Below are 121,930 nucleotides of genomic sequence, written 5' to 3'. Positions count from 1 at the left end.
TAAGTTTTGTACTTCATTTTAGAAAAAAAACGATCAGCTACGCTAATAGAAATCCTCTTCAAAACAGTGCAAATGTGTGCACACGTGCTCACACGCACACACTTTGCACAACTCCTACTGCTTAGTGAACATTTTCACTTTTCAAATAAAAACAAACTACATAAATACATTTTTAAGAATAGAAGGGGATGGAGTTCCCATCATGGCTCATCGGAAATGAACCTGACTGGTGTCCACGAGGATGCAGTTTCCATCCCTGGCCTCCATCAGTGGGTTAAGGATCTGGTCTTGCTCTGAGCTGTGGTGTAGGTCACAGATACAGCTTGAATCTGGCATTGCTGTGGTTGTGGTGTAGGCCAGAGGCCATAGCTCCAATTCAATGCCTAGCCTGGGAAGACAAAAATAAATAAAGGAGGGGAGAAGGATTATTCTCAAATTTGCATAGAATACTCCATTGGCATAACTAAATAGCCCTGGCAGATGCCGTGATGCCGTTTGAAAGCCTTGAGTGTTAGGTATTGCTCACCTGATTCATAAATAAGTACATGCAATATTGCCACAAGATTTTAAAAACATCAGTTCCTGATATTTCAGATACTCCGATTCCCTAGCAAACTCTTTCTCCAAGGAAGGGATGCCAACTGCATTCACGGAATACTGTTTCTTTAGACGTCCATGGCCAAAACTCACAGCTTCTAATAGTACCTAACAATTATACAGCCCTTATGAGGGCCAGACGTGGTTCTAAGTTCTGAACATGTCTTAATTTATTTAATCTTTGTTACAGTCCTCTGAGCTATCTAAGAGAGGCCAAGTGATTTTCACAGAAGTAGCAGAGATGGAACTTGAATTCAAGTCATCTCCAGAGTTGGTGCTTTTGAGCACATTACATTAACTTTGTAGTCTTTTATCAGTGAAATCCCATTTGCACTTAAGTTCGTTAACTCGGGACGGAAGAGTAGCAAGCGTTATTCCTTCTAAGTATTTATGTCTCAACAGTGCACCCAAGGGACCCACGCAGAATGGGTAGAAAGGGCAGGGGTAGGTGTGAACAGACTCCAGGCGAAGCCCTGGGGTGAACACTTTCCAAAATGTGGTATAAGAGTGCTCTGATTTACAGGGTGATTCCAGAGAGTCCACGAATATTTAATGTTAACAGTTATGGGTTTATTTTAATGTGCAATAAGGAAAAATAAAATAACACATCAAGCCTATGACTTCAGGATATTTTCACCTAGACAAAGCAAAAAAGAAAAAATTTTTTTTTCCTTTTTTGCTTTTTAGGGCTACCTGTGTGGCATATGGAGGTTCCCAGGCTAGGGGTTGAATCAGAGCTACTGCTGCTGGCCTACGTCACAACCGCAGCTAACAGGATCCCAGCTGGATCTGTGACCTACACTGCAGCTCATCGCAATGCTGGATCCTTAACCCACGGATTGAGGCCAGGGATCAAACCTGCATCCTCATGGATACTAGTTGGATTTGTTACCATTGAGCCACAGCAGGAACTCCTTGTTTTTGTTTTAAGGAAAGGCAACTTAAGGAAAAATATTAAGCAAATGATAATACAGATATTATAAGGAAATGCAAAAAAAAAAAATCCCCAAAATGGTTGAGAGTTACTGAGCAATGAGACATTGTAACAGAGAACAAACCTGACTCCATATTGGATCCCTTTGAGCTGGGACCCTTGTGTTCTGCTGCCTGTGCTTAGTCATGCTGGCTCTTTTGTAAAAGAATGCTGTCTGTAGCCTGAAATATACACAATAGCCCATTCTCAAGGCTCTGCCTCCCAGGTTGGACCCTTAAAGATATAACACTTCTCATTTGCATAGTGATAAAAAGTTGCAGAAAGAGTAGCATTTGTCTTGTTGAACATCCCGGCCGGACCTACCTGGACAGCTGCAAGAACAAAGGAGTATTACATCCCCTCCAGGGTCTGGCAGCACCAAGAAGTCTGCAGCAACCAGCAACACCCTCCTCCTTCTAGTATAAAAGAAGCCTGAATTCTAACTTGAGTAAGATTCTTTAGAACACTGGTCTAGGTGTCTTTGGTATAAAAGTTTAAGAATCCACCATTGTCTCTGCAGCCTGCGAGGGTTTGATCCCTGGGCCAGGAACTTCCATATGCCATGGGTGGAGCCAAAAACAACAAAGTATCACTGTTTGGAATTCCTTTGGTGGTATAGCTGGTTAAGGATCCTATGTTGTCTCTGCAGCAGGGCAGGTTTGATCCCCCAGTGGAGAGGGTTAAGGATCCAGTGTTGATGCAGCTGTGGCATAGGTTGAAGCTTTGGCTTGGACTCGATTCCTGGCCGGGGAACTTACATAGGCTGTGAGTGTGGCCAAAATAAAGAACAACAACAAAAAAACAAAACCAACTAAATAGAACACTAGTCTACCATCTTCTTTGTCTGCTGGCTTTTGAATCAAGTGGCTACTCCTGGCCCCAACACCTGGTCTTTCAAGGTATTGGCCTGCCTGCGCAGTGAGCAGTATGGGTTTGGACTAGGTAACAACACTTTCCTAGAGCAAAGAGTCGGGGGGCTGAAAATAAGTGACTCAGCCGGAAATGGTGAATGGGGATGACAAGGAGATGGGACAACAGGAGCATATGGGGCAAACAAGCCCAGGTGACTTTGGCATCTGCAGGTTTAACCCCAGGAAACCTTAGTATAAAAGAATCCTGCATTCTAACTCGGGTAAGATGCCTGTTTTTCCCCCCTTTTTACAGTTGCACCTGTGGCATATGGTTCCAGGCTAGGGATCGAATTGGAGCTGCAGCTGCCAGCCTGCACCACAGGCACAAGCAACTCAGGATCCCAGCCGTATCTGTGACCTACACCACAGCTCATGGCAATGCTGGATGCTTAACCTACTGAGCAAGGCCAAGGCTCGAACCCGAATCCTCATGGATACCAGTTGGGTTCCGAACGAGTTAAGCCACAATGGGAACTCTGAATACGATTCTTTAGAACAAGTCTAGCCATTCAGATAGTGGGCCACGCTCAGGAGCCAGGCGGTGGGCGTAGATCCCGGGAGAAGGGATGAAGACAGAGCATACCTCCAGTGTCGGCCGGGGTTCCCAGCTACACCATCTTCCAAGGGGCCAGGTGACAGGGCAAGGTGGCCTGAAGCACACAGTCCTTGTGTTGCCAAAATTCGGCCTCTGTTCACCAGCGCCAAAGAGAAACGCAGAAGACAGAGTTTGGAGTGAAATAGCAAAGAGTAGCTTTACTGCTTTGCCAGGCAAAGGGGGCCGGGGCAGGCTAACACCCTCAGAACTGCATGTCCCGCCCTGGGGAGGGGGGACAGTGAGGAGTCTTACAGTGTTTAAGCAGCAGGGCGTGAGCAGCTCTGATTGGTTGGTGGTGAGGAAATTGGGAGCAGCTCTGATTGGTTGGTGGTGAGGAAATTGGGAGTCAACGTCATCAATCTTCTAGTTCCAGCCAATCTGGAGTCTACACGCTTGTGGGCACCATAAGTTAACGTCTTCCACCTGGTGGGCGAGGGGCTTCAGTCTCTGCAAAACAGCTCAAGAGACATGGCTCAGGATATTATCTATAGTCCTTGAGGAAGATCTGAAGTCTTTGATTTTGCTGAATGGCTAAACTGTTATTATTTTGTCTTGCTTGACTGTTTTTTTCGTTCTGCATTTTCTTCCTTCTCTGATTAAATATATTCTTTGACTAGAGTTTTTCTACAGACAAAAGGCAGGCAGAAGACACAGATGGAGGTCTATTCTGGAAGGCCCCCTAGGGTCCTGCTCCATTACATTTGCAAACTGAGCCTATGAGAGAAGGTGCGGGAGGGTTTAGATTCTGGGTCATACCTATTCTAAAAAACCAATCTACGGGAGCTCCTGTCGTGGCGCAGTGGAAACGAATCCAACTAGGAACCATGAGGTTTCGGGTTTGATCCGTGACCTCGCTCAGTGGGTTAAGGATCTAGCGCTGCCATAAGCTGGGGTGTAGGTCACAGACGCAGCTCAGATCTGGCGTTGCTGTGGCTGTGGTGTAGGCCGGCAGCTGCAACTCCAATTAGACCCCTAATCTGGGAACCTCCATATGCCAGGGTGCAGCCCTAAAAAGGTAAATAAATCAATCAATAAATAACTGATCTATTAGTGACAAAGGGGTTTTGTGGAAAATGAAGGACAGTAGGAAACTTACAAGGGCCTAGCTGTTATATCATCAACATGAACCATTTATGTGACTACAAGTTATGAATAATAATGGTGTGATTACTAATTTAAAGCTTTCAAAAGTGGCCCGTGTAAATTAGAGCAGCCAAAGGTTCTGACCTACTTTGTTCTGATCAGCTGGGTGAGCCCAAGCCTTCAGCCAGACCCCCTGACTCTATCACCTGTTGAGAGCAGAGGAGGAAAATGCAGAGGGGAGGCCAGGGGGCTAGCCCTGATTAGACCTCATCAGTGCCACAGGGCACCAAACAGAAACACAAGTCGTTCACTAATTGGCTGTTCCTTCCTCTTCACAAACATCGCACAGTCTTGGAGTAGATTCCACACACTTACCTGGAAGAACCCTGACATATTGAAACGAACCTCTCACAACTAGTTTCAATGGAACTAGAATTCTAGGGAAAGCTAGTGGAATTCTTTGCATAGCGTAGGATCTTTTAGAGTCATTTTAACTAAAAATAATCTATGAGTTGTTGCACAAAGAAAACCATTGCACACGGGATTCACAGAAAAAAATGATAAATGGCTTCTCGTGGTCTCCACCCTTCTGTGGTTCACGGCGACCCTTCATATAATAGAATCACCTGGGGGTTTTAACACTCCTGGTATCAAGGATGCACCTCAGACCCATTGAAGAAGCATCTCGGGGGTGAGCCATCAGACCCTTTTAAAGCTTTCCAGGTGATTCCAAAGTGCAACCAATGTGTATGGTTTGCCAGAACAGTGCTGGAAACTTCTTTAAAAGTAGTCCCATGAAGCTGAAAGCAATGTGGTCCTGTGGGAGGTTTGAATGAAAGACAGAATTCTCAGTGTAATTAATCTCTATTTCCTCAATTTCTCCTGGATGACGTCATTCTTTTAATGAAAAGGGAAGAAGCTGGCAGAAGCCAAGTCACCTATTTGTTCCTTTTTTAAGTACAAATTAAAAATTGGATTTTTTTTTTTTTTTATGGCTGCACCTGTGGCATATGGAAGTTCCCAGGCTAGGGGTCGAATTGGAGCTGGAGCTGCCAGCCTACGCCACAGCCACGGCAACACTGGATCCAAGGCACATCTGTGATCTACGCCAGAGCTTGAGGCAATGCTGGATCCTTAACCCACTGAAGGAGGCCAGGGATCAAACACACATCCTCACAGAGACTACATCAGGTTCTTAACCTGCTGAGTCACAATGGGAACTTCAAAAATCAGATTTTGAGGGAGTTCCCCAGTGGCTTAGCCATTAAGGATCTTGTGTTGCCACTGCTGTGACCTGGGTCACTGCTCTGGGGCTAGTTCAACCCCTGGCCCAGGAACTTCCACATATTGCAGGTGCAGCCAAATAAATTTGGATTTTGAAAGCAACAAAATTAGATCAAATACTCTGCCTATTGTCGGATCATGATCTCCCTTCATTCAATATTTACTGAGCACTAACAATGAATCAGTGGTGTGCTAGGATTTGATACACAGAGGGGTGCTAGACGTCTCTGCCTGTTGGGTCTGGCAACGTGGAAACGGTGGGTGACTGTGACAAAAGCCGTTTCCATGGTGTGATGGGTTCTATGGGCCAAGAGCCAGTGAGATGCAAGCAGCTGGCCACAGGGCGTTTCCCCTCTGAAAAACATAAAGTTGACTTTCAACTATAGGGAAATGTCGGCGTGCTATATGGAGAGCTTCAAATTCGCTCCAGTGAAATTGGCTTTGGGGATAGGGTTCCCAGAGTCAGCAAATAACAGACGGGGTTCCTGTAAACTTTGCATTAAAATAATCAGTACTAGCTCCCGTCATGGCTCAGTGGTTAAAGAATCCGACTAGGAACCATGAGGTTGCAGGTTCGATCCCTGGCCTTGCTCAGTGGGTTAAGGATCCAGCGTTGCCGTGAGCTGTGGAGTAGGTTGCAGATGCGGCTCAGATCCCGCGTTGCTGTGGCTCTGGCCTATGCCGGTGGCTCCAGCTCCGATTCAACCCCTACATGTGCCGCGGGAGCGGACCAAAAAATGCCAAAAAGACCAAAAAAAAAAAAATAATAATAATAATAAAATAATCAGTACTTTTGGAGCATGGGTACATCCCAAATACTGCATGGCCACACAAACATTATTTGCTGTTTCTCTGAAATTCAAATTTAACAGGATGGCCTGTATTTTACCTTGTACTCCTCCTTAAGGGGAATATTGAAATTTAATTTCATTCTTGTTCAAAATATGGTAAATGATTTTTGATAAACTAAGAGGCTAAAAAATATTTCATAAAATGATTTGGTTGCTGAACTTTTGTGAGGAAATAATATTTATTTTAATTGCGTAGCCTACATAATCATAGAGAATGTATATATATCTTTTATATATAATATACATATTTGCATATGTATACAAATATATATTAGTCTTATATGTCATACAGATATAAACACATATATATTTGTCTTTTTAGGGCCACACCCGTGGCACATGGAAGTTTCCAGGCTAGGGGTCGTGAATCGGAGCTGTAGCTGCTGGCCTACACCACAGCCACAGCAACACTGGATCCTTAATCTACTGATGGAGGCCAGGGATTGAACCCGCATCCTCATGGATTGTAGTCAGGTTAGTTAACCGCCAAGCCATGAGGGGAACTCCCTGTAATGATAAATCTTTTTAAACAGGAGGCATCATGAGCCATGGTGTGGGGAGAAGAGGATAGATAAGTCTTTCTGTGCCCTCACCCCCTGTGGCTCTCCCCACTGATGAACCAGCAGGGCACTGCTGGCAAGAACGCCACCTGGCTGCCTGCAGAGAGCGCCGCCTCTGGAAAATAAACAGAAATCTCTTTTCTGACGCTTCTTAAGGACTTTTAAAAAAACCCAATGGAAAAAGCCTTCTGCCTGGAGATGCCCTCTCCAACAGACTGTTAGTGGCCCGGGTGACTTCCTTTTCCTAACCACCCAAAGCTCTGTGCTTTTTTTTTTCTTTTCTTTTCTTTTTAGGGCCACAACTGCAGCATATGGAGGTTCCCAGGCTAGGGGTTGAATTGGAGCTACAGCTGCCGGCCTACACCACAGCCATAGCCACATCAGATCCAAGACATGTCTGCGACCTAAACCACTGCTCATGGCAACGCTGGATCCTTAACCCAGTGAGTGAGGCCAGGGATTGAACCCCCAATCTCATGGTTCCTAGTCGGACTTGTTTCCACTGCACCATGACAGGAAATCCCAAAGCACTGTGCTTTTAAAGACTCTTTCTGGAGGACAGACTGAACTTATGAAAAAAGGACAGACTGAACTTCTTTGCAGAACAGATGCTGACTCACAGACATTGAAAAACTTATGGTCTCCAGAGGAGACAGTTTGGGGGGGTGGAGGATGTGCTTGGGCTGTGGGATGGAAATCCTGTGAAATCAGATTGTTATGATCATTATACAACTACAGATGTGATAAATTTATAAGTAATAAAAAAAGAAAAAAGAAAAAAAACTTAATCCTTCAAAAGTAAATTATATATCTTATTACCAAAAATAAAGCTCAGCTTATATTGCTCTTAAACTTAAAAAAAAATAAAAAGATGTTTCTGACTATTGCTAAAAGCAAAAACCAAAAACCCAAACCAAAGAACAACAACCACAAAAAAAATTCACACCTTAATTCAAGTGCACCCAGAAATGCAGCCCCAGAGAGGGCTGTGCAGAAATTTGCCATCTGTTCCGGTCTCTGTGTTCAGCCTCCTGTGCCCTCATCTTCCGAACAGAAGCCCACCCATTTCCACTTGGGGGCTTGCTCCAGAGTGACTTTATGGAAAGAGCCCTTTACGGGAAGGAGGGGGAGGTGCATTCATTGGGGAGGAGTCGGCACAGGCTACCGCAGCCAGGTAGGTGGTCAAGATTAGCAGTGATGGGCATGTTGATTGGACGGGATGAAAATAGCACGCCACCGCTGTGGTTTCCCTCCCCCCACACAGAGTCCCAATCTCATCATGAGAAAAGCATCAGACAGACCCCAGTGGAAGGACATTCTACAGAAGACCCAACCAATACTCCTCAAGATCAGCAGAGCGGCAAATCTGAGACCCTCACAGTCTAGAAGAGTCTAAGGAGACCTGACAACTCAATGTAATAATATGGGGAGTTCCCCGTTGTGGATCAGCAGTAACGAACCCGATAGTACCCATGAGGATTCAAGTGCGATCCCTAGCTTTGCTCAGTGGGTTAAGGATCCAGCATAGGTTGCAGGTACGGCTGGGATCCAGTGTTGCTGTGGCTGTGGTATAGGCCTGCAGCTGCAGCTTTGATTCGATCCTTAGCCTGGGAACTTCCATATGCTGCAAGTGCAGCCCTTCCAAGACAAAAGAGAGAAAGAAAAAAAAAAAAAAAAAAAGGAATACAGTGTCCTGGGTGGAATTCTAGAAAAGAAGGACTCTATGAAAAAAATGAAGGAAGCTTGAATAAAGTACAGACCTGTAATTAATAATGTATCAATTAAGTATAGCAAATATACCACACTAAGGTTAGATGTTAGTAAAAGGGGAGACGGGGTGAAGGCCATGTGTGAACTTTGTATTCTTTTCTCCATGGTTTTGTAAATTAAAACTTCTGAAAAATAAGGTCTATTTAAAGTAAAAAACATATTCTACCTCCTGGGTCCCTGCACAAAGAAATGATAGAGCACGAGTTCCCGTTGTGGCTCAGCCGTTACGGAATCTGACTAGCATCCATGAGGACGCAGGTTCAATCCCTGGCCTCACTCAGTGGGTTACGGATCCGGCATTGCCATGAGCTGTGGTGTAGGTCACAGACATGGTTCGGATCCCGTGTTGCTGTGGCTCTAGCGTAGGCCTGTGGCTACAGCTCTGATTCAGTCCCTAACCTGGGAACCTCCATATGCCACAGGTGTGGCCCTAAAAAGGCAAAAAAAAGAAAGAGAGAGAGAGAGAGAGAGAGAGAGAGAGAGAGAGAGAAAGAAAGAAAGAAAGAAAGAAAGAAAGAAAGAAAGAAAGAAAGAAAGAAAGAAAGAAAGAAAGAGAAAGAAATGATAGAGCAGAGACTTTTACTAGAAGGACAAAAATATCCTTACCTTTGTATCTAAAACCCTATGTCCTGCTTAAGTCCTATGTAAAGGCATTTTCTCAAATAGGATTTTGATCAGACTGGTGCTTTGACCAAATTTTGAACCAATGGGCTACATCTCTAAATGAGGGCATATGTATATTGAGAGAGAGACAGAGTCAGAAACAGAGACAGAGAGACAGATATTGATGTTTTAGGAAATTGGCTCACAATTGTGGGGTCTGACCAGTCAGAAATCTATAAGGCTGGTCCACAGGCTAGAAATTCTGCCAAGCGTTGATGTTATAATCTTGAGTCCAAATTCTGCAAGGCAGCGGCTGAAAACTCAGGCGGGTTTTTACTGGAAGTCTACAATTTATTTTTTAATTTTTTATAGCTGTACTCACGGCGTATGGAAGTTCCCAGGCCAGGGATTGAATCTGAGCCACAGCCACAGCAACGCTGGGTCCTTTAACCCACTGTGCTGGATGGGGATCGAACCTGAGCCTCCGCAGGGACCCAAGTTACTGCCGTCAGGTTCCTAACCCAAGACACCACAGCGGGAACTCCAAAGTCTACCAATTTAAATGTGAATCACATCTATACATACCTTCAGAAAAACGTCTAGAATAATGTTTGCCCAAACAACTTAGCCTAGCCAGTTAGCTCATAAAATTAACCTTCGTGCTTGACAAAAAGGGATTCATGGGACCAGGGATATTTAGCCAAGAGAAAAGACTCAGATGGGGCATGAGAAAATCTAAAAGAATTTGCAGTCACCTCTGCAGAGATGGGATTGCAGTAGAGTGTGGCGTGTAGGTACATGGTCTTAAGACAAAACTGAAGGTGGTGAGCAGAGGAAGGATTCTCCCAGCTCTCCCACGGTTGTTTACTGGGAGCTGGGAGGTAGACCCTGCACTTCCGTGAAGACGGACAAAGCAGTTTCTTTGGTGCGACGATGCGAGGGCTGAAGTTCCTTCCCCTCAAGGGAACTGAAACCTCTGCTTAGTCAGGGGCCGAGGTTCTAAACAACTTGGAAGATTAGCACAGAGGCATGGGAAACGTGTTTTCCAATCTGATAAAATTAAGAGTGGAAGTAACCCAGGGAGTTCCCGTTGGGGCTCAGCGGGTTAAGAACCCGACATAGTGTCCAAGAGGATGTAGGTTCAATCCCTGGCCTCGTTCAGTGGGTTGAGGATCCAGCATTGCCGCGAGCTGCACAGCTAGAACTCCAATTCAGCCCCTAGGCTGGGAGCTTCCATATGCTAAAAAGAACAGGAAAAAAAAAAAGTGAGCCAGAGAACTGTATGTGGTTTAGGAGTTTTCTTAGAAGCAACCAATCTAAGGTATGGAGGAAAAGACTGGAGAAAAATACGTCCGATTAAGCAAAAGCCGTTTGTTGTCATAGAGTCTTTTCCACGGCTTTGGAATCCATGAATCAAGCCAAGCCCTCTGAGAATGGGACTCTTAGAAGGAGGATAGGTGGCAAGATGCCAACATTTCAAATATCAATTTCCATCACACATAACACATTGTATTCTTTCAGGATCCACTCAGGACAAAGTTCAGGTCGGACTTGCAAACTGCTTACAGGTAAAACAGAGTTTAGAATACTAACTCTTCAAAGGCTTGGTTTGTTTTTGACAAAATTTTAATTAGCAAAATTTAAGATTAAACAAGACTATGCATTAAAAAACTAAAATGTATCTTATGTGCACAGCAGTACTAATAATACTCAGTTAATATAAGTAATACTTTTTAGCGTGATCTACTTATCAGCATGGTAAATTTACCATAATTATCTGTAACTTTGCTACTAGCTCTTTAGTAGCCAATGATAGTTTTCTACATTCTGCACTGCTGGTGGAAAATATTGAGATACCTGCGATTGTCAGCCGTGGCCATGAGAGATGCATTTCTTTAATGAGGACAGGTGGCCTTGAGTCTGTGAAATGTTATACCAGGCATTTGCTGAACTTGAAGGGAGCGGCAAGTGGTGACAGAATAACAAATGCTATCAGCGACCTGTATCAGTTGTGCAGACACCAGAAAAATGATTTCAAGGTGATTTCTCGGGTATTTGTAACAGATCATAAATCAGAAATGGCTGCTGGCTACGAACATCAGGCATTTCACAACCTTGAGTTTCTAGAGCATTCCTTGGACTATAAATATAAAAGTCTCTCCCAAACATATAAATATATCCACCTTAAATAATCCAGCAAAGAATGGACAAAAAAAAATTTAAACTTCCACAACTACCTCTTAGTCTTTAAGTGTTCTCCAAGGAAATTCTAAATCAAGAAATCAGGAGTTCCCTTCTTGGCTCAGCAGTTAATGAACCCAACTAAGATCCATGAGGATTTCGGTTCAATCCCTGGCTTTGTTCAGTGGGTTAAGATCCAGCATTGCCATGAGCTGTAGTGTAGGTCGCAGACTTGGCTTAGATCCGACGTTGCTGTGGCTGTGGTGTAGGCAGGCAGCTACAGCTCCAATTCGACCCCTAGCCTGGGAACCTCCATAAACTGTGAGTGCAGCCCTAAAAACCAAAAGCAAAAAAAAAAAAAAAAAAAAAAAGAAATCACTTCTAAAATGTAAAAACAAAGTAAGGGATGGAGTACCTCCATTTTTTTTTGTTTGTTTATTTTGCTTTGTTTTTTCTTTGGCTGCACCCAAGGCATATGGAAGTTCCATAGGGATGGAATCTGAGCTGCAGCTTGAACCTACGCCACAGCTGTGGCAACACCACATCCTTAACCTGCTGTGCCACAGCAGGAACTCCACAAATTTTCCGTTTTTTTAACTGATTATTTGCAGTGGTAGGGTAATCCGCAGTACTGTAGGAGTCACCAGACAGCAGAAATAGCTGTGAAGTAGGAATACTTTCTCAAAGTCTCATCAGCCATTTTTTTGGTCCCCAAATAATTCTGGCATCATAACCCATTAGAATCTACTCTCCACAGCTCTTCTGTCGGCTGTGGCATCCCAGACACTTCATGCCAGTTAGTTCAGAAACTCCCAGGGAGGTGTCTGTATCAGCCAGAGCGCTCCAGAGAAACAGAACCAACAGAAGATACACACACCCATACACACACATACACAGATCTATCTATCTATCTATCACATATATAGTGCATATATTCACACATGTGTAATATGTGTGTGTGTGTGTATATAAACACATGAATACAGATATACGGTGAGGGCTGAAGGGGGAGCACTCTGGGGAAGGGGAGCAAGGAGAGAGTCACAGGAGCTTGTTAAGTTCACACTATTAGATCTTTAAGTTCAGGGTTGAACAGGCTCTTGGATACATGAGTCTGGAGTTCAGGGTGGAGGCACAGACTTGGAGATGCAAACGTGGAAACCAATCATGCGCATATAATACAGGTTGGCATGAGTCGGTTGTAAGATGCTATTCAAATACAAAGTATCATTACCTAGTAATTACTCATGAATGTATCATTGGCCCATTAACCCATGTTTGGAAAACCAGATACTTTTTTTTTTTTTGTCTTTATAGGGCCACACCTGCGGCATATGGAGGTTCCCAGGCTAGGGGTCCAATCAGAGCTGTTGCTGCTGGCCTACACCACAGTCACAGCAACGCCAGATCCTCAACCCACTGAGCGAGGCCAGGGATCGAATCCCCAACCTCATGGTTCCTAGTTGGATTTGTTTCTGCTGCACCAAGACAGTATCCCAAAAATATCCCAAAGATACTTTTTGAAGATTAAAATAATGTCATTTGCAGCAACATGGATGGACCTAGAGATTATCATAATCAGTGAAGTAAGTCAGACAGAGAAGACAAATATCATATGATGTCACTTATATGTGGAATCTAAAAAATGATATAAAAATAAAAAAGGATATAAATGAACTTATTTATAAAACCGAAATAACACAGGCAGAGAAAACAAACTTCTCGTTACCAAAGAAGAAAGGAGAGGAGGGATTAAATTAGGATTTGGGGATTAATAGATGCATATTACTAAATATAAAATAGATTAAAAAAAACCATTTTACTGTATAGCACAAGGAACTATATTCAATATCTTATAATAAACTATAATGGAAAAGTATTTTTTTAAAAAAATGAATCACTTTCCTGTTTACCAGAAACTAACATAACATTGTCAATCAACTATACTTCAATTTTTAAAAAAGATACTTTTTGACAGATTGGTTTTTTTGCTTTTTAGGGCCACACCCATGGAATAAAGAAGTTCCTAGGCTAGGGGTCGAATCAGAGCTGTAGCCACTAGCCTACACCACAGCCATGCCAGATCCTAGCCGAGTCTGTGACCTAACTACAGTTCACGGCAACATCAGATCCTTAAGCCACTGAGCGAAGCCAGGGATCGAACCCGAATCCTCATGGATCCTAGTCAGGTTCGTTTCCACTGTGCCACGAAGGGAACTCCCAGATATTTTTAATAGAACACATGTTTTTTCTTTTAGAAAATAGGACATATACAAGTGCTACAATTTTCTTGTCTATTTCTCAACTGTTTATTGCTGATCTTAAGTGCTAAGACGTTCAGAGATTCTCAATTGACTTTAGGCTTACAAAGTATTATCAGTTGGAAGTTCTAATGGCATCGTCTTCAAGAATCCTTATCTTCCTAGGAAATGAAAATCTCAAATGTGAAATGCAGTCTCAAAGAACCATGAAGCTGCCAGGTCAGCCACTGTCTTGATAGGATCGTGTCCCGAAGGATATAGAGCCAATCTTTGATAAGGACTATGCTGGTAGTTTAAAAATATACACACTTTTCAACACTCCACCCTGTAAGAAGGACTAGAAGGAACATCAATTAAGGCATAACCACTGAAAAACTGATTATTTGAGGATGAAACAATGTATGAAAACCACAAGGATGAGGGTGCATAGGAGGGAAGCCCCCAAAGCAATGATTATATTAAACCGCTGCAAATCTTGATGCCATGTTGAGGCTCAGAATGCATATTTTGCCATTGTACTGTTACATGTCTACATGCCAATCCATCAAAATACAAATAGGCATGTTTAAGGTTGTAGCGTATAATATGGAGCTGGGATATTTGAAGTGTCAACACTCCAAAGTAAATTCTTGAATTTCTAGTTCTGAAAATGGTGGAGTGGCTTGTTTTGAACCAACGCTCCCTCAGGAAACAGTTATAAACTCTGGAGAAATATAAAGTTAACTAGTGGAAGGCCTTGGAAAAATCACCAAAGTCAAGTAGAAACTGGAAGGGATTGGACTCACGAGGGAAGAAAACCACGATGGCTATAGCCCATGTTTATATGGCTTCTCTCCTAGGGCATGTGCCAGTCCACACCACAGGGAGCAGAACCCTTCAGAGTGGCCTGGAGCAGAAGCCTGCAGTGTTTCTGGCTTGTTAGGGGGTGGAGTTGTGGGCTTCCAGAACAGCTGGAAATTGAGAAGGGGGGGGGTCTTGGAAGAGAGGAGCCACAGAGACGAAGTTTCAAAATCTGGGTACAAACTCACTTTAAATTCTTGGGTGACCCCTGATCTTTCTTGTGTAGACAAGACTCCAAGAAGACAACTGGAAAAGCGGCAGAATCAGAGCTGGATGCAGTGGAGACAGAACCTGGAGTTGAGTCTCACCAAGTTGGAAGGGCCTGGCAAATACCATAGGCTTTCCATCAACACCCTGGGAGAGCCATAGGGAATAAAGGTTATATCCTACCTTCAAAGAATTTACCCTAAAACTAATGGCAAAGTTCATACAAACTCATCTTCAAAAATGTAATACCAACCACCCACAAGTTCCAGGTGATTAATTAGTAATATAATTGACTACTCAAGACAAAACCCAGAACTCTTCAAACTAATAGAAAAACCTCAACAGATATGAAAATCTCAAAAACAAGTTACAGGAAGAAAATCATATCTAGGCTTATCATGATCAAACACCTGAAAGATCAAAAATAAAGAGAAAATTTTAAAATCTTCAGACAAAGGAGGGAAAATGATAGGCCTAAGTTCTGACTTCTCATCAGAAATAATGGGGGACAGAACCACACCTTCAAATTTCTGAAAGAAAGATGAAACAAAACAAATCATGTGAGCCCAGAATTCTACACCCAGAAGAAATGTTTCTCAAAAATAAATCAGAGTTTCCGTTCTTGCGCAGAGGAAACGAACCCAACTAGCCTGTGAGGATTCTGGTTTAATCCCCGGCCTTGTCAATAGGTTAAGGACCTGGCATTGCCACAAGCTGCAGTGTATGTGGCAGATGTGGCTTGGATCAGGTGTTGCTATGGCTGGGGTGTATTTTCAGTACATTATAATAACCTACAATGGAAAAGAATCTGAAAAAGATATACATATATATATATTTTTACATATGTATATCTATTTTTAACTATGTTTTAATTGAAATATAGTTGATCAAAATAAGACAAAATAAACTTTCGAATTCGTAAAAAAGATCCAATTACCTAGATGAGAGCCTAGAATGTTGTTTGTTAGATATTAGTTGTCTACAATCTGTTATATTAATAGACTAGCGTATGTTAATAATAGACATTAAATATTAAGACCAATAATTATAATTGTGCTAATAAATATTTATATTAACATATTTTTAAGTTAATGTAATTCATTATATATCGACCTGGGGGAAACATGAAACTCACCCCTATATCTACACACAAAAACTAATTGATTGATGGATAATAGACCTACACATAAAAGCTGAAACTATAAAGCTTCCAGAAGAAGATATAGGAGAATATCTCTGTGACCTTGTGATAGGCAAAGATTTCTTAGAACATGAAAAGCACTACTGTTAAAGATAAAAACTGAGAAGTAAAATATCGAAATCTAAAATTTCTGCTTATCAAATGACATCACTGAGAAAACGAAAAGGCAAGACACAGAGAGAAAATATTTGCAAAACATATATCTCACACAGAACTTGTATGCAGAATATGTAAAGAATTCAAGCTAATCAGTAAAGAGAAGACAAACAGCCCAACAATTGCCAAAAAAACCTTGAATAGTACTTCACAAAAGAAAACATATGAATGGCTAACATGTACATGAAAAGAGCCTCAAACTTATTAGTCATCAGGGAAATGTAAATTAAAACTAAATGAGCAAGTCTGCCATCAGTAGAACGGCTAATTTTTTTTTTAATGGACGGTGCCAAATGTTAGCAAGGATATGGAGCAAACTTGAATTCTCATCTGTTGCTACTAGAACAGTGAAATAACACAACTACTTTGGAAACTTATTTGGCAGTTCCTTTTAAAGTGTAACATACACCTCCCTTATGATCCAGCAATTTTACTCCTGGGTATTTATCCCCAAAGACATGAAAACCTATTTTCACTACAAAGAGTCGGAACAGCAACTATCACAGAAATTTTATCTATGTTGACCAAAGTTGATCAACCGGAAGATGAGTTAAAAAATTATGATAAATTCATCCAATGAACTGCTCTGCGATTTCATAAATGAACTACAGATAAACACAACACTACAGATGAATTTCAAAACATTATGCCGAGCAAATGCAGCAGGCACAAAAGTGTAAATCGGGAGTTCCCGTCGTGGCGCAGTGGTTAACGAATCCGACTAGGAACCATGAGGTTGTGGGTTCGATCCCTGCCCTTGCTCAGTGGGTTAACGATCCGGCGTTGCCGTGAGCGGTGGTGTAGGTTGCAGACGTGGCTCGGATCCCGTGTTGCTGTGGCTCTGGCGTAGGCCGGCGGCTACAGCTCCGATTCGACCCCTAGCCTGGGAACCTCCATATGCCGCGGGAGCGGCCCAAAGAAATAGCAAAAAACAAAAAAACAAAAAAAAAACAAAAAAAACAAAACAAACAAACAAACAAACAAAAGTGTAAATCCTCTATGATTCCAGTTGTGTGAAGTTCAAGAACTGGCAAAGCTTTAACACAGCTCTGTGAGTCAACTATATTCCAATAAAATTAAAAAAATTTTTTTTAAAGATACAGGCAAAACTGATATATAATAATAGAAATCAGATGAAGTTTGTCCATGGGGAAAGGGAGTAGGGATTGGCTGTCGGGGATACAAGAGAGGTTTCTGGGGTGATGGAAAAATGTCCTATATCTTGATCCCAGTGGTAATAACACTGGTGTCCCCATTTATCAACACGCAATCAATTGTGCACTTAAGAGCTGACATTTCAATGTACGTAAAGTTTGCTTCAAATTTTTAGAAAGTCCATTCTTTGCTTTTCCCAAGTAAAATAATAGACGCTCCATGAGTATTTCTCTAGAAGTGAAATATCTTTGGAGAGAGGCAAATGGGCGAAAAGCAGGGCTTTAGTCCTACTGAAAAGTGTTTTGATGAGACATTGCTGTTTTCTTGAAGATGGATACCCTTTGGGGGTTACTCCAAGACACTTAAAGAAAACTTTAAAATCTCTTGAGGTTTATGGAAGGGATATTAACGAAGATCATGCATCGTGGGTCACTCCATGTCCCGCCTCAACGTGGTAATGCCAAGAGCCGAGAAACACATAAAGACCCTGGACATTTTCATGCTACACCTTTCTTCTAAAATGGCCCAGCAAGAGTGATACCCACAGATCAGTGCTATTCCTCTGCCCGCATTTTGCACTTGAGCTCCAGCAAATCTACAAAGTGATGGTGAAGAATGGAAGAAACTGTGAGTATAATTCAGATTGCTCCCAAGTTAGAAATCTGGAGTTGTGTTGGTTGAGGTGGGGACATGGGGAACTACTGAATTTATCATCTCTTCATTTCTCAACAGTTTTTTCATTTGCTTGGATATTTCCCCCGCTTCCAGCATCAGCTACCACTGATTCCTCATTGTATGTGTGTGACCATTCTTGATGGAAGCTTTTAGAATCTTCTCTTTATCAGTAGTTTTTAAAAATTTCCCACTGATATGTCTTCATGTGGGTTTTCCCCTCTATTTTTTTACTGGCATTTGTTGAGCTCTTTGAATCTGGAAACAAGTGTCTTGAAGTTCCCAGGCGAGGGGTTGAATCAGAGCTGCAGCTGTTGGGCCTACATCACAGCTACAGCAACGCTGGATCTGAGCTGCTTGTGGCAATGCGGGGTCCTTAACTCACTGAGCAAGGCCAGGAGGGAACCCACATCCTCGTGGAAACTAGTTGGTTCTTTGCCCACTGAGCCACAGTGGGAATTCCCAATTCTTGTATTCGTTTTTTTTGTGTGTGTTTTCTTTCTTTCTTTTCTTTTCTTTCTTTTTTTTTTTTTTTTTTTTTTTTTTTTTGCTTTTTAGGGCCACACCTGAGGCATGTGGAGGTTCCCAGGCTAGGGGTCCAATCAGAGCTGCATCTGCCGGCCTACACCACAGCCACAGCAATGCCAGATCCGAGCCACATCTGCAACCTACACCACAGCTCATGGCAATGCCGGATCCTTAACCCACTGAGCGAGGCCAGGGATTGAACCTAAAACCTCGTGATTCCTAGTCGGATTCATTTCTGCTGTGCCATGATGGGAACTCCCTGCATTCATTTTTTTGATTTTTGATTCCATTTCTTCTTTCCTTTCCTCTGCACATTCATTAATTGGAGGAAAGACGGGATCCTCTTATTTTCTAATCTGTTCTCTCTTGTTTATTTTTTATTTGTTTCCTTACTTATTTTTGGCCATACCCGTAGCACGCAGAAGCTCATGGGCCAGGGATCGAACTTATGCCACAGCAATAATCTGAGCCACAGCAATGACAATGCTGAGTTCTTAACTGCTAAGCTACCAGGGACCTCCATGGTTTATTTTTTTAAAAACGAGATGCTGTTTTGTTCCAGTTTCCAGGAGATTTCTTTAAATTTCTGTTCCACTACTCTATTCTTTTATCCTAGATCTCTGCTCTCTTCACTTTATTTTCTGAGTTATTATTTCCTGACGGTATTACTTTCTTTTCTTTCATAGGATCCTCTTCCTATTTCATTCATGGATACAATAGTTTCTTTTTATGTCTTGGAGAATATGTTTTAAATGAGTTTTGTTTTTTCCATTAGAGTTGGTTTACAGTGTTCTGTCAATTTTCTACTGTACAGCCAGGTGACCCAGTCACACATACATGTATACATTCTTTTTCTCCCATTATCCTCCATCACAAGTGACTAGATACAGTTCCCAGTGCTCTACAGCGGGATCTCAATGCGTATCCATTCTAAATGCAATAATTTGCATCTATTAACCCCAGATTCCCAGTCCATCCCACTCCCTCCCCCTTTCCCTTGGCAACCATAAGAACCTCTGTTCTTGTCTTGGAGGGTATTAGTTATAGTTCAGGTTTGTATTACCTTTGTAAACATGTTCCCTATAGTGGGGTTTTTGGTTTTTTTGTTTTAGGGCCACACTTGCAGCATATGGAGGTTCCCAGGCTAGGGGTCAAATGGGAGCTGTTGCTGCCGGTCTAGCCAGAGCCACAGCAACGTGGGATCCAAGCCGAATCTGTGACCTACACCACAGCTCACGGCAATGCCGGATTCTTAACCCACTGAGCAAGGCCAGGGATCGAACCTGCAACCTCATGTTCATAGTCGGATTCGTTTCCGATGCACCACGGCGGGAACTCCCCCTATAGTGTTTTGTTTCCTCTGAGCCACAGAATTCCCTTCACCATCTCAAGTCCTTATTTGGATGGAGCTGGTCAGTCAGGGGACCTCAATCCTCAGGGCCTACAGAACTTCTTCTTATGTCACTCTGCTTTCCAAGAAGGTACTGCCTTCATCTATTACCAATGGCACAAGCCAGATGCCATCTTTCTGGAAGCCAAGCAGAGAAAGGGCCCTCGGGTCTCACCATTCAAAATTGCTCTTTTGGGAGTTCCCATCGTGGCGCAGTGGTTAACGAATCCGACTGGGAACCATGAGGTTGCAGGTTCGATCCCCGCCCTTGCTCAGTGGGTTAACGATCCAGCGTTGCCCTGAGCTGTGGTGTAGGTTGCAGATGCGGCTCGGATCCCGCGTTGCTGTGGCTCTGGCATAGGCCGGTGGCTGCAGCTCCGATTAGACCCCTAGCCTGGGAACCTCCATATGCCGCGGGAGCGGCCCAAAGAAATAGCAAAAAGACAAAAAAAAAAAAAAAAAATTGCTCTCTTAACCTTCCTATGTTCAGCAGCTGCCCCATCCGGCCTTCTGCTGCGCTAGCAAGGGGGCGTCACCTGGCTGGATGTGCTAGAGAATAAGAAGCGGAGTCTGCCTCTTTTACAGATTTTCGGCCAAGCCTCTTTTCTTCAGCCCCACCCCAGCCACTCTCTGGGGTCCCATGGAATCATCCCATTGTTCAACTTTATCTGAGTTTGAAGTGTTAATAAGCTTCCTCCTCCTTTGCCATTTAGTGTTTGCACTTAATGTTTTTGCTTTGAAAAGGTGAGCGTTTATCCTCAGAAAAAAGCATTTTGCTTGTCCCGATTCACCCAAGCATTTCACTTGTCCCAATTTACCCAATTCCTTTGCCAGACTGTACACAAGTAAAGAAAAAATGAGCATGAATGGTTGTAAAATATCAATCTAGTGACTTGGACTGATTTTTATAACTTCACATTTAAATAAAAACATAGCTCAGTAAATGTCTCTAAAGTCTCTGCAGGAAGCCAGTTAAAAATTATGCTTACCAAAGACTTCCGTGGTATTTTTAAAATGTGATGCTTATGCTTATTTCCTGTGACTTAAAAAGCTCCATTGAGGAGTTCCCTGGTGGCTCAGCAAGTTAAGGATCCAGCATTGTCACTACAGCGGCTTGGGTCGCTACTGTGGCATGGATTTGATCCCTGGCCTGGGAATTTCCACATGCTATGTATGGGTACAACCAAAGAGAAAAAAAAATTTTAAACTAAAAACCCAACCAAACAAAAACTCTCCAATGATTTCCTAAGCTTTTAAACATAACCTCCTTCAAATGTCCCACTGTGACCCAAATAAAGAAGTATGCATTTTAAGAAATGTAAAAACGTGAGAATGGAGTCCCCTTTGTGGCTCAACGGTTAACGAACGGGACTAGGATCCATGAGGATGTGGGTTTGGTCCCTGGCCTCACTCAGTGGGTTAAGGATCCGGTGTTGCTGTGAGCTGTGGTGTAGGTCGCAAACATGGCTCAGATCCCCCATTGCTATGGCTGTGGTGTAGCCCAGCAGCTGTAGCTCTAATTCAACCCCTAGTCTGGGAACCTCCATGGGCTGTGGGTGCGGCCTTAAAACAGCCAAAAAAAGAAAAAAAGAAAAAGCTGGGAATGAAAATTGGAATTTCAATAGTCCCCTGTCTTTATGCTATCCCTCTAGTATATTAAAAATTTTATTTCAGAGCTCTTGGATTTCATTTTGGGCAAGAACCTGCTGATATATCATATTACACAGAATCTTCTAAGTCAGTGAATAAAACATATAAACAAAGTTGCTGGACCTAGAAACATATTGATAAAGATCAGTTGCACAAATGCATTTGACAGAAGCAAACACACCTGAGGCGATGTAATTTATGACTTCCTCTGAAGCGGGACAGACGCTAGACTTATTTACGAAAGGTATGAAGTGAGCTGAACAGTCTGTTTAAACATAACAGTGCAGCAGCTGCTTCTTGACAGACAGGCCAGATCTCAGGTTCCCAGCCCTGTACCGCGGCATTTCGAGAGGCTCAGAGTCATCCATACGGATGTTTTGTGCCTGAAGTTCCAATTGAGTGTTTGGGGTTCAATGTCTTTTGACCGCCTAGACATAAGCCTTCCTTGGCTTCTGTCTGCAATTTCTGGGTCCTCCCTGAGGCAGGTGCAGAGGGTCCCTGTACCACGATGGCACTTGGCCAAGATGCTTTGTGTGTCACTGAATGGCACTAACATCCTTTTCCTGTGAAAAGCTGCATGTTCCAAACCATGGCCAAAAACCCCGCATCTACACATATTCTTGCTTTAGTGAAATATCTCTTTATATGATGATACGAAGTGGTTTTAGAATGGAAACTGGTGGTTTGTGGAACTGGCTTCTTCAGTGATACCAGTTTTCATTTTATAGTAAAATTTTTCATTTATCAAAAGGGGCAAACTTTTAGGGACAAAGAAGTCAATTCATCAGGAGGTCAATTCAACAATCTTAAATGTTTATGCATCTAACCACAGACCTTCAGAATGCATGAAAACTAATAGAACTAAAAGGAAGGAGTTCCCTGATGGTGCAGTGGGTTAAGGATCTGCCATTGCCACTGCTGTGGCTTGGGTGGCTGCTGTGGCATGGGTTTGATCCCTGGCCCAGAAACGTCTGCATATCATGGGCGTGGCCAATAAATAATCTGGGAGTTGCCGTCGTGGCGCAGTGGTTAACGAATCCAACTAGGAACCATGAGGTTTCGGGTTCGATCCCTGCCCTTGCTCAGTGGGTTAAGGATCTAGCGTTGCTGTGAGCTGTGGTGTACGTTGCAGACGCGGCTCGGATCCCGCGTTGCTGTGGCTCTGGTGTAGGCTGGCAGTTACAGCTCCGATTAGAGCCCTAGCCTGGGAACCTCCATATGCCGTGGGAGCCGCCCAAGAAATGGCAAAAAGACAATAAATAAATAAATAATCTGAGATTTAACACTACTTTCTCAGTAGTCCACAGAACAAGTAGCCAAAAAATCAGTAAGAAAACAGAAGACCTGAACAACGCTGTAAACAAAGTTGACTCTCATTTATAGAAAATTCCATCCAACCATAGAACATTCACTAAGATAAAATATATTCTGCGCTATAAATCAAATGTACTAATTTAGCCCTTATTTCAAGAGGTCAAATATAGAGACAGAATATGGAAAATATTTGGTTGAATGTTTTCCTTGCTTATAAATCTGAAAATTATTCCTTGTAACAAGAAGCTTGCATCCGACTACTTCACTATGTCTTCTTGTATAGCAACGAGGACTTTCTATGTTGATTTTTTTTATTCCTTTTACATCATGTATAAGACATCATATTGAATTGTATGAAATTATGTGTGTAAATTATCTTATCAATGAACTTTATTTCATGACAGAGAAAAAAATTTGTTTTAAAAATAAAGTGGAGGAGTTCCCCTTGTGGCTCAGCAGTAATGACCCCGACTAGTATCCGATAGGATACAGGTTCTATCCCTGAGCTAGCTCAGTGGGTTGAGGACCTGGCGTTGCCACAACCTGTGGTGTAGGTGGCAGACACGGCTCAAATCTGGCGTTGCTGTGGCTGTGGCCTAGGCCGGCAGCTAGAGCTCTGATTTGACCCCTAGCCTGGGGAATTCCATATGCTGTGTGTGTGGGCCTAAGAAGAAAAAAAAATTTTTTAAGTGGAAAAATACAAAAATACGGCAAAATATGAAACAGTAAACAGAGGAAGATAATATTTGTTGTCTCTTTTGAAACTTACCTGTGTCTTCCACTTTTATCCTTTGATTGGTTTTTATTTTATTTTTAAAATAAAAATTTTAATGGTTTTAATGCAAAGAAGTTGCTCAGAAAAGCACATTCAAGAAGCAATTTGTTAGGAATATCTCTATAAAATTGAAAGTGAATCAAACCTAAAAGTCATGGCCTCTATTGGACTGTACATCCCTCTAGAAAAACACAAATTCCCATTACGGAACATGAGCTGCTGGAGGGCAGAATCTTGATCATTCATTCGTTCAACAAAATGTTTACTGGACACCTACTATGTGCTAGGCACACTTCTACTGTTTTAAAAAAAATGAACAAATCACACGAATTCCTGCCCTGTGAAGATGATAGTTTAGTGGGGATGGAGTGGACACACAATAACAAAATGAGACGATATAGTATATTACAAGGTGATATGTACTATGAAGAAAAATAAAGCAAGGAGGATAGTTGTTAAAATTATGATCATGTGAACCTTGTTTTGAATTTAGGATTAAAATTTGACCATCGGGAGTTCCCGTCGTGGCGCAGTGGTTAACGAATCCGACTAGGAACCATGAGGTTGCGGGTTCGATCCCTGCCCTATGCTCAGTGGGTTAACGATCCGGCGTTGCCGTGAGCTGTGGTGTAGGTTGCAGATGCGGCTCGGATCCCGCGTTGCTGTGGCTCTGGCGTGGGCCGGTGGCTACAGCTCCGATTCAACCCCTAGCCTGGGAACCTCCATATGCCGCGGGAGCGGCCCAAGAAATAGCAACAACAACAACAAAAAAGACAAAAAGACAAAAAAAAAAAAAAAAATTTGACCATCGTCTTATATAGCTGTTACATTTCTTTAGAAAATAATTTAATTGAGATCTTAAGGACAGGGACTAACCAAACATATTTAACTAACTAAAGACACTAAACATATCCTTTGATGCCAGATGGATCAGAGCTGGTAGTTGAGGAAAAAGTAAAGAAGACAGCAGGGTGAAAAATGTATTGATCTAGGAATGTTTCCGTTGCCTTTCACAAGTCTGGGAACCAGATTCAATGAATGAATCAAGACTTTGTAGAATGAATCAGAACAAACCAAAACAAAATAAAGGGCCAACAAACCAACTTACTATAAAAAACTGAAAAGGTAATCAGAACTCTTCCAAACCCCAAATTAAATGGCAGAGAGCACTTGCTCTACTGACGCCCAAGTGTTCCCGGAAGCCCCATTCCTCATGAGGCGGGGCGTGGGCGGGTGGGCGGGGCCTGCCCGGCCAGGCCACGCCCCAGTGGGCGGGGTGTAAGCCGGCTGGCTGCGCAGGAGCGGGCGCATCCCCGCGGTTTCCTAGGAGATGAAACACACAAGACGCCAGAGCTTCACAAGGGAGCTAACGAGGTAAGCGGCGGGCTCTGGGAAGTAATCCCTAGCGGGCAGCGGGGCTGCCACCCTCCGTCTGACCCAGCCCGAGCCTGTCCTGCCAGGCGGCCCGGCATGTCCCATCGGCGCCCTGTCCTACCAGGGCCAATCTCCGCCGAGAGAAGGGGACTGGACACTGGTAGGAGGAGGGATTGGAGGGAGAAGGATTCGGGAAGGGGCAGAGCGGGCGGGAGGCGGGTCAGCCTACACATACTGCGGTCGGTTCACTCCCAGGCGCCCCCTTGACCACTTTCCTGCGCTCCTACACGGCGGGCTCCAGTCCTGGGTTGGAGGATGAAGGCGGACATCCATCAAACTGAGGGATCTGCACCCCCAAACCTTTCCCCTAGGGTCCCCCAAATCCCTACTCGCCCTCCTCCTCTCCCTTTAGTGCTTGGGCTGGAGGGGACACTACTTTTAGGAAGGAGGAGCGGGATCCCTTCTCGCTCGGAAAAGTGGCGAAACTGAGTTCAGAACGGTTATAAAATTTAAAAGCAGAGAGAAGAAACAGAAACTGGGTCCGAGTTCAGTCCTCATTGGTGCAACCCAAACGACTCCCAGGTAAAAGCGGAATCCAAGCACGGGGTGGACCTAGTCGGCGCCCCCAGTGTCCCGGCCGAGCTAGCCGCGGCGGCTCAGGGGATCACCTGCCTGCAGCGGCCGCACACCCCGAGCCCGGGGACGACCCCGTCCCGCAAGCCGGCGGGCACCGGCCACAGGAGTCTTTTAAGGGCCCTGGTTTGCGGAAAACGATCAGAGCGCCTGGTAACGAAAACCGTTTCTTTCCTGCAAAAACAGACAGAGAGACATGGCTGATTGAAGGACAGGGTTGGAGTCGGGGGGCTCGGGGCGGGGAGGCGGATAAAACTTGTTTTTAAAGGTTTGTAATCTAATTTCTAAAAGGAAGGAAATCTATGTAGTTGTGTTTAGATACGCTCTTAAAATGAGCAGGCATTTGTTCTAATGATAACGGAATTCTTAGAGTCAAAGTTATCGTAGTTATTTTAATCGGGAAAACAAACTCTTGAGTCGAAGTCACCCTGCAGCCTTTCCGCCTTCCTCTGCCGCCCCAATCCCCGGAGTCCACCGCCGTGTGACCGGGAAGGGGCGGCCACTTTCTGGCCTTGGGCAAGGGTGTTTGCTTTCTTCGTTGGGGTGTTTTTTTGGTTTGGTTTTGTTGCGTTTTAAAGTAATTTGTGAATATTAGCTCAAAGCACCGTGCTTTTATTTATTTGTAACACAAGCTTTTCCCCACTGTTAAAGCTCCCCTTTTAATTTTTTAAAGATGTGACTTGGTTAGTTTGGAATCTTTTTTCTGTTTTGCTTTTTAAACAACTTAGTGATTTGTACTTATTTTTTTTTAAATAAAAGTTAATGCTCTCCTTGGAGTAATAACATCACCGCAGATTTTACAAAGATAAGTCGCTGACGTCCAAGCTGTCTGCTCAGTGATTGGGCAGACGTTAATTTACCCTGTTTGCCCTCTCTGTTAATCTTCTTTAATCCTACCTAAATCCCTTATTAGCTGACAGAAGCTGTTGAGAATAAATCTCAAGTTTACAGTAATTGTGCACTTAGATAAAAATGAGGCAGCTAGAATGGGAGAGAAGTGATAAGGGTATTTCTTCAGGGTAGGTGTGTAATTGAGCCTCCACATAAATGTCTTTTTCTTTAAGCCAGAAGATAAGGTTTAACTCATATGCAAGTCAGTATTGTAGCTTGATTGCGGAAAATTCCAAATTGCTTAACGGTTTTGTTAAATTAATTGAGGATCATAGTTACATTATACTTACTTGCGTTTCACTCTGTTGCATATATGCAAATCTCCCCTTGCAAAAGAAATCATGTTAATACATCCCTATTTTGCAGGATTAGCTTTCCACAGCTCAACAGAGAAGAATAGATGTAACTTGTAGAGAAATATTATTGGGTGTAAACTGGGGACCCATAGGCAGGCTATCTTTTAAGTTACAGATACTGCTTTTTATTTATTTACTTATGTTTGTCTTTTCTAGGGCTGCTCCCCCGGCATATGGAGGTTCCCAGGCTAGGGGTCTAATCTGAGCTGTAGCCACTGGCCTACGCCAGAACCACAGCAATGCGGGATCCGAGCCATATCTGCAACCTACACCACAGCTCACAGCAACGCCGGATCCTTAACCCACTGAGCAAGGCCAGGGATCGAACTCGCAACCTCATGGTTCCTAGTCGGATTCGTTAACCACTGAACCACGATGGGAACTCCAGATACTGCTTTTTGACTAATCCATTTAGGCCTTGCTATGCTACCCTGATTTTTTTTTTTTAAGTTAAAAAGAAATTTTTAACTTTTTAAATAAAATTTTTTAGGAGTTCCCGTCATGGTGCAGCAGAAACAAATCCAGCTAGGAATCATGAGGTTTCGGGTTTGATCCCTGGCCTCACTCAGTGGGTTAAGGGTCCAGTGTTGCAGTGAGCTGTGGTGTAGGTCGCAGACTCAGCTCGGATCTGGCATGGCTGTGGCTGTGGCGTAGGCCAGCAGCTACCCCTCCCATTAGACCCCTGGCCTCGGAACCTTCATATGCTGGGAGTTCGGCCCTAAAAGGACAAAAGTCAAAAGACAAAAAAAAAAAAAGAAAAAAAAAATTTAAAAAGTTGTTTGTGTGCTATCAGTGAGTAGGTACATGGCAATAATGATTTAAAAAAAAAAAACAGCCTTTATATCTATGACTTTTGACATTAGGCCATTATCCTTATATTTTCATGGGGAGAAAGGGACAGCTGAAATGGCCAGCTTCTCACTCTGGAGAGCTGTTTATTTTGTAATTAATATGAGGCCTTTCTAACATTTTGTCTGGGAGCATAGCATGCAAACTTGTTTTACTTAAGATTAGGTAGGGCTTAAATGGGCCCAATTAGCTCAGAGCCACAAATCGGAGCTTTTTAAAATCTATATTATAGCCGTAATTGTCACCACTCTACCCCTTGAATGAAAGCCGCAAGCAGATGGCCGTGTCCCTTGTTTATTTTCCCCTGAAAATAAGTATATCCTGTGCTACAGGCCTCTTCACCTGAAGCCACCTCTGTGTTTCCAGGGTTTATGTGGAAGACAGTTGGTCAGGCTTGGAATGAAATTTCTATAACAGCCACGCCCAAATGGGTGGGCTTCCAGGCCCGGGCAGAAAGGCACCCGTGACTGAATGATCAGCTGCCTCTTAGCACCGGTGATGGTGGTGGCTGAAGTTCTCAATAGTGGAAGAGAAAGAGGCAGTTACTTCACTGGTGCAGCTTGTTGAGCCACATGGCAAAGTGAAGTTTCCAAACTGCTTCTGGCACCTCACCTTTGAACATCTGTCTCCACCTGGGCACCTCCCTCTTTCACTCACTTCTCGCTCTCTCTCTCTTTTTTAGGGCTGCGCCTGGGACATATGGAAGTTCCCAGGCTAGGGGTCGAATCGGAGTTACAGCTGCCCGCCTACACCACAGCTACAGCAACTCAGGATCCAAGCCACCTCTGCAGCCTGCACCACAGCTCATGGCAATACGGGCTCCTTAACCCACTGAGCGAAGCCAGGGATCGAACCTGCGTCCTTATGGATGCTAGTCGGGTTCATTACCACGGAGCCTACATTACTACATCAAGCAATTTGTCCTTTTCCCGAAGTGCCTGCATTACTGTCTATCTCTCAGACCCTCAGTGCTTGTCCCCAGTTAGGTGTTAACATGAAACTAATTTGTTTCACATGCAGTAAATTTACAAAGATGATGCTCTTATCCCTTTAAATGTCTACATTTACTAATTTTGGGGTAGGGTTAAAAAAAATAATAATTTTCATAATGGAACTCCAGGCAGACCCCTTCCTCTCCTCCCACTCTCTCCCTTCACTGTTTCTGGCCCTTAATTTTTCACAGTGTCCTACCGGGTATCGGGATGGGCCAGATGTAGCCCAGGGTACAGTCAGGGGGTACAGTCAGGGGAGCACTCTGTGTACTTTCCAGGTTGTTTATAGCCCCTTGCAGTGGAGTTAGGAATCTTTAGGGGGCTGTGGGGTGAGGAAGCTTTCATTACAGGGTAGATTCTACGTGGTTTGGGAATGGAGACAGGTGGTTCCTTTAGCTGCGTCAATGATCTTAAATCTGGGAAGAACAGGTTGTGAAAAAGTTGGGGACCACACTGAAAAAAACAGCTTCGGGCTAATGCAACTATTAGACTGACGCCATCATTGATGCTCTGATTGATCATAGGTCATTTAATGCGTCTGTGTTTTCATTGTACAGTTTTACTGATATCAGGACCATCGTGTCCTTTTGGACAAATATATTCTGTGTATTGTTGTTATTTAACCAGAAAGAATCAGCACACCTCTAGAGAGCACATCTCCTTAAAAGAGATAAGTGCATGTCTCCTTAAATAGGGAAGGAGGAAAAGAATGTCAAGCCATTTAACATGCTGATAATAAAAAAGCACATGCATGAATCACTTGGCTGTAAATTAACTATACTTCCATGAAAAAGGGTTAAGGAGTTCCTGTCATGGCTCAGTGGTTAACGAATCCGACTAGGAACCATGAGGTTGCGGGTTCGATCCCTGGCCTCGCTCAGTGGGTTAAGGATCCGGCATTGCTGTGAGCTGTGGTGTAGGTCACAGACACGGCTTGGGTCCTGAGTTCCTGTGGCTGTGGCGTAGGCCAGCGGCTACAGCTCCGATTCGACCCCTAGCCCCTGGGAACCTCCATATGCCGTGGGTTTGGTCCTAGAAAAGTCAAAAAGAAAATAAAAGGGTTAAAAATTATTTTGTGCAAACTCATTTGCAACAAAACATGACCTTAATGATGTGAGGCCATATATAGTCTTCATTTATTTTACTTTTCACATATTTTTCTGCAGGTACATGAAGATGCCGCTTGGGAGGTGTTAGGTACCATATTACTTTTCTAAAACATATGAATTCCTGGGTCCCAGACACATCTGGCCCAGGTGTTTCGCATAAGGAATTGTGGTCCAAATTAAGTATGATGGAAAATTTTCTTCAAAGAATGGCTATAGTATAGAGTCTGATTTTCCAAAGTCTGATTTGGACTAACAGAGATTATATTCAGTCAAAAAGGAATTATATAAACCACTAAGCCAGTATTGATCGAACATTCGTGGGATGAGTAGCATGGTAGCATGTAAATGAAGCCAGGATTCACCCGTGATTATTATCCATCTATTATATATGAAAGTCATCCCACACAGCACAGTTGATGTACTGACACCTGTTTAACATGTTGGTATTTAATTTATTTATAATTTCCCCTGTGCTGTAGCTTACCAGCGAATTTTTGGAAGAGCTTCTTTAATGCAAATTCCATGGATTGATTGATTGATTGATTGATTGATTGCAGGGCGTTCATAAGAATGGAAGCACTGTTTCCTTGCCAGAGTCCCGATTGCTGTATCTTACGAAGCCACATAATCTTGAGGGAGAGCCTGTGACTGAACGATGACAAACCTGTCACCAGCCTGGCAACAGCAGTCTATGGGCAAAAACGAATCACAATAAAGAAGCATTTCTATTTCTGTTCAGCGAAGAAGTCATTTCAGTCAGCCACGCCGGCTGCATTATTTTTCCAAGATGAACCGATACACAACCATGAGACAGTTGGGAGACGGTACCTATGGGAGCGTGCTGATGGGCAAGAGTAACGAATCGGGCGAGCTGGTGGCCATCAAAAGGTACCGTGGGCCACGCTGCGAGGTTCACCTCTGGGAACCCATCTGTCGTTTCCTTTGCCCAGTTGAGAATATATACAGGCACAGAGTGAAGTCTGATTTGGATGCCATGCCTGTTAGGCTAATAATATGGAATGTCAAAAAGGAGTTCTCTTGCTCCCCATGTGCATTATTTTAATGTTCTGGTTTGTCCAGCCACATTGACAAATCGAAAAATATAAGGCTCTGCTTTTTTGTGCATGATTAATTTGAACAGAAACTGAAGGTACTGTTGAGAATTTGTTCTAGAACTGAAAGTGGAGTACAAAGTAGAGCTTGTTATTTCTTTAAAACAATAGGCCTCAAAATCAGATGGTTTTCATAATACCAAACTGAAGTTTTTCCTCCTTTCTTTTTTTTTTTTTTTTTTTTTTTTTTTTGTCTTTTTAGGGCCATACCCGAGGCATATGGAGGTTCCCAGGCTAAGGGTCAAATCAGAGCAGTAGCTGCTGGCCTATGCCACAGCTACAGCAACACGGGATCTGAGCTACGTCTGTGACTACACCACAGCTCATGGCAACGCTGGGTCCTTAACCCACTGAGTGAGGCCATGGATGGAAACTGCATCCTCTTGGATACTATTCAGATTCGTTTCCACTGAGCTGCAACAGGAACTCGCCAAATTGAGTTCTGAATGGTATATGTTATTTTCCTGAGCTTACCAAGTAAACAAAATTAATTATGATTAACTTATTTCTTATATTTGTTATCTGCTATGTGTAAAAAAAAAAAAAAATCCCAAAGCTTAGTGATTTAACGCAAGAACAGACATTAATTTTTTTACTTTTTATTTTTTTGCTGTGCCTTTTTTTTTAGGGCTGCACCCGCAGCATAAGGAGGCTTCCAGGCTAGGGTCCAGTCGGAGCTATAGCTGCCAACCTTCTCCACCACAGCCATGTGGGATCCGAGCCATGTCTGTGACCTGCACCACAGCTCACAGCAATGCCAGATCCTTAACCCACTAAGCAAGGCCAGGGTTCAAACCTGCGTCCTCATGGATGCTAATCAGATTCGTTAACCACTGAGCCATGACGGGAACTCCAAGAACAGACATTTATTTAATTCACAGTTTCTATGGGTCAGGAATTCAGGAGCTCTGCTGTGGTTCTGGCTCCAGGTTCTGGCTCTGGATGTCAGCCAAGGTTGCAGTCATCTTGCTGGACAACCCCGTCCAAGGTGGCAAAGGACCACAGACTGGGTGGCTCGAACAGGGTATTTATCTCCTCCCAGATCTGGAGGCTAGAAGTCTGAGATGTAGGTGTCAGCAGGGCTGGCCTCTCCTGGGCTGGCGATGGCTCTCCTCTCCCTGTGTCATCACATGATCTTCCTATGTGTGCGTCCTAATCGCCTCTTAGGAGGCCACCAGTCATGTCGGATTAGAAGCCACCCTGAAAACCTCCTTGAACCTTAATCACCTCTGAGGTCTGGCTCCAAATACAGTCACGCGCCCAGCTACCCGGGGACGTTAGGATCTCAGCGTATGGATTTGGAGGAAATACAGCTTGGCTCCTGCTAGGCTTCTGTAACAAAGTTGCAACCACAGGCTGGGTGGCTTAAACAGCAGAGATTTATGGACACAGCTCTGGAGGCTGGAAGTCTGAGATCAAGGTGTCAGCAGGGTTAGTTCCTCCTGAGGGCTGGGAGGAAGGCTCTGTTCTAGGACTTTCTCCTTGGCTTATGGATGGCTTTTTCGCTCTGTACCCCTCCCATATCAGTGTCCCTCCATGAACATCTCAGTGTCCAAATTTCCTGTTTTTATAAAGACAAAAAGAAGCCTCAGTTCCTCTTCATATGGGCCTTTACAAATAGTTGCTTGAGTGTCTTCATGACATGGCAGGTGGCTTCCACCAGGACGAGTGTTGGAAACTGATAACCACATCAAGCAAATGATGATAATCTAAATCTTAAATGCTTTCACAAATGTTTATCGGATGTTAAAGACTTGACAATATCATGATCTAAAACATTGCATATATAAGGACATTTTTCAATAAAATATTGTCCAATAGCCATTATTATCAAATAAGTAAGTGTACAATGTACAGCAAATAAAATGAAAAATAGGAATTAAAAAGAAACTTCTGGAGTTCCTGTCTTGGCGCAGCAGAAATGAATCCTACTAGGAACCATGAGGTCTCGGGTTCAATCCCTGGCCTTGCTCAGTGGGTTAAGGATCCAGCATTGCTGTGAGTTGTGGTGTAGGTCGCAGACGCAGCTCGGATCTGGCGTTGCTGTGGCTGTGGTGTAGGCTGGCAGCAACAGCTCCGATTGGACCCCTGGCCTGGGGGCCTCCATATGCCGAAACTGTGGCCTTAAAAAGACAAAAGACATAAAGAAAGAAAGAAACTTCCCTGACCTGATAAAGTGAAATATTACAGGTACTTCCTGTAAAGTTGGTTTTAAGACCAGAGTGGCTGCCATATCCCCTGCCGATCAAGACTGAATTGGAGACCCTCATGTAATAAGAGAAAAAATAATAATAAATGAAATACAACAATTAGCTAAAATGAGTATTTGTAGGTTAAATGATTATATAAATTCACACAAATAAATATACTTCATTACACATTAATTTATATGTTGGAGTTACTGCTGTGGCACAGTGGGTTAAGGATCGGTATTGTCTCCATGGCGGCACGGGCTTGATCCCCAGTTTGTCACAGTGGGTTCAGGATACAGCATTGCCACAGCTGTGGCTCAGATTAGAATCTTAGCCTGGGAAGATACATATGCCACGCGTGTGGCCCTAAAAATATTATATGTAGAAACATCTTTAAAAGAGCTGGGAGGATTTACATAAAATCCACGAAGGCTGAGGAATTTGGAGCACAGAGGGGTCACTAGGTAAGATGCTCAAGACACAGCTTGGTCCTGAACCTGCACCAAATGGCCTTGAGATACATATAAAAGAGAAGTGTTATCCTTTCAAGGAGGAAGAAGGAGAGAGACCATAACTTATCCAAAAGGAACCAATAATAGAGTAAGACAGCCAACGCTGTAATTTGGGTCTTCAAATTCTCAGTTCCCAAACACTAAACTTGTCTTTTTTTATTTCAGAATGAAGAGAAAGTTCTATTCTTGGGATGAATGTATGAACTTGAGAGAAGTTAAGGTAAAATCCCATGGACGAAAAGGAGCCCAGAGGCCTTAGCTCTGCCTCACCCCTCTCTCATTTCTTTTTTTTTTTTTTTTTTTTTGTCCTTTTAGGTCCGCACTTGTGGCCTATGGAGGGTCCCAGGCTAGGGGTCTAATTGGAGCTGTAGCCACCAGCCTACACTACAGCCACAGCCACACCAGATCCAAGCCGTGTCTGCGACCAACACCACAGCTCACAGCAACGCCGGATCTCCAGCCCACTGAGCAAAGCCACTGAGAACCTGCATCTTCATGGATGCTAGTCAGATTTGTTTCCACTGAGCCATGCTGGGAACTCCGAATTGGTTGATTTTTGCACTCACATTTCACTACTTAAAACAATTACTGCGTTCTTTAAATAGGTGTTCTAAGATGGTTTTAAGACATGCAAAATATTATAGCTATTAAAACTTCATTAATGAATTTCAAAGAAATAGAAAATGACTTAGGGTACTTATCATACTTAGCATTGGTAAGATTTTGTCAACTTCTGTAATTTTGCTTTAAGAAGTTTAATGCTGACTTGCTCTATTGCAGTCTCTGAAGAAACTTAATCATGCCAATGTGATTAAACTGAAAGAAGTTATCCGAGAAAATGACCATCTTTATTTTATATTTGAATATATGAAAGAAAACCTCTATCAATTAATGAAAGACAGGTATGTCTTTATGAAAACCAATTTCTTTCTTATTATCTCCTTGGGTCCCTTCAGTTCGCCACACTTTGCAGTATACTGACTTATCAGTCCAAGAGGTGGCTGTAAATTAGCTGTTATCTTTATCCAAGGATAATATCTAACACTAAGAAGAACCTCATCTCTTAAAAGGCACGATAAATATTTCAAATAAACACACTTAACTACCTAGCTATATTTTTTGAAACAAAAATCTATCTATAGTTCAATACTCAGTAATAAAGCTGGCCTTGAGCAAAATTGAGAAAATTATCTTCCTTGCTCTCCCAAACATCTTATGAAAGGTTAATGAAGGAATGGAAGAAAGAATGAAGTTGCTTTCAAGAAAAGATCTAAATAAAAATCATTAAAAAAAAAAAAAGGAGAGATCTCATATGGAGTTTCCTTGTGGTACAGTGGGTTAAGGATCTCATGTTGTCACTGCAGCGGCCTGGGGTTGCTGCTGTAGCACAGGTTTGATCTTGGCTCAGAAACCTCCACATGCTATAGGTGTGGCCCCCCAAAAAAAGAAAAAGAAAGAATCTAATAAACTCATTTGTTCGAATGCTCAAGTGAATGATAAAAATGTGTTACCAATTCCAATGAAATTCTCATTTTAATTTTTAAACATGAACAGACTCTCTAAAGAACAAGAGCTTCGGTTATCTGCCATGACCTTAGGGAGGATGGAACCGCTACCAGTCGCATCTGGAAGATTAATGTCCATTTTGCTGTTTTTAAAGCCAGAGTTGTTCAGCAAAAGATCTAAAAATACTTTAGAAATAAATTTCCCAATGGAATGATGTCAATTTCACTCTCTGTAGTTGTTTCATACATACACACATTTCATATACACACACACACACTTATTCAGGGTCTAAGCATGGTGAGTCAATTTTTTTTCCTTGTTTTTGTCTGTGCCACTGGCATACAGAAATTCTTGGGCCAGGGACCGAACCCAAGCCACAGCACTGACAATGCCAGATCCTTAACTCACTGTGCTACCAGGGAACTCCCAATTTTCTTTAATTATATTTTATTTCACAAATACTTATTGACACTTATAAGCTTTTGTACAGCAAAGGAAATCATTTTTAAAAAACTGAAAAAAAACACTACAGAATGAGAGGAAATTCTTGCAAATAATGCAACCAACAAGGGCTTATTCTCCAAAATATACAAACAACTCCTCATACAACTCAACAACAAAAAAGCAAACAATCCAATCAAAAAAATGGACAGAAGACCTAAGTGGACATTTCTCCAAAGAAGACATGCAGATGGCCAGTAGGCACATGAAAAGATGTTCAAATCACTAATCATTAGAGAAATGCAAATCAAAACTACAATGAGGTATCACCTCACACAGGTCAGAATGGCATCATTAATAAGTCTACAAATAACAAATGCTCCTTGACTGTTGGTGGGAATGTAACCACTATGGAGAACAGTAAGGCAGTTCCTCAAAAAACTAAATGCAGAATTACCATATGATCCAGCAATCCCACTGCTGGGCATATATCCAGACAAAACTATAATTCAAATAGAGACGTGCACCTCTATGTTCATAGCAGCACTATTCACAATAGCCAAGACATGGAAACAACCTAAATGTCCATTGGCAGATGAACAGATTCATATACAATGGAATACTACTCAGCCATAAAGAAGAATAACATAATGCCACTTGCAGCAACATAGATGGAATTAGAGATTATCATCCTAAGTGAAGTAAGACAGGAAGAGAAAGATAAATACCATATGATATCACTTATATGTAGAATCTAAAATACGGCACAAATGAACTTATCCTCAAAACAGAAAGACACTCACAGGCATAGAGAACAGACTTGTGGTTGCCAAGAGGAGGGGGAGGAAGTGAGGTGGCCTGGGACTTTGGGGTTAGTAGAGGCAAACTATTACATTTGGAGTGGATAAACAAGGTCTTGCTGTATAGCACAAGGAACTATATCCAATAATCAGGATAGACCATGATGGAAAAGAATATTAAAAAAGAATGTACATGTATGTATAACTGAGTCATCAGATAATTCAACTATCTTTTTTTTTTTTTTTTTTTTTTTTTTTGCTTTGTAGGGCTGCACCTGTGGCATATGGAAGTTCCCAGGCTAGGGGTCAAATCAGAGCTACAGATGCTGGCCTATGCCACAGCAACACCTGATCTGAGCCACATCTGCAACCTGCACCACAGCTCACAGCAACACTGGATCTTTATCTCACTGAGCGGGACTGAACCGCAACCCCATGGTTCCTAGTCAGATTCATTTCCACTGTGCCATGATGGGAACTCTAAGGCCTTTTTTATTCAAGTAAACTTCCATTTCAATTGAAGACCAACATACAAAACCTTTGATATTAGAAGTGAATCTTCAATATATAGCATTCTTTTTACAAATTTTAATGGTTGGCAGAGGGAGTTCCCATTGTGGCGCAGTGGCAATGAATCTGACTAGGAACCATGAGGTTGTGGGTTTGATCCCTGGCTTTGCTCAGTGGGTTAAGGATCCCGCATTGCCGTGAACTGTGGTGTAGGCTGGCAGCTGTAGCTCTGATTGGACCCCTAGCCTGGGAACCTCCATATGCTGCAGGTGTAGCCCTAAAAAAAAAAAGAAAGAAATTATGAAGTTTAAATGCTTAAAATGATTACTTCCAACACAGCATGGCTTCAGGGTCAAAGAACTGATGTGTTGTTCATATTAATTTGGGATGCCAGTGATTAATATTTTTAACATTAAGATCTTACTTTAGGCTTTATATAATTACCATGTCAAGCTGCATTGTCCAAACAGTAGCTACCATTACATCTGGCTGTTGAGCTCTTGAAATGTGGCTAGTTTGGACTGAGCTGTGCTGTAAAATGTAAAATTAATTACACACGAGATTTTGAAAACTTAATTTTAAAAAAAAGGAATGTAAATTCATTAATAATTTTATATTAATTACACTTTGAAATAGTATTTAGTTATCTATTGGGTTAAATAAAATATATTTGTAAAAGTTAATTGCATATGTTTCATTTGCTTTTCCCCTTTTTATTCTTTTTTTTTTTTTTTTTTTTTTGTTGGCTATGCCAGGGATTGAACCTGCGCCACAGCAGCAACCTGAGCGCTGCAGTGACAATACAGGATCCTTCAGGATCCATAACTTGCTGTGCCCCTCCTCGTTGGCTTTTCTTAATATGACTCCTGGAAAAATTTTAAATACATAAGTGGTTCTCATTTGCAGCTCTTGTTATAATTATACAGTAATAATGCACAGTATAAAACTAAAGCAGTTATGCCCCTAAAACTTTTTTTTTTTAGGGCTGCACCTGCGGCATATGGAAGTTCCCAGGCTAGGGGTCTAATCAGAGCTGTTGCTGCCGGCCTACACCACAGTCATAGCAACTCGGGATCCAAGCCCCACGTCTGCGACCTACACCACAGCTCACAGCAATGCTGGATCCTTAACCCACTGAGCGAGGCCAGGGATCGAACTGACAACCTCATGATTCCTAGTCAGATTCATTTCCACTGCGCCACGACGGAACTCCGTGCCCCTAAAACTCTTAAAGCTGACATAATGCAGATTTGTACACTTGGCTTATCTGATGGTTATCAGTTTTCCAATTTACTTTGTTCCTCTTTGTACACTTTAGACTTTAGCTACTGAATATTTGAGCAATACCTTTAGAATTGGATTTCAGTTTTTGCCAAATATCAAAAATACTCTAATTTCACATTTTAAGTGTCTGACCTTTTAACTCTAAAAAGCTATACATCAGACGTTTAGTGAGTACTATGTGGCCAAGAGAGAAGGAACATCTCTCTGCATGTTTATTTTGGTTGCTTGCTTGGTTAACAGAATTACAGGACTGTATTTTTCATTGCTTCACAGAAACAAGTTGTTCCCTGAGTCTGTCATCAGAAATATTATGTATCAAATATTGCAAGGGCTGGCATTTATCCATAAACATGGTAAGTTTCACTTTCTTGCCTCTTTAGCAATCTCAAGTTTCCTGTCATGCATGGGACGTGTATATACACGGTTAAATCATAATATATTGCATAACTACAAGTTTGGAATAGGTGCTGACTCACTGACATTTTTATTTGAAAAATTTAGAATTTCTACAATTCTACGTAAAATAGAATTTCTATAATCTACAACTGTCTTCCTCTGTAGCAGGCTTTTTTTTTTTTTTTTTTTTTTTTGGTCTTTTTTGCCTTTTCTAGGGCCGCTCCCTCGGCATATGGAGGTTCCCAGGCTAGGGGTCGAATCGGAACTGTAGCTGCCGGCCTACGCCACAGCCAGGGCGACGCGGGATCCAAGCCGCGTCTGCAACCTACACCACAGCTCACGGCAACGCCAGATCCCCAACCCACTGAGCAAGGCCAGGGATCGAACCTGCAACCTCATGGTTCCTAGTCAGATTCGTTAACCACTGTGTCACGATGGGAACTCCTGTAGCAGGCTTCTTAAACAAATTGATCACCAGCCTTTAGTCTCAGTCACCATAAACCCACCCTGCAGGCTCCATCCCCCTAATTTTACCATGGAAATGAAAAATAAACAAATGAGAACCCTCTTTTAGAAAAGATTGGAATGCTTTGATCTGTCATGACCAATTATTAACATTTAAATAGTTGAAAGCACCTGTGCTATGGTATTTTCTAGTTTTCCTTAGTATTTCCATTTAGTCATTTCCATACCTGGAGAAAATAAATCGAGTGCTTATTCTTATTTTTATGTATTTCTTATTTATATAATCATAGTCTATATAGTTTTTTGCATATATCAAACCAAAATAATTTGAAAAAATAATAGATTATGAAAAATTTTAATGAATGTTTTGATGTTTAGATATTCAATTAGAAAAGGTTATTTTCTAAAAGTGCTATGCAGAATTTCACATAAATAAGAACATTCCCGAATCCCCAGTTTTTTGTCTTCTATAAATTATTAAGGTCTTTAGGAGCCTAAAACCCATGATGATATACTATAATCCATTAATAAAGGTCAGCCATCTGTTAATTACATGGAAAATAAAGGATATATGCTATTTTAGTTGTTCACAATGGATTCTTGATCTTTGCCCCATTTTTGTTTCTATTTTATTTTGTTGTCTTTTTAGGGCCACACCCACAGCATATGGAAGTTCCCAAGCCAGGGGCTGAATCAGAGCTGCAGCTGCCGGTCTACACCACAGCCACAGCAATGCCAGATCCAAGCCTCATCTGTGACTTACACCATCGCTCACACAACACGAGATCCCTAACCCACTGAGCGAGGCCAGGGATTGAACCCACATCCTCATGAATACTAGTCAGGTTTGTTACCACTGAGCCACAACGGGAAGTCCTAAAGTAATTTTAAATAAAGGAATTGATTCACATATGCGGTGTTCCATTTTTGTTTAATGGACCTCTTCTCAAATAAGCAATTCTACGTAAGTTCTGTACTCAAGGAAGCTCGGGTTAAGCTACAACATGATAGAGCCGTAGTAAGACCAGCTGCAATGACCTCAGCCTGATATGCAGCCCTCGTTGAGCTTTCATTAGACCCCTTCTCTCCAGGCCTTAACTTCCTCATCTGTTACACACTCATGATATCTCCTTAAGGCTGTTGTGAAAATTAATGAAGATAATCACAACGTTGACGTACCTAACCCAGTGCCTGAACTTACATAAGTAGACACACATGGTAAATGAACAGTTATTCTTAATGACCACATACACTATATAAGCTTCCTTGCCCAATTATTTTATTTTATTTTTTTTTATTTTATAAAATTTTTTATAGTGATCCTAGCACAGGGCATATCACAGAGCAAGTTCTCAGGGTATTTTCCTTGAGGGAACTAATGAACACAAATGCATTTTCTTGGAAAGATATAAAATATTTGTCCATTGTATTACATATTTGTATCTTTTTTTTTTTGCCTTTCTAATTTCTTTCTTTTTTTTTCTTTTTTCCTTTTTTTTTTTTTTTTGCCCAATTATTTTAAAAGCAGGGTCCCCGCCTCCCATCACTTTGTAGGTAATAAATATGTCTTTTTTTTTCCTAGTTCACATTCCTAATTAGAACAGTGAGGCTCAATTATATTTTGTTAATAAATCAAATCTGTCTAAACATGATGATTTATTATTTTTTTTCCTTTCTATTTTACCGAGGTTTTTTTCACAGGGATATGAAACCAGAAAACTTGCTCTGCATGGGCCCAGAACTTGTGAAAATTGCTGATTTTGGACTTGCGCGAGAATTAAGGTCACAGCCACCATATACCGATTATGTATCCACCAGATGGTGAGTAGTTTTATGCGCTGTCCAAAGGGATGTGCTTATGTTGAAGCTTCTCTATAGTGGAGTACCATCTATCTTTTGGGCAGTTCTGTTATCGAGTATTTAAAACAAAACGTAGAGTTGGATTTTGTATTTTTTGGAGAGAGATAAGGACTCGGTCATGACTATTCTGATGAATGAAAGGAGAAGGAAAAAGGATTTCATTCATTCGTCCATTCATTCATTCGGCAAATATTTATTGGACACCTATTATGTGCTGGATGCTATTTGAGGTATGGGGAACACAGACGTGAACTAAACAGGGAAGAGTCTCTGCCTCCTGCTGCTTACGTGACGGCCAGTACACACACTAAAAGCATCGTGAGTTATCAACAGAAAGACATACATGTTCATCAGATGACATGTCATAGTCAACTGCAAAGCACCCAAATGTCCTTCGCCCGAGGCATATGTATTCACCCCGTGGACGGCCTCACAGCAATGAGAATGAATGGTCTACAGCTCCGTTAATAGTATGACCAATCGCACAAATGCAATGTGGAGAGCAAGAGGCCATCAGAAAAAGAGCCCAGACTGTATGATTCTATTTCCTAAAATGCAAAAACAGGAGTTCCCACCGTGGCTCAGTGGTTAACAAATCCAACTAGGAACCATGAGGTTTTGGGTTCGATCTCTGGCCTCACTCAGTGGGTTAAGGAACCTGTGGTGTAGGTTGCAGATGCGGCTCAGATCCATCATTGCTGTGGCTGTGGCGTAGGCCAGCGGCTACAGCTCCGATTTGAGCCCTGGCCTGGGAACCTCCCTATGCCGCAGGTGTGGCCCTGGAAAAAGACAGAAAGACCAAGAAAACTACAGACGTGATAAATTCATTTGAGTTAAAACAAAACAAAACAAAACAAAACAAAACAAACAAACAGAACTCACCTATGCTGTTAAAAGTCAGGATAGCGGTTGCACGGGGTGGGGGTGGCAGTGACTGGAATCAGACAAGGGCTGTCTGGGAGGCTGATAATTTGCAGTTCCCTGATCTGGGTGTGGGGGCCACAGGTATGTTCTCTTTGTGAAAATTCAACAAGCTGTACTCTTAGGAGGTGCAATTTTCTGTGTGTATATTATACTCCAATAAAAACAAGAATGTCTGAGTATCAGACGGTGGCCAATTATTATGGAGAAAGATAAAGTCTGGAAAGGGACAGGGCTGTGGAGGAGATGGAGGAGGGAAAGGGCACGTTGCTGTTTTAAACACAGGGTCTCACTGATGCCGGGGGCGTTGGGGAAGATGCTGGGAGAGGCAAGAGCTTCCCGGGCTGGGAAAATGCTGAGTGTAAAGGCCTGGGGACAGGAGCTCTGCGTGCGGCATCTGCACACTGCAGGATGAATGAGGAGGGCAGCGGTAGGAAGTGAGGTTAGAGTTGAGGGTGGTCAGATCCCAGAGGTTCTGGCAGGTCACTGGAAGGATCACAGCCTGTTAATCTGAGCGAACCGGGGCGCCGCTGAAGGCTCTGGGGTGTGAGGCGGTTTGTGGTTCTTCATGTTTAAAAGGATCCCTCTGGCTGCCACATTGAAAGCAGAGTTTAGGGAAGCAGGGGCAGAGACAGGGAAGCCAGGGAGGAGGCTGTTACACGATGTAGGGCAGAAAATGATGGTGACTTGGATCTGGTGGAGGTGGTGAGAGGTGCAGGATGCTGGGTTTTGTTTTGTTTGGTTTGGCTGCACCCGGGGCATATGGAAATTTCCAGGGCAGGAATGAATCCAAGCCACCGCTGCTACCAAGGCTGGGAACTTAACCCACTGCTGCTGATGGAGCCTGTGCCTCCACGGTGACCTGAGCTGCTGCAGAGACAACGCCAGATCCTTAATCCACTGCATCACAGTAGGAGCTCCCTGGGTTTGTTTTTAAAGTAGAAGAAACTCAATTTCCTGGTGAATCAGATGTGGGGTTTCAGATAAAGGTGTCTTTAAAGACTTCAGGGTTTTGCCCCTGAGCAGCCAGAAGGATAGAGATGCACTGAGGAGCTCTGCTCTTGGGGGAGCAGTTGCATGTTGGGTTGAGAGGCTGCTCTGAGACAACCATGGGGAGAAGTCCCAGTAGGCAGTGGGATCTATGACCTGGGGCTCAGCAGGTAGGGCTGGGCTGGAGACCTCATGTCAAAAATCACAGCGTTGGATGAGGTCACTGGGGGAGTGAGTGTGGTTTAGAGAAGGGGTCTGAGGACAGAGCCTGGAAAGAGTGACAGTTGTCCCAGTTTGCGCTGGACAGTCTCGGCTGATGCCTGTTATCAAGAGTTTCATTAAAACGAGCTGGGACAGGTCTAACCACCTGCTTCCTGCTCCCTCCCTGGTCTCACTGGTAACATGAGAGACCTCAGAGCCAAGTGTGCACCTTAACACCCGGCTAACTTGAATCTTGGAAACTGTGTGTCAAAATGTGCTTAGACCCGTAGGGTTCTCAGCCCGCTGGTTCTTTCCCTCGGGTGTAGACAGGAGCAGCATTTGATACTGTTTCCCCTGCCAGGCCCACGGCTCCCTGGCCACTTGTGCAATGGCCTTTGCCATAAGTTCAGAGACGCCAGTTGGTAGGGTCATGGGAAACCTAAGAAGTTAGAGGTTAGGTCTGTAAGAAATACGTATGGAAAAGAAATACTCAGCAGTGTACTTGCAGCACATCTGGAAAGTTGTTGGAATCTTCATTTTCTAGTGATTATTACATAGTATAAATCTACAACTCTTTTGCTGTTGGGTGTCAGGGGTTGAATTGTGCCCCCAAAAAAGACAGGTTGAAGTTCTAGCCCCGGCCCCTGATTTGGAGATAGGTCCTCCGCTGATGTGATCAAGTTAAGATGAGGTCACCAGGGTGGGCCACAGTCCAGTGTGACTAGTGTCCTTATGAGAAGAGAAGCAATAGGGACAGATACGCATGAGAGAAGGAGCCTGGAATTGGTGCACCCGCAAGCCCAGGAACACTCGGGATTGTCCGAAAGGCGGGAAGCTGAGAGAAAGGCTCAGAACAGATTCTCTGCCGCACCCCCGCCCCGCCCCAAGCCTTCAGAGAAGGACACCCTCTGCTTTCAGACTTCCACGCCCCAGAACTTTAAGAGAATGGGTTCCTTCGATTTCAACATCTAGTTTGTGGCACTTTGTTTTTTCGTTTTTGTCTTTTTAGGGCTGCACCTGCCGGCTAGGGGTCAATTCGGAGCTACAGATGCCAGCCTACACCGCAGCCACAGCAATGCAGGACCTGAACCATGTCTGCGACCTACACCACAGCTCATGGCAACACGGGATCCCTGACCCACTGATTGAGGTCAGGGATCGAACCCGAGTCCTCATGGATACTAGTTGGATTTGTTTCTGCTGAGCCACAATGGGAACTCCTGTGGCACTTTGCTATAGCAGCCTTAGGAAACGAATACATTTGGTAATGTTTAAAAGAATTTGCAGAGTTCCCGTTGTGGCTCAGTGGTTAATGAATCCGACTAGGAACCATGAGGTTGCGGGTTTGATCCCTGGCCTTGCTCAGTGGGTTAAAGATCCAGTGTTGCCGTGAGCTGTGGTGTAGGCCAGGGGCTAAAGCTCTTATTAGACCCCTAGCCTGGGAACCTCCACATGCTGCAGGAGCGGCCCTAGAAAAGCCAAAAAAAAAAAAAAGACAAAAACATTTGCAACGAATTCTTTTATCAACAATGAGTTCTCTTGTGATGCAGTGGGTTAAGAATCTGGCACTGTCACTATAGCAGCTCAGATTGCTGCTGTGGTGTGGGTTGGATCCCTGGCCCAGGAAATTCCACAGGCCACGAGTGTGGCCCCAACAAAAAAACAAATGACCTCTGGAAAACAAAAATGCCTACTTAGTGAAAAATTAAGTATCTTTCTGTTTCTTAAGAGAAGGTGCTGAGGAACTGACATAAAATGTTCGCTGGCATTCACTACCCACCACAGGGGCCATAAGTCGCTGACCTGATGAAAACCAGAGCACACAAACCTGCCACAGCGGCATCAGCACCTATCTCAAAAGTTAATAGCTATTTTGAGACACCTGAGCCAAAGACAGTCGCTAGCAAATGCAGCTTTAGAAAGGAGATTTCACATCATGAGACATTGCTTTTCAATTAGAGGAAATGAATATTCTAAATTATTTCACTCGTTTTTTTAATACCAGATTTTCTTGTGCAGGTATGAAAAGTAAAGTGATAGCCTGTGAAGGTGTAGGCTTCCTTTTTTAATTGAAATACAGTTGATGTTAGTTTAACATTATGTTAGTTTTAGGTGTTGTTCAGTCTTCTTTAGCAGAGGAGGAAATTCACGGTTTAACAATGCCAACTTTAAATGAATGTCTCCAAACTGGCTTCAAAGAGAAAAATCAGTTACCTTATTTCTAATAATGGTTTGATCTTTTTTTCCATCACAATTCACAGAACCAAAGTGAAGGTTTTAGAAGCTCATTCTTTCAATATATATAATAGATAACCAACAAGAATCTACTGTATAGCACTATGCTCAATATTTTATAACCTACAAGGGAAAAGAATCTGAAAAAAAGAGATACATATGTATGTAAAACTGAATCACTGTGCTATACACCTGAAACTAATACAGCATTGTAAATCAACTATACTTCAATTTTTAAAAAGTTCATCCTTTAAAAGCGAAATGTCTGACATTACTGTGAATGCTATTTAATTTCAGTTTAAAAACTTTAGCATTGAAAATAAAATTATTTTTGCAGGGGAGTTCCCGTTGTGGCGCAGTGGTTAACAAATCTGACTAGGAACCATGAGGTTGCAGGTTCGATCCCTGGCCTTGCTCAGTGGGTTAACGATCCTGCGTTGCTGTGGCTCTGGCGTAAGCTGGTGGCTACAGCTCCGATTGGACCCCTAGCCTGGGAACCTCCATATGCTGTGGGAGCAGCCCAAGAAATGGCAAAAAGACAAAAAATAAATAAATAAATAAATAAATAAAAATAAAAGCCCTCATCAGAAAAAAAAATTATTTTTGCAGGGATACTATTAATGTAAATTTTAGTGAAGCCTAGCATCATAAAAATAGTACTCTTACTAAATTAAGAAACCTAGAAAGCAGAAATGTATTTGCATTGGTTAAGATGCCTATCTATTTTGTAACTGCATCCAAGCAAGCAGGTAAATTCTTAAGCAGCATTCTCCCAAATGAAAGAACAAGTTCGCCGTCAGAATTTACAAATTACACAAACGCATATACAGAGGGTAACTGAACTACAAAATTTTTGTGGTGACACTGATGCTGACTACAGAAAATACTGCAGTGTGGCTGTATGTGCTTTCTCTCTTTGCTGTCATTTGAATCTTAGAATTGTTTGAGCCTTTGAAGAATTACTTTGTAAACCAATTTAAATGGTGTACAGGGATATCTAGCTTTTTGTAAACAATCTGTTCATATTTTGGTTGCATTTTTTTTTGTCTTTTTTCTTTTTTTTAGGGCCACTCCCTCAGCATATGGAACTTCCCACGCTAGGGGTCCAATCAGAGCTGCATCTGTTGGCCTATGCCACCGCAATGCCAGATCTGAGTTGCATCTGCGACCTACACCACAGCACATGGCAACGCCAGATCTTTAACCCACTGAGTGAGGCCAGGGATCAAACCTGCGTCCTTATGGATGCCAGTTAGATTCGTTTCCACTGAGCCACGACGGGAACTCTGCGTTTTCTTTCCTAATCACTTGGAAATCTTCAGTCAGAATTTTTGATAAGTGGAGCGCCAAAAACCCAAGGCTTGTGTGGTTTACAGCCAACTGCAACTATTGAAAGTGAAGTTTGCAAATAGGAAGATAATGATGTTTATCCCTACAAAAGCAAAGGAGAAACTGAACAAATTAAATGATAACAGTTCACAGTGTACTCATTTTATTTTTTTAAGGTATAATTAGAGTTGGAAAAAAATCTATTCTTGCCTGGAAAAATCTTTTGAAGGATCTTCAATTTTCAACTGGGTAAATTTAGATTCTATAATGAAATGGAAAGAAATTAGGAATATTTGTTTTCAATACATAACTTTAGTAAAAGATAAAAAACAATTTTTTTGTCTCATAAAAAGATATTAAAACATAGGAGTTCCCGCTATGGTGCAGTGGGTTGAGAATTCTACTGCCGCAGCTCAGGTCACTATGGAGGTGTGGGTTCGATCCCTGGCCTGACGAGTGGGTTACAGGATCTGGTATTGCCACAGCTGGCAGAGGTCGCAGCTGTGGCTCAGCTTCAATTCCTAGCCCTGGAATTCCATATGCCACTGATGTGGCCATTAAAAAAAAAAAAAATCAAAACATAGTAACAAATATTGGCAAGGACATGGGGGAATTGGAACTCTCATACTCGGCTGGTGGAGGTGTGAAATGGTGCAAAAGAGCCTGGCAGTTCCTCAGGGGTTAACTCTATCGTTACCGTGTGCTCCAGCCAATGCCATACCCAAGTATTTACCCGAGAGACATGAAAACGTATGTCTGCACAAAAACGTGTACATCAGAATTCACATGGCTTATAACAGCCCGAAAGTGGAAACAAGCCAGATGTCCATCGCCTGCTGGTGGGTGAACAAAATGTGGCAGTGCCATACGGTGGAGTAGTATTCAGCGATAAAAAGAATGAAGTACTGACACGTGGTCCAACGTGGGTGAACCTGGAAAACCTGTTCAGTGAAAGAAGCCAGTCACGAAGGACCAGTGTGTGGTTCCGTTGATGGGAAGGGACAGAACAGGCAAATCGGTAGAGAGTGGATTAGATATGCTGGGGGCGGGGGGACATTGGACAAAGGTGCTGTTTCTTTTGGGGGTGACGAAAACGCTCTAAAGTGGATTGTGATGATAGATGCACAAAGGTGAACATACCTAAAGCCACTGACTTGCATGCTTTTCAATGGATGTGTTGTATATTAAGTGAATTAGAGCTCCAAGCTGTCAAAGAAAGATACTCTGAATGGAAGCCAGTGGACAAGACTGCAAAGCATTTAGGCTGAAACATTTACACATTTCAACGTGAAAAAAAACAAAAAGGAATCGAGATTATCCTCTACCAGCGACCTTTGCCATATAAACAGAGTATTTTTCTCAGTTAAAAATATTATCCAGGAGTTCCCGCCGTGGCGCAGCGGAAATGAATCCGACTAGGAACCATGGGGTTGTGGGTTCGATCCCTGGCCTCGCTCAGTGGGTTGGGGACCTGGTGTTGCCGTGAGCTGTGGCGTAGGTCACAGATGTGGTTCAGATTCTGCATTGCTGTGGCTGTGGCATAGGCTAGGCAGCTGTAGTTCCGATTCGACCCCCAGCCTGGGAACTTCCATGTGTCTCGAAGGCATGGCCCTGGGAAGCAAAAAATAAATAAATATATATATAATATAAATAGATATATATCTATTTATGTAAAATATATAAATATGTATATAGTAATATATATATTATCCATTAAGGGAACTGAGTCAGCTGAGGAATCAGCACTTTCAGACTGATAAGGAAAAAAGCCCTCTCCTCACGGACAATCTTTGTTAATCTTTTGTTTTCTGTCCTTCATATGAATATATCAGGAACTGTTCGCATTTAAAATAGATCTGCTTCAGGAGTTCCTGTTGTGGTGCAGCAGAAACAAATCTGACTAGTATCCATGAGGATGCAGGTTTGATTCCTGGCCTCACTCAGTGGGTCAGGGATCTGGCTTCGCCATGAGCTGTGGTGTAGGTCGCAGATGCGGCTCTGAAACCGCGTTGCTGTGGCTGTGGTGTGGGCCGGCAGCTGCAGCTCTCATTCCACCCCTCGCCTGGGAATCTCCATACGCCCCACCTGTGGCCCTAAAAGGCAAAAATTAAATAAATAAATAAATAAATAAATAAATAAACAAACCAGATCTGCTTCCTCCCTTTTCTTAATATATTATATAGCATTATTTCTACATTTACTTGGTCGAGTTCCTATCTTGGGCCACTTAGACATTTCATTCATATTTGTCTCCAGCTCTGCTTGTGTTGTTTTGCGGTCTGGAAAAATAAAATATGTTTGTGGTCAGAAAAAAATGTGTTCTGTCCCATAGAAACCCAGCACATGGGGCAGAAGCCTCATAGACAGAAGGCATTTCTTCTATTGAAATGCAGGACCCAACAGATGAGATCCTGCTGCCACTCCGTCTTTGAAACCACAGTCAAAACAGCCTGTCTTGTTGGCTCTCTTTGTAGGTATCGTGCTCCTGAAGTTTTATTAAGATCTTCAGTTTACAGCTCTCCCATCGATGTGTGGGCTGTTGGGAGTATAATGGCTGAACTGTATACGCTAAGACCTCTTTTCCCCGGGACCAGCGAGGTCGATGAAATCTTTAAGATTTGCCAAGTTTTAGGGACGCCCAAAAAAGTAAGTACTCCTGTCCTTCAGTTGTTGTACCTTTTGGCTGGCCAGCTGATAGTTTCATTTTCAAATAGGCTTATGTTTTAGGGGTTCATTTTCTTATCATCAGTATTATTTTTTTTTAACTGGGATGAGATGAGGATCGCAAAAGCCAGAATCCCACCAGATTACAGGAAAACGGTGCTTGCCTTTCTTTAAGGACTTAGGGGGAAGTCTCCACATTTAGTGCGTGTGTATATATTTTTTTAACTTCGAGCTGACGACCAGCTGATGACTACAGAGCCTTCACTGCTTAGCCTCTTTCCTCTTGGCTCAATGAATGTCCACTGGGATCAGCTCAATGCCAGGAGTCCTGGGCTGTATTTTCTCTCCATCTTTTCTTGTTTCCTTTTATATACCCCTGCCATGGATATTTAATTTTATGACCTGAGTACTTTTCCATGAACTATTGCACTCAGCTGGACTTCACTTTCTGAGCTGTACTTATTTAATAAGTATTTATACTTACATTTGAATGACATCAGTACGTGCCTTATAGGTAACAGTGGACAAGTAAACGCAGCTACTAAAGCATTACCATCACTGTCGTTTCGCAGCTCTGTGCAGTTTTTGACATTGGATGCAAAATATGACATATAGTGAGAATCTCTGTAATAATCAGTCTCTTTGTGAATTGCTTGTCCTTATTTGTTCAAAGTCACCTAAAACCATCACCTAAAACGATCATTGTGGCAGATAAGAGTTTAACATTTTGAATTTATAAAAGTGCTTTCTCAATTTCCCCCCTAACTCTCAATGCAATGTTCTTTTTATATTGTTTGTAACACTAACCTGTATACGTGGGCTGCTATTTCCCTCTCCCATTTATTTATGTGAGTCAACATTAAAATTTTCACACACAAGTGATTTTCATATTATTAGTTTCAAATCGATCACTAAAAACCATTTTCTTTTTGCTCCCCACCCTTATATATTCCTTAAACAGAGCGACTGGCCAGAAGGGTACCAGCTGGCATCCTCTATGAATTTCCGCTTTCCCCAGTGTGCGCCCATAAACTTAAAAACTCTTATTCCCAATGCCAGTAACGAAGCTATTCAGCTTATGACTGAAATGTTGAGTTGGGATCCAAAGAAACGACCAACAGCCAGCCAGGTAAGACACGTGTCCCTGGGGGGATTTGTTGGTTTTTTAATTTGAGGTTTTTATAATGTCAGGGACATTTTCCTTTATTTTTTTATTTTATTTTATTTTATTTTTTGTCTTTTTGCCATTTCTTGGGCCGCTCCCGTGGCATATGGAGGTTCCCAGGCTAGGGGTCGAATCGGAGCTGTAGCCACCTGCCTACACCACAACCACAACCACGCGGGATCCGAGCAGCGTCTGCAACCCACACCACAGCTCAAGGTAACGCCGGATCCCTAACCCACCGAGCAAGGCCAGGGACCGAACCCACAACGTCATGGTTCCTAGTCGGATTCGTTAACCACTGCGCCACAACGGGAACTCTGACATTTTCCCTTATAAAGACAAATATATTTTCAACCAGTTTTGCCAAGAGAATTCAGCCCTAAAGCTTAAGGCATCCAGGGGATGTAATGGATTAACTTCTAGGCATATAAGATTCTTGGGAGAATTGCAAAAATAGTCACGCCAGTGGTTTCCTCTGTTTTGTGGTTCAAATAAGGGGCCCTATGCAAGTTGAAGCTGAAAGGAATTAATCTCCAATAAGAAAAATTCAGGCATGTGACAAGGCAATTAGGAAGAAGCTTGACATGGGAAGTAAAAGGGCATTTCTTCAGTTATACAGCTTAGTAGACCTTCTGATGCTCTCCTAAGGTTTAGAGGATTCTTCCCTGGGCCACCCTGGTCTCAACCCTCCGCAGGCCTGGAGCTGTGTTCTTCCCCCAGCTCCCACAAGAGGGCAGCATGTGCCACTTTAAACACCAACAGACACATCTTAGGTTTAGTAGTTTTTTCTTTTTACCTCTGCACCTATGGCATCTGAAGTTCCCAGGCTAGGGGATCAAATCAGAGCTGCCCCTACAGACTTACACCACAGGCACAGCAGTGCTGGATCCGAGCTGCATCTGGGACCTACACCACAGCTCACGGCAACCCCGGATCCTTCACCCACTGATCAAGGCCAAGGATCGATCCCGTATCCTCATGGATCCTAGTCAGGTTCTTAACCCACTGAGTCACAATGGAAACACCACAAGTCTCATGGTCTTTAAAGCACCATGGTTTTGTCTGCAAAGGGCTTAAATTAAAAAGTCAATAAAAGATAATAAATCAATAAAACTTTAAAAAACGAAAAATAAAAAAATTTAAAAGTTCTAATATGCTTTATGGTATTATTGTTATTTAAATATAAATTAAAAGTAAATACTTAAATATCAATTCAGTTGAAACCAAATAATTATTTGGCTGGGTTTTTTTTTTTTTAATTTGGCTTTTTAAAAATTTAACTTGAGAAAATATTTTCTAAAGCTCAGCTGGAAGAACAAATAGGAAAAAGACAGCCAGGACAGATTTGAAAAAGAATATATAATCGGAAGTTCCCTTCGTGGCGCAGCGGAAACGACTCTGACTAGAATCCATGAGGATTCGGTTCAATCCCTGGCCTTACTCAGAAAGAAAAAAAACCTAAAACTTTATTTTTATGAGGTCAGATCTCGTGAGTTCTCCCTTCGCGGTTCTTCTGTTTGTTTTCTTCCCATCTTATCTTACTTTGAGATCAAATATTTACCTGTACTTTTGTTCTTAATAGTTTAGTTCCCTCTCCCTCACTTTTTAAACCGCCTGTGATTTATGGTGAGAAGAAGCTAAATTTACTTTTTCTCTTCCGAGGTAAGGAATTATCCCACTAACACTCCCCGGACCGCCGGGTTCCCCCTTTTGTGATGCGATGTTTACCTTACACTGACAGACAGCTTCTGCAACTCCGAGCTATGTGTCAGTTTTAAGCCAGTACTTTCACTGTTGTAACTGGCGTGCTTTATAGATTATTTTACTGTTTGATAGGCCAAGCTGTCCACCCCTACCACCATCCTCCAATTACTTAGTCTGTTTTTCTTTCTTTCTTTTTTCTTTTTGTTTTTCATTTTTTGCTTTTTAGGGCCGCACCTGCAGCTTATGGAGGTTCCCAGGCTAGGGGTCTAATCGGAGCTACAGCTGCCAGCCTACACCACAGCCACAGCAACGCCAGATCCAAGCCTCGTCTGCATCCTACACCACAGCTCACGGCAACGCCAGATCCTTAACCCACTGAGCGAGGGCAGGGATCGAACCTGTGTCCTCAAGCTTCCTAGTCGGATTTGTTTCTGCTGCGCCACGACGGGAACTTCACGTGTCTGTTTTCTAATGTTTCTACACACTTACTACTTTTGTAGTGAAACTATAATAGACGTCTTTAAATCTTACCTAAAAAAGTGGGCAGGAGCCATGAAAAAAAATCACGGAGAAAGAAAGAAAAATTACCAAAATATTTTTAAAATGCTTAACCCTTGCTCACTATCATAAAATGAAAATAAAAATGAAATACTATTTTTTATCCATCAAATTAGCCAAAAAATAAAAATGGTTTTAAACGCTTAGTAATGGAAAGCAATTTTACAATGTATATACAGAAACTTCGAAAAAAATTAGAAAGTTGAATAAAGATTTATGCCCAAAGATATTCAAAGCTAATTAAAAGCTGTGCATTGGAAGGATAAACCTAAATGTTTACGTGATCATTTAAAGTATGTATATCTTGGAGTTCCCGTCGTGGCTCAGTGGTTAACGAATCTGACTAGGAACCACGAGGTTGTGGGTTTGATCCCTGGCCTTGCTCAGTGGGTTAAGGATCCAGCATTGCTGTGGTGTAGGTCACAGACGCAGCTCAGATCCAGCGTTGCTGTAGCTGTGGTGTAGGCCGGGGGCTACAGCTCTTATTAGACCCCTAGCCTGGGAACCTCCAAATGCTGTGAGAGTGGCCCAAGAAATGTCAAAAAAAAAAAAAAGATAAAGCATATATATCTTTAATAGAGACTATTTTGCCACCATTAAAAATGAAAATTTTCGAAAAAACAATCATTGCAGAGGATTCTCAAACTCAAATGTTAAGTTTAAAAGTAGGCTATAATATTGTACATAGAGTATGCTTTTATTAAAGTATATATGTTATATGAAAGACTAGAGAGAAATACTGAAAAGAAAAACATCAAAATATGAGCACTAGTTTTCTCTTGGTGTTGGCTTTAGAGATTATTTTAATTTCTTCTTGAGAACTTTATATATATATAAAGAATATATTCTTTATTCTATAAAATCAGTTTTCCCGTAACAAATAGGATAAAGTCATTATTATTATTAAAAGATTCTCTCCTTGAAGGATGATAGGTAGCTAGCATCTTAAAGGGTAAAAGTTACAGATGAAACCTGGAAATTATGAAACATATTCCTATAGGTTCTAGCTCCCAGAGGTGCATTATTGACTTAGGAATATTGACTCACTAATTAACAGGACCTACTTCACTCAGAATCTGAGTGGCTTCTGTGCTTCAGGTACTGATGTGTTCAAATTGCCTACACGTGCTGAGTTCCACTTCGCGATGTCCACGTCATTCACACAGACATCAGCTGAGGTCGGGGACACAACGAAATTTCTACGGGGAAACTTAGAATAAACTCTTTTCCCCCCTCTGCTGAAATATACCTCCCTGCCCTCCTCTGTCTCGTTCACCATGTCTTTACTCTGCTTTCTAGTGGAAGCAGGGAGACGTCGTGAGGGAGAAGTTACATTTCAGGGAGCAGGGACCCTGTGCAGAGCCACCTCTGTCCCCCTAAAATCTGCCCGTACTCACCCAAGAAGAGGTCAGAGCTGAGCTCCCATGGGGGGGTGGGTACCGGCTTAGGGCAGGGGGTGCAGGGGAACAGGCCGAGGTTAGGTTATCTTAAGGAGCAGCCCCCACCCCCACAATGCACACACACACCCACACACACACACCCCCCAGCAGACCTGGCAACTCTATCCTTTGTCCAGACCTGTGATCCTGATACGGGGTCTGTATCCACAGAGAAAGCCTCAGACACTCTCCAGATCGATGCTTGTCAATCTTGGTTCTAATGACATTTTTGACCAGACAATTCTGTGCGGTGGGGGGCTGTCCTGTTCACTGTAGGATATTTAGCGGCATTCCTGGCAGTGTGCCCAGACGCCAGTAGCACCTCCCGAACTGTGACAATAAGAAATGCCTCCTAAGGGGCCAAATCTTCCCCATTTGAGAACCACTGCTCTAGACTGTGTCACCCAGACTGTCCTCAGCTCTGCTGCCCCCGCTCCCTTGCCACAGCAGCGACCTGCAGACTGGTCTAGTTTACACTCACAACGACCATTTTTTTTTTTTTTTTTTTTTTTTTTTTTTTTTTTTTTTTTGTCTTTTTTTGTTGTTGTTGCTATTTCTTGGGCCGCTCCCGCGGCATATGGAGATTCCCAGGCTAGGGTTGAATCGGAGCTGTAGCCACCGCCTACACCAGAGCCACAGCAACGAGGATCCGAGCCGCGTCTGCAACCTACACCACAGCTCACGCAACGCCGGATCGTTAACCCACTGAGCAAGGGCAGGGACTGAACCCGCAACCTCATGGTTCCTAGTCGGATTCGTTACCCACTGCGCCACGACGGGAACTCCACAACGACCATTTTTAACAGGCTTTTTACATTTTCTTCCCAGAAGTGTCTTCTCCTTGTTGGTATACTGTTAAAATAAGCTTCACCACATACGTGTTTGTAATCTCCTTTCTTAGAATTTTTTTTCTTACTGCTAGTAGATATGTACTTATAGTCATGTTATTTTTATTTATTTATTTGCTTTTTAGGGCCGCACCCATGGCGTATGGACGTTCCCAGGCTGCGGGTCGAATCAGAGCTTTACAGCCGCGGGCCTACACCACAGCCACAGCCACTCGGGATGCGAGCCACATCTTCAGCCTATACTACAGCTCACGGCAATGCCAGATCCCCAACCCACTGAGTGAGGTCAGGGATCAAACCCGAGTCCTCATGGATACTAGCTGGATTCGTTTCTGCTGTGCCACAGTGGAAACTCCCAGGCTATCCTTATTGCAATTAGATTATAGTTCTTCTTACAGCATAGACTAACCCTGAATTTTTTCATCTAAAATAAACCATGTATGGAGTTCTCTTGTGGTGCAGCAGGTTAAGGATCTTGTGTTGTCCCTGCAGCAGGCTTGGATCACTGCTGTAATGTGGGTTTGATCCCTGGCCCAGGAACGTCCACATGCCACAGGCGTGGTCAAAAAAATAAAGCGAACTATGTAGAAGGCTTTCTTAACTCATTTCTTAATGCCTTTATGGACTCTAAAGCATTATCAGTATCTAGCATCTTAGTTAGAATTAATCACATCAAATTCAGCCAATGCTTATAAACTAGATTTTGTTTTCATACCGTCTTTTAAAGAACAGTTGCTTTCGGAGTTCCCGTTGTGGTGCAGTGGTTAATGAATTCGACTAGGAACCATGAGGTTGTCAGTTCGATCCCTGGCCTTGCTCAGTGGGTTAAGGATCCAGCGTTGCCGTGAGCTGTGGTGTAGGCTGGTGGATACAGCTCCGATTGGACCCCTAGCCTGGGACCTCCATATGCCGCAGGAGCGGCCCAAGAAATGGCAAAAAGACAAACAACAACAACAACAACAACAAAAACAATAAAAAAAAGTACAGTTGCTTTGACTAGATGTTGAAATTACAAGTGAGTTTTACAGTCTTTGTACTAACGTGTACTTTTAATTTTTTTAAATGAAATTTATCTCTCATTTTTTCCTGGTTATCTTTTTAAAGTCATCACCTAAGGGGAAAACTGGATGCTTTCTAAATCTCTGAAGCTGACGAAGATAGGGATAGATGCCTAGAACAGCACTGGACAGGAGTTTATGTGCAGTAAATTTAGGTGAAACTGTTTTCCATTTATTTCCATGCTTCCATAGGCACTGAAACACCCATATTTTCAAGTTGGTCAAGTCTTAGGCCCCTCCTCGCATCATCTGGAATCGAAACAGCCTTTAAATAAGCAGGTGCAACCACTAGAATCAAAGCCATCTGTAGGTGACCTCGAACCTAAGCTTCTGCCAGACATAAATGATCAGACGGCCGGACAGCCCCAGCCGAGAAACAGCCACCAGCCACTGCAGTCCATCCAGCCGCCGCAGGACACGAGTGGCCAGCAAGCCCCAAAGCAGCAGAGTCAACAGAAACAGCCCCAAACGCTATTTCCACGTATCGTCAAAAACATGCCAATCGTAAGTAGCCCGTGATGACACGTCTGATGTGATGCTTTGGTTCCCATAGCATTTTGTCTCTAGGCATTTCTAAAACTGTTGGGAAAGCTATGATTCTGCAGTCAAGCCCCTGCTTCCTCTGGCAGGAGCTTGGCATGAGATGACTTCAAATTTTAATATGATTGATTAAAAAGCCATCAGAATGAGCGTAATAAAGTGTACATGCTGCAGACTTTAACTGTTAGGTGCAAAAGAGCTCAAAGCAAGAATTGACAAGCATCTGGGACTCCAGAAAGCAGATCCTAAATCTTAAGGATTTAAGTAATTTTATTCCTGAAGTGCTAATGAGCAAGAACAGAATGGGTTCGGTTCTGAGTTCTACCTGAGGCATATGGAAGTTCCCAGGCTAGGGGTTGAATCAGAGCTACAGCTGCCAGCTTATACCACAGGCACAGCAACTCGGAATTTGAGCCACATTTGTGACCTACACTGCAGCTCACAGCAATGCCAGGCCCTCAACCTATTGAGAGAGGCCAGGGATTGAGCCCACGTCCTCATGGATACTAGTGGGGCTCATTACCACTGAGTCCCAAAACGGGAACTTCCCAGAATGGTTTTGTTTTGTCCTTTCAGGGCTGGGCCCATGGCATATGGAGGTTCCCCGGCTAGGGGTCAAATCAGAGCTGCACCTGCTGGCCTATATCACAGCCATAGCAATGCCAGATCTGAGCCGTGTCTTCGACCTACACCACAGCTCACAGCAACTTGGGATCCTTAACCCACTGAGCGAGGCCGGGGTCAAACCTGCGTCCTCATGGATGCTAGTCTGATTCCATTCTGAGAAGCCACAATGGCAACTCCGAGAATGGGTTTTTAACGTGTCAGACACAGTATAAAACTTCCTCTTCCCACTTTTTTCATCAGTTCAGGGAGCTCAGCAGGTGCCAAATTTTAGCTGCTCCTCAGGGTGTATTTTCCCACATGTGTCCACATTACGGGCAGTTTAGGACTGAAAGAGAGCTTAACGACTGGATCTAATTCCTTATCCAGCCCTGTCATCTTTATACGATGGAGCCCTGCCCCCGGGAGCACTGCTCTCATCCTCAAATACCATTAGTTACTTGTTTCTTATGTGCTGCTTATCATCTGGCTCTTCCCACTAGAATGTAAGCTCCATGAGCTCAGAGCTGTTTGTCTGTTTTGTTTATCACTACAGACCCAGAACCCAGAGTGGTGTCTGGCACATGGTCAGCTCTCAACCAATACCTGTTGAAAGAAGGAATGAATCATTGCCACACCATTTTGGAAGCAGCTCCAGGGTCCTGAGGAATCCACATTATTTTTGGGCCAGTCCTGGCTACTAGAAAGTTCCTCCTTATACTGAGCTAAAATCTGGTTTCTATGTCTTTTAACAAGAGTGAATCACTCTTCTAGAAAGGCAGCCTTGCAGACACCTGCAAATCACCTTGACATCATCTGCCCTCACATGCTCCACCAGGATGCCACTCCCTGATGACTGAGTGGCCCCTGGCTCCTGTGTGTGAAGGAGCCTTTGGGTCCCCTGCCAGAATCAGAGACAGACTGTAGGTGGGAAAACAGAACCGGGTCAATCACCTCCAGCCTTCAGAACCCTGTGTTCATGCATACCGTCGAGGATTGCCTGTTTTTTTGTTTTTTTTTTTTTTTTCTTGGAAGGTACATAAAATGTTGACTCAAACTGAGAGGAAAGGAAAGTTAACATTACTGTGTAGCTACTAAGTGTAGCTACTAAGCCCCCTGTGTACAGTCCCTAAGTTAAGGTACCCAAAAGCCTGGAATTTGTAGGGAGCTGATAAGTACCAGAGATGGGATTGAGCATTCTGTTAACCCAAATTCCTAAGTCTATTTTTCACACATGCCCGATCGCAGATTCTACACCTCTCATTGTGATTTTAATCACGAAGGTATTGAAAAGTCAAAGACCTAACTTTTAACTTCTCAGTTTTCTCATAAGTATTTTTGAACCCTTATTTTTGTCTTCTGAGTTTAACCATTCTGCAGCTTGTCGCCAGTGATGGACATGGTTTGGTTGTTTGCTTTGTATGCTGTACCTTCCTGATACACAGAATAGCAGGGAGCCCTGGGGCAAGCCATTCCTAGAACCTTCGAGATTGACCCTAATCCATTCATCAGTACTTTGGACAGATCATGGAACCAGGCACTTGTCTTAGTTTGCTCAAGCTGCCATACAAAATACCATAGACGGGGTGACTTAAACAGCAAACATTTACTTTTTCACCGCTCTGGAGGCTGGGACGTCCAAGATCAAGGCGCCAGCCAACTTGAGTCATGGTGAGGCCCTCTTGCTGGTTGGTAGATGGCACGTTGTTGCTTTGTCTTCACACAGTGGAGAGAGAAGTCAGCTCTCTGGGGCTTCTTCTTATAAGGGCACCAATCTCACCACGAGGGCCTCACCCTCATGACCTCGTCCAACCCCCAGTTCCCTCCCAGAGGCCCATCTCCGAATGCCATCGCACTGGAGTTGGGGTACCTTCAGCTCATGACAGTGCTGATGCTCCTCCGTTGTCCTTTTGTTGTTTCTTTGGTGGCACAAAAGAGCCTGTCTCCTCCTTGGCTGATGTGTATGTGGATACATGCATTTAATATCTGCTTTTTGGTTTTTGTCTTTTGTTTTTTGCTTTTTTAGGGACACACCTGTGGCCTGTGGAGGTTCCCAGGCTAGGGGTCCAATTGGAGCTACAGCTCCTGGCCACAGCCATAGCCACAGCCACAGCAACGCGGGATCCGAGCTGCATCTGCGACCTACATCACAGCTCGCAGCAACTCTGGAGTCTTAATCCACTGAGCGAGGCCAGGGACGGAACCTGTGTGCTCATGGATCCTAGTCGGGTTCGTTAACTGCTGAGCCACAAAGGGAACTCCTATTATCTGTTTTTTTGAAAAACGGTGGCCTGTTTTTCCTTAGTGCTCAAAAACTTTCCCTGTCATAATGTCTCTTTGCCCTCATCCTGTTATTAATGTGGAGTCTGCAAAATCCACCTTCTGCTTTATGAAAATTATTTACTTTTGCCCCTCTCCGATCTTCTCAAACGTGAGACCACCTGATGTTACCGGCATTGTCCAGTGACCCAACATACAATTCACCTGAACTAAGAGTCTCAAACTCAGCCAAGTGTAAGCTTTGATAAACTCTGCTCCTCTGGGCCTTTAGATGTTTTTATTCTCTTTAGTCTGGAGCTCATTTTCTCTGACAGAGTAATAACAGTATAACAGAAGTTGGCAAATATGGTTTTTTGTTCATCATCCATCACTATGGCAACAGCAGCTTCAATGGCATATCCATTTTTGAAGCATCTTTTTACTTCAAACACTGCTGTATTTCCTGAATTTGCTTCCAAATTCCCAAATTTTCATCTTTTTTTTTTTTTTTAAGGGCTGCCCCCACAGCATATGGAGGTTTCCAGGCTAGGGATCCAATCAGAGCTGTAGCCACTGGCCTACACCACAGCCACAGCAACGCTGGATCCTTAACCTACTGAGCGAGGCCAGGGATTGAATCTGTATCCTCATGGATGCTAGTCAGGTTCCTTAACTGCTGAGCCATGATGGGAACTCCCCAAATTCCCTAATTTTCAATTGCCTATTGGATTTTTCAGTTTGCACGCCCCAGCCCATGTAAATGTGAATAAATCCACCTCATTGTCCGGCCACCCCAGGTCGTCTTCCTCCTTCCTTGTTTCTGTGAGTGGAGCCACCATTCTGAAACAATAAGGTCACATTTTTAAGGTCATGCCTGTCTTTCCTTCTCTGTGTCCAGCAGGATTACATGCAGTGACTTATGACAGACACCTGACCCCATGGCTTAAACCATGAGGGGCTGCATTTCTCTGAGAGCAAGAAGGCGGACGGTGGCCGAGCCAGGGCTGGTGGGGCTTGTGAAAGGAACCAGCCTCCTCTGCCTTCCTGTCCCACCCCCTCAGCCCGGGGCCCTCTCGGTGCTGTGGCCACAAGGCGGCTGCTGCTCCTTTGGGGTTGCATCTGCCTCCCAGAAGCGGGGAGAGGGAAAGACACCGGTACAGCCGGCAGACTCGAAAAATGGTTCTTCTGGAAGCCTTCCTCATCAACTTACCCTTAAAATGCACTGGCTCAGAAAAGGTGGGGGGGGCCTCTGGCTGTGGTGCAGGGGGTTAAGCATCTAACTGCTGAGGTGCAGGTTCAATCCCCAGCCCAGCACAGTGGGTTAAAAGAATAAGAATAAGAATAAGCAACTCATTGGCTCCACAGTCCCATGGCTCCAAAGAGCTGCAGGGAGGCTGGCATCTCAGACAGTTTAAGGGGCACGTGGCTGCCGTGAACAAAATCTTGAAGGAAGCGGGGGAGGGTGGCCCTCGAGTGGGCGAGCAGCAGTGTCTGCCACCCTCTCCAGACGGACACGGAGTCTGGACCCTTATTCCCTATAACAGCAAACGTGTTCTTTCCTGAGCATTCCAGCCACTGTGAATCTGTCGTCCCTGCCGCCCCATGCCACTGTCACTGCAAAGGCCTCCGATCTGAAGGGCCTGACCTTTCTCGAAGGCTGCTTTATCACATCACTTTTTTAGCCCAAAAACATCCAGTGCTTCCCCCTGCCCACAGGACAGCTGGGAGGCCTCAGGGAGACAGCGACGACCCTTCAAGCGCCTTCTGTCTTTACAACCCTGCCCGCCATCCAGCACAGAACAACTGCTGGAGTCTACCCTTTCTTCCCGGAACACACGCTAACGCATCCTATCAAAAAGCATGCTTTGAGTTCCCATCGTGGCGCAGTGGTTAACGAATCCGACTAGGAACCATGAGGTTGCAGGTTCAATCCCTGGCCTTGCTCAGTGGGTTAAGGATCCGGCGTTGCTGTGAACTGTGGTGTAGGTCGCAGACGCTGGCTCGGATCCTGTGTTGCTGTGGCTGTGGTGTAGGCCAGCGGCTATGGCTCCAATTGGACCCCTAGCCTGGGAACCTCCAAATGCCACAGGAGTGGCCCTAGAAAAGGCAAAAAGACCAAAAAAAAAAAAAAGCATACTTTATGCATTTACTCTTCCAAATTCTAGAATAACAATAACAAAAATAATAATACCTATCCTTTAGTAATGATTATGTACTATCCTAAAAACTTTTGATATACTTTACTGTCAAATCCGAAAACACTAAGTGAGCTGAGTACTGTTTATGTCCGTATTTAAGGGGGAAAGAGACTAAAAGTTGCCTTTGAAAACTCTGAGAAGTCAAGTCATTGCCCAAAGAGACACAGCCACATGTGGCCATTTTCCAAACTACACATCAATGATGAGTCACTTCCGATCCTAGGCATCCCAGTCTCTCCCAACCCAAGTTCACAGAGAGCTCTCCTCTCTCCCAGGTCCCCTCATGTTCTTAGCATGCATTGTGTCTATTTTCGTTAAGACTTTTACATCTGTATATACGCTATCTCCCTAACTGTCTGGAAAGCTCTGTGAGGATGGGGCCTCTGAGTCCCACATGGAATAACCTCACCTGACGACCTTCAGCACCTGATGAAAGATGCCTCCTTTCCCATCACAGAAGCCCAACGGCACTCTGGGCCACAAAGGTGCCAGGAGGCGCTGGGGTCCGACTGTGTTCAAGGCTGGAGACAGCGGGGAAGAGTCTGAGGACTATGATTTCGGAGCCTCCCATTCCAAGAAGCCAAGCATGGGTGTTTTCAAAGAGACCAGGAGAAAAGACTCTCCATTTCGGTAAGATGTCACATTTCTCAGGAAAATATACATATATTTGTTGATCGTGCATCAACGTTTTTTGCTCACGAAGCACAAATGACTATAGCTGTCAAAAGATAACAAGTAGCTTAATGATGTTTTCCTCCCCCAAACCCAAGTCTCTGTGCTTCACTTCGGAAAAAGTGGCACCCCGACTCTCGCGGTGATGATCCTTACCAGGGGCTGAGAGTGTGGAGGAAGGGGTCTTAGGTCAGTTTCCCAGGTGCCCTGCTGAGTCGTGATCACCGTCAGCCCCGGTGAAACCCTCAGGCCCCTCCGCCAGGGGCGAAGCCCCCTCTGCGAGGGTAACACTGTCCTCAGGGGGTGCTGTTCAGATTTCAGTATTTGTTGGCAGCCTGTTCTAAACTTTTTTTTTTTTTTTTTTTTTTTTGCTCATTTTCTGAACTTTCCCTGGACGTCAAATACCTGTAGCTTCTTTTTTAAATTGGCATTATCATTAGGGCAGTTTTCAACTTGGAAGTGAAGATGGGTTAAATCTTGGTGAATATCTTGGAAAAATATTTTTCTCCCCCTGCCACCTTTGGAATGAAAGAGGAATAGAGAGAAAGGAGGGGCCCGAGTCAGGGACCGTATCTCCCAGCTGTTGGCAGAAGTCTTCACTGGGGTACTTGAAGGTACCTGAAGGCTCCATGGGGTACGTGATTCTTAGTTTCCAGACCCTCAAGCTCCATAAGCACACTTCCCTGAAATCCACAAACGAACCTGTTGAAACCTCTCCCACTTTAGGCCACAAAGTCCCGCCTCTCGGCCACTTCCAGTAGCACACGGCCTTGGCCGAGGGTGTAATGACCATTGAGGTGCTTAACCACGGGGAGAAATCAGAAGACTGGCTACTCAACTCAGAAGGCTTTCTGCCGTTCCCTGCCCCATACATATTTCTCTTAAGGGGAAAACCCAGCCTATGGACACAGGGTATTTTCTGTGGAATCTAAAATATGGCACAAACGGACTAACTGTGAAACAGAGACAGACTCACAGACAAAGAACAGACTGTGGTTACCAAGTGGGAGGGGTGTGGGGGAAGAAAGATTGGGACTCTGGGATTAGCAGGTGCAAGCCAGTCTATATAGAATGGGTACCATTAGGTATAGAATGGGTGAACGCCAAGGTCCTCCCGCAGAGCACAGGGAACTCTATGCAGTGTCCTGTGATCAACCATCATGGAAAAGAATACGAAAAAGTTTATATATGTATGTATATATATATATGAGTCACTTTGCTATATGGCAGAAGTTAGCACAACATTGTAAGGCAACTATCCTTCAATAAAATAGAAATACAAGAAATAGGGTATTTTATTTTTTGTCTTTCTGCCTTTTTTGTTCTAGGGCCGCACCCACAGCGTATGGAGGCTCTCAGGCTAGGGGTCCAATCGGAGCTGTAGCCACTGGCCTACACCAGAGCCGCAGAAACGCAGGATCCGAGCCGCATCTGCAACCTACACCACAGCTCACCACAACGCCAGATCCTTAACCCACTGAGCAAGGCCAGGAATCGAACCCACATCCTCATGGTTCCTAGTTGGATTCGTTAACCACTGAGCCACAACAGGAACTCCAGAAATAGGGTATTTTAGCTTGTGTTGCAAAGCAGGGATTTCCTGGTGGTAACTGTGGAGGCTTGGAGTTAGGCAGGTGACAGGAGCTGCCAGTGGAGCCAGGCCTCAGCACAGGAGGAGGCCTGGTCGGGGGAGGAGGTCACAGTGACAGCCCAGAGCAGCTGGCAGCAAAACAGATCACAGCCCCATCCTCTGTCAGTGAAGGCTGCTGCTTGGAGAAGTGGCCTCAGCACTGGACAGAGCTCAGCCTGGATGCGGGAAGGCCTCCATTTCCGCTGGGGGGCAGAGCTGCCAGGCGCTCACCACTGCCCAGGTTGGCACTGCCACCCAGGGAACAGGCACACTCTGCTCATTGGAACTTTTGTTCAGGAACTCTGCTAGCCCTTCTTTCCGCACTTCAGTCCTCTTAGCCCAGCCCGGCCCCTGTCCTGGCAACGTTCCTGGCTTCACACTGCTGTCCCAGACCGGTGCAGACGGCTGTGACTCTCCCCTTTCAAGAGGCCACTGTCCCACATCCTGAATCTCCAGCTGCAGCAGTTGCAGGGGAGGTGGAATCATTTTCTATGCAGGCAATTTGCTGCTTAGTTAGAAAGCTTTCTGGGAGTTCCCGTCGTGGCTCAGTGGTTAACGAATCTGACTAGGAACCATGAGGTTTCAGGTTCGATCCCCGGCCTCGCTCAGTGGGTTGAGGATCCAGCGTTGCTGTGAGCTATGGTGTAGGTTGCAGATGCGGCTCGGATCTGGCGTTGCTGTGGCTGCGGTGTAGGCCGGCGGCTACAGTTCAGATTAGACCCCTAGCCTGGGAACCTCCATATGCCATGGGTGCGGCCCTAGAAAAGACAAAAAGCCAAAAAAAAAAAAAGAAAGAAAAAGAAAAAAAAAGCTTTCTACCATATTCTGTCCAGTATTAGGAATGATTCTATTCACAGCCCAGCAGCTACTTGGGGTGGGGGTGGGAGTGGGGGAGCCGTCAGGTAGGGTTCCTACTGCGAAAGGACTCTGACGGAAACCAACGACTGCTTTGAAAAGATGCTCAGAGGGTGGCTGCGAGCCCAGCCGCCGTCATCTTCCTGTTCTGCACAAAGTGATACTACTTTATGTGGACTTTCAAGGCTCCCAGAGCCGGTACCCACAGGCTCCAACCACTCATCGGGGGAGAACAAGAGCTTAACTGCTGCCGGTTCCCTAAAATCTGACTCTGAATTGTCGACTGCTTCAGCAGCTAAACAGTACTATTTGAAACAATCCAGATACCTTCCAGGTAAGCAGAGAAAATGTTTCCTGGTAACTAGACTATACATAGGTCATGCTCAAGTGTCTGAATCTTTGAAGAAAGGGCACGGGCGAAATATAACCGCGGTGCTCTTTGCTGTCCCAGCCTCTGTCACCAGGTACTTTCTGGACCTCCTGACGCTGTGAAGTCTGCCTGAGAAAGGCCTGGCGGCCACAAGTCAAAAGGATGTGTGTGCTTCAAATAATACCAAAGCTATGCCTTCAGCAAAGGCTACATTTTATTAAAAACAACTCTGCATCCCCGTCACAAGTTTTCATAACATGTGGAATTTTAATCTGTTTCCGAAATCATCTGATCATTCTGGCTGCTAGTAGCATACGCTAGGGCTCAAAAGGGGCAGGAAACAGGTTGCGGGGCCACAGCACAGATCTGGATTGAGAGGGTGACGACTTGCTCCCGAGAGGTGAGAGCAGAGAGAGAAGTGGGCAAACTCTAGATGTGTTTTGTGGTGGAGCCTGTGGGACCTGCAGTAGCGCAACGCGGGTGACGGTGAGAAACGGAAGGAATCTGTCAGCTTCTGGCTTCCTGGCTTGACGGCTGGATGGGTGCTAGTCATGGAAGCTGAGACAGGTCAGATTAGGAGAGGACAGGAATGGGGACTCAGAGGATCAAGAGTTGGGGACCGGATGCAGATTAAACATCTGTGCTCCTCTGTCTAGCAGATGACGGAGAGATGAATCTAGAGCTTAGGAGAGGAACCCAGACAGACGAGGGGAGCACATGCTTAGCCTGCAGGGAGCATCTTCTCAGAATTTTTCAATTCAGTTTAATCTAAGAGGGAATTGATTTTTTTTTTTTTTTTGCCTTTTCTAGGGCTGTTCCTGCGGCATATGAAGGTTCCCAGGCTAGGGGTCAAATCGGAGCAGTAGCCACCGGCCTACGCCAAAGCCACAGCAATGCCAGATCCAAGCCACGTCTTCGACCTACACCACAGCTCACGGCAATGCTGGATCCTGAGCCCACTGAGCAAGGCCAGGGACTGAACCTGAAACCTCATCGTTCCTAGTTGGCTTCGTTAACCACTGCGCCACGACGGGAACTCCTCGCAATCAATTTTTAAGTCACCATGTATCGGTATGAATAGAGCTTTAGTCCAACAAGGGGAAGCGGTGAGGTTTTGTGGGTGTGGTCGTGTACAGCTTTCCCAGTAGAGCAAGGAGGCCCCTCGGTTCCCCGGAAGGAGATGAGGAGTCCCCTGCGGTGACCACAGTCTGCTTTCCCAGAAGCGTGTTTGCAGAGGCGGCGTGAGGAAGTAGAGAGACAAGGCGGGCACTGGCTTGTCAGCAAGAGTCTGATGTGTAACTTATTTTTCTGCATACCTTTTAGGCAGCCGTGGAGATTGCCGTCCTAGGAGTCCAACGGGAGAGAGAAAAAGGAGGTTGAGAAAAAGGGTTTAGAAGCGGATGGGATGGAAAGTGGAAAACAGAAGGCATAGTGGACGGATAGGTTTAGCCACAAGGGCTAAGTTAATTGAAATAAACTGATGGAGAAATTAAGGCTCTAGGACTGCACTTCTTTGCTGATTCATAAAGAGGAAGATACTCATACCTAAGAGATGTTGGTGAGATTGGCATGAGGTTATCAAAGGCAGAGCTAAAACTACAACCCTGGGTATCTGGAGAGTGAAGTGGGTTATATGTTTGGTTTTGTCTCAAGCCTTCCCAGAGGAGGGGCGTCGGCTGGCCCGGAAGGGAGCACCGACTCCATGTAGAAGGGGGAACACAGAATAGGACCTGTGGGAGGCACAGGGACTCATTGGTTGATGCTGTTGACTTACTCATTCACACAGTAACATATATTAAGTACCAACACCGTGCCAGGCACTCACGGTGGGCAGTGGAGTACAGCACTGACCCCCCAGACAAGGTGCCTGCTCTCCAGGAGCGTGTGTTCCCGTGGAGAGAGAACAAGAAATGAGCAGATGGTGATAAGGACTATTGTGAAAACAGGGCGATGAACCAGAGTCTGGCTGCTGGGGTGGCGGGGAGACCCGTGATTACCTGGCAGCGGAGCTCGTACCAGGAAGATGAGGAGGAGCAGTCAGGTGAGGAACGGAGAAAGGATGTGTCAGGGAGAGGGGGTGAGATGCCGGCTTATGTGAGAAACAACAAAAGGCCACACATCTGGAGTTTAATGGGGATGGGGGGGAGATGGGTGTGAGGCGAGGAGGGCAGAAAGCTGGCAGGGTTCAGGTGATGCAGCGCGCTCTGGGGGCGGAGGAAGGAACTTGCGGTTTTTTTGATTTGGGGGCCACGCCCACAGCATGTAGAAGTTCCTGGGCCAAGGACTGAACCTGCACCACAGCAGTGACCCAAGCCGGGTCCTTAACATGCTGTTGCACCACAAGGGAACTCCCAGGAACTTGGGTTTTATCCTGGGTCCAAGGAGGCCTGGAGAGGACGAGATGATTGACACGTGACTTATGTGTTAAAAAGTGTCAGCGGTAATGAACCCGACCAGTATCCATGAAAATGCAGGTTCGATCCCTGACCTTGCTCAGTGGATTAAGGATCCAGTGTTGCTGTGAGCTGTGGTGTAGGTCGTAGATGCAGCTCAGATCTGGCGTTGCTGTAGCTGTGGTGCAGGCCAGAAGCTGCAGCTCCGATTGGACCCCTGCCCTGGGAACCTCCATATGCCGCAAGTATGGCCCTAAAAAGCAAAAACAAACACATTTTTTCAATCAACCATAACGTCAGTGTTTCATCATCTTACCTATAGAAGTGGGCCCTCTGGCGGTGGGAGAGGCTATTGCACATTTTTGGCAGAGGATAAATGGATCCCAAACCCCCTATTTTCACAGCCTTGCTTGCTTCCTAGTGTAGTTTTCAAGAACGTATTTTAGAGTATCTGACACCCGTCTGATCATTTCCTTTTTAACCAGAAAGATCTAACAAATTCTGCTCATTACTTTGGGCCAGAAGCCTGGCTGCAATTGAAACCTAAGAAATACACTCAAAATTAGAAAGAATTGTTTGAAATCTAGACCTGAGCCTTAATGAACCCTACTTTGGCATGCTTTGCCACAAAGACAAAGGCCCCCGGAGAGCTGGGTGAGGTTTGAAAACTAGAATTGAGCTCAGTTCAGTCACTTGGCCAAACTTTTATTGAGCACCTGTTGTGAGCCAGCCACTGCAGAGAATGAAAGAAAAAAGAAGTGATCCTTCATATTTATTTATGGAACATGGTTAGTAATTAAATATCTTCAGGAATAAAAAAGAATATTATCTTTGGGGGCTCTCTTTTTTTTTTCCCCCACCATAAAGCCAAGTATTAGGGTCTTATTAAGCATCAAGCTTTAGGATCATGGGAGCTCCAGAAATGTGCCATATACTTTCAGGGCAGCATGACATTATACTCCAAGGACTGGCATATCTGTGACACTGGGCCTCAGGGAGAGACACGCAAGAGTGATAGTTATTGACCTGCTACTGACCGGCTGTGCACTGGAGCATGACTCTGAGAGTCTCTTTTCTGTCACTTACCTGGGACTGCATCATCTATCAGCTCACCCTGTAAGCCTTAGGTACTTAATTATTGCAAGGTAGTTACGAATAGAGCATACAGTGGATGTGCTAACAACCTCGGCAGCGCCCTCTGGTCTCACTCCCGGTTCTAGCACCTTTGAACCCCTGCTCGCTCTGTGGATCCTTCTCGAGTCTCATGGTCACTTAGGGTCCTTCCTTCCACCTGGCACATCCAAAGTCCTGTGTCACTTCTACACGCGCCTCTCCTACCTACGTGCATTTTAAATTTCTTAGCAAGACACACACATTCATGGATGGTCTGACGTCTGCTCCCATCTCCAGCCTCACTCTGGCCACACCCTGATCCTGCTCCATCCTTGCTGCCCAGCTCTTGCGCTTCCACTGCCCACACTGGTGCCTCTGCCAGCAGCACACCTCCCCACCCCCTACTGAGTCCTCATCGGGATTCACATTTCAGCATAAAACATCCTTTTTAAAAGAAAGACTGGGTTAGTCGCTCCTGGTTTTTGCCCCCACGGCACCAGATTCTTCTATAATTTGCACACTGCTAATTACTTACCTAATTATCTATAACTGCTAATGTCTGCCTTTCAATAGAGTGGATTATAAGAGCCACCAGATAGCAACTGATCTGTTTTGTTCACCACTTTTCCCCCAGTGCCACCCCCACTGCGTGGCACATGGTAGTTGCTCAGTAAATATTTGCTAACTGACTTTTTTTAATCTCCTTTGAGGGGAGGGATGATAGCCTATTGATTCCTGCTTCTCTTTAACAGTGATTGGTCATGGATGGTGCCCTGTAAAAGCTTGTAAACTAATCCAGTTTTAAAATTCTAGATTTGTCTATTTCCAAGAAAACTAGAAATCTCTAAAAAGACAAAGAATTGAAGCAATTATCTTCAATACTGTAGTATTTAAAAAAAAACTAGGGATATTATAAGGTTATTCGTATTAACAAAATAACTTAAGTATGCAGGGACCATTCTTTGTTAAACTATATTTATAAAAAATGTCCACTTAAAGAGAGTTTGTAGTTTTCCCCTGATCTCGTACCTTCTTTTGGGGTAATTTTTTTTTTTTTTTTTTTTTTTTGGTAAAGATGTTTTTAACATGAGTAATTGCTACCTAGTGATTCTTCTTTATTGTCAGGTAATTGTCTATTATAGTTCTATTAATAGGTGTTTTCAACAGAAAACAAAATTCATAAGGAGCTATATCCTATAATAAAGCAAAATGATTTACCCAATGGAGTGTTTCCTTAGAGAAATTAGGTAACCTTGAGGTTCAGTTCAGAACAACCAGGCTTGTTTCTGGCTTTAAAACAAGAGATAGGGAGTCCCCTTGCGGCTCAGCAGTAACAAACCCGACTAGTACCCATGAGGGCTTGGGTTTGATCCCTGGCCTCACTCAGTGGGTTGAGCATCCAATGTTGCTGTGAGCTGTGGTGTAGGTTGCAGATGCAGCTTAGATTCCTCATTGTTGTGGCTGTGGTGTAGGCTGGCAGCTGCAGCTCTGATTCAACCCCTAACCTTCCATAGCCTCAGGTGTGGCCCTAAAAAAGCTTAAAACAAACAAACAAACAAAAAGGCTGGCACAGAGCACACACTCAAAATATGTGAGTGACATGGAAATGTCTCTTGAAAGAAAACTTTTGTGCCACCTCAATTTTTATAAGACATTTATTTATCAAGAATGTCCAACTTTATTATTACTTGTCTTATAGAAAATAATGTTTCTAAAAGACACTATGAAAGGGAATTCCGTTCATAGCTCAGCGGTTAACGAGCCTGACTGATATCCATGAGGATGCAGGTTCAATCCCTGGCCTTGCGCAGTGGGTTAAGGATATGGCATTGCCGTGAGCTATGGTGTAGGTCGGAGACTCGGCTCGGATCCTGCATTGCTGTGGCTGTGCCCCAAAAAAGCAAAAAATAAAATAAAAATAAATAAATAAAGACACTGTGAGGATTCCAGGTTATTGTACTGAGGGCTTAGGATCATATTAGGTTTCATCAAAATGCAAGTAGGTGCTACACCGTAGCTCAAATTTATTTCCATTTTCCTCCCCCAAGTTCTGTTTCGTTTCTCTTTGAATGCATACTATATTTTTCCTCCAAGTTTATGATCACATTCTAACTTTTGGGATGACTGTTTCGTTCTAAGGTGTAAATCCCAAGAACGTATCCTTGGTAACCAGAGGGAAGGACATAAACCCCTATTCCTGGAATAACCAGTTATTTCCAAAGTCACTGGGACCCATTGGGGCAGAACTTGCTTTCAAAAGGAATAATGCAGGTAAAGCGAGACTACATTTCAAGTATAAGTTTACGTTGTTTTCCTTCTGCAGATTTTTACTTTTAAATATATGACAGGTGCCTTCTTCCAACCAAGAGATCCTATCCTTTGGGGTGGGGGGTGGGGGGTACAAAAGTTTTCCCACTGGTACTTTGCACGGATAGTTTTAAGGACATCATCTGCCAGATGGCAACTTCCATGTGGATTCTTTCCTAAAAAGGATCTGCCTGAACGAGTTGTCTCTATTCTCCTACTTTCCAAAAGAAAAGAAGACGTCTCATTGTTCATGGCGGTGTTTCCTTCTCCCCACAAAGTGTAAAACTATCTGGGGTGCCAGTCAGAGGGATAGTTTGATACACTTATGTCTGTGACGAGCAAGTGGGGAACTTTGATGATTGGGGAACAAATCCTTTTCAAGTTAAGTGGTTTCCAATTCATGACTTTTAAAAAATTGAAGGAGAATCTAATTGAGTTATAGCTGATTTTTAAGGGTTTCACTTTGTATATACATTTTTGACTGGTCTAAAATGACTAAAATTATATTTGGATAAAATAATCTTTCAAGTCCGAAATTATATTTGGATACAATCTGGAAATTGACATATGAATGAAAATTTCAGAAAGCAGATTAACATGAAATTTACACCTGGTAAAAAGGACTGTGGTCGTGTATTTCTAAGTCCGTGTTGGTGAGCATAAAATCACTAGGGTATTTAGATCCCATTGGTTATATTTTGAAGAGACACGTTATAGTTTTATCTTTAAATGTCCATAGTTACAATATGCCCGCTGTTGTAGCCTTTGGAAATGTACAACTTCATGGAACATTTTAGACATCAGCTTAAAGTGCCTGAAGAGGGAGAGAAATCTTTCTTAAAAAATGAAGCTGGTATTGGGTCAGGAAAGGTTGAGGATCACTGAGTAGCAACTCGAGAGTCCACAGAGGAATTCCGACGGGACATCCTACAGGCTCTGAAGACTCACCTTGTCCATTTAATGGTGCTGAGATGTCAACCCCGGCAGGACCTCGAGTTGTTTATTTTTTCCCCGGTTATTTACAAATAATCCTCACTGAACCAAGTGGTTAAGTAGAGGTCAGCTAAAATGATAAGGGACAACTCTGAGCCTCGGGGAAATGTGCGACTGGCAGCAAAGGAAAGCTGTGACAACACAGAGGACATTTTGTCATTTTGAGTTTCTTTCTGGGTCTTTTCATTAATCATCAAATCCACTTGTTCTCTGCTTCTCCTAACACATTCTCCTTGTCGTTCATTCTTTCTTTCCATCTGCCTTCTCTTTAGAAGAAAGCATAATTAAACCAATTGAAAAGCTATCATGCAATGAAAGTTTCCCTGAAAAATTAGAGGACCCACAAGGTAATTCCTGGCCATTGTAGATGAATGCAGCTTCTTCTTTGAATCTCCTGTCCAATCTCCTTCTCAATATCTACCCCAAATCTTATCGTAAAAGGCCATGATGAAGGTCAAAGTCACCTGCTTTTAGGGGTCAGATCAGGACTAGAAGAAGTAGCCACATCATCAAGAACCTCTTTCATCAGTAGTTGGATTCTAAGAATAATTTGCTCTCAAAAAGTGCCACGCTCGTCTTCTTAAATTATGACAATTTATAGAAATCAAGGAGTTCCCGTCGTGGCGCAGTGGTTAACGAATCCGACTAGGAACCATGAGGTTGCGGGTTCGGTCCCTGCCCTTGCTCAGTGGGTTAACGATCTGGCGTTGCCGTGAGCTGTGGTGTAGGTCGCAGACGCGGCTCGGATCCCGAGTTGCTGTGGCTCTGGCGTAGGCCGGTGGCTACAGCTCCGATTAGACCCCTAGCCTGGGAACCTCCATATGCTGCAGGAGCAGACCAAAGAAATAACAACAACAACAGACAAAAAGACAAAAGACAAAAGACAAAAAAAAAAAAAAAAAAAATCAAGCAGATCCACTGAAAATAATTAAAAGAATATTTTCTCATTTTTAGAACCAATTTTCCCGGAAAGTTCTGAGGCTCATTTCTAAGCCTGAACCATCACTTAAAAGAAAAAGTTAACCAGGTGAATAGACATGGTGGATTTCTGAGCGTTTTGCCGTCACTGGTTCAAACAGTGCTAACAATTGGCTCCAACCTAAAGATTTGCCGCTCACAAGGCACTGCGATTCCTGAGCCAAGATAATTTAAGAAGACGTTACTTCCTATGCTTTTTTCCTTAGCAACTTCTTCCTGCAATAGGAAGAAGCATCCTTGAACCCCATTCTGTCACTCACTAGCCTGACGAGTTTGGACAAGTTAATTACGCCCCCAAGTCAGTTCCCCCCTCCCCATAAAATAGGGGAAATACTGACCCAGGCATTATTATATAACCACATCTAGGATTTTTGTCACATAGCAAGTATTTAATAAGTGTTTGCTCCAATGATGGGGAGGAGAGTAAGAGATTTTCTGAGGCTGCTGTTGGATGGGATCACTGCCTTGAAGCTTCCTTTCGAAGAGTCTTTTGAAGTAAAGGGCTGATCCATGATTTAAAATGAGTACTGGAGGCAAAAAGGAAGGACCAGTTAGGCAGCTGCGCTTATGCAAGATTCAGGAGAGTTCACATTGTAAAAACTGGGAGTTCCTGCTGTGGCACAGTGGGTTAAGAACCCCACTACAGTGGCTGGGTTCCCTGCAGAGGTTTACTCCCTGGCCCAGCGCAGTGGGTTCAAGGATCTGGTGTTGCAGTGGCTGCAGTTCAGATTAAGTCCCTCCCCCAGGAACGTCTATATGCCACAGCTATGGCCATTAAATTAAAAGAAAAAAGTATATGGAGTTCCTGTCGTGGCTCAGTGGTTAACAAATCCGACTAGGAACCATGAGGTTGTGGCTTCGATCCCTGGCCTCACTCAGGGATCGAACTGTTCCAATTAGACCCCTGGCCTGGGAACTTCCATATGCCCCGGGTGCAGCCCTAGAAAAGACAAAAAGACCAAAAAAACAGAGAAAAAGAAAGAAGTATAAACTGAGAACATGCTTATGGTGTAAAATCCTTTAGAGTCTGATAAACGGTGTTGCTGTTTGACATTGGCTGGTTCAGGAGCAAACACTCATGGAGTGCCTGCTGCCACAGCACCAGGACAGACATCAGGGCACAGGAGGGCAGGGTCCAGCCTTGGGATCAAATAACATCATGTAAAAATAAGCTCCAGCTGCCCCATGACCAGCTCTTGGAACCATCAAGGCGGTCAAAGGCCTGTTTCACCTTCTCACTGATAAACCTGTCTCCTGTCTGGTGTAGCCAGGCTCCTTCACAGAGAAGTTAGAGTCACTTTTACTCTTCTTTCCAGTTCACCCCTCAACTCCCTGCAGTCTGTCCTCAGCTGGCCTCGGGCCGCTGAAACAACACCTGCCAGGGCCTGACCTTACACTAGTGGGCAAGTCCCAGGCTGTGCCAATCCCAGCGGCTGCTCTGCCTTCATGCTTTTCCTTCTTTCTTCACATGCTGTCTTCCCTGGAGTTTTCAGACCCTACCCTTGCTCCCTCCACTCTCTCTCCAGCAGGACCCTCTCCTGAACCTTATGGCTGTGTCCCCCAAGCTCCATCCTGCTCTGGGTCTTTGCACATCCCACAGCCCCTCCAAGCCCACGGCGCCGTCACTGCTGTACCCCCATCATTCCAGTCTCCAGGCCTGTTCGACCGGTGTGACGTGACTCTCCCACGGGTCCCCTGCCTTTACCCCAAACCCGATTCTCCCCCCATATCCTGTTCTCAGTCTCCTAAGCACAGACTTAGAGGTCTTCTTTCCCACCCAGAACACCTGCTCATCCCCCTCCACCTCATACTCTCTCATCTCGGCTGTGCAATGACCTCCTGACTCGTCTGCCTTTAAGTGTCCCCCCCTCAAGCCACCCCTGTATCACCCCCTCATGGATCCTTTGCTAATGGCAGTGAGGATGGTGACAGCTGACATTTGCTGAACAGCAGATCCTAGGCTAAGTGCTTTGCATACATCTCATTCAGTCCCTATAACAACCCTATGAGAACAGGTGTGCTTATCAGATTTTCCAAGAAGAAGCACTCAGCATGGCGGGGATGGGGGCTTCCCAGCAGGAGATACAATTTCATGTTAAAAAATGGAGTCAGCAGTTGGTTAAGGATCCAGTATGGCTGTGAGATGTGGTGCAGGTCGCAGACACAGCTCGGATCTGGCGTGGCTATGGCTGTGGCTGTGGCCAGCAGCTACAGCTCTGATTTAACCCCTAGCCCAGGAACCTCCATATGCTGCAAATGCAGCCCTGAGAAAGCAAAAAAAAGAACTAGAGTTGGGAAACCCCTGACATATTCCGGGTGACACCTTGGGTTCGTGTTCTAGCTCGGTCACCTATGAGAACTTAGCCGTGCATCTAAGAGGGTTGTTATAAGGACTGAATAGGAGTATTTGTAGTGCCATGCATGAAATGTAGAAGATGCTTGAAAACCAGAATGTAGAATCAGGGGTTGTAATCAAAGTTTCTCTCCAGTGCTTTAAAATAATAACCTTCTGACTCAAACTTTATGATACGTCACTAGGAACTCTTGGAAGTTATGCTACTTACAATCAGTCGGGATATATTCCTTCCTTTCTCAAAAAAGAAGTGGGGTCGGCTGGCCAGAGGATACCCTTGGTCCCTCTTGGTGCAACAGCTTCAGGTAAGAACAATGTCATCTGTAGCTTTTGAGAATTCAGATCAGAAAGGAACTTTTTAAAGTTTATACAGCCACTTGTCCTCAGTAAAGACTTTTAAATTAGTCTCATGTGTTAACTACAGTTCTGTTTTTGGCAAAATGTCCTGTTCTTCTTCCAAAGACGTGTTTTGAGAATCTAAGCACAGGAGCTACCTGTGATTCGGGGGTTGCTTGCTGCCAGACACCTGGATGGTGCCATGACCTGTCCCATGACCTGATGAGGCAGATCTTTTACAGATGAGGAAACAGACAGGAAGAAATGTGCCTACAGTCACACAGTCTGTAATCAACGGAGCTGGGGTAGAAACTCCATTTGTCTCATTCCAAAGAGCGTGCTGCATCACATGAAGAGATGTGAGAAGATGTGCTTTACAGAGCTTCCCACCAGCCCCTAGCACAGAGTGAAAGCACAATTAGCGCTGAGGCTCTGTTGGGTACCAGTTCACGGGCGGACCTTCTGCAGTTCCAGCTGAGAGTTTAGAACTAAGATGTGGCAGAAATTTCACTGGCTTCTTCTGCGTGATGCATTGGGTAGCGACATTTTCTTCCCCACCCTCCAATGTCATGACCCATAGGTCACCTGTTCCGTAGTGATGTGGCATGTGATAGTCACGTCAGGGGAGGCCCTTGAAACTGAGGCAAGGATTCTGCCCTTGAGCTTGCCAGAGCTACGAATGTTCTCTAAATTCTTTCCGTCTAAAATAGATATCCTGATCAAAGCACCTAAAATAAATATCAAGGCAGATAATCACGAGTTGGATAAGATACCTAGCTACAGCTTCATTTAAAAGATGACTCTGGGAGTTACTGCTATGGCACAACGGGATGGGTGGCATCTCGGCAGCACCAGGATGAAGGTTTGATCCCGGCCTGGCACAGTGGGTTAAATCTGGCATTGCCATAGCTGTGGCACAGATTCACAACTGTGCCTTAGATCCAAGCCCTGGCCCAGGAACTCCTTATGCCACAGGGCAGCCAAAAACAAACAAACAAAAAAAGTTGATTCTGAAAGTTTCCACAGCCCATCCCAGCCAGGATCTTATATTAGAACTTCTGATTAGAGCTGCCAGTCTTTAAAGTTCATGATCTTGGAGCTGACATTGTAAAAGGCATTGAACTTGCATCGTTTTTTATTTCTTACCGCAGGAGAAGTACTTAAGCACAAGTACCTTATCTGTGAAAAGAGTTGCTTTGGTATCTCTCTGCTGAAACAAAATATATATTTATATACAGCAGTAGTTTTTATAAAGCCTTAAATATTTTAAGCCAGCCTTGTCATGAGTCATTAGCCACAGCTTAGTAGCAATGGTTAATATGAAGGCAGAAAATCATAGTGTCTCAAATTATTTTGCAGAGGACCTGCTCTTAGAAAATGAAAGTGGGTATTTTTAAACATGTTTATGAGATTGGAGGCCTGTATATATTAATTATTCTGTCAGATTAGCATGCATATTCCTGCTTTCCTTCTTTTTTTAAGTAAAATGCTTTCTCATAACTTTTCATCTCTTCATTTACTCTGCTATCAGATTTTCCTACAGATCGTGCTAGGAGGAAAGGTTAAAAAAAGAAGTAAACACTAATCATTCTCAAGTGGCCAGTGCAAATCCTTAGGAAAACACTGTCCAGTATGAGATGTGACTTCCACCCCCCCACTGGTGTGACAGTTTCCCACAAGAAAATAACACCGGGTCATTACCGTATTTACTCAACTATTTCCCCTTCTTCATCCTCAAGTTTGCAGAAGAAAAATTCAAATTAATGTCTTTCTCCCTCCCCATGTAACCTCTCTTCCCAAACCTCCTCCGACTTAGAGGAGGGAGTTCCTTCAGACACAGCCGCCCTCTGGAAGCGCGGGGCCCTGTTCTAAGTGCTTCGCGCGCATTAATTCATTTAATTCTCACAAATGGCTCTAGGATAGAAGGTACCACCCGGACCTCCACTTCACAGAGGCTTTCTCTCTCGCTGAAAGTTATAAAGTAGTGGCAGTGATTACCCTCTGAACCAGAGGCAAACGTTTTCGACCAGAGGTCAGCTGCCCCTGATAAGACCCACGCAGTTTTAAAAACCAGCGCGGGCCACTGGCGCCCCTCTCAGGGATGGCGAGATGTGCAAGGTGCAGCTGAGGCGGGGGCCTGGGCTCCTGGGTCACCTGTTAAGTCCTTCACCAGGGGTGGGTACTTGAGTCCTAAAACCCTATTATTCCTCAGAAGGGAATCCTAAATGTCAACACTCCCGCCTTCCTGGCAAAGTTGACTCCCTTTTCAAAGAAGGTTGTACAGACAGTGGCCTGGACCCCGTCTCCTTCAGAGGCATCTGGGGCTTAGGCTGCTTCATGGTCTGGAAAAGCTGCTCTCCACCTTGCTCCCCAGACCCCTCCCTTCTCACCATTGGCTGGCTTAAGAATAGGTTCCCTTCCCCCCTCTCTGAACCCCCGAGCTGACTGCCTCTGTCTCCCTCCTCCCTCCATGCCCCGGTCCCAGGCGCTGTCCTCCGCCCGTGGTACCATCTTGACCTGCGCACGTCTGAACACAGACGGATGCTCATCTACATTCCAGTGGGACAGGACGAAAAGGCTGCTCCTGTAAAACTTGGCGCCCGTACCTGGCCCTTCTAGACACTCTGTCCCCAAACTTGTTAGGCAGCTTTTTATGGGCTTTGAGAACTCTAAACCCACTGCAAGTGGGATGGAATGACCTATCAAACTACCCAGCACGAGCTCTTGGCCTCGCTGTCCTAACCAAAGTGCAAGGCAGCCAGGGTGCCTGTCCCCAGGGTGGTTCCTCACTTAAAGTGTGGTTCCCTTTAAGCTGAGGTTGGCATCACATCAGGCCCCACATGCTCCCATGATTTCCTCCTGCACCCCCAAGTCTATGGTAAAAATACAAGAAGAAAGCAAGGAAACCATGCAGGTAAATATCGGATAGCCAGCCTTAGGTGTAGAGAAGGGTTGGAGGCATTTTGAAATCGACACGTATGGAGTTTAATCCAAGAATGGCAGTTACCACATAGTATGAAATGGGATTTAAATCCCATGTGGAAAGAGCAAACATCAGAACAGCTGTGACATCCTGCTCCAGGTCTGAAGTGACGAAGCGTGAGGGAGGGACGGGGGCTATCAAGGTTCTCTGTAAAGTGATTTACTCCTTCGTTGTCTGAGACGTTCAAGCAGTTTGAGTTCCTAAATCACTCAGGCCACAGATGGTTAACACATCAAAACTTTCACAAGATTTTCAAAAGCCAAAATATACATGTATGAATAAGACAGACCTTGTGATGAAAGATTTGGGATGCTAAGAGTGGCTCACCTTTTAAAAGGATTCTGTTATCGGCCATCATTTTCCCAAAAAACATGGTTTTCTCTAAAAACCACATTTTCGGAGTTCCCGTCGTGGCGCAGCGGTTAACGAATCCGACTAGGAACCATGAAGTTGGGGGTTCGATCCCTGCCCTTGCTCAGTGGGTTAACGATCCGGTGTTGCCATGAGCTGTGGTGTAGGTCGCAGATGCGGCTCGGATCCCGCATTGCTGTGGCTGTGGCGTAGGCTGGCAGCTACAGCTCCGATTGGACCCCTAGCCTGGGAACCTCCATATGCCGCAGGAGCGGCCCAAGAAATAGCAAAAAGACAAAAAAAAAAAAAAAAAAAAATTTCACGTTTAGAAAGAAACCAATTATGGGAGCCCATCTAGGTAGTGCCATGAAGCCAGAACTTTCCAAGATTTGCAATTCTGAGTACATCTGCTGTAGGGATACTGTGTTCAAATAATACTTAATTGTAACCACAGTGTGATTTTAAATAGCCATTAACACTGTGGGTCCTGCCCAGTGAACTTAACCAAGGAGTCCTTCTTGGTCATCCAAGTTGGCAGCTGCCTCTCTCAACATGACGGGCATGTCAGTGAACCCAAATTAGCAAGAGTAACTGTAAACCAGAAATAATGGCCCTGAAGCTGCTGAAAATGCTGATTGGCAGCAGCATAACGCAACACTAGAATTTGGGGGTTTTACACATATGTTTTTTAAAGACCTTAGAGGCCACCGAATTAACCTTTTAAAGATAAATTCAAGTTTTCCCTCATGAGAGGATGAATTGCTTCATTTTGAATGTAATAATCAGATAACTCAAATTCTAATTTCTGACTCTGCTTTCTTTCAGAGTATTCCTGGAACACAAAAATGGGTCGGGGGCAGTTTTCAGGACCTACTTATAATCCTACAGCCAAGAATCTAAACATGGTGAACCGCGCACAGCCAGTCCCCTCCGTGCACGGGAGGACAGACTGGGTGGCCAAGTACGGAGGCCACCGGTAGGCGTCCAGGGCGTCTCTGCAGGTCCCCGGGTCCTGGGAAATGTCTACAGATATCTATTTCTGCTGAGTTCTGGAAGAACTATGTAACAGTGGGCAATCTGAAGAGCAAACATCACCTCCTGTTTCTTTCCAAGAAATGAAATGCATTTTCCTAGCATCATTGCCCACTGCTGATATATGGATAGGACTTTACAAAGTATTGAATAAACTATTTGCCAAAACACCAAGTATTTTATCTACAAATGACTAGACACTAAGTATGATAAGAAGCGTTTTAAAAATGCCTCTGGATATAAGTGTTTAGTGTTTTAGCTTTCCCTTGCCATGTATTTGCCTAAACTATTTACTGTTTCATCATTTGACCTCTGAGGTTTGTTTTGGCTCCTCCCCCCCGCCCCCGGCGATTAGCAGATGGCTGTGGACTGTCCGTCGTTTTTCTTATTTGGCCAAGACTCTACCATGTTGGCAATGGCAGAAAGACGGTAATTTATCACTTGTTTTTCTACTTTAAATTTATGAAAGCAGTGGTAATTCTAAACTTGAGCAGAATGTTCTTAGAAATAATTTTTTCTTTAACATGAAAGATTTCAAAATTACACCACCTGGATTTGGTGAAGAAGGCGTCTGTTGGCTGATTTTGACCAATACAACTGCTGTGAGTTCACAAAGACTATCAAACCCAATTGTTCCATGACTCCTAAATTAACCAAGTCAGGATTCTGTCATCTTCACAGCAGGTGTGTTCATCAGACTTGCAAAATACACCTGCGTTGCCACCAGGCACAAAGATGAGGTATGTCAGCTTGTTCCCCAAAGCAAACTCTTGCTGCTGATCACTGACCTCGCTCTGACCTTCACATCTGCTCTGAAGAGCAAATGCATTCAGTTGCTACAGCAGTGAGGTCACTTAGTACACGTTTTCTTAGTTTTATTTCTAAGTTGGTATTTGAAATAGACATTTTGAGCACAGGACCACTCTATTTACGCCTGTCACTTTTATGGACTGCATAAAGAATAGTGTCATCAACCTGCTGATATTTAATGTATTTTGTGACTTTGTAACAAATGCTAATGCAATTGGTATCATCTTGTGGACATTATACAAAAGCACATTATATAATAATAACATCGTATTTTTGTACAGAAGATTCAGCTCACTGTATGGAAAGATGTTCAAATCTAAAGAGTAATTTATGTTAGTGGTAATGGTTATATAAATTTGTACAGTTTTAATAAATGTCTCGAAGCTAAAATATTCTTTTGTGTTGCTGCGAAACTTTTAAACTCTGAATGGATATTAAAATGAATATGGTTAACTAGTGTGTTTTCTTTATATTTTTTAAACTTTATACTTATATTCGAGGCCTCCTGTTGTTATTAATTGGTCAGTTTTTTTTTTTTAAAGCAGTTTTAGGTTTATGGGAAATCTGATTGAAAAGTACAGAGAGTCCATGTACTCCATCTCTCTCTGTGAAAGGTTCCCTATCACCAACATCTTGCATTGGGGCCGGACGTTTGTTACAACTGATGCACCAGTATTGACCCCTTTCATGAACGAAGCCCATAGTTTACATTAGGGTTCACGTTTTGTGTTGTACATTCTTGTGTCTTTACCTGTTTAAGGACAGGTACCCGCCAATATGGTATCAGACAAAATAGTTCCCAAGCAACCCCTGTGATCTACTGCTCATCACTCCCTCCCAGCAAACCTCCAGCAACCACTGATCTTTTTTTAATTATTACCGTAGTTTTTCCTGTTCCACAAAGTCATATCGTTGGAATTGCGCAGAAGGAAGCATTTTCAAATTGGCGTCTTTCACATATTAAGATGCACTTGAAGCTCCTCCCTGTCTGTTCTTGGTTTGCTATCTCATTTCTGCTTATCTCTGAATAATATTACATTGCCCATATGTACACAGTTTATTTTTTTTCTTTTTGCTTTTCAGGGCCGCACCCACGGGATATGAAAGTTCCCAGGCTAGAGATCCAATTGGAGCTGCAGCTGCTGGCCTACACCACAGCCACAGCCTCGTGGGATCTGAGCCGTGTCTGTGACCTACACCACAGTTCACAGCAACACCGGATTCTTACCCTGCTGAGCAAGGCCAGGGATCAAACCTGCGTCCTCGTGGATCCTCGTTGGGTTCGTTAACCACTGAGCCATGAAGGAAACTTCCTGTACACAGTTTATTTATCCATTCACTCAACTGAAGGACATTCTGGGTGTTTCCAAGTTTGGGCAATTATGAACAAAGCTGCTATAAACATACATATGTTTTTGTGTGGACATCAGAGATCAATTCACTTGGGTACCTTCCATTAATTGCTAATCATATAGTAGGAGTAGGCTTCGTTTTGTAAGGAAGCACCAAACCGACTTCCACAGTGGCTGCACCCCTTTGCATTCCCATCAGCAATAAATGAGAGTTCCTGTTGCTCCACATCCTCGCCAGCATTCGGTGTTGTCGGTGTTGTAGATTTGGGCTATTCTAGTAAGTTTGTAGGGGTATCTCATTGTTTCATTTTTATTTATTTATTTTTCTTTTTTAGGGCCACACCTATGGCATATGGACGTTCCCAGGCTAGCAGTCCAATAGGAATTAGCGCTGCGGGCCTACACCACAGCCACAGCAATGTGGGATCCGAGCCATGTCTGCGGCCTACCCCACAGCTCACGTCAACCACGGATCCGTAACCCACTAAGCAAGGCCAGGGATCAAACCCGCAACCTCATGGATTCTAGCGGGTTCCTGTCCACTGAGCCACAACGGGAACTCCAGTATCTTGTCGATTTAATTTGCAGGTTCCTGATGACAGAGGAAGTGAAGCAGCTTTTCATGTTTATTTGCTATCTGTATATCTCCTTGTTGTCTATTCAGATCTTTTGCCTATTTTAAAATTAGATGGTTTATTTCATTTTATGTCTATTTTTTTAGGGCTGCAGGTGGGGCATAGGGAGGTTCCCAGGCTAGGGGTTAAATGGGAGCTGCAGGTTTTACCACAGCCACAACAATGCCAGATCCAAGCTGAATCTGTGACCCACACCACAGCTCGTGGCAACACCGGATCCTTGATCCTTAACCCACTGAGCAAGACCAGCGACCGAACCTGCATCCTCATGGATACCAGTCATGTTCGTCTCTGCTGAGCCACCATGGAAGCACCAAGTTTATTTTCTTATTGTTGAATTTAAACAGTTCTTTGTACATTTTGGACAACAGACCTTTATCAGTTTATTGCAAATATTACCTCCCTCTCTGTGACTTGTCTTTTCATTCTCTTCATGTCTTCAGCAGAGCAGTTTTTTAAATTCTAATGAAGTCCAACTTACCAATTTTTTATTCCATGGACCATGCTTCTGGTGTTGTACCTAAAAAGTCATCACCAAACCCAAGGTCACTTGTGACTTTCTCCTATATTCTAGGAGTTCTACAGTTTTCCATCTAGATCTATAATCCATTTTGAGTCAATTTTTCTGAAAGGTATGTGGTTTGTGTCTAGATTCATTTTTTTATGTTGATATCCAGTTGTTCCAGCGTCATTTGTTGAAAAGACCCTTTTCTTCACTGAATTGCCTTTGCTGTTTCCTCGAGGCTCAGATGACTATATTTGTGTGCATCTATTTCTGGGCTACTCTTTCCACTGGTCAATGGCACTACTCTCTCACCAAGACCACACTGTCCGGATTATCACAGAAGTCACATAATGCCTGTCCTCCAACTGCGTTCCCTTCAATATCGTACTGGCTATTCTGGATCTTTTATTCTTCCATATAAACTCTAGAATCAGTTTGTCAATATCCACAAAATGACTGGGATTTTGACTGGGATTGCAATGAAGAAGTAATAGAGATCAAGTTGGGAAGAATGGACATCTTGATGATTTTGAGTCTTTCAATCCAGGTGCAAGGACTGTTTACATTTTCTTTGATTTCTTTGATTTTGTCATTTTCCTCATATAGATCTTAGACATATTTGTTGAATTTATACCTGTTTATTTTAGTGCCAATTTTTAATTTCAAATTGGAATTGTTTGTTCCTTGTATATAAGAAAGCAAATGACTTTTCTATATTAAAGTTGTATCTTAATACCTGTTATAATCACGTACTAAATCTAGGAGTTTGTTGATTCTTTGAAATTTTCTACATAGACAATGATGTCGTCTGCAAACAAAAACAGGTGTATTCTTCCTTCTCAGTCAGCAGATTTTAAATTTCCTTTTCCTGTCCTATTGAACTAGCTAGGATTTCCGGGACAACGCTGAATAGAAGAGGTGAGAGTAGACGTCCTTACCTTGTTCCTGATCTTAGTAGGAAAATATCTACTTTCTCCTGACTTAAGACATTAGCTGTAGAGTTTTTTTTTTAATAGATTTTATCAAGTTGAGGACATTTCTCCCTATTTTGCTCAGTGTTTTCATTATGAATTAGATTCTGTCAAATGTTTTTCTGCATCTATTGATAACGATCATTGATCCTATGATTTTTGTTCTTTAGCCTGTTGACATAATGGATTACATTTGATTTTCAAATGCTGGACCAGCTCTGTGTACCTAGAATAAATCCCCCTCCATCACATTATGTAATTCTTTGTATACACTGTTAGATTTGTTTGGCCAATAGCTTGTTGAGGCCTTCTACATCTATATCAGAGGAAAAGAGAGAGACTGAAACCTTTCTCTAGATTTGAAAACTTTCAAGATCAAATGTGAAAACCACATAAATATATGAAGCAACGATTTATCATTAATATAAGAACAAACTGCTATAACCACAGAGTGGGAGGTTTTCTTAGAAAACATGATCTAGAGGTCTTAAAATAAGTTTATGAGTAAAACAGTACACAAAGTTTGTCCAACACATAACCATGTACAACTGTGACCAATAAGCAAACTACTACATATGTAACATGCACAAAAAAACTGACCTTATATTACGTTACAAAGAAATCTCAAATTCTCAAATGCAGAAATAGGTAAGCCACAACTTCTTTCACAGTGCAATAAAAGAATTAAAAAGTATGCCTCCTGGAGCTCCTGTTGTGGCTCAGCAGTAATGAACCCAACTAGTATCCATGAGGATGTGGGTTCGATCCCTGGCTTTGCTCAGTGGGTTAAGGATCCAGTGTTGCCGTAAGCTGTGGTGTAGGTCTCAGACATAGCTTGGATCCTGAGTGGCCATGGCTGCGTGTGGGCTGGCAGCTGCAGCTCTGATCTGACTTCTAGCTGGGGTACTTCCCTAAGCCGTGTGTGCAGCACTAAAAAGACAGAAATAAATAAATTAAAAGTATGCCTTCAGGAGTTCCCATCGTGGCGCAGTGGTTAACGAACCCAACTAGGAACCATGAGGTTGCGAATTCAATCCCTGGCTTCGCACAGTGGGTTAAGGATCCGGCATTGCCATGAACTGTGGTGCAGGTTGCAGACGTGGCTTGGATCCCAAGTTGCTGTGGCTTTGGTATAGGCCGGCGGCTACAGCTCCAATTAGACCCCTCGCCTGGGAACCTCCATATGCCACAGTTACGGCCCCAGAAAAGACCAAAAAAAAAAAAAAAAAAGTATGCCTCCAAAACCTATCCACTTTAAAATTCAAAAACACTGTTCTAAACATTGAAATGTCAAAAAGGAAAATCAAAAATGAAAATAAACACCCTTTAGAACTGGTCAATGACATACCTCTGTATTAAAACTTGCAAAATTCAGTCAAAACAAAAAAGAGAAAAAAAAGTATACACTTGTTGCATTTATAAGAAAAATAAGAACAATGAAGACATGCTGAACTTCAGCATTTAGCTTAAGAGACCAGAAAAAGAAAACAACTTTGCAAAGTAAAAAGGAATTAAGATAAAGGTATTAAATCCTGTCCCAGGAGCAACATGCATTATCCAGTACCAGGTCTATCACTGCCCAATGAAAGAAATGGCTGAATTCTGTATTGGGGCATGAAATATACAAGATGAGCCTGGAGGCTCTTACAGTGCTAGAAAGTAGGAAAGTTCTATAAACAGAGAAACAAGCCAACAACAAAGCCTACACTGATTGGTTATGTTATAGGGACCCAGGGGCCAACTGACAGAGCTCCCGGTGGTCAAAACTGCAACAACGTGAACAATAAAATTATTGGGGAAGTATTGGAGTATAATGCAAACCAGAAAATAAATATACATGAGCTTGTACTGACTGAATGGATGGATGGATGGACAGAGAGGGACAAATAAGGGAGAAGAGACATCTTCCATCCAGCAGAATTCCAAAAAATGTATGTTGATACTCTGCCAAGGAAGTAGAGCACAGCTACTAACCGCTCCTTACGTGTGGAATATGCACAGTGACTTCCTCTCATCAAGCACAGTATGAGAAAGGAGTCGGAGGGAAGAGTAACTTCACAGTGGAGAAGCCAGAGGACACTACCTCAGCCAGATGTCAGGATCAACATCAACGGTAACATGTTCACACTGATGTTCCCATGATGCGATGAAAGCGACACTTCACCTCTGTGGTCTTCCTCCTAAAGACCCACGATCCCTGCCTGACTATGAGAAACACATAAATTCCCATGTGAAGTACATGCTGCAAAATCCCCGATCAGTATTCCTCAATACTCAGCCGCCAAAAACAATGAAAGCCTAAGTCTAATCACAGCCAGGAGGAACCTGAGGAGACATGACAACCAAGTGTAGCATGATATCCTAGATAAGATCCTGGTATAGAAAAAAGACATTAGTTTCAAAGTAAGAAAAACTGAGTAAAATATGGACTTTAGTTAAGGAGAATGGATCAGTTGGTTCATTGGTTGTAACAAATGCCTCAAGCTGATGTAAGATGTTACTAATAGGAGAAACAGGGTGTAGGATGTGTGGGAATTCTATGTACTGTCTTTCAAAACTGTTCTAAAACAATAGTCTTTTTTTTAAGCAATAAATGCGATCAATCTATCCATTCAGCAAGTGCCTACTATATGTACTAAGCATAGTATATATGGTAGAAACAAAAAGGTCATTTTCTCTGACCTTATAGTACTTACATTCCGTAGCCACACATTAAATAAACACACAAAAAGTTGTGTATTTGCAAGTTATGATAAGTGCTATTAAGAAAAAAAAACAGGGAGTTCCCGTCGTGGCGCAGTGGTTAACGAATCCGACTAGGAACCATGAGGTTGCGGGTTCGGTCCTGCCCTTGCTCAGGGGTTAACGATCCGGCGTTGGCCGTGAGCTGTGGTGTAGGTTGCAGACGCGGCTCGGATCCTGCGTTTGCTGTGCCTCTGGCGTAGGCCGGTGGCTACAGCTCCGATTTCAACCCCTAGCCTGGGAACCTCCATATGCCGTGGGAGCGGCCCAAGAAATAGCAACAACAACAACAACAACAACAACAAAAGACAAAAAGACAAAGACAAAAAAAAAAAAAAGAAAGAAAAACAGGATTATAGAGGGATATAACTCTAGTAAGAGATGCTTGAATGATTTTAAATTTGGAGTCTAATCGTACTTGAAATATGCCTCTGCCTGCTGGGTAAAGAATGAATTGTTGAGCCAAAGCATGAAAACAAGGATTCCTATTATTAAAAGATGATGAGGCTTGGACTTAGGTATTAGCAATAGTATGGAAGAAAACTGATAAGGCTGATGATACAAAGTGATTAGTTTTTGGTGTTGATCTTGTTTCCTGATGCTTTAGAGAACTTCCTTGTTAGTTCTAACAGGTTTTGGGTTGCTTGTCTTGGATTTTCTAGATAGATAATTATATTAGCTATTAAAAGTGTTTGATTTTCTTTTCTTTTTCACTATTAACATACACCTTATTTCTTTCTCTTATTTTACTGCTTTGTCTAGTGTCTCTACAACAATGTGGAATCATCAGTGACAGCAAATGTCCTCTTATTTCCAACTTTAACATAAAGCCATTGCACTAAATAAAGGATAGTTGACAAAAACCTGACGCAAGTAATATGCTTGAGTGAGTCAAGAGAAACATTTACCCTAATTATCAGAAATTCACTGCTCAGATTGATACCTAATTATAAAATACATAAGGAAAAGTTCCATTCATAACAAAACTATAAAATATCCTGCAATAGTCTTAATAGAAATGCAAAGAACTAAGTGAGTAAAACTCAAAAATGTTTTAAGATATTAAAAAAACAAACTTAAATGAAGGGACAGACAATGTTGGGTTGAAAAGTAATATTTTAAAGTTCCCAATATCTACAACTCATTGTAATCATAATCAAACACCAAGTAAAACTAAAGGCTAATTCTAGATTTATCTAGAAAAGTTTACTTATCAAGAAAAATCTGAAAGGTAACAATGACAGACTTGACTTACAAAGTATCAAATATAGTACAATCTGCAATGATTAGTACAATTTGGCACTGAGACCGAAAGTATGCAGAAATGAGAAAATTCAAAATCCCCAACGTGGAAATTCAGTACACGGTAAGGCGGCATTTTGAAGCAACGAGGAAAAGATACACCATTCAATAAACAAGATCGAGGGTAATAACCATTGATTAGAGAAAATTATTCAGTGAGATTCCCTAATTTGCACAATCACACAAAATTCTAAAGGCAATAAACATAGAAATCTAAGAAATTAATGAGAAAGGTACTAAAAGAGAATTTTATTTTATACTCTTGAAATGTGGAATGCTTTCCTAAAACACAAAATCTGAAAGCCATAAAGAAAATAAAAATTCACAAAAACGAATCCAAAAGAATCAAGAGTTTAGTTCCTCTTGAAATGTGGAATGCTTTCCTAAAACACAAAATCTGAAAGCCATAAAGAAAATGGGATAAGGAATTCCCATTGTGGCACAATGGAACGATCCAACTAGAATCAGGTGGATCCGTGGCGAACGAATCGACTAGAATGAGGTTTCGGGTTCGGTCCCTGTCCTCAGTGGTTAAGGTCCGCGTGCCGTAGCTGGGTAGTTGCAGATGGGCTCGGATCCCGCGTGCGTGGCTCTGGCATAGGGGGGTACAGCTCGATTCGACCTAGCTGGGATATATGCAGGAGCAGCCAAGAAATAGCAAAAAGACAAAAAAAAAAAAAAAAAAAAAGGTTCGATCCCTGCTCACAGTGGTTAAGATACAGCGTGTGAGCTGTGGTTAAAAAAAAAAAAAAAAAAGATTTAAGAAAGAAAGAAAATGGGGTAAATTTGATTACATATAAAATGCTAATTTCCACAGGACAAAAATTACCTCATAAAATCTGAAAGAAGTATTTTTAACATACATAACAAAGAACTTATATACACACACATATATGTATAATGTACACACACAGTTACAGACCAATTAGAAAAACAAAAACCAAAAAAGGGAGAGTTCACTCACACACATACACACACACACACTTATATATCACTGGTCAATAAATATATGAAAAGATGCCTAATTGATTATAACTAAATATTTAAAACAATGGCTTAGATCAGAGGTTGGAACTATAGCCAGTGAGCCAAATCCAGTCCATTACATTTTTATGTTGCCAGCAAGCTAAGAATTTTTTTTTTAATTTTTTAAAGTATTTTTGTTTGTTTTTTGTTTTTTAGGGCCGCACCCACGGCATATGGAGGTTCCCAGGTTCGGGGTCAAATCGGAGAGACAGCTGTGGTCACCGGCCTACACCACAGCCACAGCAATGCCAGATCCGAGCCACATCTGTGACCTACACCACAGCTCACGGTAATGATGATCCTTAACACACTGAGCGAGGCCAGGGATCGAACCCACAACCTCATGGTTCCTAGTCAGATTCATTTCCACTGCGCCACGACGGGAACGCCAAGGATGCTTTTTTAAAAACTCAAAGTTAACATAGTTGAAAAGAATATCAAAATAAGATTACTACTTGGTAATATGTGAAAATGATAGGAAATTGAAATTTCAGGGTCCACAGAGCCTGGCTGGAACACATCTATGCAGAGGCCACGGCGGCTTTGGCTTTACAAGGCACAACTAAGTGGCTGTACAGAGATGGTATGGCCCACAAAGCCTAAAAGAGTTACTCTCTGGCCACTTACAGAAGTTCACAGACCCCTGGCTTAATGGGTCAAAGATAAAAAGTCTGATAATAGGCAATATTAGCAAAGGAGCGGAAACAAAATATCTTGACTGCTATTGGTGGGAATGTAAATTGGTACAAGTCTTCTGCGGACAATTAAAATTTTAAAGGCTCATCTGCTTCGACTCAGCTTTTAGGAATAAAATCTAAAGATTCACTTGCACCTGTTTACTGGGACTTGGACAGTGATACTCCTTGGTACAGCATTGTGTGGTTGTGTGTTGTTGTGGTGTGTGTTGTTTCTTCTCTAGGCTGCTTGTGCACTTGTGTTGTTGTGTGTTTGTTTTTTGCCTTCTCTAGGGCTGCTCCTTGTTGGCATTGTTTTTTTTTTTTTTTTTTTTTTTTTTTTTTCTTGCTTTGGAGGTTCTCCAGGCTAGGGGTCCAATTGGAGCTTTAGCTGCTGGCCTACACCACAGCCACAGCCACAGCAACGCAGGATCCAAGCCGCTCTGCAACCTACACCACAGCTCAGAGCAATGCTGGATCCTTAACCCCCTGAGTGAGGCCAGGGATTGAACCCTCAACCACATGGTTCCTAGTCGGATTCGTTAACCACTGAGCCATGACAGGAACTCCTATAGCATTCTTTGGCATAGAAAAAAAAAAAAGGCTTTCAACAAGGTACCTTTCTGTCACTAGGGAAATGGTGAACGACCTCACACAATTTAAAAAGCCATCGAAAAGAAGGAGGTAGGTCTCAGCCCATAAGGAAAAGGCGCTGTCAGGTGTGATACAGGGTAGCAAAGTGTAACACAGTGCTGATCCCCTGCCCCCACTCATGTTAACAGTAGCCAAAAGCATACATTTATAGGCTACATTTTCACAGCAAATTTCTGGGCCAATAAATAATGGTTACCTCTTACGTTGAGAGACTCCGCGCGCGTTTGCAATAGGAAAGAGACTGACTTTTACTGTATCCCTTTCTGTCTTGAAGATACATATTTTTTCTTTTTAGGGCCACACCTGCAGCATCTGGAAGTTTCCAAGCTAGGGGTCTATTTGGAGCTGAGCGAGGGCAGAGACCAAACCCGCATCCTCATGGATACTATTTGGGTTCTTAACCCCCTTAGCCACAATGGGATCTCAATTAGGTGCATATTTTTATAATTTTGGCGTAAGAAAGAACATAATAAAGCAATGACATAATAGATCTGACTATGTAAAGACGCAGAGACATGATAAACAAAGTTAAAAGCACCCAAAAGGCTGGGAGAAAATGCAACCTATCACAAAGGATTGTACCCACTACACAGGGAGCTTCCACAGATCATTATGAAACAAAATACAAAAAAAAAAAAAAAATGAGGGGGGGAATGGATTAATCTTTTTTTTTTTTTTTTTTTTTTTAGGGTTGCACTCTCAGCATATGGAGGTTTCCAGGCTAAGGGTCTAATTGTAGCTGTAGCTGCCGGCCTACGTCAGAGCTACAGCAACGCCATATCCGAGCCATGTCTTCGACCTACACCGCAGTTCATGGTAACACCAGATCTCTAACCCACTGAGCAAGGCCAGGGATGGAACCCGCAACCTCATGGTTCCTAGTCGAATTCATTTCCACTGCGCCACAACGGGAACTCTGGATTAAACTCCTTACTGGGACGCCACGGTCATCCAGATTTGACCTTGCCTTTGAATGTCATCTCCTGTTGCCAACCTCACACCCGCTATGCTTTCAGAGCTGGCCACAGGACCAAAGAGTCCCACAGGGATCTACCCTGGACCTAGACTAATTCCTACCTTCCGGGATCCGTGTCTTTCAGTCTGAGGCTAAGACCCCTCCCCTGGAACTGAAAGTGGCCACAACTGGTGAAAATACTTCATAACAGAAGACAAACGGGGGATGGCTTTGGACAGTCTATGGCCACCTGGTGCCTACAGCATCACCACCAAGTGCCTTTCACTGTCAACAGCCAAGGGCTAGTGAGTGTGTGTGTGTGTGTGTGACCCACACGTGTCACTGGGTTTGGAGAACGCAGAAACTGACAAAGATTATTAAAGACGTTTGGTCAGAACATTTACAGCAGTTATGACAATCACCAAAGGGCTAGCTTAGAACCCAAGGTGTGTTTTTCTGATGAATAAATGACTATCTTTCATTTAGGACACTTTTTCTGTGCCTCTGTGCTTACAACTCACATGTGATTCAAACGCTGGGGAGTTGTTCACTTTCAGCCGGCCTCACTCCGCAGCAGGGCTGGGGAAGCCAGCCCGAAGGGGAAGGTCTGAACACATCACCGCCGATCCGGGCTGCTCCCAAGGACGCCCGGCCTGCCCGGGGGTGTCCTGAGCTTTGTAACACCAACTACTACCAGTCGTTTCTTTCCTCCCAAACCCACTTCCATAAAAGTCAATTTCTAAAATATCAAGAAGACAATACAATGTCCTGCTGACCTGATTTTCTGTGCCTGTTTTCCCCTAGACCGCACAGGGCTAAGGCTTGAGATCAGAGTATCTGATCCACCAGGGCATGAAATCATACCAGACCCAACCAACTGTAAGTGGATTGGACTTTATCATTGAAACAACGGATTTGGGATAACTACATAAATGGCAATTACTGACTATGCCAGCAACTGTGGAACAATTTTTTCTTTAATCAAAATATCTGCAAGTATGTGACATCAGGCACTACCCTGTTTCCTATCTCTAAGTAGTTACTATTAACAGCAGCATGTGAGGAAAAGGACTAGGTCTCAGTAGACCAACGCTTAGTGAGTCACTGCTGTCAGCGGGCTGTCCAAAAACCTTATGTTGATCCTGAAAACAACAGACCTGCATTAACAGAGATGCATGGTCTAGAATCCAGGATGCTGGTCACAGCCCATCTGCGTAGAGCTCTGGGCATTAAGAATGGGCCTTGGCAGACATGCCAAACCATGTTATACGAGACAAAGATGGAAAAACTAGGACTCCTTTCAGGAGCATAAGCAAATACATAAAATTGATTAAGAAATGCCTGAATTACATAGTCTAAATCCAAGCGATACCAGTTAGGGTTGAGGTAGCAAACATCCTTTTCCTTTGAAGAGGGAAAAACTAAAGTAAGGGGCACCAGAGGAGTCAACTCAACGCTGAAAGAAACAAAATGAAGTGAACGTATGTCAGTATCCAGCTGATGCATCCAGAGTGGAGATGAAACCAGGTAATTCAAGTTCCAGACACGTCTTTTAGGTCCACATTTATAGTAACAATTTCATTTTTTCTGTTTTCTTTTCACTTTTTAGGCCATTCCCGAGGCATATGGAAGTTCCCAGGCTAGGGGTCAAACTGGAGCTGCAGCTGCTGGCCTACCCCACAGCCACAGCCACATCGGATCCGAGCCCCTGCGTCTGCGACCTACCCTGAGCAAGGCCAAGGACCCAACTCACATCCTCACGGATACTAGTCAGGTTCGTAATCCGCTGAGCCACAACGGGAACTCCCATCACCTTCGTTTTTTCTTTTGTTGGTCACACAGTCGTAAGCCTAGAAACCCTCAAGTCAATGTATCATCAAATAACAAATAACTTTCCTTCCTTGGTCTTGAAATTATTCAAAATGGGTAATTCCTAAATAAAATGTGAATAAAAACACTTCCACGTCCCCTTCTCTTCTTGCTGTTCATATCTCGTTCTCTGCTCTAGACGCTCTGGCAACCAAGACACCACACAGAACATAACAATAATAAACAGAAAACTTTATTTTCATTGATTTCATTGAACATAATTTCAAAGCAGGTCTGTGCTCTAAGATGAGCTAAAGAACTGATACCCTAATTCTCATTAAAAGGTTTCTTTCACACTGGTCCTGAGTAGGGCAGGGGGTTTCAGGGGCCCCAGTGGTGACACCTAACTTTTTTACTTTGAGATTTTACCTATAGGTACAGAAAGAAGAGAGGAGACCAATAAAAAGAATCAAGCTGAACGAGGACACGACGAGAGAAAGATCTTGTGTTACACACACCCACCTCTTTAGAGTCGGAACCATAATGACTGATTTTTTTTCTCTGCAAAGTTCAGTGTTGTTTTGGGTTTTAAGGTTTCAGAATATGTGAAGACGCTGTACGTATTAATGCACAAGAAATAGTGGGAAGGTTAACAATTCTTCATGAGTCCAAGCGGGGCCGTGACTACTACGGATGGGGTTTACTCAACACACTAATTCCAAGTTTGGCGACCATCAGCAAACTGTTCAAAAGAAACACATAAATGGAGAAACGTCAGGTAAAGAACAGCACGGGCACGCGACTACGTTTCAAGGGACTAGGACGCGGCGGGTCCCTTGCAGCGACGCGGGGAGGAGGTGTCAGCCAGAGCAGGCAGAGGGGACCTTCCACCCTGGAGCGGCCAAAGGAGGAAGGCGCCCAGGGCGGCCCAGCTCTGAGGCCTCAAAATCATGTACAAGTAGGAGGAGTTCCTAATCCAGCTGCCAACACCTCAAAGATGCGAAGACAAGGCTGGAGAGACCAAGGCCGCCTCGCATCCACCCATAAGGCCCAGAGCTCGTTAACGGCAGACCTCCAGCCTCCCAGACCTTGACCTTGGTCTAAGCTGACTGTAGGACACTATGCGTGCCAGCACTGTAACTATGATCAAAATCGGGCACGTCGTCTATTTCCAAAGCAGATCTTCAAAAATTCTGCCTTCGAGGTATTTTTCTTACACTTAAAGACTACATTTTTAAGAACAATTGCATTTGGGATTAATTAGAAAACACGATTAAATCAAAATTCCCTCTTAGCAACATATTCAAGAATAAAGGACACCCGCACAACTAAGAAACACAGACTCCGTGCAGAAAAGTCACACAGACAGCTGCAGTCGTGGCTTCGCACCGAAGTGCTTCCACTGCACGAGGAGCCAGCATGGGCCAGAAAGCAAATGCGAAAGTCAAACCATTTCCCAAGTGAGTGAAATACCCATTTAGACATAAAAATCAGCTGTTTTTGCAGCCTTTTCTATTTATGTGTAAGTTAAATCATGTCTGTTGACGTCCAGCATCAGGGATACTGAAACGAGTCCATTTCTGCAAGTCCAGTGTTTGGGGCGTTAAACTAGAACTAGCAACAGAGCAGACAGTACCTGGCACCTGCAATCAAGCCCGCAGGCATAAATTTTCCAGAGTGGTAGAATCTCATTCCCATGATGCCAGCCAAGGTTCCAGATGTAACTGATGGAAAGATGAAAAGGGTCCAAGGTCATTTATCTTACGGGTGGGAGGACCCAAAGGGGGCCAAACTCCCACCCACCTTTGAAGGGCCAGACCCCATCTCATACTCCCTCTTTCCCCAAGTCGGGGCCAGGGCCGGGGTGGGGGGAGCCCTGTGGCCGCCCACATTCACCAGGACTGAGTGCAAACAGCAGAATAGGGGCCCCTTGGCGTCTGAGCCCAGCCTGCCTTTCCAGCCTCACCTCAGCCTTAAATTCCTTAGTTTTCTCCTAAACTGCTGCAGGTCTCCCCCCCCCCAACTCCTTGCAGATGCTATCACCCTGCAGGCTCTTAGGCTCTTTCCACCTCTTCCGTAGGAGCGCCCGCCACGCCCTGCACCAGATGCTGGAGAAGACAAAGACCTCTGTCCCAGCAGGGTCTCCAGTTGGATGGGACAGACTCATAAGCATCACACACAGGCCCTTCCAAGTATAATGTGTGCCACTGGTACCATGAATGCAATACAAATAGCACAGTGACCAGAGGACCCAGCCCATTCAGGAAAAAGTGAAGACTGAGCTTCAATGTCAAGAGCAGCAGTTAATGAGCTCCAGGGGAGTAAAGCACATTCTGGGCAGAGGGCATAATACACCTAAGGCCCTGCGGGGAGAGGCTCAAAGGCTGGTGTGGCCCAGAAACCAGGTGTAGCAGGAAGAGGGCCACCAAATAAGGCCTGGAGGGCTGTGAAGGTGGGGGGTGGCCTCCATCCTAACAGCAAGAAGAGGCCACTAAAAGACAGTAAGCAGAAGATACGTAAAAGAGTTGCGTTCTGAAAATACAACTGCAGCTGTTCCATGGAGAACAACTCTAAGGAAACAGAGAGGACACAGGTCGTCAATTAAGAACTTCCTTGGGGAGCTGCCAACACGGCTCAGCAGAAACGAATCTGACCAGTATCCATGAGGACGCAGGTTCGATCCCTGGTCTCACTCAGTGCATTAAGGATCGGACATTGCCATGGGCTGTGATCTAGGCCAGTGGCTACAGCTCCAATTTGACCCCTAGCCTGGGAATCTCCATACGCCAAGAGTGCTGCGGCCCTAAAGAGATTAGAAAAAGAAAGAAAGAAAAGAAATTCCTAGGGAATGCAAGGCTAACTGGGATGCAAGTGGAGGCCATGCAGGCAGAGGAGGGGACAATTGGGGGTAGGAGTTGAGGCAGTGTTGACGGGACTTGCGGATGAATCAGACCTAAAGGCGGAGGGGACAAGGACAGTAGAGGCCCAGATGGACGGGGGCCATCGGGCGTGCATGCACCTGCGAGATGTCAGCAGGGGCCTGGGTGTGCAAGAGTAAACCTTGGAGAGAGGCCTTCGGAGCCACTTGTGTTTCGGGGGTGATTTACGGCCTGGGCTTCAATGGCGCCGCCAGGTGAGAGGGTATAAAGAAGATACAAAAGCCAGGCCTGGATTCCGTTGTGCGCATGGTTAACGAATCGACTAGAACATGAGTGCGGTTCGTTGCCTGCTCATGGGTAAGATCGGCGTGGTGAGCTGTGGTGTAGGTGCAGACACGGTCGGATTGCGTTGTGTTGTCGTAGTGGGTACAGCTCGATCAACCTAGCTGGAACTCCATAGCCGGAGTGCCAAGAAATAGCAACAAAACAACAACAACAAAAAAAAAAAAAAAAAAAAAAAAAGCAGCTAAGAAACTCAATCCTTAAGGGCCAGAAAGAGGAAGATGGGTTGACAAAATCAACAAAAGAGGATGAGATCATCATAAGGAAAATCCGAGAGAGCGGAAAACAGACTGGCGTCCTGGGCGGAGAACAGCTAAAAGGCCAAATGGGGACTAAAAAACGACACTGCATTTTGAAACATACAGGTTCCTGGCAGCCTCCAGGAGAGCTATTTCAAGGGGCTAAAGAGACCAAAGTGGCGACCAAAGTGGGCTGAGAACTTGAGCGGTGAGGAAGTGAAGCTGGGAGTAAAATGGATTTTAAGCGAAGTTTCCGAAGAGGAAGAAGAAGGGCAGCAACGGGAGAAGGAAGTGGGTTGTGAGAGTCCTTTTTTTTTTTTTTTTTTTTTTCAAATGGGGTGAGAGATGAGCACAAATGAGCATCGGTGGGTGGGATCCACCTGAGAGGCAGGACAGGAGGAAGAGAGGGCATCGGTGATCGTGTGAAGTTCCAGAGAAGGGGAGGGACTGGCCCAGGAGAGACACAGGCCCCGACGGCCGGGAGGCTGGCGGCAGGAGGGGTCCCCGCGTGATGGCTGATGTACTTCTTCAAGCAGGTGGAGAGGTCATGGGAGCGGGCGGAGGAGAGGGATCAGAAATGGGGACAGAGGGGTCTGAGCGTCATTCCGGGGCTGGCGGGAGGGAGCCGCTGGGCAGGGCTGAGAGCCGGGCCCTCCTGCTTCCCAGCCTACACTGACTCCGACAAACCACTCTGTTGACACGCTTGTTCCCCTGGCACCTGTGGGGGCCTGAGCTGCCGGTTTTCTCATTCTGCAGGTTTGTGCAGACAGCAAGGGGCCCACACTCCCAGCGGAGTGTCTGACACATGGGTGGGGCTCAGTAAAAATGCACCAAAAGCCACCCCGATAAGAAGCAATCTTCCTGTCCCCTCGCCCCTCTGCCTGAGCTACTCAGGGACATGTGGCAGCCCCACAGAGCCCCGTTTCATGTCTCTGATGATGGGAAAGATGCCCTCAAGGCAAGGCCTAGGTCTGAGACGCTTCGTTTACAGCTACAGCGTTAATACATGATTTTCACGTGGGAAAAACAAGAGCGATGCAAACCTCACCCGGGCGCGGATCCTTTTGAGATGCTCCTCAGCGCGCAATCCCAACGTGCCCCTGCCCCGACCCAACACTAACTGTGCCGAGTAAATCTAAATTCACGAGGTAGCAAACCTTTCCAAGTTCTGCCCATAAAGATAAGCAGAAACCAGCACAAGCCCCCGCCCCCATTTTGAAACTTCCCAAGGACCTGGCAGAGGCAGTAAAAAGGCCTTGATGTGAAGAATGTGCAATCCCGCCAACCAGGCCCTTTGGGCAGAGTATTCAGGAGACGTAATTACATCAGGGAGACGGTGAAACTGACGTACCTAAGAAAACCCAAATGTTCCTTGGATCCTGAGACAGCTGGTAGGCACCCAGGCCCGCTAGGCCACCGAAGAGGAGCCCGGCCGCCAGGGACGGGACGCTGCCTGGAAGGACGCAAACACAGCGCACACTGTGACATCAAAGCCTCACCTCGCTGATGGAGCCACCAGCACCCCCCCCACACCTGACAGAGGAAAGGAGCAGAGGGGCCTTCTCTCAGGGGCGCTCATGACCCAGGAGCTCTCAGGTGGGAACACGTTTGGGGGAGTTTTGCTATTTTACCAGAGGAGCTCAAGTCTTACTACACCATTCCTCTCTCCAGTAGGCGGGACACTTCCACCCAAAGAGAAAAGAAGGGCTCCCAGGAATTCCCACTGTGGCTCAGCACGTTAAGGACCCGACGCCTCGGTGAGGATGTGGTTCGATCCCTGGCCTCGCTCAGGGGGTTAAGGATCCAGGGTTGCCGCGAGCTGTGGTGCAGGTCACAGACGTGGCTCAGATCCCATGTTGCTGTGGCTGTGGCATCGGTGAGCAGCTGCAGCTCTGAACAGACCCCGAGCCTGGGAACTTCCGTGTGCCTCAAGTGTGGCCTTAAAAATAAAAGAAAAAAGGAAGGGCCCTAACCAGGCCTGATTAACCCAGCAAGACCCAGAACGGTCCGTGGGCTCATCCCCAAAGGAAAGGAAAGGGGCAGTGAATTAAAAAATGACTTGGAGAGTAAGAATTCTTCTCTTTGGGGGGAGGTGGGTAAGGAAGGAGGTGGAAACAAGCATGTCACCGACACAGCTGTGCCTGGTTTAACATGAAGACTAGTTTTCCTCCCACTTGAAGAGCAGAGATGGCCTCCGGGGTTGAGGCTGATGTATGGCAGGTGGTGATAAGAATAATCTATTACCACCCAGCCCACTATCTTTAGACAAAGAGGCCAAACAAGTGACTGGACATGATGCCTGGTACAGCTCGGCCAGATATCATACAGGCAAGTGCGGGAGGAGCCTCAGGACTGGTAACAAACCTGCACTCAAGCTAGAGGACCTAAGCAAACTTGACTCCAATGATTCTGTAGTGCGGGGGACCCTGGGGGCTCGCTCTTCACCAGAAACAAGATTTTAGGAGGTTAAATAACCACAGACCATACCTGCTTTTGCATAGCCAATGATCCCACCGGAAGCAACCAGTGCTGCATAACCAAAGCCAATCCAATGTAAAGGCACTCTGAAAACGGAACAGTAAGCAATCAGTGCCAATCAAGTTAAAACAAACAAAAAAACCCACATAACCACAGAATGGGATCACAAGGTCAGCATTCCAGAACAATCCTATCACTGTACAAATGCATATAAATCCCAGAGGTTAGAAGACCTGCCCAGAGTTAGTGGCAGAGCTGGGCTCGAACCCAGGTTCTAGGTACATGTCTGTCTTCCCAGACCCCAGGCTGCCCGGCAGCCTCAGCTCAGCATCCTTTTCAGAGGAGGGAAGAAACTCTGGCTTTGAGACGCTCTAGACGATTCCACCCCCCTTCACTGTGCACTTACAGTGGGCCGGAATCCTTCTGCATTGTTCTCTTCCACTCCGTACAGACAGAAGATTAGATCAGGCCTGCACCTGCCGAGGAGGGGCTGGATCAGCGGTGGTTAAAACCCAGCTCTTTCTGGCAGTCAGAAAGCAGTGGGTCCAACTTCAGCTCTGGTCCTTGGGAGCTAAGAACTAATGGGTGAGCTACCCAGCCTCTCAATGCCTCCTTCCCTCACCTACCAAGAGGGTAACAACGGTACACATTTCCTAGGGCTACTGCGGGCATCGAACGGGATAATATGGAAAAGTGCTTTGCACATAATAATTGCTGAACAGATACCAACCATTCTAGTAATAACCTCAATTCTAATGACACGCCCACAGGAAATTGCACTGACCAGTTCTGCACCATTAATGAACTAACCTTCTCTTTATTTAACCAAGTTACAACTAAATCAGAAAATAAATGCCTCCTGTGGGCTTAATTCAAGGATTTTAATTGCCCCTTCTGGGCGGAAGAGGCCCCTGCCCAAAGAATTGAATTATTTCAATACTCAACATTTTAAAAACTTTCAAATTGACAGAACACTGTAAACCAGCTATGATGGAAACAATAAAAATAAAAATCATTTTAAAATTCAAAAATATAAAACTTTCAGATAGTTATTTAATTTTACAGCACTCATAGTTTACTGATAGAGCAGGAGCGAGGTGGGCGGATAAAATGTGCAAAAGTCCAAGGCATAATTACGTAGAACACCACTCCTGTGGCAAAGCGGGATGTAACTCCTACTTTCTTCAATGCATTTGGTACCCAACGAGGCTAAGCTTGAAAGCCATACATACCACTTGTTTAAACTATTAAGTGTCTATAAAAGGGGGGAGGACTTGCAATCGTACTAGTCATTAATTCGACGTAGCACTGAGTCATCGAGATTGTTAAGGAGATGGACCAATGAGATCTCCAGGAAAAGAATCAGCTCTGCGCTACAACGGTCAACATTTGCCTCAAGGGCTCAGGGTTTCCGCAGGATTCACAACCCACTTTAAGGAAAGCAGAAAATGAGCGACTAGACCAGCAACTACCACGCAGCCTCAAGTCCCTGCCTGGATCCTGGGGATGAAGGGCAGAGGCAGCCAAGGCCCTCGCGTAATTTCTCAAGGTCAAAACAGGTGTCAAATGTTAATAATTCCGAACACGAACCTACTTCCCGAAGGTCTGCACCGGAGGACGAGAACGCAGAACCGTGAGTCCCCGACCTGCGGTCCTGCAGGAAATATCGCGGCGCGTCCTCTACGTCTCAGGGGCGGGGCCAGGGGGAGGAGTCGCCGAGCGCACCCAGCGTCTCGGGGGCGGGGCGAGGCGTGGGGCGGGGCTAGAGGTCCGGAGCCGCGGCGGGATCCAGCGTCGGCGGGGCGGGGCGGGGCGGGGCGGGGCGGGGCGGGGCGGGGGGGGGGGCGGGGCGGGGCGGGGCTAGAGGTCCGGAGCGTCGGCGGGGCGGGGCGGCGGGGCGGGGCGGGGCGGGGCGGGGCGGGGCGGGGCGGGGCGGGGCTTACAGTGGGCACGTATTGTGCGTCTTAGGGGCGGAGAGTGGCAGAGCAGATCCAGTGTCCCCCGGCAGAGGGCCCGGTCATGCCCGTTCAAAGCCGGAAACCCAGAGTTGGAGTCTGGTCTTGCGAGAGGCCTTGCGAACTGGGCCAGGCTCCCGGTGGGGGTTGCCACTGTGGAAGAAGGGCATCGGAGGCTGGTTTCTGAAGGACTGCATTAACGGAGGACCTTTACCAGAGGTGTAAAACCAGATGCAGGAGGCCATCAGAAAGGAATGTCACTCTAGCCGGATTAAGTTGTTTGCCATTATGGGAAGACACCTCCTATAGAAGATACGGTGGCCACAGGCTAAACACTGTGGCTCACTTCAGTGTTTGATTTAGGGAATCCATCTACTTGAAAAACATCTTAAAGGAGTTCCCTTTGTGGCTTAGCGGGTTAAGAACCCCACGAGTATCCATGAGGATTCAGGTTCCATCCTGCTGGCACAGCTCAGTGGGTTAAGGATCCAGCGTGGCTGTGGTGCGGGCTGGCAGCTGCAGCTTGGATTTGACCCCTAGCCTGGGAATTTCCACATGCAAGCAGGCGTAGCCCTAAAAAGAGAAAACAGTTTCGGTTGTGGCTCAGTGGAAACAAATCTGACTAGTAACCATGAAGTTGTAGGTTCAATCCCTGACCTCGCTCAGTGGGTTAAGGATCTTGAGTTGCCGTGAGCTGGGGTGTAGGTTGCAGAAGCAGCTCAGATCCTGTGACTGTGGCATAGGCCAGAGGCTACAGCTCTGATTCCACCCCTAGCCTGGGAACCTCCACATGCCACGGTTGCAGCCCCGAAAAGCTAAAAAAAAAAAAAAAAAAAAAAAAAGAAAAAGAAAAAGAAAGAAAAAAGAAAAAATACATCTCAAAAGGGAACAGTGAATGAGTTAAGTTTGCAAATGATAGGGACAGAGTAAAGGGACAAAGTACGTGATTAAATAGTTAATCTCACTAGGGAATTGTAAGTAGAGAAAAAGTATGGGAGACCCTGGAAGTTAATCATCACTCAAGCAAGCAGGCTTGCTGAGCAACAAATCCACACAACAGAAATGTGAGCTGTGCCCCCAAACAAGAAAACAATGGTGGAATGAGACCCACTTCCTGCCCAGCGAAGTTAGTAAGTTAATGATTCCTAGGACATGCTTCTCTGCACACACTAAATGCAAAAACATAGGAAAAGATGACATTACACTGAAACTTGAAATGATTTACCACATTTAATGTTACCAACCTTTTTGCTCACCCCCACTGTGTGATGACAGTCCAATTTGACCATGTAGGGACAAAAAAGCTCTCCTGCCCAACATAGAGAAGGAGCTGATGATGGAAGTTTGACATCTACTCAAGAATGAGAAAGAAAATTGTCTTCTCCTCTCCCCACTTTTCCTTTGATTATAAAACTGTGACCCACTAAGTTCTTGGGGCACCATACTCCCTTGCCTGCCTGCTTGTATTTCTCACAAGTGTCCTAGACTAATAAGCTCTTTCCTTACCTGTCACTCTGTCTCTCAGGGAATTCCTTCTGTGCGGAGCCAGAAGAACTTCCACTTTCCTAAGTCCCGAGATGCATTCTGCACAAGTACCTCTGCAATGCCCTCGTGTCCACGCTTCATCTCCACTCCCACTCCAGACCTGCTGCTCTTCCCAGCGTTTCCCCCACCACCATTCACTCAATTGCTGTAACCCTGAAATTTGGGTGTCACCCTTGAGGTCTCTCTTTCATCCCCTATGAGTATCAACAAGAATCAATCTTCTAGATGCAGTCTTGAGTGAAAAAGCAAATTACATTGCTCTGTCCACTGAAGAAAAGTATACACAATGAGAAAGTTGGGAGGTGAGTTTTATTAGGGGCAAAAAAGAGGACTAGAGCCCGGGAGGCAGCCTCTGGGATGGCTCTGAGGAACTGCTCCCAAGAGGTGAGGGCGGAGGCCAGCATCTCTGTGATTTTGCTGGAGGGGCTGCATGGGCTCAGGCGCATGTTTGGGCAGAGGGTTACTGCTTGGTCACAAGATTGCTGCTGGTCAGGAGGAGCAGATGTCTGTTAATTATTTTAGTGCTTTTCTAGATATGAGAAGATGCAGGAAACTGGGCTTATCAAATCTCCTGAAAATAGCCATCTGAAAGCCTGTTCTGCCAGTTTTTCCCAGAGCACAGACTTTCTCTCTCCCGATCTCCATCCTGAACGCCTTTCAGGGTGTGTTACAGGTCAGTGACTGCAGTGGCTAAGGACCCATTCCTTGTAGAGACATGGCGAGTGACAATTTTTAGTTGGCAGCACACATACTCTAAAAGGAAAAAACTTGCCACTTGAAGCAATGCCTACCTTTCAGATATCAAAACAGAAGCCTGCCTTGACCACAGCTGAGTCTAACCAGCCGGAGCTATAATGTCTAAAAACACTGAGCAATTCTACTTAGCCAGACCCTCACCAACTTAAATGGAAGACGCTCCTGAAAACACAACTACGAGCCTTCCCTTCCCAGCTGGGGTAGTTTAGGGATGCTTTTCTCTCTCTGCAGGTGCAAGCTTCAAACCTTAAACCCACCAGGATCTTCCCCCTGCCTTTTAGACTTAAAGAGATGAAACCACAGAAATCTGAGTAAATTACCTAAAGCCCTAGTCCTGGGTAGAGCTGTTATTTGAAATAAATGTTGTCCTCAACCTTAATTCTACATTACGCTCCCTCTTGTAGGGTCATTCCTCAGTCATCATGCTTAGCTTCCTGTACAGTCCATCATAGACAAGAAAATAAATGAAAGGAAATGGTTTCTTCTTTCTCCCTTCCTTCCTTCCTTTTTATGGCTGCCACCTGCAGCAATGGAAGTTCCCTGGGCTAGGGGTCAAATTGAACTGCAGCTGCCAGCCATGCCATAGCCACACCGGCTCTGAGGTGCATCTGCGACCTACACTGCAGCTTATGGCAACACCAGATTCTTAACCCACTGAGCAGGGCTGGGGATCAAACCTGAGTCCTCACTGTGTCGGGTTCTTAACCTGCTGAGTCACAATGGGAACTCCCGCTGTTTTAATTGGTTCCACACGATGATTTATGTTTAGTCATGTTTCTAGTTGACATTAGCATATTTTAGGAGATAGCTCAGTTCTTAACTAAGAGCCCACTGAATGGTACCGGAACCCTGAACCACAAGGGTGTCACAGGGTGTGACCAAGATTGTGTAAGGGAGTAAGTTTTCAGTCTCTGGTCACTAGAGCCTATCAGTATGATTGTGGTTTGTTTTGTTTTCAGAGGCTTTAGGTGAGGATTGTGTCTGCTGGACACACACACGCAAACCAGAGCAGTAAAGACACTTGCCACAACAGAAGAGCCAGTGAACAGTGTTCCGACGTGAGCATTATCATCATCAGTATTAGCTTGTTTAGGGCCGCATTCAGCATGTGGAAGTTCCCAGGGTCCAATCAGAGCTGCAGCTGCCAGCCTACACCACAGCCCACAGCAACGCGGGATCTGAGCCACGTCTGCAGCCTACACCACAACTCACGGCAATGCCAGATCCCTGACACAGAGGGAGGCCAGGAATTGAACCCACATCCTCAAAGATACTAGATGGGTTCTCAACCCGCTGAACCACAACAGGAACTCCAAAAATGTACTACTCCTGTGAGTGACACAGATAAGTGGAGGCTCTGCATGTGTGGAGGCAGGGGATTTATGGGCAACCTGTACCTTGCTACAAAACAGCTACAAAAAGTTGTCTCAAAAACAAAAAACACTCAAACCTATATTCATGTTTATAGGCTTGGAGGAAGATAAAAGGAGGTAGATGCAAACGTCACACACACAATTTGGTTCATTTCCAAGATAATCTCCTACAAAATGAGTGGCCACTCCTGTGTGCAGGTTGCCTCATCAGAAGGGAGCCCCCTAGTGGCCTCATGTATTTAACATCTTCCCAGCTAATTCAAACCATTAATGTGTCTTCTCAAAACATCCACTAATCTATTGCGGAAAATGTTTTAATTTTCCAGGCAAGAAGAGACAAGATCATCATCCATGGCTAGTTTTAAGACTACCTTTGACAGGAGATCAGCTAATTTTTTTTTTTTTTTTTGTCTTTATGCCATTTCTTGGGCTGCTCCCACGGCATATGCAGGTTCCCAGGCTAGGGGTTGAATCGGAGCTGCAGCCGCCAGCCTACGCCAGAGTCACAGCAACGCGGGATCCGAGCCACATCTGCAACCCACACCACAGCTCACGGCAATGCCAGATCCCTAACCCACTGAGCAAGGCCAGGGATCGAACCCACAACCTCATGGTTCCTAGTCGGATTCGTTAACCACTGCGCCACGATGGGAATTCCATAGTGAATTTTTTGATGGCCTGAAATGGATGGGAGGAAAAAAAAAACACTAAAAATTTCATCTTCTGAGTTCCCACTGTGGCACAGCAGAAACAAATCCGACTAATATCCATGAGGATGTGGGTTTGACCCCTGGCCTCACTCAGTGGATTAAGGCTCTGGTGGTGTCATGAACTTCGGTGTAGGTCACAGACGTGGATCAGATCCCATGTTGCTGTGGCACAGGCCGGCAGCTATAGGCCTGATTCGACCCCTAGGCTGGGAACTTTCATATGCCACAGGTACGGCCCTAAAAAGCAAAAAAAAAAAAAAAAAAAAAAATCTAATATATATAAACGTCATTTTCCAGTCCTTAAGTTACCTTGAAATCCACTGCTTGGAAACAGAATAGTTACGTTTGACAGTCTTTCTGTCTAACCTTGTTACGTATGTAGATCTAAACTTATGTATTATATACACATTTTATTTTATATATCTGTAATTCTTTTTGGCTGTGCCTATAGTATGTGCAAGAGTCTGGGCCAAGGGTCGAACCAACACAAGTGCCCTGGGCCACTGTGGTGACAATGCTGGATCCTTAACCCACCGTGCCACAAGGGAACTCCTATATATCTGTAATTTTAAAGTCTGTCAGGAGTTCCCATTGTGGCACAGTGGAAACAAATCCAACTAGTATCCATGAGGTTGTGGGTTTGATCCCTGGCCTTGCTCAGTGGGTTGGAGATCTGGTGTTGCCCTGAGCTGTGGTGTAGGTCACAGATGCAGCTCAGATCCCATGTTTCTGTGGCTGTGGTATAGGCCAGCAGCTGCACCTCCGATTAGACCCCGAGCCTGGGAACCTCCATATGCAGCAGGTGCGGCCCTAAAAAGACCAAGAAAAAAAAAAAAAAAGAAAAGTCTGTTCAACATACTTCCCAGTATGAAAATCTTTTTATACTGTTTGTTACCAAAATGAACAAAATTCATAATAAAATTATTAGAACCACCCGAAGAAGCCAAAGTAATGGAAGTTTTTCATTTTCCCCCCACTGTGAAAAATCTGAAAAACAAGTCCTTTATCCACCTCTGGTAAATAAATGTGTTGAAGATTCTGTATTTTAAGCTGTAACATGTAATTTTCATGTGCTTTATGCAATAGTAAAAATTATATATTATACATTAACATACTATGTATCACCACGATAATTAATAAAATACTGCCTATCAAAAAGTTTTACCATCTTAAAAACACCTGAAAGTGATTTTTAAGCTGTACATTTTCTTCAAAAGAAGAAATTCCTGGCTTTTACTCAGGAAAATGAAAGTACATTTGAAAAAGTTTTTCTCTTAGGAGAAATCTGAGATTCACGACACTGTTCCTATTTTCTTCTTTTTCTTCTTCTTTTTTTCCAACATTTCTACCATTTTCCTCTTCTTGGCTGACACCAGGCTGCTTCCTTGGGCTGGCTTACTGCTGTCACCACTTACACTGCATTTCTTCCTGTCAGCTTTCGGCTGCCCTTCTTCCTCCTGCGCTGCATCACCAGATTCCTTGTTGCTGCTTTTGGACCGTTCTTCTTTACTCACTAAAACACAAGAGGCAGTGCATTTAAAGACTGTTTTTCCCTCTGAGATAAACACAAGTTTATCTAGTAAAGTGACAGTAAAGTGAAGCTATCTGGATCTCCTCCATGACAACAGTTCCAGAGACAGCAGATGAGTTTTTGGAAATGATCAGTTTCATTTACCAGGAGGAGGCGCTGCAGCTGGAGGCATGCTTTCTTTCGTGTCTGTCACCGTGTCCAGCCACACTCCAAGACAGGTCAGCCTGGCGTTGGTGTTTACTTCACACAGTAAAGATGGGGAAACTTTCTGAAACATATGAAAGGAAATTCGTGATAACAAACACGGGAATTTTAAATAATTTAATTTTTCCATAATCAAGTTATCTTAATTTTTTTAAGTTATCTTAATTTAAAACTTACACTGTATCTTGAGAAAAAAAAAAAAAAAACAAAAAAAACATGCTATTTAGAAGAAACCTATGACCTTGATTCATGATTGGTTTGACTATGTCCTTCCCATGAGCCAATTTCTAAGAAGCACTCCACCAAGAACAGGGTCAGTTTTATCTCATTCATTTCTAGGCTTTAACCAAGAACTTTGCACAAAGTGGGTACTCAACATTCAGAGAAATGTGTGTATAATAAGAGAATGAAGAGTAACAATCAAAGACTCTATAAGAGGGTGCCTACCAAGGGGGGCTTTAAAATTCCAATTATCCCGGCGATCAAAACTATTGTTCATTTACAACTGGTCAGAAATCCCAATTTTTCTCTAGTAATTGTCAGTATTTCTATGTAACAAAATGTTACAGAGAACATCAATACAGAAGAAAAGAAAGGAGAGCTCCTACTTGAATGAGCAGGAGCTCCGGGATCCCCCAGCTCAGACTCACCAACTCCCGAGGCGACAAAGAAGATCCCTTAAAACCACCAACATGCGCGGAAATTTTGAAAGTTTAAACATCTATGCCTTACGATCCTTAAAAAAAGTCCACCTAGGGAGTTCGCGTCGTGGCGCAGTGGTTAACGAATCCGACTAGGAACCATGAGGTTGCGGGTTCGGTCCCTGGCCTTGCTCAGTGGGTTAAGGGTCCGGCGCTGCCGTGAGCTGTGGTGTAGGTCGCAGACGCGGCTCAAATCCCACGTTGCTGTGGCTCTGGCGTGGGCCGGTGGCTACAGCTCCGACTGGACCCCTAGCCTGGGAACCTCCATATGCCGAGGGAGTGGCCCAAGAAATGGCATAAAAAAAGACAAAAAAAAAAAAAAAAAAAAAAGTCCACCTCACTTTGGAGCTCCCACTGTGGTGCAGGGGGTTAAGAATCTGACTGCAACAGCAAGGGTTACTGTGGAGGTGCCCATTCCATCCCCAGCCCAGCACAGCGGGTTAAAGGATTCAGTGTTGCTGAATCCTTGGATTCAACCTCTGGCCTGGGAACTTCCATATGCCAGAGGTGGGGCCGTTCAATAAAAAAAAACTCCCCTTCACTTAAAGTAATAGTGACTGGAGACTTGCATCTGGCGTATTGACACTGTGCGGAGACACTGACCTTATCCTCCTCCAGCTTCCACATCTTGATGAAACCATCACTCGATGCTGTAACGATAACATGATGCTCTGGAGTTTCAAAACTGAACACGTCTTTTACCCTAGGACAGAAAGAGTAACCCGTAAAAAAGCCGCCCGTCTTCCAGACAGTACGATGTGGCTAGAAAACTGCCATGCACACGGTCACTCGACTTTTCAAGGCTTCGGGCATTTCCAAAGTGCTCAACAAAGAGGCCTAAGACATGCCTCACATTCCCAAGAGCTGGGGAGTCATGTTCAGGGTCTAAATCCCAAGATAAATGACTCCCAACCTTCCCTTAAGAAAAAGCTGAAAAGACGATGACAGACAACTCTACATAATAGGATGATAATAAAGGGAATAAAGACACTTAAAACAAAGCCCCTCACCTCAAGAAACCAGAGAGAAGACACAACAAAGACGGACCCAGGTGTCCCCCCCCCCCCCCCCCCGCGCTGTTTCTCTAGCTCCGGCGCCACCATCCCTAGTCTAAGCTACTACCATTTTTCTTCTGGATTACGGAGTAAACTAACTGGCCTTTCTGCTTCCATTTTTGCCCCCGAAAGTTTCTTTTAAATGTAAATCAAACCATGTTACTCCCAGGCTAAAAACTCTACACAACTAGGATCTGCTTGAAAATAACCTGAGAGAGGAAGGAAGTGCCTGGGACCTAGAAACCAGTGTCTTTAAAGGCTCTCAGCATAAAATCCAGACTCCGCACCTTGACTTGCAAGGCCTTGGTCTCCCTCTGACCCAGTCACAGAGTTTTCCATCTGTGCCTAAAACACACCAAGCTCTGTCCTCCCTCCGGCCACTGTACCTACCGTTCTCGCCTCTTTTTAGAAATAGCTCCTTCATCCCTTGGGTCTCCCTCCCTTTCCCCATCGTCCCATCTAAATAAATTACTTGTGTTATTCTCAAATCATGACACCTGTTTCCCTCCTGCTGTGGTTCCCAGCTTCCCTGTTTATCATCTGTCTGCTGCTCCACTACCAGACGAGAGCCAGGAGAGTGTGAGCTCTTGTCTTTCGTGTTTCTCGTTAAAGACCTAGCACAGCATTTCTTGACAGATGCTCCTCGAATATTTGCTGAATGAATGACTGGTCAAATATCCTAAGTGCTATACGGCCCCGAAGAAATATGTTCACTTCCCAACACACAGGGGAAAACTAGGCCCTGTATATTGACTGCAGAATTCCGAGTATTTACAGAGGGAGATTTCCCAAAGCTTAGCTATTATTTAGAAAACAGTCATTTGAAACAGAAAGTACAAGTGAATAAAACCCATTAAGGTACAGCCATACACGACCACCTTTTCCAAAACACAGCGGGAAAAGTGGGGGCAGAGTCAGACAGAACTGGGTTGGCTCCCAGCTTGTCACCTGACAATGGGGATACTCTTGGGCAAGTCGCTTAACCATTTACCCTAGCCCTCGCATCCTTCCCCAGAGACGCAGTGAGCAGCAAGAGAGACTGGCACAGCCAGAGGTCAATACGTCACTGATTCTCCTCTAGGAAAAACAGTGTATGTAGAAAGGGGCTAGAAGTGGACACGGGGAAGAAAGTTCAAGGTCAAGTGCAATCAGGGATAGAGCTCAAGACTATTTAATTTTCTCCTGTTCAAACATGGTTGATTTCAGCCCTCAAGTCTAACGATACTGTTATTACTATTGTTTGCTTTTTAGGGCCACACCCGCGGCATATGGAAGGCCCCAGGCTAGGAGTCAAATTGGAGCTACAGCTGCCAGCATACATCACAGCCACAGCAACTCAGGATCCGAGTGGCCTCTGTAACCTACACCACAGCTCAGGGCAACACCAGATCCTTAACCCGCTGAGCAAGGCCAGGGATCAAACCCGCAACCTCATGGTTCCTAGTCAGATTCCACCACGATAGGAACTCCTCTACTGGTATCACTGAAAATATGAATAGCTTGTGCAAATGACTAGTTCTGATGAAACGTCACCGCTTCTGCATCACTAAGACCAAGACAGCAGCACTTCCACTATTCTGCTAAGGCTCCAGAATCACCTCTATGTGGCTACGTCTATCTCCAAAGCCATTCATAAAAAACATACATCCTGCTTTATAACATTTATTGAGACTCTATACATACATACACTCAGAGATTAGTGGGAAAAATACCTGTTTTCATGGGCTTTAAATTCTGAGAGGCACGTTAGTGAATCACAGTCAAAAAACCTCACAACTTCTTCATCTCCAGCCACTGCAAGAACAGACTCCTGGGAGAGAAAAATCATAATTAATATCCAGGATGTCATCAACAATCCCAACCATCAGCAAACACACGAAACCCCATCACTCACTGAAAGAAAAGTAACTGAGGACACTCTCTTCGCATTTGTGATGGTGCCACTGACAGATGCAGTGTCAAGCCGATAGATGTCTATTTTATTCAGTATGACAACTACATACTTCTCTCCTCTTGGGGACCATTCCACTATGTGAGCATCTGTACGTTAAAAGAACAAAGCTGCTGAATTTCATAAATAAAAGGTAAGCGGATCAGAATAACAATAACAGCAAATACTGCCAGTGTCCGTATACATCCATTATTCCACTGAATCCTCACAACAAACTCAGGATACGTATTTTGTGAGTTAAATTCCAGGCAATGAACTGGTTCAAAGAATCATTACGGTCACACAGCTGGCAAGTGACAGAGCCACAAGGCTCACCATCCAAAGCAGGAAAACGAAGTAACCCAAGCATGTGCTCTGGGAGGGAACCGCCACCACGCCGGGAGCTCCCCACACACACACACGTGTACACACAGAATGTGGGCATGTCCGTTCGCTTCCCAGCAAACTGCCAAAACATTCCAAACAGAAACACTCACTTTGCTTGATATTTTTAATGAATGCCGATCTTCCTTCCACAAGATTCCATGTTCTGCAAAACAGGAAGCATGATCACCAACTGACACCAGGTGTCCAGAGAAGCTTGACCAAGACTCAAATGAAAAGTTACCAGCTACGGGGCTCTTTAGAAAAACTGCCTTCTTACTGCCACACCTGAGATGGTTATTATCCAGCAAGATTAACACTTACTCTGTTCCCACAGCCCTCTTGTATGCCAAGTCTATTTTATTTTCAAAAAGTTTCACCTCCTAAAACACCTCTTATTTTTCTTAACTTTTGATTTTTGGCCATGCAAGCGGCTTGCAGAAGTCCCCAGGCCAGAGATCGAACCTGTGCCGCAGCAGCGATGTGAGCCACGGCAGTGGCAACAACAGATCGTGAACCTGCTGAGCCACCAGGGAATGCCTGAAACACTTCCTCTGAGGACCACCCCTAATTCACAGCTCGCGACTGCAATGTAACATGCATGTCTGAGTTTAGAGCTTGTCATTTTTTGTCCTTCCAATATGAAAAAGCTTCCTTAGCTTTCACCCTTTCCTTTGTGTCTAAATATCTTCAAATGGCTGACAACAACAGATAACAGAGAAACAGTATCTAATTACTATAATAAAAAATACCCAGGGGTGGGTTCCTTTGTTGTTGTTTTTTGGTGGGTTTTCTTTGTCTTTTTAGGGCCACACCTGCGGCATACGGGTTCCCAGGCTAGGGGTTGAATCAGAGCTGCAGCTGCTGGCCTACATCACCGCCAAAGCAACGTGGGATCTGAGCCGAGTCTGAGACCTATACCACGCCTCAGGGCAACACTGGATCCTTAACCCACTGAGCAAGGCCAGTGATTTGAAACGTCATCCTCATGGTTATTAGTCAGGTTTACTACCGCTGAGCCAGGACGGGAACTCCCAGGGGTGGGTTCTTATACGTGGAGAACAAAGACCACAACCTAGAAAAAGTGCTCTCGGGCCTTAATGACTCACCTTAGTGTCTTGTCTGTACCCACAGACAGGCCAACTTGCCAGACGGGTGAATGGAAAGGAAGGTCACGTGTCCTCTAAAAGGAAACCAACAGTTAGCCCCCACCCTGACTGACTGGCACCTGGAGACCACCAACGGGGGGCTGGACTCACTTGTGGGCTTTTATCGACTTTAGGCACTCCCATTTCTTGGCATCCCAGACACAAATGAGTCCGTCCTCAGCACCGCTGATTAAGTGCCTGTTGCCGTAAAATTTCAGGCAAGTTATTGTGCCTGTGGAAAAACCAAGACAGGCAAAATTAATACGCATTTTGAGTGCAAACTCCTTTTGTGGTTTGAAGGCTATGCTGCAGTAAGTGAAATATCCAATGTCTTAATATTACTGAAATATGCCTTAAAGTCTTAGGTGAAGAAATTCATTTTTTTTCATATAGGAACACAGTTTCAAGCCTATGCAAACATTTTTGGCAGAGTTTCCTTAGTTGTAGCTACAGATTTGAACTAATCAGTTCACTTTTTTGCTGTACATCCCATACTCATAAATTCAGAAGACGGCTGGCTAGGGGAGTTTGAGTAGAATCCAAATAAAACGAACCAGCTAATGTGGGGAACAAAAGAGGATATACAGTCCCATGGCTGCTTCTTTCCCAACAGAGAATTAGCTAAGCTGTGATCCAACTATTATGCCTTCAGAGCTGTTTCTGATTTGACTCCTGCACAATTCTCATTCAGTTATGAAAATGTATGACAATTATGTAAACTGTCATGCTCTCTACCTCTGCCCTGTCATCTCCCTCCCACAGTTAACACCTTTTCCTACATCTTTTCAACTCCTTCCGCTCCAAGTGAAGCCTGGGTGGCCCAGGAATTTCCCCGACAGCCCTGGCGCCGGGAAGACCTGACGTTCTCCTCCAGCGTTACAGGGCTGGAGGGGGTGAGGGAGGACCCAGCATTCTTCCACCTTACCGAAGCAGTCCTCGAGGAAGACTCCTGACCCTTTGAAGTTACCGTCACCCCGCTTAACGGCCCTGAGGTTGAGGGGGGGACCAACTACTTCTGCAGGTCAGTCTGGCTGGTGGCCTGTTTCTGCAAACACCGGCCTTGTTCAGTTACAACATGTCTTCGGCCGCTCTGGCGCTACAACTGCAGACATGAGTTACTGGAACAGAGCCTGGCCGCAAACCGTCTTACTGTTGTGTCCTCTTAAGAAGGGTGTGAGTCCCTTGGTCAATCCTTGACACCGCCCTTTATGCTGAAAGAGCCAAAGATCTCAGAGGAAAAGTTCCGCACCCCCGAAAGCACTCATAACATGCGGGCTTATTTATGTCCCACCTTGTCAAGGCAGGAGACGCTGCCATCTTCACCCATGTTTTCCTCCTTCCCTATTATCCTATTTCTTATTTTGGAAATTTTGCTGTCCCACATCAACTCCTTCTGGCCTTGACTCCATCTGTTCCCTGGAAAAGAGCCTTTCTGTTTTAGGGCCACACCTTTTTTTTGGTCTTTTAGGGCTGCACCCATGGCATACGGAGATTCCCAAGCTAGGGGTCCAGCGGGAGCTGTAGCCTCCGGCCTATGCCACAGCCACAGCAATGCAGGATCCAAGCTGTGTCTGCGACCTACACCACAGCTCATGGCAGTGCCGGATCCTTAACCCACTGAGCAAGGCCAGGGATCGAACCGCAACCTCATGGTTCCTGGTTGGATTTGTTTCTGTTGCACCACGACAGGAACTCCGAAAAGAACTTTTTTATTACCAACTGTTAGAAAAACAGGATTTGTACAAGAAACAAAGCAAAATCAGGAACCTATTTCATTCATTCCCCACCCAATCTTTTTTTTTTTTTTTTCCCTTTTTAGGGCCACACCTGTGGCCTATGGAAGTTCCCAAGCCAGGGGTCAAATCGGTGCTGCAGCTGCGGGCCATAGCAACACTGGATCCTTAACCTACTGAGCCACCTGCTTTATTTGGGAGACCTGCCAACCCCTACCACCCTATTTCCTCTAAGCTGACAATCTAAACTTCTTTCTCCAAAATCCTCAATTCCCGTGACAGTCAATCCTTCTCTTGAGCACTTTCCCGTCTCTCCTGACATATCTGTAGCTTCTTACAAACTGATGCTACTCCGTCCAGAGCCTCCAACTTAGACAGGCAGGCTGTCATCAGTCCTCTGCTTGTTCTCAGCATCTCTCTCACATCCAAACTGCCAGCACCTTTCTCAGGCTCCCTCTCTCCCATTCAACACCCCCCTCCGCCTCTGACCTTCCGCACTCAAGGTCCCCCAGCAGCCGGCTCCATCTACTTCTAGACACCCCAACTTCCATTTCAACCTTCTCACAAGACTGACCCCCTTACAGTTCTCCACACATACCAGTGGTTTAAAAGGCAGGCTCTAGACCTGGGTTCAAGTTCCAGTTCCAGTGTTTTGTGACTTTGGGCAAATCATGTAACATCTCCGAGCCCAGGCTTTCTCTTCTATGACCTGAAGATACCTGGCACACTGCTGGGTACATGACTCCCCCACTGCGCCACGAAGTCAGCCATCCACGAGATGCTGCCCCGCGCTCCTCACACTGCCTGCTCTGCCTCAAACGTCCTCTTCTCCATCTTGCAAGTTTCACCTGGCCAACAACTGGTACTCTTCTTATAAAATAATCCAGGTATCACTTTAAGGACGTGTTCAGCGAAAACTCTCTTCCTCCTCCTTCCCCTCTAGACTGAGTTAAGTGCCTCCTCTCTGCCCCAATAGTGAATTATGGACAAAACCCCCACACTTTCTTCATTTCTGTATTTCCCAGCACAGAAACCGCTATGTAACAGACAGTTAATCGTCCGGCCGAAGTCAGACTGCGGAAGGAAGGCCGCTTCAACATCATCGGCTTAGAGGACGCCGTTTTCTTACCGTTGTGATGCACTAGAGCCCCGTGGTCTACCTTCTTTTTCATGTCATAAATGTGAATGGTTTCATCTTTGCTCCCAGTGACAACAAATCGGCTGTTTACGGCCACCGCTGACAAGGAGGCCGTGTGGGCGTGGTGAGTGAAGTCGGCCACGGGAGTCCATTTCCGCTGAGGAGTAAAACACACAGTCAGTGCCACGCCTCGATCCTACCACAGTTCTCTACGAAGAGGCAAGTGGTCCCTCGATCCACGGAAACCACAAAGAGATCCAACAAAGACGGCAGTCATAGGTAGATTCACACAAAAAATCTGAGAACTGAATAGGAAGGTAAAGTAGGAGAAGGCAGAGCCGAGTATCATGACTCCAAAAAAAACCTAAGCGGACTTAGGAACTTTATGGTCCCGTCCAAATCCCTAACTGTTTAATAGATTGACTTCTCTCTGACCCTGCCATACCATTCATTCAGTCAAATGCTCAAATCGTGCTGTGAATTCACTCACTCAAATAAGGAATGACCACGATGTGCCTGGCACAGTTTTAGGCAGTTGACATAGAGCAATGAACAAAAGAAACAAAAGTCCTTATTTAAAGGAGCTGCCATTCCTGTGGGAAAGGCAGACAAGATACAACATGACGTCACTCAGAAATAAGTATAATGACAAGCCCTACAAAGAAAAACAAACAGGATGAGAGCATGTTCACATTGGTACCGTTATAAGCCCTAGAGGATGACCAGTGATGAGATGTCAGAATTCTATGCTTGGATTCCCGGGTGGCCTAGCAGTTCAGGACTCAGCATTGCCATTGCTGTGGCTCCAGTTCGATCTCTGGCCGAGGAACTTCCACAGGCTGAGGGCTTGCTGACATGCGACTTTTGGATAAATGTGACTGGCTGAGTGCAAAGAACGATAGACACATACATATACACGCACACACCACAAACTGAAGGAGATGCATGAAGGAGTATTATTATTATGTCTTTTTGTCCTTTTAGGGCTGCACTCATGGCATATGGAGGTTCCCAGGCTAGGGGTCCAATCGGAGCTGTAGCCGCCAGCCTACACCACAGCCACAGCAATGCGGGATCCGAGCTGCGTCTGCCACCTACACCGCAGCTCATAACGCCAGATCCTTAACCCACTGAGCGAGGCCAGGGACTGAACCCGCAACCTCATGGTTCCTAGTTGGATTCGTTAACCACTGAGCCACGATGGGAACTCCTGAAGGAGTATTGTTGAAACCAAAAAAAAAAAAAAAAAAAAAATTGCTCGAATATACTAAGGATGTGTTACTGCAAATTAATTCCTTAAAAACAGATAGTCCTTCCGTTAATAACGACTGAGGGGGCCTCTTTTGAGTAAAGGCACAACATTCCTAAGGGGCTGCTATGGCCGTAAATTGAAGAATAACCTTTGCCTGTGCATATTACAGAAGGAATGCTGGTTGTCTGGGTTTAGCAGCGGTACTAGGTTAAGAGCTTCATGTGTCAGAGACCCCTGGAGGTTTGAGTCCCAGGTCTGCCACTTATCAGCTCTGTGGCTTCCAGCGGGTCACTTAACCTCTCTGGACTTCAGGATCCTCCGCTGTAAATGGGATAACTGTATCTGCCTCAGAGGGCTGCTGTGAGGTCTAGTACTGTGTTTGGAACGTGCACAGCAACATTATTACAAAAACACAATCTGTAACATCATCTTTAAGTATCCAAAACATGTCACCTTTCAGCCAAAGGCAGCTTAATCACCAGAGTAGAAAACAAAATAAACAAAAGAAATTAGTCAGATCCTATACTTCCAATTTTCTGGTTATTTAAGTTTGACATCTTGTCTTCATAAAGACCTAACAGGTCAAAGTTCCCATCGTGGCTCAGCAGTAACAAACCTGACTAGTATCCATGAGGAACCGGGTTCAATCCCTGGCCCTGCTCAGTGGGTTAAGGATCCAGTGTTGCCCATGAACTGTAGTGTAGGTTGCAGGTGGAGCTTGGATCCCGCATTGCTGTGGTGTAGAGCAGCAGCTGCAGCTCGGAATCAGCTCCTAGCCTGGGAATTTCCATATGCTGTGGGTGCGGCCCTAAAAAGAAAGCAAAAAAAAAAAAACAAAACGACATAACAGGTCAACGAATTAGGTTTCTAGGAAATATCTAGGATTGCTTAGAGGGAAAAAAGAGTACTAGACTAAAAGTAAGGAGATGTTACATCGAGTCCTGGGTATGTCCTGTTTGACTACTGCCAATTTACTTAACCTTTTAACTCACACGCTTAGTAAAAAAACTCATCACGTTTTGTTTTAATTTTTCTCCACGTATTTGCCTCCCTCAATCTCTCTTTCTCATGTGGGTAAGCTCTCCAGTGCAGGATTTATACCTTTGGCTTCCCTGCACCTTTACCGAAAGTAATGGCCCCACGTAAGAGCCCAATAGTGAACTGGTATCACTTTATCAATGAGGGGTTTATCCAGATCCAGTTCAAATACATGGTAAAATCCCAGAACAAAAACTCAAAGAGCTGTTCTTTCATTAAATCCTGAACACCCCAACTAGTTGTCAACTTAGGGGAGCGACCTTTAAACTCATACAATCTATGGCTCATTGGCCCGTTTGCAGAAATGCCAGTTTCCTTCGTGCACGGGTCATGTTTACTACAAAACGCAGACATCATCTCGTCTTATGAAACGCCTTCTCTGTTCTAAAAGACTAAGACGTGTTTTAAGTCTCCTGAATTGCATTCACCAATGAATCCCTAGCGGTTCTGACGGTTCCCCTGCGGTGCTGTGTTTACCTCGGCCGCGTGGGAACCACATCAGACGCTTGGCCGCCCCACCGCCTGCGGTCCCTCCGCGCGCGGGCTCTCACCTCGTGGCTGCCGCTCGTCTCGGGCTCCGGGTGTACAGCGAACCCAAAAAGAACCTGCTCGTAGCAACCAGCCACCACCTCCATTCAGCAGCGCACGTGCCTCCTCAGCGAGCGGGGCTCGGCGCAGCTGGGCAGTGACGCAAGCGGACGCAAGGGGCAGAGGGGGTCCTTCTTGCGTCGGCGCTCAAATTTACGTCAAGACCGCGGGGCTGCCTTTTAGGCGCCTGACTCCATGGGAGAGATTTCGGGACTAGAAGATCACGCGGAATTACCAAGAGGAGAATAAGAAAGGACGCCACATGGCGAGAGTCTCATTTCAAGGAGAAAGCAAACGGAGGATCAGCAGGCATATTCTAGGAAGCCCCGTGTCAGGCGATTCTGAGGCGAGGGGGCGGGACATCCTGCGCGAAAGTCCTCGTTTCCGGGGCGTCTACGGAAGGGGCGGGGCAGCTTCCGGGCTGGGCGGGAGGCGAGGGGGCGGCTCCGGCGTTGCAGTGTAATTGGCGGATCGACGCCTGTGTGTAGTGGCACAGGTACAGGCGTTAGGCTTTCGGTGGTGCAGGAAGTCGTGGAATGAACCTTTTTCGTTCACATTCGCTGTAATAGAGCAAGGAGGGGGGCATGTAGGACTGGTAGGGCTCGCAGTCGTCAGAGGGGTCCGATTCCCTCGCCCCCGCCCAGGCCAAATAATCTCGCTCTGCGCACCTTTCCTCCCAGCTTGCTTTTGGTTTCTCGAACTCTGGGGACAAATCGGCCACTGTGGGGCATCCTGCGGGTGGGGGAGGACCCTTTGCTTGAGGGGGGGTAAAGACACTGCTCGAAGAGGAAGGGCCAGTCACCCTAGGTTCGGTTCTAGAAGGAAATCTCATATTCCGTTTCACCACCTCCCCCACCTTAAGTGCAAAGTCAGTGTTATTAAAAACACAGGTAGCCCTAATTTAGATTTGAGGTTTTCATGAGATACAGAGATTCAGAGATGTGTTAGAAAGGACAGCTTCGCACCTGCGAAGTGACTGGACTGTGCCACATAGAAGTGATTTTACTTTGGTGGCTTTGTCACTGCAGCGCCAGGAAGGCCTTGTCTTCTGCGCATTTTGGCGACTCCATGTGTAAGCACTTCTTAGGCACTGAAATGCTGAAGTTCAAATCGTTCTCAGGCTTTTGGAAACCCTGTTTACAGCACAGGCACCCATGGGAGCAACTGTGGGTGTGGAACCACAGTGACGTTCACACTAATCCTTTATGTTCCCAGTGTATGTAAGTTATGTTTATGTCACACTGTAGTCCATTAAGTGTGTAATACCATATGTCTGGAAAAAATGCATATTCTTTAATTTTGAAGAACTACTTCATTGCCGCCCCCCCCCCAAAAAAATTGCTAACCATAGCGTTCTTGGCTGTGGCACAGTGGGTTAGGAATCTGACTGCAGCAGCACCGGTCGCTGGGGAAGTGAGGGTTCCATCTCTGGCTCCACACAGTGGGTTGAAAGATCTGGAGTTGCCACAACTGCGACCCACAGTGTGGCCTGGGAGAACTCCCATATGCTGTGGGTGCACCCATTAAAAAAAAAAAAAATCATGAGCTTTATGTATTCTGTTTCTTCTGGAATCCCTCAGTACCCTGCCTCATTACCCCAGCGAAATCTCAACTGTTGTTCGATAAGAATTAGTACTCATTTGAAATTAATTTTAATGTGTCATGATAACAGGATAATTACTCTCCTGCGTCTCTTACCAGATGGCCACACTTTTACCTGCTTAAGTAGTAACATTTAAGAAAAGACTGTGATTTGAAAGTCTTTTGTTCCAACCAGGAATTTTTTAAAAATATAGTTAGTTCTAGAATAAAAACCATAGTGCAAGCGACATAAACAACTCAAAGAGGCTTACCCTTCCTTCCTTTCCCCCTTTCTTCCTTCCCCCCTCCCTTCCTTCCTTTCCTGTTAGAAATTAGTTGAACCAGAAACTTTTAAGTTTAATTAGGTCCCATTTGATCCAGCAGTCCCACTCCTGGGCATCTATCCAGAGAAAACCATGACTCGCAAAGACACATGTACTCCGATGTTCATTGCAGCACTATTTGCAAGAGCCAAGACATGGAAACAACCTAAATGTCCATCGACAGAGGAGTGGATCAAGATGTGGTCCAAATACACAATGGAATATTACTCAGCCATTAAAAGGAACGAAATACCAGCATTTGTAGCAACATGGATGGACCTAGAAATTATCATGCTAAGTGAAATCAGTCAGACAATGAGACACCAACATCAAATGCTTTCACTGACATGTGTAATCTGAAAAAAGGACAGAATGAACTTCTTTGCAGAACAGATACTGACTTTGAAAAACTTATGGTTTCCAAAGGAATCAGTTTGGGGGGGTGGGGGGATGCGCTGGGGATGTGGGGTGGAAATCCTATAAAATTGGATTGTGATGATCATTGTACAACTATAAATGTCATAAATTCATTGAGTAATTAAAAAAAAATCAATTGAACCAGTCATAGAACTTAGAAGACCTTAGAGCATCTGGCCCAGGGGTTCCTAATCTGGGTGGAAACTTCTTGAGGCTATGCATCCCCTGAAATTACATGCAAAATTGTATATGCACATTTATGGAAAGCATCGATAACAATTTCATTACATTTTCAAAAAGAGCTGTGCCCCTAAGATTAAAATACACCCGTCTGAGGGTATAAATGCTGAAGTAGGTCCAGAAAAGGAAAGACACTCTTTCAAAACCAAAAAAAACCTAAGTAACAATAGACCCCATGCTGCTGCTGCTTTTTACATTTCCTTGGCTTCAAATGTTCTCTTTAAACAGAGAAGAAAAGTAGTTTTTATTGCCTAGAGAAAAACACATAATACAATATTATATACCTGCTCAACTGGATTCAAACTGAGCATACTTCCTGCCAAACCTCCTGTTCTCTTTCCAGCATAGGATGTAAAACACCATTCAGTCTCTTTCTTGTGAAGACTGCTGTTGCCAAGAAACAGCCAACTGTTCTGAGTTGGTTAACACCAAAGCACAACAGGATTTCTAGGTTTCCACTTAAATTATTGCTGGAAAAGCTTTTTACTCTTGAGCCATGCATTGATTTATTCATTTGTTCAATAAATATTTATTGAGTCCCTGGCTTGGTTTGGTTTGCTAAAGAAAAAAGAACTCATGTCAGTTCTAATATTCTTGCTCAATTACCTTGCTTCCACTGTGTGACAGGGAGCAAGTTTGTTAAACCTTGGGGACTAGAGAGACTGCAGATCCTTGTATGCAAGGGAACATTGGTTTCCTCTGCATGCAGGGCTAAGGGATGCAGAGAGAGTGGGCTCCTTTCCCTGGGCACCAGCCTGACAGAAATTTGCTTCACCTGCCTCATAGGGATAATCCAGGCAGACTATGAGAGGTTTGCATTTGAGGCTGTTAGCGATCAGAGCAGTATTTGTGAACTTTTCCTTATCAGCATCATCATCTAAAAACAGCCTGACTAATGAGCCACATGCATCAAAGGAACAAGAGTGAGGGCTGGAAATAAAACCACTCATATATGTACATTAGTATTTAACAATAAAGCCAGAATATTCAATTCAGAAAGTATATTCCCTTCAAAAACGGTGCTGGCAAAAGTGAAAG

At 44.4% G+C, this 121,930-nt stretch overlaps 3 protein-coding genes across 10 annotated transcripts; 1 reads left to right on the top strand and 2 right to left on the bottom strand.

The window, feature by feature from the left end:
* On the top strand, positions 24,835–81,119 carry MAK (male germ cell associated kinase). 5 transcript variants are annotated; one of them, XM_005665566.3, is made up of 14 exons: positions 24,835–24,931; positions 30,319–30,649; positions 33,743–33,797; positions 34,358–34,479; positions 38,392–38,471; positions 40,668–40,800; positions 48,990–49,161; positions 50,141–50,308; positions 56,144–56,455; positions 62,009–62,181; positions 64,894–65,042; positions 70,724–70,855; positions 75,401–75,520; positions 79,711–81,119. In XM_005665566.3, exons 2-14 carry the CDS (start codon positions 30,549–30,551, stop codon positions 79,863–79,865), a joined length of 1,872 nt encoding a protein of 623 aa, XP_005665623.2. In that variant the 5' UTR covers positions 24,835–24,931; positions 30,319–30,548; the 3' UTR covers positions 79,866–81,119. The 5 variants fall into 5 exon arrangements, with proteins under 5 accessions (XP_005665623.2, XP_005665624.2, XP_013832870.2 ...); XM_013977416.2 differs by lacking the exon at positions 24,835–24,931 and adding an exon at positions 24,939–25,091; XM_013977417.2 differs by lacking the exon at positions 24,835–24,931 and adding an exon at positions 25,130–25,513.
* On the bottom strand, positions 32,327–101,021 carry LOC100517166 (transmembrane protein 14C). Of its 4 annotated transcripts, none has more exons than XM_021100171.1 (7): positions 100,881–101,021; positions 99,697–99,766; positions 99,300–99,376; positions 98,164–98,265; positions 94,989–95,076; positions 60,130–60,193; positions 32,327–32,434 (listed from the first exon to the last, which is right to left on the bottom strand). In XM_021100171.1, exons 2-7 carry the CDS (start codon positions 99,717–99,719, stop codon positions 32,342–32,344), a joined length of 447 nt encoding a protein of 148 aa, XP_020955830.1. In that variant the 5' UTR covers positions 99,720–99,766; positions 100,881–101,021; the 3' UTR covers positions 32,327–32,341. The 4 variants fall into 4 exon arrangements, with proteins under 4 accessions (XP_020955830.1, XP_020955831.1, XP_020955829.1 ...); XM_021100172.1 differs by lacking the exon at positions 32,327–32,434 and adding an exon at positions 32,447–32,551; XM_021100170.1 differs by lacking the exon at positions 32,327–32,434 and adding an exon at positions 58,839–59,048.
* Positions 106,489–118,689, bottom strand: PAK1IP1 (PAK1 interacting protein 1). Its single transcript, XM_001926200.4, is given in 11 exon segments — positions 106,489–107,142; positions 107,305–107,428; positions 108,669–108,768; positions 110,833–110,930; positions 111,015–111,160; positions 111,548–111,600; positions 112,544–112,574; positions 112,577–112,617; positions 112,694–112,814; positions 115,445–115,610; positions 118,295–118,689. Coding segments are annotated over 11 exon segments (1,185 nt in total). The 5' UTR covers positions 118,379–118,689; the 3' UTR covers positions 106,489–106,921.

This window comes from Sus scrofa, chromosome 7, assembly GCF_000003025.6.
Source record: "Sus scrofa isolate TJ Tabasco breed Duroc chromosome 7, Sscrofa11.1, whole genome shotgun sequence".
In the NCBI taxonomy this organism is placed as follows: domain Eukaryota; kingdom Metazoa; phylum Chordata; class Mammalia; order Artiodactyla; family Suidae; genus Sus; species Sus scrofa.
Note: the sequence above shows the minus strand (reverse complement) of the source record. Positions and strands in the feature narration are given on the sequence as shown.

Excerpts from the sequence above, each read along its gene's own strand:
- LOC100517166 (XM_021100170.1), bottom strand. The coding sequence starts at position 99,719 with ATGCAGAAGGATTCCGGCCCACT. Across the intron at positions 99,377-99,696 it reads CAGAAGGATTCCGGCCCACT|AGTGCCTTTACATTGGATTG; the intron begins GTAAGTGCACAG and ends TTCCGTTTTCAG. Across the intron at positions 98,266-99,299 it reads CATTGGCTATGCAAAAGCAG|GCAGCGTCCCGTCCCTGGCG; the intron begins GTATGGTCTGTG and ends GCGTCCTTCCAG.
- MAK (XM_021100169.1), top strand. The coding sequence starts at position 30,549 with ATGAACCGATACACAACCATGAGACAGTTGGGAGACGGTACCTATGGG. Across the intron at positions 34,480-38,391 it reads TATCAATTAATGAAAGACAG|AAACAAGTTGTTCCCTGAGT; the intron begins GTATGTCTTTAT and ends ATTGCTTCACAG. Across the intron at positions 49,162-50,140 it reads TTTTAGGGACGCCCAAAAAA|AGCGACTGGCCAGAAGGGTA; the intron begins GTAAGTACTCCT and ends TTCCTTAAACAG.